The following is a 110,222-nucleotide window of genomic DNA, read 5'->3' as shown; positions in this document are numbered from 1 at the left end:
GCAGATGTAAAGAAAATTAAGACATGTTTCCTGACTCAGAGTGCAGGAGGAGGGAGGACAGTCAGAGGTGGCCAGGAAAGATGTACATGTAAGCAAATGATTCAAATACTGTGAATATATTTTGTTTTTGCCTTTAGAAAACTCACAATGTTTTTTTCTTTTATACTTACACCACTCCCAATGCTTCTGTGACCAGATGTGTGTGTTTTTTTCCCACACCAGCCAATTCTCTGACCCCAGCCAACTGTCCTACAATTAGTTCAGTTCTGACACTAACCAGAGTTAATGCAGACCCTACAGGCTAAGAGCTTAGTCCCACAAGACTGCCACCCACTTCAGATGCCAACGGCAAGTGGTAGGTCCCTAGGTTACCCACAATTTCAGTTTGACTTGGCTATAAATCGGAGGATCCTATGAGCCCCTTCTTGGGTTTGATAATTTGCTAGAGTGGCTCACAGAACACAGGAAAACAGTTTACTAAATATTGACAATTTATTATGAAGGATATTTTAAAAGATACAAATGAACAGCTAGATGTAGAGGTATATAGGGCAAGGCTTAGAAGGGTACAGAGCACAGGAGCTTCTGTCCCTATAGAGTTGGGACACTCCATCCTCCCACCTGTGGATGTGTTTACCAACCCAGATGCTCTCTGAACTCCTTACTTTTGGGATTTTTATGAAGGCTTTACCATGTGGGTATGATCAATTGATATTAACCCTATTTCCAGCCCTTGTCCCCTCTCTAGAGGGATTGAAGATCTGAAGATTCTAAGCTTCTTTTTCTGTGGGTGGGAAAAAGGGGGACAAGGCATAATCTCTGTTGCCCAGGTTGGAATGCAGTGACATGATCACGACTCACTGCAGCCTTGACCTCCCAGGCTCATGAAATCCTTCCACTTCAGCTGGGACTACAGGTACATGCCATGCCTGGCTTATTTATTTGTTCATTTTTTGTGAGACAGGGTCTCACTATGTTACCCAGGCTGGTTTCAAACTCCTGGACTCAGCTGATCCTCTTGCCCCAGCCTTTCGAAGTGTTGGGGTTACAGGTGTGAGTCATCACACGTGGCCTCGGTTTCAAGCTTCTAATCATGGCTTTCTCTTTCTGGTGATCAACTCCCTTCCAGGAGCCCATCACGAGTCATTTATTAGAACAAAAGACACTCTTATCACCCAGGAAATTCCAAAAGATTTAGGAGCTCTGTGTCAGAGACGAGGGTGAGAGACCAAATATTAGAACAAAACATTCTCTTAGTACTCTTATTTACAAGGCTTTTAGGAGTTCTGTGCCAGAAACTGGGAGCAGAGTATCTATCTATCTATTTAAATATATATATGCATGTATATATATATACTATTATTTTTTAAGACAGAGTCTTGCTCTGTTGCCAGGTGCCAGGCTGGAGTGAGGTGGCACAATCTCGGTTCACTGCACCCTCTGCCTCCCAGGTTTAAGCAATTCTCCTGTCTCAGCCTCCTGAGTAGCTGGAACTACAGGCATGTGCCACCACACCCAGCTAATTTTTTAGTAGAGACAGGGTTTCACTATGTTGGCCAGCATGGTCTCGATCTCTCGACCTTCTGATCCACCCACCTCGGCCTCCCAAAGTGCCAGGATTACCACTGTGAGCCATCGTGCCCAGCTGCACATATATATATTTTAAACAGGAGCAAAAGTAGACAAATTTGTTATGTGCACAGGGGCATCATGGGAAAGAATAGTGAACACCTCCAAACCCTATGATATGGTTTGGCTGTATCCCCACCCAAATATCATCTTGTATTATAGCTCCCATAATTCCCACATGTTGAATTGTAGGGGCGGTTTTCTCAGTACTTTTCTCATGGTAGTCTCACGAGATCTGATGGTTTTATAAGTGGAAACCCCTTTCACTTGGTTTTAATGCTTCTCTCTTGTCTGCCACCATGTAAGACATGCCTTTCACCTTCTGCCATGATTGTGAGGCCTCCCCAGCCATGTGAATGGTGAGTCCATGTTTTTTTTTTTTCTGAGATGGAGTCTCACTCTGTCACCCAGGTTGGAATATAGTAGCACCATCTTGGTTCACTGCAACTTCTGGTCCCTGGGTTCGAGAGAGTCTCCTGCCTCAGCCTCCCGAGTTGCTGGGATTATAGGCAGCTGCCACCATGCCTGGCTAATTTTTGTATTTTTAGTAGAGGTGGGATTTCATCATCTTGGCCGGCTGGTCTTGAACACTCCTGACCTTGTGATCCACCTGCCTAAGCCTCCCAAAGTGCTGAGATTACTGGCGTGAGCCACTGTGCCCGGCTCACAGTTATAAAACCATCAGATCTTGTGAGACTTACTCACTACCATGAGAACAGTACTGAGGAAACCGGCCCCACAATTCAACATGTGGGAATTATGGGAGCTATATGTAATACAAGATGATATTTAGGTGGGGATACAGCCAAACCGTATCATAGGGTTTGGAGGTGTTCACTTTTCTTTCCCATGATGTCCCTGTGCACATAACTGGTAATTTATAAATTAACCAGTCTCAGGTATGTCTTTATTAGCAGTGTGGAAATAGACTAATACACCCAGTGAGATTTAGAAGCTTATATACCCTCTTCATTACTCGAGAGTAATGATTTTTTTGGAAAGACGAATTGGCCCTCAGGAGAACAGATGATGACAAAATCTGTCTGGGTGTGGTGTCACTTTAGCATCCTCCCCTTTGGTGAGAGTCCATCTTCCCTGGGTAATGAAACTCCCTAGGAGGGGATTGATGACAACTGAGGTCCTTTTGGGGACTCCATCTTTGGGCTGAAAGGGCAAGTTCAGGCTGTTTATATTTCTTATTATTTCACAGATTATTACTATTATTATTATTATTATTATTTGAGCAGGGTCTCACTCTTTTTCCCAGGCAGGATGCAGTGGCTATTCACAGGTGTGATCGTATTACATTGCAGCACTGCAGCTTTGAACTCCTGGCTCCAAGCTATCCTCCCACCTCAACCTTCCAAGTAGCTGGGACTACCAGCATGTGTCACTGTACTGGGCTGCTTCACACTTTTCTACACAATTTGAGGGATGAATGCATTAGAAACATTATTAGTTTATGTTTTTGGACACAGCAGGTATAAAGAAGTAATTCTGTGACATCAGTATCTGAAAGGGGTAAGGACAGAGCTGTAAAGGATCAGAGCTTTGGTGCGTTATTGAAGTTAAGCTGGTATAAATTCACATTAAAATGTGATAACTTTAGGATGTAAAATGTAATCCCCATGGTAACCACAGAGAAAGTAGATACAGGACATGAGAAAGGAATTTAAACATTTCATTACCAAAAAACCCAAGAAACAAAAACCAACCAAACACCAACCAAAAAAATAGTAATGTAGAACATGAGGGACCAAAAAGTTGTGTAGAAAACAAATAGCAAAAGGACAGAAATAAATCTCTCTTACCCATAATTACTTCAAGTGTAAAGAGATTACATTTTTGTTTTCTTTTTGAGACGGATTATTTTCCTGTCACCCATGCTGGAATGCAGCTGTGCCATCTCGGCTCACTGCAACCTCTGCCCCCCGCCCCCCCCCGGTTCAAGCAAAACAGATTAAATTCTTGAGTATAAAAACAGAGGTTGGCAGAATGGATAAAAAGCCATGATCCAACTATATGTTATTTACAAGAGATTTGCTTTAGATCCAAAGATACAAGTAGGTTGAAAATGAAAGGATGAAAAAGAATATTCCATGTGAATAGTGACCAAAAGAGAGCAGGGTGGCTGCACTAATATTATACAAAATAGATTTTAAATAAAAAGTTTAGAAGAAACAAAGATGCACATTATATATCAGTAAAGGTTTAATACAGCAAGAAGATTTAAGACATACACATTACTCACTTAATAACAAACCATTAAAATATATAAAACAATGATGGACAGAATTGAAGGGAAAACAGTTCTACAATAATAGCTGGAGACTTCAGCTCTCCACTCTCAAAAATGGATAGAACAGCCAGACGGAAGAGAAGTAAATAAAGCAGAGGACTTGAACAACATAATAAACCAACTAAGATCTAACAAATATACCAAACACCCTACCCAACAATAACAGAAAAACACATATTCTCAAGTGCACAATGGACATTTTCTAGAGTAGACTATGTTAGACCACAAATTAAGTTTTAATAGATTTAAAAAGACAAATACTAGGCAGAGAACAAAAACCCAAGAAACAAACTGCATCTGACTGCAATGGAATAAAGTTAGAAATTAATAACAGAAGGAAAACTGGAATATTCACAAATTTGTGGAAATGAACATACTCACAAGCAATGGATCATGAAAGAAATCACAGGAGAAATTAAAAAATAGAGATGAATGACAATGAAAATACAGCATACCTAAACTTATGGGACACAGCAAAAGCTATGCTAAGGGGAAATTGATAACTATGAATACTTACCTTAAAAAAGAAGAACCAACCTAATTTTACAACTTAAGGAACTGGGAAAAGAAGAACAAACTAAACTCAAGTCTAGCAGAAAAAAGGAAGTAAGATTAGAGATAAATGAAGCAGAAAATAGAAAAATAATAGAGAAAATCAATTAAAGCAAAGTTGGTTCTTCAAAAAGCGAAACAAAATGGGCAAGCCTTAAACTAGATGGCCTAAGAAGAAAGAAAGAAGACTCAAGTCACTAAAATTAGAAATGGAAGTGGGGACATTATTACTGATTCTAAAGGAGTAAAAAGGATTGTAAGAGAGTACTATGAAAAAAAAGATTTTTTTTGGAGATGGAATTTTGCTCTTATTGCCCAGGCTGGAGTGTAATGGCGCCATCTCGGTTCAGTGCAACCCCTGCCTCCCAGGTTCAAGCAATTCTCCTGCCTCAGCCTCCCTAGTAGCTGGGATTACAGGCATGCGCCACTATGCCCAGCTAATTTTTGTATTGTTAGTAGAGACGGGGTTTCACCTTGTTGACCAGGCTGGTCTTGAACTTCTGACTTCAAGTGATCCACTTGCCTTGGCCTCCCAAAGTGTTGAGATTACAGATGTGAGCCACTGCATCTGGCCTAAGAACAATTTTACACCGACAAATTGTATAACCTAGATGAAATGGACACATTCCTAGAAACATAGAACTATCAAGACTAAATCATAAAGAAATAGAAAACATGAATAGACGTATATCTAGTAAGGAGATTGAATCAGTAGTCAAAAATCTCTTGACAAAGAAAAGCCCTGGACCTGATGGCTTCACTGGTGAAGAAGAAACATTTAAAGAAGAGCTAACATCAATTATTCCCAAACTTTTCCAAAGACTGAGGAGAAGGGTAAACTCCCTAACTAATTCTGTGAGTCCAGCGTTACTCTGATAACAGCCAGGTGAAGGCACTACAAGAAAAGAAAACCATAGATCAGTATCCTTTGTGAACACTGATGCCAAAATCTTTGACAAAATATGAGCAAACCAAATTCAGCTGCATACACACATATATATGTATGTATAAACAAGAAAAAAGAAAAAAATATGTATATGTATACATATATGTATATATTTATATATACAATATATATTTTCTTTTTATTATTTTTTCTTTTTTCTCTTTGAGACAGAGTCTGTTGCCCAGGCTGGAGGCTGGAGTGTAGTGGCATGATCTCACTCACTGCAACCTCTGCTTCCTCTGGGGTTCAAGTGATTCTCCCACCTCAGCCTCCCCAGTAGCTGGGATTATACAGGTGCCTGCCACCACACCCAGCTAATTTTTTGTATTTTTAGTAGAGATGGGATTTCGCCATTTTGGCTAAGCTGATCTCGATTTTCTAACCTCAAGTGATCTGCCTGCCTTGGCCTCTCAAAGTGCTGGGGTTACAGGTGTGAGCCACTGTGCCTGGTAATTTATGTAAATTTATTCAGTACATGAAAAATTTTGTTACATATATACAATTTGTAGCGATCAAGTTAGAGTGTTCAGGATGTCCATCACTCAAGTACAATACATTTTTGTTAAGTCTAGTCATCCTACTCTGCTATCAAATGTTGAATTTATTCCTCCTATTAGAGTGTATATTTGTACCTTGTAATCCACTTCTCTTTGTCTTCTCCCTCCCCTCAAAAGCATATTAAAAGAATTTTTTTTTTTAATTGAGATGGAGTTGCCCAGGCTGGAGTGCAGTGGCAGGATCTTGGCTCAGTGTAACCTCTGCCTCTTGGGTTAAAGCAATTCTTATGCCTCAGCTTCCTGAGTAGCTGAGACTATAGGAGCCCACCACGATGCCCAACTATTTTTTTCTTTTTCTGTATTTTTAGTAGAGACAGGGTTTCACCATGTTGGTCAGGCTGGTCTTGAACTCCCGACCTCAGGTGATCCGCCCGCCTTGGCCTCCCAGAGTGCTAGGATTACAGGCATGAGCCACCGCGCCTGGCTGGTCTTGAACTCTTGACCTCAAGTGATCCATCTTCCTTGGCCTCCCAAAGTACTGGGATTAGAGGCATGAGCTACCATGCCTGCTGTGTATATATATGTGTGTGTGTGTGTGTGTGTATGTGTGTGCATATATATATATATATATATATATATATATATTTTTTTTTTTTTTAAGAGGGAGTCTTGTTTCATCTCCCAGACTGGAGTGCAGGGGCATGATCTCAGCTCACTGCAACATTTGCCTCCCAGATTCTCCTCTCTCAGCCTCCTGAGTAGCTGGGATTACAGGTACATGCCACCATGCCCAGCTAATGTTTGTATTTTTTAGTAGAGACAGAATTTCACCATGTTGGCCAGGCTGGTCTTGAACTCCTCCGTTTAAGTGATCTGCCTGCCTCAGCCTCCCAAAGTGCTGGGATTAAAGGCATGAGCCATCACACTCAGCATTCTGCCTCATATTAAAAGGATTTTACACTGTGACCAAGTGGGATTTATTTCTGCAATACAAGGATGGTTCAACATATGAAACTTGATCAACCTAACACATCGCATTAACAGAAGGAAGGACAATAGCTATGTGATCATCTCAGTGGATGCAAAAAAAGCATTTGACAAAGCTCAGAACGCTTTCATGATAAAACACTCAACAAACTAGGCAGAGAAGGAAACAACCACAATGCAATAAAATAAAACACACACATAAAAAATCCACAGTGAACATTGTACTTAATGGTGAAAGTTTTTCTTTTATGTCAGGAAAAAGACAAGAATACCCACTTTGGCTACTTCTATTCAACATAGTACTGGAAGTTCTAGTCAGAGGAATAAGTCAAGAAAAAGAAATAAAAGTCATCTAAATTGAAAAGAATAAGTAAAATTATCTCTGTTAACAGATGATATGATTTTATATGTAAAAAACCCCTAAAGATTCCAGAAAATATTGTTAGAACTAACAAATACATTCACCAAAGTAGCAAGATACAGAGTCAACACACAAAATCAGTTGCATTTGTATACACCAACAATGAACAATATGAAAATGAAAATTAAAAATTCCACTTACAATAGCACCAAAAACAATAACACACTTAGGAATTAATTTAGTCTAGGAAGTGAAAGACTTATACAGTGAAAACTGAAAAAATTTCTGAAAAACATTAAAGAAGGCTTAAATAACATGGTGAAACCCTGTCTCTACTAAAAATACAAAAAAAAAAAAAAAATTAGCGGGGCATGGTGGCATGTGCCAGTAATCCCAGCTACTCAGGAGGCTGAGGCAGGAGAATTGCCTGAACTCAGGAGGCGGAGGTTGCAGTGAGCCGAGATCACGCCATTGCACTCCAGCCTGGGTAACAAGAGTGAAACTCCGTCTCAATTAAAAAAAAAAAAAAGGCTTAAATAAGTGAAAAGACATCTCATGTTTATGAATTTAAAGACAATATTGTTAAGATGTCAATACTACCCAAAGTGATTTATGGATTAAATACATTATATATCAAAATCCCAATGATTTTTTTTTTGCAGAAATAGGAAAAAATCCATTTTAAAATTCATATGGAATCTCAAGAGACTCCAAATAGCCAAAACCATCATGACAAAGAACTAAGCTTAAAGACTCACATACCTGGATTTCAAGACTTGCTACAAAATTACAATATTCAAAGCAGTGTGCTACTGGCATGAAATCAGACATATAAACTAATACAACAGAATAGAGATCCCAGAAAAAAAACCTAGCATATATGGTCAAATGATTTTTGAGAAGGCTGCTAAGACCATTCAATGGGGAAAGGGCAGTGTTTTCAACAAATGATATTGAGAAGACCAAATATCCACATGTAAAAGAAAAAAAGTTGGGGCCAAGCATGGTGGCTCATGCCTGTAATCTCAGCACTTTGGGAGGCCAAGGCAGGTGGATCACAAGGTCAGGAGTTTGAGACCAGCCTGACCAACATGGTGAAACCCCGTTTCGACTAAAAACACAAAAATTAACCAGGCGTGGTGGTGCTACCTATAATCCCAGATACTCAGGAGGCTAAGGCAGGAGAATCGCTTGAACCCGGGAGGTGGAGGTTGCAGTGAGCTGAGATGGTGCCACTGCACTCCAGCCTGGGTGAAAGAGGGAGACTTTGTCTCAAAAAAAAAAAAAAAGAATAAAAGAATAAAAGCTGGACTCTTACTTCCTAATACCATACATAAAAATTAACTCAAAATGAATCCATAACTTAAATATAAGACCTAAACTATGAAACTCTTGGATCAAAATAGGACAGAAGCATCACAGCATTGGATTTGGCAATAATTTCTTGACTATGACAACAAAGCACAGGTAACAAAAGAAAAAAGGAACAAAGTGTCCTTCATGAAAATTTAAAAATGTTGTGCACCTAAAGACACTGTCGACAAAGTAAAAACCCACAGACTGGGCCGGGCGTGGTGGCTCACGCCTATAATCCAAGCACTTTGGAGGCCAAGGCGGGTGGATCACCTGAGGTAGGGAGTTCAAGACCAGCCTGACCAACATGGTGAAACCCCATCTTAAAAAAAAAAAAAATTAAAAAAAAACCCACAGACTGGGAGAAAGTATTTTCAAATCACATACCTTATAAAGAATTAATATCTAGACTATGTAGAGAACTCCTAAATTTCAACACAAAATACCAAACAGCCCAATTCAAATATGGGCAAAGGACTTGAATAGACCTTTCTCCAAACAAGATATACAAATGCCTAATAAGCATATGAAAAAATGCTCAGTATCACTAATGATTAGAGAAAGGCAAACCAAAATCATAATGAGATGCTACCTTACACCCATTAGGATGGCTACTATAAACAAAGCAAAACAGAACAAAACAGAAAATAACAAGTGTTGGCAAGGATGTGGAGAAATGGAAACTCTTGTGCATTGACAGTGTGAATGTGTTTTAGTTTGTTCTCACATTGCTGTAAAGAAATACCTAACACTGGGTAATTTATAAGGAATAAAGATTTAATTGGTTCATGGTTCCATAGGCTTTGTAGGAAGCATAGTAGCTTCTGGTAGGCTTCTAGGAGGCCTTAGAAAACTTACAATCATGGCAGAAGGCAAAGGAGCAGCAGGCACATCTTACAATCTTACATGGTGGGCAGAGGAAGGGAGAGAGAGGGGAGAGGTGCCACATACTTTTAAACAACCAGATCTTGTGAGAACTCTTTTATAAGAACAGCACCAAAGGGGAAATCCATCCCCATGATCCAGTCACCTCCTATCAGACCTCCCATCCAACACTGGGGATTACAACTGGACATAAGATTTGGGCAGGGACACAGATCCAAACTGTATCAGAATGTAAAATGGTACAGACTCTGTTGAAAACAGTATTAGGTTCCTCAAAAGATTAACCTTAGGCCGGGCGCAGTGCTTCACACCTGTTATCTTAACACTTTGGGAGGCTGAGGCGGGTGGATCACCTGAGGTCAAGAGTTCTAGACCAGCCTGGCCAACGTAGTGAAACTGTCTCTGCTAAAAATACAAAAATCAGCCGGGTGTGGTGGTGCACACCTGTAATCCCAGCCACTCAGGAGGCTGAGGCAGGAGAATCACTTGAACCCAGGAGGTGGAGGTGAGCTGAGATCGCACCACTGCACTCCAGCCTAGGGGACAGAATAAGACTCTGTCTCAAAAAAAAAAGAAAAAGAAAAAGAAAAAAAGATGAAACATGGAATTACCATATGATTCAGCAATTCCACTTCTGGGTGTATACCCAAAAAATTGAAAGCAGGGTCTTGAAGAGATATTTGTTCACCCATGTTCATTCATTATTCACAATAGCTAAAATGCGGAAGCAACCCAAATGCCCATTGACAGATGAAGCAAAAAGCAGTACAGACTGGGCTACCATTCAACCTTTAAAAGGAATAAAATTCTGACTCAAGCTACAACATGTATGAATCTTGATAGCATTATGCTAAGTGAAATAAGCCATTCAGTAAAAAACAAATATTGTATGATTTCACTTTATGAGTACCTATAGTCAAATTTATAGACAGAAAAATAGAATGAGGATTTCCTGGGGCTGTAGGGAGAGGGGCATGGGGAATTATTGTTTAATAGGTATAGCATTTCAGTTCTGCAAGGTGAAGAGTTCTGCAGATGGATGATTGCGATGGTTGTACAAGAATATGAATGCACTTAATACTTGCTCTGGACTGAGGTAGATGGAGAGAAAGATTTTTATAGTGTGCATGTGTATGTGTGTGTATTTTTTTCCATTTTTGAGACAGAATCTCACTCTGTTGCCCAGGCTGGAGTGCAGTGGCACAATCACACCTCACTGAAGATTGATCTCCCTGGCTCAAGAGATCCTCCTACCTCAGCCTCCCAAGTAGCTGAGAGCATGCCACCATACCTGGCTAATTAAAAAAAAAATTTTTTTTTTGGTAGAGTTGTGGTCTCACTACCTTGCCCAGGCTGGTCTTGAACTCCTGGGCTCATACAATCCACCTGCTTCAGCCTCCCAAAGTGCTGGGTTACAGAAGTGAGCCTCCACGCCCAGCCACGAGTATGTATTTGTGTGTGTCCTTATTGAAGATTATTTATCAATGAAAGTTTTATTTACCATTTACCTGTTGAAAACAGAGTCAATCAATTAGTTCTTTCATTCCTGCTTGCAAAACATACAATCTGATTTTCCTTTGGGCTTCTTTTTTATAATGTAACAGTGTTACATTGTTTCCCTGATGTCTTCCCTTAGAGCTCAAGAGCATTACATACATAACACACTTCTTGAGTACCACAGGCAATGCTCTTAACATTTTCACATCCTACATAACATGGAGTGCCATCTTTCCAACCTTCAAAATTAGTTTCTTCATCACCAATAAGGCTATTACCACGTCAAGGCTGCCTGTTTTAGGTATTTACTGAAGCTGGAAAAAGGAGTATGTTGACCAGTACCTTGCTTCTCTTAAAGGCTTCAGCCTGAAAGTGACCCTTTCTGTTTACATTGCTTGGCTAGAGCAAGTCACATGGTCCTGTTTAACTTCAAAGAGAAGTACAGTCTTCCATGCCCCACCCTGCCCCAAAAAAGGAGAATTGTATCACCTTGAACAACACTGATTACCGGAAAGGTTTTATGCTGAGGAGTTATTATTGGTCTTTGTGGTTGTAAAAGGCAGAAGAGATGCATAGCAGCTAGGTCAACTCCCTTCTCCCTCTCCTTCCACTCCCTGTCCACCTCTCTCCTCCCTTCCTTTGCTTCACAAAGCGATGGACACTTTTCAAGACACAATCCAACGACTAGAATGTTATTAATAATCTACACCTACTTCCAGATTCCTCTAAGTAACTCTCTCCCTCCCTTCTTCCTTAGTTTTTGCCATTATCTCCATTTGTGGTTAAGGTACCATTGCTTAAACTACTTTGTAACAATCATGCACACACATAACGCATATGCCTAAATGAGATGCAGTTTAATTTTTTTTGTTTTTAAACTATATAAAAATACTATCGGATAACTGTGCAGGCGCAGACAAGAACGGTCTTTTCTGAGGATCCGGCAAGATGGCAGAGGTAGAGCAGAAGAAGAAGCGGACCTTCCTCAAGTTCACCTACCGCGGCGTGGACCTGGACTAGCTGCTGGACATGTCCTACGAGCAGGTGAGGCCGCTGCACAGTGCGCGCCAGCGGCGGCGGCTGAACCCGGGCCCTCGGCGGAAGCAGTACTCACTGCTGTAGCGCCTGCGCAAGGCCAAGAAGGCGGTGCCGCCCATGGAGAAGCCGGAAGTGGTGAAGACACACCTGCGGGACATGATCATCCTGCCCAAGATGGTGGGCCGCATGGTGGGCGTCTACAAGGCAAGACTTTCAACCAGGTGGAGATCAAGCCAGAGATGATCGGCCACCACCTGGGCGAGTTCTACATCACCTACAAGCCCATGAAGCACAGCTGGCCGGGCATCGGGGCCCCTCACTCCTCCCGCTTCATCCCGCTCAAGTAGTGGCTCTGCTAATAAAGGCACACAGATCTCAAAAAAACAAACAAAAAACAAAAAACCTATCATATTGTATATTGTCTTCTGGTGTTTATTTTTTTCCTATGACATTAGGTAACTACTATTCTCCTATGTTGTCCCACATTCATTTTCAATGCTATTGAGTTTACATTTTATGAATATATCAGATCTTGTTTTTCTACTTTCCCATTGTCATTTATTTTGTTTCCATTTTTTTCCCCAATAAAAAACAATGCTGCTATGCACATTGTCTTATGTGTCTCCAGGTACATATGTGCTAAACTTTCTCTTGTATGTGGGTATATAACTAGATGTCAAATTGCTGGATCATTAGAGTTTATAAATATTTTACTTTATGAGATAACACCAATTTATTTCCACAAAATTATACTAATTTACACTCCTATCAGCAGGTATGTAATTGATCCAATTGATTCATATGCCCTCAAATACTTGGTGTTACCAGACTGCTTTATTTTTGCCCATTAAATTCTCAAACTCAGCTTCCCAAAGTGTTAAGATTACAGTTGTGGGCCACTGTGCCTGGCCAGAGGCAACTTCTTAGAGTGTATGTCAGAAAAACCCAGAGAGTTTCACATGAAAATCATGTAGGGAGGTCGGATAGGGAAGGGATGGAGGAAGAAGAAGAGGAACTCTTAGAGGAACAGGAAGTCAGTTTTAGGTCCTTCATCTTCTATAGTCTCTTATGTGAATGTGTGGGCACCTGCAACCTGTGTGGTAGATTCAGTGACACATAGAATTAGGGAAACTGTCAGCACTGATAAGAATTCTACATGAGGGATAAACGGCAATGTGAAATAGAATAAAACAGCAACATGATGTAGAATAAAATACTCCACAGTGAAGTTTTGTCATGTCAAAACAATTTCATTTATGGTCAATTATATGGATGTTCAAACCATTAAAATGACAACTTGGCTGTAAGTTATATTAGTCCGTTTTCATGCTCCTGATAAAGACATACCCAAGACTGGGAAGAAAAAAGAGGTTTAATTGGACTTACAGTTCCACATGGCTGGGGAGGCCCTAGAATCATGGTGGGAGGTGAAAGCTACTTCTTAGATGGCAGCGGCAAGAAAAAATGAGGAAGAAGCAAAGCAGAACCCCCTGATAAACCCGTCAGATCTCGGGAGACTTATTCACTATCATGAGAATAGCACAAGAAAGACCCACCCCTATGATTCAGTTAACTTCCCCCGGGTCCCTTCCACAACATGTGGGAATTCTGGGAGACACAATTCAAGTTGAGATTTGGGTGGGGACACAGACAAACCATATCATAAATTTATCTGATTACACCACTAAACTTTGATCACATGTGCTTCTTTTTAGGTGTCCAAAAACAAACAAACAAACAAACAAACAAAGAGAACATGGCTTACAGCAATGACTTTATCATTATAAGCTCAATTTTCATTTTCTATATTTGTAATTCACAAATTAGATAAAATTCACAAACTAGATGGCAGGGCACTTAGAAGTCATTTTTTTTTAATTGCAAAACACTTGGTTTACTAATATGTCAAACATAAAAATCTCAGAATATAATTTCATACTAAATCAGATTCTGATTTATACAATGTAATAAAATATATAAATGTACAAGACAAATTTGTGTTTAATTATCTTTAAATTGTAGGAGGTTATTCTATGGTGCATTTCCCTTGCAATTTGGGAAAACTCTGTCCTTCATTTCTCGTGTACAAACATTTTGTTCCAACACAGGGAAGCAGAGATTGATTCCATTTCCCACACTACATTGCCAGTGTCAGAGAGATGACATTGCTAGTGTCAGAGAGATGACATTGCTAGTGTCAGTTCTCTGCATGGTCAGAGCTATTTCTCCACAGTGAATTTGGCAACAGCAAGTTTCTTGTTATTTTGAAATTCTGAGATGAGTTAAGACATGGATTGCACTCTTTGGTCCTTGCTCCTGCGGATGTGTGTTTTCTGGATTATTTGATGTCCCATGAATTGTCTTGAGAGGCTCTATCTTCCATCTTCTTTATGAGACTATTCTCTTACCTTTAACCTGAACCTGAAAGTCATCACAGCCAATTAATAAACTACAAAAGGCTACTTCTCTTCCAACAAGTGAAAGCCCACAGAAGAGAAATATAGATAGAAGGGGAAGTGATTTTCTAGCCCTTTCAAGAAAAAGATAGGTTGTACGTATTAAAAATGTTGCTGTGGTTTCATCAAACAGGAACACAGACAATATTCAGATAGTTAGAAATAAAGGCAATGAGTTCCCGTTTAGTGTCTGGTATTACAGAAATTATTTGTTAAATTCTTGCAAGATCAGTTGACTATACTATAAGATCAGCTGGGCTCTGTTTAAAGGGTTCCTCTTTGACAACTTTTTTTTTTTTTTTTTTTTTAGTAGGAACAGTGTTTCTCCATGTTGGTCAGGCTGATCTCAAACTCCCAATCTCAGGTGATCCACCTGCCTTGGCCTCCCAAAGGGCTGGAATTACAGGCACGAGCCACGGTGCCCAGCCTCATCTTTGACGACTTTGACAACTTCTTTCCAGCGGTACAGTAAAGGATTAATCTTGTCAAAAGAGAGGTCTGACATTTGCCCTTGGCTCCTGGGAAGTAATCTCTAAGCCTTGAAATGTCCTGTCTGATAAGAGTGTCTTTATTACTGGGAATCTTCTTAACATTGTCTATGCTAATAATGTGATTTGTGGTGGAAGCTTTGGCCACATAGCATCAACTCAGTTTCTGGAGGGGCCGGAGACTATGGTCAGCTACGTGAGTGGTCAGCCATGTCCATGTGACCAAGCCCCAATACAAAGTCTGGACACCAAGACTTGGAAGAGCTTCCCTGCTTAGGAATACTCTGTGTATGCTGTCACACATAGTTTCTGGGAGAAGTAGGCCCTGTCCGCACAGCTCCACTGGGAGAGGAGAACTGGAAGTGGTGTGACTGGTTCCTTTGTTTGGGACTCCCCTGGACTGGACCTTGCCTGTGTACCTCTTCCCTTGGTTCATTTTCATCTTTATTTTTTGCTTTAATAAACTCTAGTCATGAGTAAAACAGTTTTCAGTGAGTTTTGGGATTAATTCTAGTTAATTATCAAACTGTCTTGTCTTCAAACCTGAAGGTGATCTTGGGGATCTCAAACTTACAATTTGTCTCAGAAATGGGTGGTCTTGGGGACTCGTGAAATTTGAACTTAGCATCAGAAGTGGGACTTACTGGAATGACCTTGACTCACTGAAACTTGGTGAAAGCCTGATTTGGGAAAAGGAGAGATGAAAGGGCAGGGGTTTATGAACCTTTGATTCCTAGATGACTGCTATCCTTTAAATCCCCCTGTTTGAGTCCCTGTCCCAGTCTCATAGAGACCTAGTGAATGTGTGTGGCAAATGAAGCTACAGAGTCTCTGAGTTTATCTTGATTTTGTAGGTCTTGGGTCCTCATGCTAAAGTGGTGGAATTTCACAGAAGGGCTCTCTGCACAAAAATTTGGCAGGGAAAGATTGAAAGTCCATGAGGGCAGGGACCATAGTGACTTAGCTAACTAGTCTATCTCAGGGGAAATATTAATGTCTCCCTTAGGGAACTCATTCATTAATTCAGCACTTGACAATCTATCAACTCTGAAGAACCAGACACTGGACCAGGCTTGGAAACACTAAGCTAAGAGGAGCATAGACTTTGTGTTGAAGAGCTCAGAGCTGGGGAAGTCAGTGTGTAGAAAGACTGCAGTTTTTTTTTTTTTTTTTTTTTAGGGAAAAAGAGAAAAAGAAGGGGAAAAAAGAAAAAGAGGGAAAAAGGAATATTACTTCATTCCTAAAATGGGTTTCAATAATGGCCGATCAATATTTTGAGTGTTTAAAGTGGTTAATGCATATTTTATGTGTTTAAAATGGAGATCTCTATTGTGTTTATTTGTTCTGGCTCTGAGTTCAAGTCCTGGATATCGTTATCAATTTGTTGTCTCATTGAATCTAAATCTCATTATGTGTCTTATGTATCTAGGTGTTAAGACCTCTTATTGTTACATTAATCCTTTTACCCTTGCATCCTTGTAGCTTTGAAATCTATTTTATTAAGTGTGAGAATTGCAACTCCTGCTTTTTATTTATTTATTTTTGCTCTCCATTTGGTTGGTGAGTTTTTTTCCATCCCCTTGTTTTGAGTCTTTGTATATCTTTAGATATATCGTTAGATTTTGTGGATAATGTATATTTTGTGTGTTTAAAATGGAGAGTTCTATTGAGTTTATTTGTTCTGGATCTTAGTTCCAGTCCCAGATATCGTTATCAATTTTCTGTCTCGTTGAATCTAAATCTCATTATGGGTCTTATGTATCTGGGTGTTAAGATCTCTTATTATTACATTAATCCTTTTACCCTTGTATCCTTGTAGCTTTGAAATCTATTTTGTCAAATGTGAAAATTGCAACTCCTGCTTTTTGTTTATTTATTTTTGCTCTCCATTTGGTTGGTACGTTTTTTTTTTTCCAACCCTTTATTTTGAGTCTATGTATATCTTTGGATATACCGTTAGATTTTGTCTGTATCTTTTGATTGGGAGATTTGGTCGATTTAAATTTAGGGTTGCTGCCATTTGATATTAACTGGCTATTTTGTCCTTTCGTTGATAAAAATTCTTCTTTATGTTAATGCTCTTTACTTTTTGGTGTATTTTTAGAAAGGGTCATACTGGTTGTTCCTTTCTGTGTATAATGCTTCTTTTAGAAGTTCTTGTAAAGCAGGCCTGGTGGTAATAAAATCTCTGAGTACTTGCTTGTTCCTAAAAGATTTTATTTTTCCTTCAAATGTAAAGCTTAAATTGGCAGGATATGAAATTCTGGGCTGAAAGTTCTGTTGATTAAGTATATTGAATATTGGCCCCCACTCTCTTCTAGCTTGTAGGGTTTCCGTTGAGAGATCTGCTGTAAGCCTAATAGGCTTACCTTTATGGGTAACTTGATCTTTCTCTCTGGCTGCCCTTAATATTTTCTCCTTCGTTTAGATCTTGGTGAATCTAACGATTATGTGCCTTGGGGTTGGTCTTCTTGAGGAATATCTTTGTGGTGTTCTCTGTATTGCCTGGGGTTGAATAGTGTCCTGCTTTGCTAAATTAGGAAAATTTTCCTGGATAATGTCCTGGAGAGTATTTTCCAGCTTGAATTCATTCTCTCCGTCACATTCAGGTACACCAATGAAGCGTATATTAGGTCTTTTCACATAGTCCCATATTGCTTGGAGACTTTGCTCATTCCTTTTTATCCTTTTTTCTCTATTCTTGTCTTGTCGTTTTGTTTCATTAAGTTGGTCTTTGACCTCTCATACCCTTTCTTCTGCTTGATCCATTCGTCTGTTTAAGCTTGTACATATTTGACTAAGTTCTTGTGTTGTATTTTTCAACTCCATAAGTTCATTTGTATTCCTCTCTATATTGTCTATTCTTTTCAACATTTCATCGAACCTTTTTTCCAAGTTCTTAGTTTCTTTACATTGGGTTAGAACAAGTTCCTTTAACTCCCAGAAGTTTCTTATCATCCACCTTTTAAAGCCTACTTCAGATAATGGAACACAGTCCTTTTCCATCAGGGCTTGTTCCATTACTGATGAGTCCTTTTCCATCAGGGCTTGTTCGGTTGCTGATGAGTCCTTTTCCATCAGGCTTGTTCCGTTGCTGATGGGTTCTGATTTTGAGTATACTTGGCCTTCTTAGGCTGTTTTTTTCCCTTCATTGTAGATGAACCGCCTTTCTAATTAGGTTTCTGAGTCGAAGTCTGACTTATTGATTCCCAGTGCTGGGATCCGAGCAACCCACTGTGGCAGCCTAAATAGCAGTGATAAGACTGATGGTGCTCTTCTGCCCGGGAATCTCTGGTCTGGCTTCCCTCTTGAGTCCGCAACAAGCGGCTCTGACTTCCCGGAGCTCCAAACTCCGGTCAGTAGGGGAAGTGGTCCCGTTGGCTCTGCATGAAGAGCTGCTGCGCCCAGACACCGGCAAAACCGCTGCGGCGGCCACAAGAGTCGCGCTGGCGACCCGTGGGGCTCCTCCACTGGGAATCGGCTAATCGGTGAGTGACGAAAATTCGTCTAAAGATGTGGCGTCATCTCGTTCTCTGAGCTTTCACTGGGAGCTACAATCCTGAGCTGTTAGTGGTCGGCCATCTTGGATCGATCTCAGTTTTTTTTCTTTAATGGAGTTTCACTGTTGTTGCCCAAGCTGGAGTGCAGTGGTGCTATCTCAGCTCACTGCAACCTCCACCTCCCAAGTTCAAGTGATTCTCCTGCCTCAGCTTCCCAAGTAGCTGGGATTACAGGCGCATGCCACTTCGCCTGGTATTTTTAATAGAATTGGGGTTTCACCATGTTATCCAGGCTCGTCTCAAACTCCTGACCTCAGGTGATCTGCCTGCCACGGGCTCCCAAAGTGCTGGGATTACAGGTGTAAGCCACTGCTCCAGACCTTGTTTCTGTCTCCTAGGCTGGAGTGCAGTGGCACGATCTCGGCTCACTGCAACCTCCGCCTCCCAGATTTAAGCAAATCTCCTGCCTCAGCCTGAGTAGCTGGGATTACAGGTATGCACCACCACACCAAGCTAATTTTTGTATTTTTAGTAGAGATGGGGTTTCACCATGTTTGTCAGGCTGGTATTGAACTCCTGGCCTCAAGTGATCTGCCTGCCTTGACTTCCCAAAGTTCTGGGATTACAGGCGTGAGTCACAGTGCCCAGCCTCCACATAAGCAGATAATTGTGTGATATAGTTTGTCAAGGACCACAAGACAGACACACACTAAGTGTTACAGCTGCTTCGAGTCCAGTTTCCAGAGGATGGTAGGTCATCCACACGCCTGGTGGGAAGGATGGAGCTGGTGCTGTGGTCAGGATTGGAGAGGCTGATTCCTAATTCATATTCATCAGTGGCTTCCAACAGTTGGATCTTGTTTTCCACCTGTCATGTGAGGAAGTTTACCCTTCTTTGTTATATTATGTCTTGTGCACCACTTCTCAAGGTTAAGGACATGGCCAGATCAACTCAAACTTACAATTTGTCTCAGAAATGGGTGGTCTTGGGGACCCATTGAGGAAATTCCCCGGGGTTGAGGGCTGGCCCTTGGAAGGAGACAGAGGAGAGAAGAGATGATAACCATTAGACCAGCTGGAAAATGCTACTCAGGGCTTAAAAAAAAATGAAAACAAAACCACAAAACCTCACCTATGTCCATTGTTTTTTGTATGCGTATTCTCAAGTTTCATTTTTAATTTGATACTGAAAACTACCTTGTGAAGGTGGGGAGCAGGTATTGTTGACCCTACAGGCTCAGAGAGTAACTTGGCCAGAGTCACAAAGGTTGTAAGTTGCTGAATGGGAGCCTGAAGTCCAAGTCTTTGACTTTAAATCCAGTGCTCTGTCCAGAGCCCCGCTGCTGCCTCCATTGGCAGCGGAAGCTGTCAGTCTGCTGCCCCCTGCCCAGTTCAGACAGGGTGGCTGAAAGTGGATCAAAGCATGGAAAAAGGGAAGAAGGGTGAACTGGAAGGGAACAGAAAGTATTTGTCATTAAGGGGAAAGCAGAAGGAAGAAAGAAAGGCATGAACCCTGTGGCCTGGCCTTGAAGCACAATGTTCCAGGGGGGCGGGGAAGCCGCTGTCCCCACCCCTTCATGGGGGCCTGAGCAGATCCAAAGCTGCCTGGCCTTCCCTGGAGGGTCGCATCCAAACATGGATGGAAAGGCAGCAAAAATAGACCCATGTCATTTTTGGGAGAAGGCAAAAGAGAGAAAAGAGAACTACCATGGAAAAGTAGAAAAAGAGGAAGGGAGGTAATCTAGACACACAGATCGGAAATGTGGAGCAAAACAGATTTTTTTTTTGAGATGGGGTCTCTCCCTGTCGCCCAGGCTGGAGTGTAATGGGGTGATCTTGGTTCACTGCAACCTCTGCCTCATGGGTTCAAGTGATTCTCCTGCCTAGGCCTCCCAATTAACTGGGATTGCAGACACATGCCACTGTGCCTGGCAAATTTTTGTATTTTTAGTGGAGATGGGGTTTCATCATGTTGGCCAGACTGGTCTTGAACTCCTGACCTCAAGTGATTTGCCTGCCTCAGCCTCCCAAAGTGCTGGGATTACAGGTGTGAGCCACCAAGCTAGGTGCAAAACAAATTCTTATGAAATAAATTTAATTTGGATGTGCTTAAGCTGTGGTGTCAACTTGCATAGAATCCCCAGGCTTGTTAGATTTTTCTGGTGCCTCCAGCCCTTAGATCTCTCCTTTGTTCCTCAGCTACTACTCCGCTCCTTCAACATTGTTAGCCACTTATCCTGCTTCTCAGCCCACTCCTTCTCCAGCCCCTCTTTACTCCATCTCCACAACGTCTGTTGGAATGGAACAGCCTGGGATGCTGGCTGTTTGGCCCCCATATGGGTGTCTCCATATTTCCAGTAGGATTCAGAGAATTGGAACATTTCTTGGGCTGAAGCAGAGAAAGAGATGCGATTTTGAAACTGGCTTTGTGAGTCACTGTGAGCTTCAAGCACCCTCCCACTTGAGGTAAGTTTCACTAGTTTGGCTGTGGGAACCAGCAGACCAGCTCCAGGCGCTGGGGCTTTCTCAGTGGCCTTGTCAGCTCACAGCAGGTGTTCACGCCTCGAATTGAGGAAACTGGCTGGACTGCTCCCCATCGTCCTCTTGCTGACTGGGGGCTGCTGAGCCCGTGCACAGCACAGTGTCTGGTGGGGTGGAGGGGCTGGCCTGGTCCCGCTGTCCTGTGGGGATGCTGGGGCAAGTGGTCACCCTCACACTCCTCCTGCTCCTCAAGGGGTATCAGGGAAAAGGTAAGGAGGTCCTACCTTGCATGGGGTGGGGGACTCACATGATGGGCTAAGGACTGTGCCCCTCGGAGAGATCAGAGCCAGAGCCACTGCTTGTGCCACATACACAGTCATCTGGAACTGTGACTCCGAGCAGCTCCTGACAGCTCTGACATTCTAAATCAGACAGGACAGGCTGGCAGTACACTGGCAAATCTGTGAGAGGGGCATCCTGCCCTGCTGCCTGCAATCCGGGAAGTCTTGGGTAAGGAGATTCCTTCCCACTGGCTTCGATTTACCTTTCCATGTAGTGGGGAGACAAGCCTTCTTCCAGTTGCCTATAAAGATGAAGAAAATTGCATCCTCCAATTGTGGCATGAGAGAGGAGAAGCAGTTCCAAGGAAGCTGTGTGGTTCTGGAGCTCAGAGACAGACAGATGGATCCCTGAGGCAGGAGAGCTGAGCCCGAGGAGGAGAGGGTGAGGCCAGCAGCCAGGAAGAAGCTGCATGGCCTGGTCCTTCAGCTCCCCGGTTTCTTCAGCCACCTAGATGCCACAGGAGCCTGGAAATTATTAGGGACTTGTTTGCTTGGGGCGGAGAAGGAGACAATATGAGGAAGCTCCACAGCAAACCTAAAGCTGTCAGCCAGGCACGGAGCCATCGAATGTTTACTCCCGGGGATCCCAGCTGAGGGCTGCTCTTCTCTTTCTCCAGCCCTGGAGTCCAGGATGCTCTGAAACCTGAATCCCGCATTTAATTTAATTTATTAATTAATTAATTTATTTTGAGATGGAATCTCCCTCTGTCTCCTAGGCTGGAGTGCAGTGGCATGATCTCGGCTCACTGCAGTCTCCACCTCCTGGGTTCAAGCAATTCTTACACCTCAGCCTCCTGAGTAGCTGGGATTACAGACATGTGCCGCCATGCTTGGCTAATTTTTTTATTTTTAGTAGAGACCAGGTTTCACCATGTTGGCCAGGCTGGTCTTGAACTCCTGACCTCAGGTGATCTGCCTACCTTGGTCTCCCAAATTGCTAGGATTACAGGTGTGAACCACCATGCCCGACTGGGATCTTGCATTTTAGATCAGTGACTCTAAAGGGGTTTCACAGGGGTGGAGAGTGTGGAGTGAGAAGAGGGTACACTCTGGGCACAAAGAGGGGAAACTGAGGCATAGTGTGTGGGTTCAGGGCTGGGTACAATCCCCATATGCAATAAAGTTCCATGCCCAGGTACTCAGTTCACTTACTGAGTCCCTGAGCATTCTTGTGTCCTTCAGGAAGATGTGGTCAAGGCTCAGGTGGACTCGACATTTGTAAGGATACAGGAAGCCTAGGGCAGAGCCTGATGAGAGACAGGGAGCAGGGAGGGAGGTGTGGAGCCTGAAGCTCTTGTGAGTGGGCAGCGGGGACCCAGTGGCCCAGGATTCCGGGCAGGAGAGCTAGGTTGGAATCTGGTCTAAGGAGCCTTGAAAGCAGTTCAGAGAGCTGAAGGAGGACTGATGGGATTGGTGCCTGGCTGTGGGGATGAGCATGACCGAGAAGCTGAGGTTATGAGCCTGTGTGACAGAGGGCAATGCTCCCTCCAGCCCCATTCCCAGGTCTTCAGCGCCATATCTGGGCTTAGCTATGCTGGCCCTTGTAGGGTGAAGCTGGTGAGTAACTCAGGCACAGAGAGGGATGGACTTGGGTCTCCCTGAGGTTCTTCCTCCTCTGTCCTGTGTCTGTGAGGCTGGCCTGGTGTAAGCTGACTGAAGCCTCCCTATTTATTTAATTTTTAAACCTTTTAGTTTGAAATAATTGCGAAGTTCCAGGGAAGCTGCAAAAATAGTTCAAAGGATTCTTGAATTTTTTCACCTAGATTCACCAGGGAACACATTATCATATTTACTTTATTTCTCTTTCTCTAGCTGTATGCGTATGTGTGTATAATAATTTTTGTTGAACCACTTAAGAATAAGTTGTGACTTTATGCCCCTTTGCTCCTAAATATTTTAGCACTTATATCCTATGAACAAAGGCATTCTTTTTTTTTTTTTTTGAGACGGAGTTTCGCTCTTGTTACCCAGGCTGGAGTGCAATGGCGCGATCTCGACTCACCGCAACCTCCGCCTCCTGGGTTCGGGCAACTCTCCTACCTCAGCCTCCTGAGTAGCTGGGATTACAGGCATGCACCACCATGCCCAGCTGATTTTTGTATCTTTATTAGAGATGGGTTTCACCATTACTACAGCACAATTATCAAATTTAGTAAATTTAACGTTAATACCATCAAATATGCCACCCATATTCACCTATTACCCATGGTCCCAAGAATATGCTTTATTTTAGTTTATTTTTTTGCTGACCCAAGATGCAATCAGGATCATGTATCACATTCAGTTGTTATGTTTCTCATGTCCAGTCTGTGACCATACTTCAGCTTTTCTTCATCTTTCATGATACTGCATTCTCGATAGAGGATAAGCCAATTGTTTTGTAGAGGGTTCCTTAATCTGGGTTTGGTGTTCTCTCATATGATTCAGGTTATCATATACATTTTTATTTCATATCATTATCGTTATTATTATTTTTTAGAGACAGAGTCTCGCTCTGTCGCCCAGGCTGGAGTGCAGAGGTCTGATCCCGGCTCACTACAACCTCCACGCACCCCGCCCCCGATCCCCGGTTCAAGCAATTCTCCTGCCTCAGCCTCCTGAGTAGCTGGGACTACAGGTACACACCATGACTCCCAGCTAATTTTTGTATTTTTAGTGGAGACGGGGTTTCCCCATGTTGGCCAGGCTGGTCTTGAACTCCTGACCTCAAGTGGTCTGTCCACCTTGGCTTCTCAAAGTGCTGGGATTATAGGCGTGAGCCACCACACCCCACCTTTTATTATTATTTTTTAACAGAGGATCTCATTCTGTCGCCCAGGCTAGAGTGCAGTGGCATGCTCATGGCTAACTGTAGCCTCAACCTCCCAGGCTCAAGCCATCCTTCCACTTCAGCCTCCGTAGTAGCTGGAACTACAGGTCTGCGCCACCATGCCTGGCTAACTTTTGTATTTTTTGTACAGATGAGGTTTCCCCATGTTGCTCAGGGTGGTCTTGAATCCTGGGCTCAGGCGATCCACCTGCTTCAGCCTCCCAAAGTGTTGGGATTACAGGTGTAAGCCATCACGCCCAGCCATCATATGCATTTTTCAAATTATTTTTTCTTCTTAAAAATTTTTTTTCTGTACCCATCAACAGCAGATATCATATGCATTTTTGTCAGGAATACCACACAAATGATACGGTGTCTTTCTCAGTGCATCCCATCAGGAGTCCTGATGACAGTGAAATTAAAAAAAACTTTGTTTACTGAATAATTTAACGGGTGTGCTATTTATGCAAGATGTGGGTATAACTTACATAAATTATGTAAGATGTGCATATAAGATGTACGTATAATTCTTGAGCTTTGCAAAAGTCTTCCAAAGGCTTCTTTTTTCATGCAGAGTATAAAAAGCCATGCATTTTACCATGGTGCGTGACTTGCTGGGCCCTAAAGTACATTTCAAACCCTAACTTCAGGTTTCAGTTGTCCATTCTTTTTTTCTTTCTTTTTTTTGGGGGGGGGGACAGAATCTTGCTCTGTCACCCAGGCTGGAGCGCGGTGGCATGATCTCGGCTCACTGCAACCTCTGCCTCCCAGTTTAAAGTGAATCTCCTGCCTCAGCCTCCTGAGAAGCTGGTACATGCCACCATGCCCTGTCTTCATAGACAAACCTTTCTTATTGAAATGAAACATATAGAAAAGTACACAAAATTATAAATGTACATCTCAATGAATTATTGTTAAATGAACACACTCTTGTGTCTACCACATGGGTCTCTCCCACTCATTGCCTCCTCTGTCTTCCATAAATATAGTCACAATTCTGTCTTCTAACATCACAGATTAGTTTTGCCTGTATATATGGAATCAAATGGTATGCACTCTTGTGTCTGACTTCTTTTGCTCAATATCTTATCAGATTTATGTATGCTGTTATTTGTAGCCGATCATTTTCATGGGTACATAGTATTTTATTGCATGACTATATCATAATTTATTCAGTTATTCTATTATTGATGAACCTTTGGGTTGTTTTCAATTTTGTTTTTGCTATTATAATAATTCTGTGATGAACCTTTTGTACATGCATATCTGTTGGGTATATCTCTAGGGGCAGAATCATGGGATATGTGTACATAACTCTAGCAGATGCTGTCAAACTGTTTTCCAAAGTGGTTGAACCAAATAGTACATGAGAGTTCCATGCTGCTTCAGGACCACTAGCTTTTGGTTTTGAAGGTCTGCAGATGGAAAATGAAATTGCAGGAATGTGGAGCCTGGCAAGAGGCCAAAGGCAAGGGAACTACATTCCTGTGATTTCTCTGGTATCCTGCATGATATTCTGACAAGTGCCATTTTTAGGAGTTACGTGAGATGCATTATTGAATTAATTAATTAAATTGATTCATGAAACCCTTGCTTGGGTTGTTCGTTTTGCTGTTGTGATGTTTGAAGTTCTTGTCTCTTCTGGATATGAGTTCCCTGTAGGATTCCTAGTTTGCAAACTTTTTTTCCTATTCTATAGGTTGCCTTTTCACTCTGAATTGTTTCCTTTGCTATACACAATTTTTTTTTTTAGTTTGCTATAATACCATTTGTTTATTTTGCTTTTGTTGCCTGTGCTTTTGAGGGTTTATTTATAAAATCTTTCACTAGCCCTTATTATGGTTCAAGAACTATGCAAGGTTTTGTGGGGGAAACAAAGATGAAACAGATGTCTATTCTATCCTTAGAAATCTTTCAGACAGAGGAAAATAGGTACATATAATTACAGCTATAAGGGCAGATGGAAATGCTACATGTCATTAACAGGCAAGATATATTTAGAATGAAAAATGAGTGGGCCGGGCACGGTGGCTCAAGCCTGTAACCCCAGCACTTTGGGAGGCTGAGGCGGGTGGATCACAAGGTCAAGAGATCGAGACCATCCTGGTCAACATGGTGAAACCCTGTCTCTACTAAAAATACAAAAAATTAGTTGGGCATGGTGGCACGTGCCTGTAATCCAAGCTACCCAGGAGGCTGAGGCAGGAGAATTGCCTGAACCCAGGAGGCAGAGGTTGCGGTGAGCTGAGATCATGCCATTGCACTCCAGCCTGGGTAACAGAAGCGAAACTCTGTCTCAAAAAAAAAAAAAAAAAAAAAGGGAACTAAGAAGACGGAGATTCCTTCTAGGGAGGAACACTGGGGAACTGGCCTTAAAGAATAAATAAGAGTTTAGGAGGTAGGTATAAATAGGACAACTGAAGCAGAAGAAACCGCTCAGAAAAGCAGGAGATGCGCAGGGCTAGGATGGGAAACCGGAAAGGCAGAGGCACCTGCCATCGTGGAGAAAGTGTATGACATATGAGAGGATTTGGTTAATTAATGTGAAGAATGGGACTTGGGCTAGGTGAGTTTTGACAGAAGTAAGGGGATTGCATTGCCTGAGGAGGGGAGTTAATATAGCCAGTATGAAGCTAAATAGGACGAAGAAGGAAGTGGGATGTGGGCCCTATAGCATACTTCATCTATCTTATGATTTTGTCTTGACCAGGGCTGGATTGCCCCATACTTTTGGAATCTCAGTGGGCTCTATTCGCTCATCCTCAGCAAGTACATCTTTTGATGCCTTCACCCTAAGCCTGGTAGCACAACCCTAGCTGAGAAAACCTTAACATCCATTTGTTGGCTGGTGGAAGTTCTGCTTGCCCTGAGACCCTCCCCTGCTCCTTCTCCCAGGTGCTCAGTCCCACACCTTCCTCTGACTGGCAAGTCCAGGTTGGAGGAAGCTGAGCTGACTCAGAGCCCTGCACATGAGTTCAGGGCTGAGCACAGCTCACTGCTGGGTCAGATTGTGTCCTTCACCATCCTCTGTCTTTGTCTCCTTGACCATCCTCTGTTCTTCCTAAGGCTGCAGTAGAGTTGATCACATGCCCTGTGCTCTCCCTTTCAGAGTTACTAGTTCATCTCATCCGTTCTTAACCACCGGAAAACAGCCCCCAAAGCGGCCAAGCAGTAGCAACAGCAGCGGCAGGGGCCCTGGGGCCTTCCTGGATGGTGACCTCTTTCCTCTGAACAATTTTCACTTGTCGGGTTCTCCTCTATCTCTCACTAAATGTGAGAGAACTTGTGTTGAAGTTACATTTTCATACTAGCATTTCTTCTCCCGTCTGGCGTGTGTACCCCTCTGGGACAGAAACTGAGGTCTTTTTAGTTTGCTATAATATCATTTGTTTATTTAGCTTTTGTTGCCCATGCTTTTGAGGGTTTATTTCTAAAATCACAATACCCCGGACGTAGTGACTTGTCGATTTGCCTTTTCACCATATCTACTCTGCACCCCGGCCCCGGCACCCACCCCTTCCAGCCCGACCATGGAAACTCATTCCAACTATTTTCCTCCTTCCCACACTGGACTGTTGGGGGCTACAGGAGAAAATTCAGCAACAAAGAGCAGCTACAGAGTCATAATCTCCGACCCCAGCTGGGCCCTCCCTGTCCTGGGAATCCTTATTTCTGGCCCACAGCTTCTCCCATTCCCCAAAAGGTGGGAGAATTCCACACCTTCATCATCTCTTCAAGGCCCTGTTCCTCTATCACAGCCTCCACAAACCAACAATCTCCTTTAAGAAAACCCCAGAAGCACAAGTTAGGGATTCTGCCAACCTTGCCAACAGTTCTCCAGCCTCAGTGTATCACGTCTGCTCCTGTAAATGACCACATTTGCCTCTGCTCAGGGAAAAGGTGCTCTTGTCCTGCCCTTGACCAATACTTCCCTGTGTGCTCAGGGCACCAGAGCTTCTTTCAGAAGTCATCTAGGACCTGTTTGGTCCATGAAGACATCCCTGATCTCTCTTCAGCTGCTCCTTTTCTGCTGGCTTCCCACTCTTAGTACAGTTTCCTTTCAGATGAAAAATCAAACCAACAAATCAAAACAATACCTGGTGTTTTCCTCTAGCTCCTTTTTATTTGCAGATAAACCAGTCTTAAGTGTATAAACTAATACAATATTCCATAAAAATAAAATATAATTTTTTAAAAGACCCCAAAGGCAGTATAGCATGAGGACTGTAGATCATACATTTCATTCTTTAAGTATTTAGAAGTCTGTGGCTGGGCCACGGTGGTTCATACCAGCACTTTGGGAGGCCAAGGTGGGTGGATCACTTGGGGTCAGGAGTTTGAGACCAGCCTGGCCAATATGGCAAAACCCCGTCTCTACTAAGAAAACAAACAAAAAATTAGCGGGCATGGTGGCGGGCACCTGTAGTCCTAGCTACTCATGAGGCCGAGGCAGGAGAATCACTTGAACCCGGGAGGCAGAGGTTGCAGTGAGATTGCGCCATTGTACTCCAGCCTGGATGATAAAGAGAGACTCCGTCTCAAAAAAAAAAGAAGTTTAGACAATAACTTAACCATTTTCCTGTGTGATTCCTATTTAGATCTGTAAGAGCAGAGAACAATCTTCTTCTACACAGGGCTCTACATTCTGATCTACTGGTGGATTATACTGGAGTTTACCTTATCATTATTCATTATTCAGTACACTTATATTCAAGTACCTTTTCATATTTGTGCTACCTCTCACAATTTTATAAAAGATAAAAATAAAATAAAACCTCCACAAAATCCCTAAAAATTAAACTCATGTTCCATCACACCACTCTCCAAACCTGCTCCATCCTTACAAGACCCATAAGCCACACGTGTATTGTGTTCCCCTAACCGCGCTACTGTTGGGTTCGCGGCAATACCGCCCTTCGTGCTCTTTTCTGCATCCACCAGGGAGGCCTTGGCTTTTTCTTTCAACGGCAGCCCCCACACACCTCCTCTGGGCAGCCACTCATAACGCTGAAGGACAGAGGGAGACACGCTTTCCTCATGATACTTGCCTCACAACCTGGGCACACCTCCATAGCACATTCCACATAGCAAATCAGTTGGCTGTTTCAGGTCTATCTTCCTTTTTCACTTTTTTTTTTTTTTTTGAGACAGGGTCTTGCTCTGTCTCCCAGACTGGAGTGCAGTGATGCAGTCATGGCTCACTGCAACCTCTGCCTCCCAGGCTTTTCTGATATTTAGCTAAGAGTCGGGTTTAGCTGAGATGAGTGAGGAAATCTACAAATCCACTTGCTATGGTAACGTTTCCACCATGGCAAGCCATGCTTTGCTTTTATCGAGGTACATCTTACTTAGTTTAATGATCAGAAAAGTTCCTTTTTTATTTTTTTATCAAGATATAACTCACAGCGGTGTGCACAAAATTTAAACGAACAGCTTGGTGAACTTTTATATGTGTAAGTACACATTAACATTACCCACATCAGGGTGTAAAACATTTCTAGCACCCAATTGTTCCTTTTTGCCCCTCCAAGTTGATAACCCCCCTTCTGCAAGGGTAACCACATTCTAACCTCCTTCATCGTAGGTTAGTTTTTCCTGATTCTAAAGTTTATATCAATGAAATAGTTTACTATGTACTTTTTGGAGTCTGGCTTCATTAATAATCATCATGTGGTGAGATCCATCTACCTTATTGCCAGAAAAAGTAGCTTTTCTTTTTCATTGCTATGTAATATTCTTTATAAGACTATAACATGATTTATTTACTCATCTAATGGTGATAAACATCTGGGTTTTTTTGATAATTCATTTTGAATTATCATATCTAAAGCCATTATTGACACTCTTGTACATATTTTTAGTGGCTATAAATACCAGATTTTCTTTTTCTTTGAAACAGAGTTTCAAAGTCTGTGGCTTGCTTTTTCACACTCTCAATGTTGTCTTTCACCAAACAGAAGTTCTAAGTTTTAGTGGAGTCCAATTTATTAATATTCTTTTATGGTCAGTGATTTTTTTTTGTCCTGTTAAAGAAACTTTTGCTGGCTGGGTGTGGTAGCTCATGCCCATAGTTTCAGCAGTTTGGGAGGCCAAGGTGGGTGGATCACTTGAGCCCAGGAGTTCAAGACAAGCCTTAGCAACATGGTGAAACCCCATTTCTACCAAAAATGCAAAAATTCACCAGTCTCATAATCCGGTCTCAAAATAAATGAATAAATAGATTAAAATGTAAAAATAAAAAAAGAAACGTTTGTCTACCTCAAGATGTAGAAGATACTCTCTTGTGCTTTTTTCTAGAAGCTTTATAGGTTTAGCTTTCATATTTAAATTTATGACTTATTTTGAATTAATTTTTGTATATGGTATGAGGGAAATATCAAGGGTTTTTTTCCTCATGGATATCAATTTGACCCAGCACCATTTATTGAAAAGATCAAATATGTGTTGGTTTGTGTGATAAAGTGAAATATATTGGTCTTCAACCTCCTTTCCTGGCATACAACTCCTGAATTTTTTAGAAATTCCAAAGTGATGTCTTTTTGTAGGCTAATGAGGTAACTGATGGCTGGCAGCCTGTAGGTAGCTTTGGGATAGCAGCTGGTCACCAGAAAGAACAAGGCAGGGTTGGACTCTGAGGTCATTGCCAACCTCCAGGAAGAAGAGAGGGCCTGAAGGTTAAGTTGATCAATGGCCAGTGGTCAGTCATTCCCACTTATTGAGGCCTCCATAAAAACCCAAAGAACAAGGTTCAAAGAGCTGAACGTGTGGGGGTTCCTGGAGTGTGGCAGCCCTGGGAGGGCACGAAAACTCTGTATCCCTTCCCCCACACCTTGCCCTATGCATCTCTTCATATTTATCCTTTGTAATAAACTTTATTATAACCAGTAAATGTAAGTGTTTCCCCGAGTTCTGTGAACCATCTAGCAAATTAATTGAACCCAAGGAGGGAGTAACGGGAGACCTAATTTAGAGCCAGTTGATCAGAAGCGCAGGTAAACTAACCTGGAGCTTGCAATTGGCATTTTAATGAAGGACCAGTCTTGGGACTGAGCCCTCAGCATGTGGAATCTGACACTATCTATGAGTAGGTAGTGTCAGAATTAAACTGTATTAGAGGTGTCCGATGCAGAACTGATTGCCTGCTTGGTGCAAAAGAACACTCCCCACATGTTGGTCACTGAAGTCTGTGTTGATTGTTGTGGTGTGAAAGCAGAAGAAAAACGGTTAGTGTTTTTCCCACACACAGGGTCTATTTTTAGACTATTATATTCCATTGACTACTCTCAATCCTTGAAATACTGGTATGCTATCTTAATTTCTGAAGTTTTACAGTACATCTTGATATTAGGTAGTGAAAATCTTCCAGCTTTGTTCTTCAAGATTGCCTTTGCTATTCTATGTCCTTTACATTTTCATATAAATTTTAGAATCAACTTGTTAATTTCTATAAAAACGACCTGCAAGAATTTTTATTGGACTTTTATTGAATCTATAAATTAATTTAGGGAGAACTGACATCTTAGCAATATTAGGTCTTCCAGTAAAAACCATGGTATACTCTTCTGTTTATTTAGCTCTTTAAATTGTTCTCAGAAATCTTTGTTGCAATAGGTGTATAGGTCTTAAATATTTCCTGTTGAACTTATTTCTATATATTTAACTTTTTGTGCTGTTGTAAATAGTATTGTTTTCAAAATGTTAATTTCTATCTGTTTGAACTAATATATAGAAATACAAATGATTTTTGTATACTGGCATTATACCCAGCAATTTTGCCTAACTGACCTCTACATTCAAATAGTTTTTCACATATTCCTCTGAGTTTCCTATATGCACAGGTTTATATTGTCTCCTATATACAGTTTGTTAATAATGACAGTTTCACATATTCATTTCTCTTTCCTTCCTTCCTTCCTTCCTTCCTTCCTTCCTTCCTTCCTTCCTTCCTTCCTTCCTTCCTTCCTTCTTTCCTTCCTCCCTCCCTCCCCCCTCCCTTCCCTCCCTCCTCCCCTTCCTCCCTCCTTCCTTCCTTCCTTCTTTCCTCTCTCCCTCCCTCCCCTCCCTCCTTCCTTTTGACAGAGTTTCACTTTTGTGGCCTAGGCTGGAGTGCAATGTCCCCATCTCAGCTCACTGCAACTTCTACCTCCCGGGTTCAAGCGATTCTCCTGCCTCAGCCTCCCATGTAGCTGAAATTACAGGTGCCTGCCACCATGCCCAGCTAATTTTTGTATTTTTAGTAGACAGGGGATTTCACCATGTTGGCCAGCTGGTCTTGAACTCGACCTCAGGTGATCCACCCACTTCAGCCTCCCAAGGTGGATGTGAACCAACACACCCATCCTCACATATTCATTTCTTGAGCACCAGGCGCTCACCAACTGAGCTAACCGGCCGCCCAATTCACATATTCATTTCTAATTTTTATTCCCTGTGGCTATTTTCCATTATTGAACTAGCCAGGATCTCCAGTACAATTTTGGTTAAGAGAGTTGATTATGGTATCCTTTTTCTGTTCCCGAACACAGGGGGAGAGCATTCTATATTTTACCACTAAACAGGATGTTAGCTGTAGGTTTTTGGTGCTTCCCATTTATGAGATTAAGAATGTTTCTATTTCTAGTTGGCTGAAAATTCTTTTAAAATCGTGAACGTGTGTTGAATTTTAACAAATGCGTCTTCTGCATCTATTGAGACAATCATTTTATTTTTCTATTTTATTCTGTTAATGTGGTAAATTATATTGATGGATTTAAAACTTGTTAATCTTTAATACTTGGGACAAATCTCAATTGTTCTGAATGTATTATTCTTGTTATATACAGTTTGCATTTATGGTCATGCGAAATGTTGGCCTGTGATATTTCTTTCTTATTATGTTTTTGTTAAAGTTTGTTATCAGAGTTTTACTAGCTTCGAAAAATGAGTTTCTATTATACGAAAGAGAAGGGTGCCGCAGCCATAAAAAAGAACGAGTCCATGTCCTTTCCAGGGACATGGATGAATCTGGAAGCCAACATTCCCAGGAAACTAACACAGGAACAGAAAACCAAACGCCGCATGTTCTTACTCATAAGTTGGAGTTGAACAGTAAGAGCACGTGGACATAAGGAGGGGAACATCACACACCGGGGCCTGTCAGGGAGTGAGGGGCAAGGGAAGGGAGAGCATTAGGACAAATACCTAGTGCATGTGGGACTTAAAACCTAGATGATGGGTTGATAGGTGGCACCTGTATATCTATGTAACAAACCTGCGTGTTCTGCATTTGTATACCAGAACTTAAAATAAAATTTAAAAAAATAATAATAAAGGAAAGAGATGGGTACAAATTAGTATGTCTGTTGTTTTGAACAAACCTCTTCAACAATATTTTCTGTCTGCTCTCACGTCAAAATAACAACAATCATTAACATAGAAGACTTCTGTGATCATATGCGGGGAGGTGGATTTCTCCTCACAACAAACTGAGTAATGGATTCTGCAGTGGACACCAGCTGGGTGTTCTCCAATTCAATTCAGACACTATCTAACTGGAGACAGTGTCAGACCCCATAGGTTGGGGGCTCAGTCCCTAACACTGCCCCTCCTCTACACCAGTTGTAAGTCTGAGCCTCCAGAACTTCTGACCAACTGGTTTCCAATTGGGATTCCCACAACCTCCTCCTTGGGTTCAGTTAATTTGCTGTAGTGGCTCATATAAACTAGGGAAACATTTAGGTTTGTTGGTTTATTATAAGAGTTATTATAAAGGATACAGATGAAGAGATGGCATAGGGCAAGGTATGGGGGAAGGGACACGGAGCTTCCATGCCTTCCCTGGACACACCACCTGCCACGAATCTCCACGTGTTCAGCTCTCTGGGGGCTCTCCAAACCCAGTCCTCTTGGGTTTTTATGAGGCTTCATTTCATAGGCGTGACTGACAACCTTGTAGAAATGTGACTGGGCAAAAAGGATATGATTCCATATTAATAGGCTGAGAGGAGAAACCCAGCAAGGCCTGTGTGTTGAGATTCTTCTTGGTCTCTCTCTCCAGCATTTCTTTTTCTAGAATATGAGGCAGGAACTTCTCTTGAATGAGCGCCTTTTGGTTCATAATCAGATTAGAGTTGTCTGTTCCAGCAATGGTGATCTTCTTGCTGGTCTTGCCGTTCCCGGACCCAAAGTGCTCCATGGTGTCTGCAATATTCATGCCCTCTTTCAACCTGCCAAATACCACATGCTTGGATCCATCCATTCAGTCTCTGCAACGCAGATGAAAAACTAGGAACCATTTGTGTTGGGTCCAGCATTTGTCATGGACAAGATGCCAAGGCCTGTATGCTTTAGAACGAAGTTCTCACCGTCGAATTTCACCCCAGAGATGAACTTGCCACCAGTGCTATTGTGGTGTGTGATGTCATCATCCTGGCACATAAATTTTGCAAGAATCCTGTGAGAGCAAGACCTCTTATCACCAAATCATTTCTGTCCAGTGCTCAGAACACAAACATTTTCTGCTGTCTTTGGAACTTTGTCTGCAAACAGCTCCAAGGAGACACAGGGTTCAGAGTCAACTGCTATATTAATGAACATGGTGGGGTTAACCATGGCTGATGGTGAGAGACTCTAGGTAGTGTTGACACCTCCAAAGCACCAGATATATACATTTTAACACTTTTATTTAAAGAATTTACTTTTGGCTTGCTAATTTTCTCTAGTGTATATTTGCTTTTTATTTTGTTGAGGTCAGCTCTTACCTTTATTTTCCTCTTTCTCTTTGGGTTGTCATTGTCATTATTTGAATGACTATTTCTTTTTTGTCTCTTGAAATTGAAGCTTGCATTATTGACGAGCAAACTTTCTTTTATTTCAAATATACGATATTTAAAGCTATAAATTTCCTTCTAAACATTACTTTAGCTATATTGCACCTTCGATACTCATTATAACTTAGCTCTAAATCTTCCCCAAATTTTATTTGATTTATTCTTTGATTCATGGATTTTTAGAAAGATATTGCTTATGTTTTAAACATTCAAGGATTTCCTGGTTATTTTTCTGTTATTAACTTTTTATTTAATTCTGCTGTGCTTAGAGGATATAATTGGTGAGAGTTGAATACTTTGAACATTGTTACCTACCGTAAGATAATACTTTGGTAAATATCGCCTGTGCACTTGAAAACAATGTGTATTCTGACATTGTTGGGAGACTTGTTTTATATATAATTAATCTATATATTGGTTTAATGATCTTCAAATTCTTCTAGACTTATTGATTTTTTTGTGTGCTTTTTTTTTTTTTGAGACGGAGTTTCGCTCTTGTTACCCAGGCTGGAGTGCAATGGCGCGATCTCAGCTTACTGCAACCTCTGCCTCCTGGGTTCAGGCAATTCTCCTGCCTCAGCCTCCTGAGTAGCGGAGATTACAGGCACGCGCCACCATGCCCAGCCAACTTTTTGTATTTTTTGTAGAGACGGGGTTTCACCATGTTGACCAGGATGGTCTCGATCTCTTGACCTCGTGATCCACCTTCCTCGGCCTCCCGAAGTGCTGGGATTACAGGCGTGAGCCACTGCGCCCGGCCCTTTTGTTTGCTTTTTATATCAGTTAGAGAGACAGATATGATAAAACTCTCCAACTGTGATTGTGGATTTACTTCTCCTTTAAGTTCTGTCAAATTTTGTTTTATATATTTTAAACACTATATGCCTAGAAACTGAAGATGATTGTCTATTCCTACTTAATCGGCCCTTTTATAATGATGACATTTCCTTTTATTTCTATATAGTTTCTATACATCTTATGTCTTTTTCCCCTCATTTTCTCTGTAACTGCCTTCTTTTTCATTTAATTGATATTTTTTGGCTGCATCGTTTTGATTCCCTTCTCATTTCTTTTTCTGCACATTTTGTTATTTTTCTCAACGGTTACCACAGCTATTACAATGAACACCTTCAACAATATAGTTTGAATTAATACCAATTCAGACTCAATAGTATAAAAAACTCCTAGACAGCTCTATCCCCCCACTTTATTGTCACAAATTACATCTGTTTCTATTGCTCTTCACTTCTGCCTGAGTTTCCATTTTCTTTATATCTAAAGAACAACCTTTGGTATTTCTTTTCCTGCAGGCCTCCTTGTGACAAATTCCTTCAGTTTTTATTTTTTCTAAAAATGTCTTTATTTCAGCTCCGTTAAAAATTTTTTTTTTTTGTTTTTGCTTTTTGGAGACAGAGTCTCACTCTGTTGCCCAGGCAGGAGGGCAGTGGCACCATCTCAGCTCACTGAAGCCTTGACTTCCTGGGTTCAAGTGATTCTTGTGTGTCAGCCTCCCGAGTAGCTGGGATTCTGGGCATGTACCATTACACCCAGCTAATTTTTGTATTTTTAGTTGAGATGGGGTTTTGTCATGTTGGCCAGGCTGGTCTCGAACTCTTGACCTCAGGTGATTAGCCTGCTTTGGTCTTCCAAAGTGCTGGGATTATAGGCGTGAGCCACCATGCCCTGCCTTGATTTTTGAATACTTTTTCACTGGTATAAAGTTCTAGAGAGGCAGTTACTACTCTGTCAGCACTATAAAGATACCATTCCATGGAAAATCAATGTTTTCACTGATATGTGGGAGCTTAGCTATGAGCACGCAAAGGCTTAAGAATGATACAATAAACTTTGGAGACTTGGGGTTGGAGCGAGGTGAGGGATAAAAGACTACAAATAGGGTGCAGTGTATACTGCTCAGGTGATGGGCAGTATGCAAGATCTCACAAATCACCACTAAAGAACTTACTCATGGCTGGGCGCGGTGGCTCACGCCTATAATCCCAGCACTTTGGGAGGCCGAGGAAGGTGGATCACGAGGTCAAGAGATCGAGACCATCCTGGTCAACAAGGTGAAACCCCGTCTCTACTAAAAATACAAAAATTAGCTGGGCATGGTGGCATGTGCCTGTAGTACCAGCTACTCGGGAGGCTGAGGCAGGAGAATTGCTTGAACCTAGGAGGCGGAGATTGCGGTGAGCCGAGATAGTGCCATTGCACTCTAGTCTGGGTAACAACAGCGAAACTCCATCTCAAAAAAATAGAAAGGACTTACTCATGTAACCAAACACCACCTGAACCCCAATAAGCTATGGAAAAAAAAATCACCCCATCATCTTCTGCTTTTTATTATTTTTGCTGAAATGTCAGCTAAGTTTATTTTGTGAAGGGAATTTAGTTTTCCCCAATTCTGGCTATTTTATAATTTTTCTATTTATCTTTGGTTTCCATAATTTTTTTAATGTATTGAGAGGTTGTCTTTTGTTCGTTGTTTTTTTTTTTTTTTTTTTTTGTCTTTTTTTTTCTTTGAGATGGAGTTTCACTCTTGTCGCCCAGGCTGGAGTGCAATGGTGCCATCTTGGCTCACTGCAACCACTACTTCCTGGATTCAAGTGGTTCTCCTGCCTCAACCTCTGGAGTAGCTGGAATTACAGGGCTGCACCACCATGCCTGGCTAACTTTTTAATTTTTAGTAGAGATGGGGTTTTGCCATGTTAGCCAGGCTGGTCTCAAACTCTTGACCTCAGGTGATCCACCTACCTGGGCCTCCCAAAGTGCTGGGATTACAGGCATGAACCACTGTGCTCTGGCTGTTGGTTTGCTTTGATCTTGCTTGGGGCCTTTAACACATTTTACACATCTATCTTGATGGCTTTTTTCAGTTTTGGAAAATTCTTACCTGTTGTCTCTTTTGCTCAGTTCCTCTTTCCTCTCTCATCTCCTTGCTTCCCAACTACACTTGGGGGTTTGTTTTGGTTTTGCGATATCTCAAATATCTCTCACACTCTTTCTTGTATATTTTTATCCTCTCATTTTTCTGTATTTCAGTCTAGATATTTTATTCTAATTCTCTTTTCAATGGCATCTACATGACCTTTTTAACCCTTCAATTGAGTTTGTTTTACAGTCATTTTACATTTTATTTCTGTAACTTTTATTTAATTCTTTAAAAATAATTTAATTTCAGGTAACTATGGCTGCATAATGACCCACTCCAAAATCCAGTAGTGATTCCGCTAGTTGGCAATTTGGGTTGGGCTCGGCTAGGCTGTTCTTTTGCTGGTTAGCTTGCATTGGCCATGCGTGCATGGTCAGCTGCCAGATTGATCATCGGTGGCTGATTCACTTATTTATTTTTTATTGTTTTTTGAGACTGAGTCTTGCTCTGTCACCCAGGCTAGAGTGCAGTGGTATAATATCTTGGCTTACTGCAAACTCCATCTCCTGGGTTCAAGCGATTCTCGTGCTTCAGCCTCCCAAGTGGCTGGGGTTACAAGCATGCACCACCACACCCAGCTAATTTTTGTATTGTTAGTAGAGACAAGGTTTTACCATGTTGGCCAGGGTGATCTTGAACTCCCGATCTTAAGTGATCTGCCCACCTTGGCCTCCAAAGTACTGTAATTATAGGTGTGAGCCACCACCCCAGGCCAGGGGTGGCTGATTTAGAATGGCCTTAGCTGTGTTGGTTTATCTTTGTATCATGTATTCTCCAGCAGGCTATTTGAGGCTTGTTCACATGTCAGCTAGATGAGGATCCAGGAGAACAAGTAGAAATGTGCAATGCCTTTTCAGACCTAGGCTTAGACATGGCACAGCATCATTTTTGCTGTGTTTCTTCACGAAGACCAGACCGGTTACAACAGATAGGGAAATGAACTCCATTTCTTGATGATGGAAGTAGATGCAAAGTCGCATTGTAAGGACATGGTTATTTTTGCAATCTATCACATTAGTTCTCTGCTGAAATTCTCGAACTTACGTTTTATTTCCTTGAACATATTAAACATGATTACTTTAAAGTTATGGCTAATAACTCTATTACGTAGATGACCTGCTCACTGGTTTCTATTACCTCTATACTTCTTTTGCTTTTTGGACATGTCTCCTTTTCTTATACTTGTTTATTTTTTATCTCATTTTGGATGTTCTGTACAAAAAATTCTAGAACTAACTCAGTGCTTTGGTCAATGTTATTTTCCTCTAGTATTAACTTATGTTTGCCTCTAGTGGCCGCCGGGTTAGGGCTACTAGAGATTCCAGATCATTAGTTAAATCCAGGGTTGTGATGACTCAGAACTGAGCTACAGTTCTTCTGAGGGCTGTTCATTTCTCTTTCACTGTTACTCTTAGTGTACAGCCCTCTGTGGTCCCAACCCCAAATCTAATGGATTTTAGGTATACCCATTTCCTAACAGGAGGGCCCTGAACTCCATGTTCTCTTAGTTCCTTGAGTTTCATTGTGAGCTCTGCTCAGCTTCTCAGCCTTTGAGCTGCCATTTATGGAATCAGAAGATGCCTCCAGGGAACAACAGAAATGTTGGTCTCCCCTCTCTGAATTTCCTTCTTTCCGATCTTGGCCCCATAATTTTTCACTGCTTTATAAACTCTCTGATAACTTTAACAATGTGCTTTTATATGTTGTTCATTTTTCTTCCAGTTATTTTTAGTGGGAGGATTGGTTAGCGTGTCTTAACCTGGATTTTTATTACATAATTGGAATTCCTTAGATGATTCTTTATCTCCACCATTAAGGGCACGCTGTAGAAGAAAGTATGTTTTATTTCCAGATCGCAAACTCTCTATGTCAGGAACCATGTCTTATACATGCAGAGGCCCTGCCTCTTCAGTGGCTGGATTAGATTTGGACTCAGTAAGGACTGAATAATCGATGAGGACAGTATATATCCTTTTTGTAGGTTTAGTAATGACTTTTTCCGTCCACTTTTGTTCTCAGGATCTTTGTGCAATACTTGGCAAGTTGACTTGTTCTCATAAATAGTGCTAGGACCATGGGAGATGGAGACGCAGATATGCACTGCACAGTCTCTGCTTTTGAGAAACTTTTGGTTTGCTAATGGGCAGAGCCAGTGCAAGTTATAGAAATATAAATGGGAACCCCATGTGTTTTGGGAGCATCAGGATCAAATAAACATATTTCATCAAACAAATAGTATTACAAGTCCTTTAATTATTTACTTAGTCTCCTGAGAAACTGCCAGGGTGAAGCTGTGGCTTGGAGAGAGTGTATTTATAATGCATTGGACATCTGAAAACCCCTCTCTCTCGACTGCTGTCTTTTTAATGGCCTCCATTTTAACAGAGCCACTTGTAAGACTCTCCCCATCTCCTATTCTCTCCTCCAAACCCTCCCTGACCCTCCTCAACTCACCCAGAGACTTTTTAATTTCCTGCATCTGCTGGGCCATGCCACATAGCGTCCTTGCTAAAAATGGCTATAGAACTTCCGGTTTTGTACACTGACTGCACTGAATTGCTCTAGGTTCTCACGCCCCCATATTCGTTAGCTCTCATCTTGATCCCTTGAGAGGGAAGTCCTGGGATCTGCCCGGGAAGTCTAGTTTTATTTTTACAGTTGTTTTCCAGGGAGAAATCCCTGTGGAGACTTTCTGATCACTGGAAAACTGGAAACATTAATGAGTAATGATGACAATTCAATGTGCCAAGTACATGAGAAGAGATTATGAGTTGGGCTCTCTGAGAGTACAGTTGAGGGGCCATGAGTTCAGCTTGGAGGCTTAGTCTTCCTGGGCCTGACCATTCAGAATTTCTGACAGTCACTGCCTGCCATAGTAGTTGCCTCAGCACTATCTGGTGGGAGTCACATTAGATGCGGTGTTTAGAACATTGTGGTTAAGAATTTATCTTCTGAAGCCAAACTGCTGTCTTTACAAAGAGTAAACAAATCAGCTGGGTGCAGTGGCGTGCACCTGTAGTACCAGCTACTAGGGAGGTTGAGGTGGGAGGATCACCTCAAGCCCAGGAGTTCAAGGCTGCAGTGAGCTGTGACTGTGCCACTGCACTTCAGCCTGGGTGACAGAATGAGACCCTGTCTCTAAAAAATGAAACAAAAGAAAACAAAAACATAACACCAAAAGGACTGGGTTTCAGACTCATCATTCTCACTGTGTGATTTAAGCCAGTTACTTAAGTTCTTTCTAACTCAGTTTCCTCACCCATAAAATGGGGATAAGGGTCATTGTTAAGTTAAACAGTTAAAATGTATAAAGTGTGAAACCTGCTTGTCACATACTAAGTACTCAAGTTTTTAGCTATTGGTCTGTAGGATCCTTCAGACCAGGGGCTTAGAGCTTGGTGACAAGGGGAGGCAGATGGAGGGGATTCACTTTAAGTTAACTCCAGGCTCTGGTTCTCCTAGGCTCTGGGCTACTCATACTCATCCCCACCCTATTGGCTTGAGGGAAATCACATCCAGCTGCCCACATTGCTCAGGCCTGACACTCCTCCCACTACCTTCAGCTTGGGTTCTCTTTCCTAGAATGCCAAGTTCCAGCTGACCATGTGGTTAGCATCTCGGGACAGCGTCTTCAGTTACAACCAAGCAGTACACAGATGAAGGTTGAAAGTATTCAATGGAAGATGCAGCTGCCCTCACGTAAGGCATTTAATCAGATATTTCAGTGGGAGAATGGCTCGACGACTATCAATGCTTCCAACGATAGATTCCATTTTGAAATTGAGAACCCAACTCTTCTCATCGAGGCAGCTCAGCCGCAGGACAGTGGCTTCTACTGCCTAGAGGCCACCTATACATCTGGAGAAATTCACAGAGCCACGTTCCAGGTTTCTGTATTTGGTGAGTCTCCAGGACTGCTCATACTGCCCTCTCTGATTCCCATAGGCCTCTAATTTCTGTATTTCCAATGCCTTTCTGATCAGAATCTCTGCTTCCAGATACAATTGAGAAGCCCCGCCTACAGGGGCAGGGGAAGATCCTGGACAGTGGGAGGTGCCAAGTGGCTCTGTCCTGCTTGGTCTCCAGGGATGGCAATGTGACCTATGCTTGGTACAGAGGGAGCAAGCTGATCCAGAGAGCAGGTAACCTCACCTACCTGGAGGAGGTTGACGTTGATGGCCTGCACACATATACCTGCAATGTCAGCAACCCCGTTAGCTGGGAAAGCCACACCCTGAATCTCACTCAAGGTTGTCAGAATGCCCATCAGGGTAAGTGGAACACACTGGGCTATAACAGGGGCTGAAGGTGTGTACCCCAAGACCAGGCTCATGCTCAAGACAGATGTGGTATGAGATAAAATCCCTTGGTCTCCTCTCCCAGTGCCTTGTAGCCCTTCCCCGCGCAGTCCTGGCCTCCAGGCACATGGTTCCTCTAAAGCCAGGCCTATCCGATTCTGGAAAAAAAAATAAAAAAAAATGTTAGCCCTATTTCTTTCTGGGAGATGCAAGTGTTTCCTCTGCAGAGGGAAAGTGTAATTGTTTGCTGAGTGACAGTCCTACAATGGCTTGAACATAATTTTCTTCCTGGGAGAGGCTGATGGAGAACTGTTCTCTTCTCTTGAGTGATAACTTTCCCCAAGCCACATAGTTTGAGAGGTTAACGACACCGTGCAGCAGTAGCCTGGAGCAGGAGCATCACAGTGATCCCAGGGATACCTAGACGAGTTCTTGGGTTGCTTATGCTCACCCTAAGAGTTACCTGTGTTAACTTGGCACAACTTTTTATTAGATAAACAGAAACTTCTTGGGCCAACAACATGGGCATTACATAAAAAATTTTAAAAAAGCATACAGCTCTCATTTGTAAGGAACTTATAGCCAAATTGGGGCAACAAAAATAAGTGCTTCTGGACAACAAAGAAACAAGACTGAGGCAGGCCAGGCGCAGTGGCTCACGCCTGTAATCCCAGCATTTTGGGAGGCTAGGGTGGGTGGATCACGAGGTCAGGAGTTCGAGACCAGTCTGGTCAACATAGTGAAACCCAGTTTCTACTAAAAATACAAGCAATTAGCTGGGCATTGTGGCAGGTGCCTGTAATCCCAGCTCCTCAGAAAGCTGAGTCAGAAGAATTGCTTGAACCCAGGAGGTGGAGATTGCAGTGAGCCGAGATTGTGCCACTGCACCCCAGCACGGGCAGCAGTGCAAGACTCTGTCTCAAAAAAAAAAAAAAACAAAAAAAAAACGAACCAAGAATGAAAGACTGAGGCAATGTGTAGTGACAAGGACACTGGCTTCATCATTCATAGAAGCTCTGTGCTCTCTTAGAGGTCAGGTGTGGTGGCTCATGCCTGTAATCCTGGCACTTTGGGAGGCAGGTAGATCACTTGAGCCCAGGTGTTTGAGACCAGTCTGGACAACATGGCGTAATCCCGTCTCTATTTGAAAAAAAAAAAGAAGAAGAAACTCTGTGATCTCTAGCAGATTCATTGATTCATGAACATCTTTGAGCCTCAATTTCTTTCCCCCTTGGGTAAAATGGGGATGATAATAGGTACCTCACAGGACTGCTGTTAAGAGTAAATGAGACGATGTTTGTAAAGAGCCTTGTCAGTACCTAGGACACTTCATTCCTTTTCCTTTTTCTTGTTGGCTGGATTGTATATCAGGCTACATGTGTGACACAAATGTTTTAAGTAGAAGTTCAAATGAGGAAGACCTATGAAGCCAGGAGTAGTGGAAAAGTGAGATGGAAAACTTGCCTGTACAATGAATATTTTTTGAGTTAAAAGCAAATAAATGGATAAATGTAACATTTGTTGTGCTAGATGCTTTACACGTCCTTCAGTATCCATGGGGGATTGGTTCCAGCACCCACCCCCAACCACAGATGCCAGAATCCACGGATGTTTAAGTCCCTGGCATAAACAGGTGCAGTATTTGCATGTAACCCATGCATATCTTCCTGTATACCTTACTTAAATCATCTCTAGATTAATTGTCCTACCTAATACAATGCAAACACCATTTAAATAGTTGTTATACTGTATTGTTTAGGGAATAATGACAGTATTGTTTAGGGAAAAAAGTCTCTATGTATTCACATGCAATTTCTTTTCCCTGAATATTCTGGATCCACAGTTCATCGAATCCACAGTTGTGGAACTCTAAACTTTGGAGGGTCATGTGATTAACCCCTATAGGTAGAAAACATTATCCCCTTTTACAGGTGAGAAAATCTGAGAGGCTCTTTGAGAGGCCCAGAGAGGTAAAATAAATAGTGCAGAGCTCACAGAGTTAGAATTTGAGCCAGGCCTGTCTGATATTAATATCCATGCCTTGGCATCACTCAGAAGAGGTTACCCAACCGAGCAAAGAGTAAACCTTGACGGTGAGTTCACAGAGTGTGAGGTGATCAACTACACCACAAAAGGAGGGGGTTTTGAGACAGCCTCCCTCAGGCAGGTGAGAAGGAAGAAGAGAGCGAGCTGACGCTCAGTCCTCATGCCTTCTGTATTCCTTAGAATTCAGATTTCGGCCTTTTTTGGTGATCGTCCTGATTCTAAGCACGCTATTGCTTGGCACCCTTGCCTGCTTCTGTGTGTGGAGGAGAAAGAAGAAGGGGAAGCAGTCAGGTGAGTGGAAGGTCCTTGGGGTGGTGCTGCTGCCCGGGGCCTCGGATCTTGTGTCTTGTCCAGTGGGATGTGTCTGGGAGCACAGCATCTCCCTTTCCTCAGGGAGCTTCGGTATATGCGTGTACGTGGTGGGGGAAGGCAAGCAGGCTCCTAGGCTCTCTCTCCCAGTTCATGCCTTCTGATCCCCAATGCGCAGATTTCCCTGCAGGCAGCTGATTTGGGAGGAGGCGTGGCAGGGGCGGTTCGGTTGCCGCCTCTGTGCTCTTTGCGTTTCCTGGGAAGAGCATTAACCATGTAGGCCGGGCACGGTGGCTCAAGTCTGTAATCCCAACACTTTGGGAGGCCGAGGCGGGTGGATCACGAGGTCAAGAGATCGAGACCACCCTGGTCAACGTGGTGAAACCCCGTAAAATACAAAAAATTAGCTGGGCATGGTGGCGCGTGCCTGTAGTCCTAGCTACTCGGGAGACTGAGGCAGAATTGCCTGAACCCAAGAGGCGGAGGTTGCGGTGAGCCGAGATTGCACCATTGCACTCCAGCCTGGGTAACAAGACCGAAACTCTGTCTAAAAAAAAAAAAAGCGCTAACCTACCTCCTTTCTGGAACCTTTCTTAAGGTTTTGCCATTTGGGGCGGAGGTGGGACCTGTTAGAAGCAAAAGCCCTTCTGGAGGTTTCTGCAGCTCTGCTCTTTGTTTTCTTCCTCCCTCAGAGACCAGCACCAAGGAGTTTTTGACAATTTATGAAGATGTCAAGGACCAGAAAACCTGGAGGAATCAAGTATGGCATCCCTGGGGCTGGGGTCTCTCTCAAATGGCCTGGAAGATGCTCTTTCAGTGATGGTTATTCAGAGCTGAGGGACAAAAATGACTGCACAATTGTCCTCTTGATGTGACCCTCAGCCCTTCCCCATCTATCTTTTCTCCGCCTGCTTCCTAGTTATGGTGATGGAGGAAAAGAGGAAACAAAAGGAGCAGAGAAGATGAAAGGGAGGCTGAAGGGGCATCTTGGTGCAGAATTGCACCTGCTGAGAAGAGAATCAGTGGCAGAGGCAGCGTGCTGCTGTGGTATTTGTTGTCAGATCACAAATTCTTTTTCCTAATGAGTCAGGGCTTACTTTCTTGAGTCCCTTTATGGTGACCCAGGCTGGGAAGTGTGACCAGCAAAAGCATAACAGTTTTGTAGCTAGCTCACTGGGCTGCATTCACAGCCTTTTGAGAGAAGAGGCCCGAGCGTGGCTGAGGTACTAGAGAGAGTAACCAGCCTGGCACAAAGCCCATCAGCCTGCGTGTACTCCTCCAGGAGCCTCTCGCCAGCTCTCTGTGGCAGGCAGTGGCCAACTCCACCTGTCATCCAAGAATTAGGAGAGGAGGCAATTGCAGAGGGGCTGCAGATGGCCCCGCTGCTGTGTCCTGCTCCCGGCAGGATGTGGTGACAGGCCCAGGGGAAGCTCTGATGGGGCCCACAGAACTGCTGGCAGGAAGGGGTGGTGAAGTGGGCAGAAGTGTCTTCTTTGCACTGCTCCCGGTGCTCTGCCGTGGAGACCCAGCACCACGCAGGAAGCACGTGTTGGGGAGCTCTTCCGCCCTGGCCATGTGCGTGAGGCCCCATGCGGCCTCACAGAGCAGACAAGCATCCTCTCCCAGGTCTGGCCGGGTTCAGAGGCAGTTAGGGCAGCTTCCTATGCCTGTTTTTTTTTTCTTTTCCCCCTAGCAGTGGCTATTGGGATGTGAAAAATAAAAGGATACTTTTTTTCTCTCACTGCTACAAGACTCTGGTACAAATTCCTGAGAGCATGTGAATCTACCCAGAGCCAATGATGCCCGGGTGCCTGCTACAAATAATCTTTTTTTTTTTTTTTTTTTTTTTCCCAAAAAGAAGATGGCTTGAGATTAGGAGACCATGAGGGGAAAAAATGACTTAGAGCAAAAGAAACCTCTGGGGATTCAGGCCTATTAGCTTACTTCTGACTCAAGGGTTCCTCCCTGTCTGGCCTCAGCTCTCTCTTTATTGTCTCAGGGTTCCAATTTGGAGGTCTCACTTTGAGACCCAGCTCTAATATTTCTAGAAACACTTCACATGAGTCTGGACAGGAGAGAAAAGTATTTTAAAACACAAATAAAGTTATTGACATGGTCAGATGCTCATGACTCTCCAGCCTCTAAGGACAGCTGACAGTTCTCTGCTCCTCTTAGCTTCTTGCTTAGGAGCATAGCTTGCACCTTGCCTGACGAGCCCTGCTGGCCTCCACTGGCTCCCATTAGAGCTCAAACTAGCAATATGCTCACTGAGAAGCGGCCAGCAGCATGAAATACCTCCACCACTGATTTCCTAAGGGGCAGGAACAAGGAAAGGGGAGCACAAAGAGCTGCTCCCTGCTTTGGCCCTTGGGTTCAAGGCTGCACCCAGCACTGTAGCTTCCCAGGGGACTGGCTTGAAGCCAAGGGCAAGGTGGCCTCGAAGATGATCTAGAGAAGGCTTAACTGTGTTTGGTCTTTGAAATGTTTAAACCTGAATTTCAGTGCTCTGAGGAAAGGCTCGGATAACAGCCCGACTCAGAGCTCTGCAAGGAAGGGTTTCTAAGTCACTAAAGGAAAGGCAGTGGCAGCATTCTCGCTGGGCAGGGTTGCTGGGATCCCTCACACCTAGGTGGTCCCTTGCTCCCGATACTGACGGCTTCACTGCAGACTGCTCTTCTTCCTGTCTCTCCCCATCCTGGGAGGGTCAATGACTCTCCTCAGTCCTGCCACCTCCCTCCCAGCCTCCTGAAAGCCTCTCTTCTTTGTGCTGTTTTCCCCTGCTCAGTCTAAATCTGCACAGACCCAGATGTCTGCTCATGTTGCCCCATTTCTATTTCTTGTGCAGGTGCAGGAGCAGACTTTTCTTGGAGAGGGGACCTCCATCTACTCTATGATCCAGTCCCAGGTACCTCTCCGCCTTCTCCAGTCCATTCCGTACCTATCTCTGGGGCTTCCTAATGCTCCCCCACAAAACTCACACCCTTGAATGGTAGAATAAGATCTTTGTGCTCCTGGAATCCAGAAGACAGCTTGGGTTCAACTGCATTCACACATTATTGGAAAAGATCAGTGTGGTTCTGGAGCATCTTAACACAGCTGGGAAGCCTGAGGTGGGCATTCCTTCGTCTGTGCCTGGTGCAAGGTCTGGCCCAGATAAAGTCTGTGGGAGCAGAAACCTGGTTAGGGGACTCGCTGTCTGCTTTCTCGCCCTGCTGCTGCTTCCCACACTTGGCAACCTTATACTTTTTATCCCTATTCCCTGTTATATTCAGTTTCAGGAAAGGATGAATCTGTATGGATTGGTCCCTTTTATCTTATCATGACTTAGCAATAATGTCCATTTTCTTTTCTTCTTTAAAAAAATTTATTGTTTAGAGACAAGGTCTCTTTATTTATTATTATTATTATTATTTTCTTGAGAAGGCGTCTTACTCTGTCACCCAGGCTGGAGTCCAATGGCACAATCTCAGCTCACTGCAACCTCTGCTTCCTGGATTCAAGCTATTCTCCAGTCTCAGCCTTCCGAGTAGTTGGGATTACAGGCACGTGCCACCATGCCTAGCTAATTTTTTCTATTTTTTTTTTTTAGTAGACGCGGGTTTCACCATGTTGGCCAGGCTGGTCTCGAACTCCTGACCTTGTGATCTGCCCGCCTCAGCCTCCCAAAATGCTGGGGATTACAGGTGTGAGCCATCATGCACAAACTTATTTCCATAGGTTTTTTGGGAACAGGTGGTATTTGGTTACATGAGTAAGTTCTTTAGCAGTGATTTGTGAGATTTTGGTGCAGCCATCACGAGACAGGGTCTCATTTTCTCTACTTGGCTAAGTGCAGTGGTAGAATCATAGATTACTACAGCCTGGACTTCCCGGCCTTAAGTGATCCTCCCACCTCAGCCTCCTGGGGTAGGTAGGACTACAGGTATGCGCCACTGTGCCTGATTGTATTTTCTTACTAAATCTTACAAAACAGCCTCATGAAATAGTTCTAATACTTTACATACGGTCTACATTCCATATCACAATGATGAAACTGAGACTCAGGCCAACTGATATCTCAAGGCCACATAGCTAGGTAGTGGTAAAGCTGAGCCAAAGGATTGTTGAGTCTCCACTGCCCTTCTTCATACTCCACCTCTAATATTCTAGGATTACAGAAATTCATCGATAAACTGGAGAAACATCCTCTAATACTGACAGCTAAAATGACATTGATAGCCCAGGCTGGGACATCGCTCCCAAGGGAAACACTGCCTCCTGGTGGCCGGTAATAAAAAACTTTCTGATAAAAATGGCTTAAAAAAAATTGAGACCCGAAACAGCACCATCTTCAGTTTGGTGGTTGAGCTGCGGGGCAAAGAAAATCTGATTATAAGAGTAATTGATATCCGCCAGTTCTCTGATTTTAGCCACATTGAACGCCAACGAGAGGAATTTGAATCAGTGCAAGAAAGGGCTCCTCTCAGACTATGGTGTTGAGTGAGAATGAGCGTCCTCCTCCGGAGCATCTTAAAAGGAGGATTGTTACCTGATAGAGGACACCTGGTTCAGGTCCAGGGAAGGAAGGCACGTTGTCAAAGAGCGGCATTGAGGTGTTGAGGAAAGAGCCCAGGAGAGTCTTGGGTTTGAATTCTGCTTCTACACACTGCGTGACTTGGCTCTTTATCCTTTTGGAGCCTCATTTGTGGCATGGAACAAATTATGATCATTCTTATTTGATAGGAGTGTTAAAAGAGTTAGAGGAGAGCCCAGATGCGGTGTCTCACGCCTGTAATCCCAGCACTTTGGGAGGCTGAGGTAGGAGGATCACGAGGTCAGTAGCTTGAAACCAGCCAGGCCAACATGGTGAACCCTGTCTCCACTAAAAATACAAAAATTAGCTGGGGCGTGGTGGTGGGTGCCTGTAATCCCAGCACTCAGGAGGCTGAGGCAGGAGAATCGCTTGAACCCAGGAGTCGGAGGTTGCAGTGACCTGAGATTGAGCCCTGGCACTCCAGCATAGACAATACAGTGAGACTCCGTTTCCAAAAAAAAGTTAGAGGAGAATACCCATATAAAATAAATCCTCAACAAGCATCATGAAATCCTATCATGAATGAGACAGCAAGATTAGCACTCAAGTTGTCTGACCTCCTGGCTGATCCAGGGCTCTTCTCACCAAAACTTGAAGCTTCCATCTGGGCAGGCTTAGGGTGGAGGGATGGAAGAGATGACTTTCATAGGGTTGTGCTGGATCTGTGCTTCTGAAATGGTTTTATTTCTCTTCTCATTAGACTTCTACTTCCACATCACAAGAATCTGCATTTACATTATATTCATTAGTTCAGCCTTCCAGGAAGGTGAGTCTCTTCCTGTGGTGGTGGTGGGATGCATTGATGCAGATGTATTTTGCATGTGTTTGCAGAGAGCGTGTGTGCACATCCTAGCCAGTTGTTCTTCATTGTGTGTATCTGAGTAGCATCTGTTAAATGACTGTATTTAAATGTCAATGGGCCAATGAGAAATGCTTTTCTGGGTCTGTCTGGAGAAAAATAACAGTTTCTAGACTAAGAGAACAGATTAGGGCCGGTCGCGGTGACTCAGGCCTATAATCCCAGCACTGTGGGAGGCCAAGGCGAGTGGATCACGTGGTCAAGAGATCGAAACCATCCTGGTCAATGAGGTGAAACCCCATCTCTACTAAAAATACAAAAAATTAGCTGGGCATGGTGGCGCGCGCCTGTAATCCCAGCTACTCGGGAGGCTGAGACAGGAGAATTGCCTGAACCCAGAAGGCGGAGGTTGCCGTGAGCCGAGATCGTGCCATTGCACTCCAGTCTGGGTAACAACAGCGAAACTCCGTCTCAAAACAAACAAAAAAAAAAAAAGAGAGAGAGAGAGAACAGACTAAATGACTTTTTGGAGTTTCTGTGGGAAATAAAGGACAATCAGAGATAGAAAGGAGGTGCTTTGCGCAGACAGACTATAGGGTACTTAGTAGGTCAGCTGAGGCTGTGGTGAGAGATACTGGAGGGCTTTGCAAAGCAGGGCATATTGCCTGGAGCTGGAGGAATGCACTGCATCGAGAGAGACACAATGCTGACCTTCAGGGACCAGACAGAGGTTCTGGCCAGTCAGTCACCTGCTGCTAGAGGCCTCTAGAATGGGGCACCCCCTCCTGGTGTACTGAAATCCTCCTCCAGGCTGAGCTCATAGCTCTCTTTGTACTTGGAACCAGAGTTGGGTAACCTGGAACCCATGGTCATTGTTTTTCTCTGGTGTAGAAGGGGATGGGAGGAGTGGTGTTCCCAAGGCTGGAGCCACAGTATGAAGCCATAAAGCCTTAACATGGCAGCACGGGAAGTTGGGAGTCCACACAACTGTGGAAGCCCATGCAGATCAGGGACCACAGGTTTGAAGGGTTTAGGACAGATTTTCAGACTTTTCATTCAACCTCCTTCCAATAAGACATTCACCCTACTTGGATCCCGTCATGAGAGAGATTTATTTTTAATTGTATGCTCCAATATCAGGCCATATGTTCACAGTCACCATGTTCATGGGCTTTGGGATATGAAAACTCTAGAATGTGCCTCTGAAGTCTAGTGTCCTTGGGTTGGCAATTATTTATTATATGCCTGAATTGTTTACACTGGGGTGTGTGTGTGCCATGTGTTGAAGAGATACATGGTTTGGGGCAGCATTTGTATTAGGATTGCCTGAGGGATATGTGTTTGTGTGTGCGTGCACTGGGGGAATATGTGTGTATATGTATATATATATATATATATAGACACACACACATATATGCATGGGTTTTAGGTGTATGTGAGTATGGAACGCTAAATTCTGATTTTGGTTCAAAAACATCATATTACAGGCAAGTACTGTATATTGTGTCTCCCCTGGAGATCACATACACCATTGTTTGCTTCTGGGGTGAGAAATTCTATTCATTTTCCGGCTGAGAGTACCTCAGAATTTTTCTAGGCTCTGAGTCTCTTTTGGGACCTCTCGCATCACTTAGGAGTGGGAGAGTGCTTACCTTGAAGTTAAACATTCTTTACCCTCTGAATTTCTAGTCTGGATCCAGGAAGAGGAACCACAGCCCTTCCTTCAATAGAACTGTGCATGAAGAGGTAAGATCTGGAACACCTCAATGGGTTTCGTGTCTGTGGCACAGCCCTGAAATCTAGCCATGAAAGGATATGCTTAGGAAAATGTCATCCACACGTCTCAGTGTTGTAGGGAATTTAGAGATCTTCCAATGCAAGTCTTTGTTTTAGAGATGAAGACAGTAAAGGCCAAGGAGAATTAGGGTCTATCCCAAGGTTATATTGTGTGTTTAGATATGATGCTTATTGGTCAGCTTGGCTTCTCAGTTAGGGCTGTCTCCAAGTGAGTTCCCCAGCTGTGGGACACAAATATCTCTGCTTTCCAGGAATGGTTGGGGGAGGGGTCAAAGAGGGGAAGATAAAGGACTCTAAACCATTTTCTAAATTTAGCAAGTCTTTGGGAGCCATTCCAGGACATAGGTGATCTTCATCTTCTGAAGGGGTGGACGCTGTTCAAAGATGACCACTGAGCCTGGTGGCTGAATTTGTTCCCATCAGGGCATTTGGGGACTGGAAAGGAGGGAGTCAACATTTCTTGGGGGTTTATTATGGATAATGTAGCCCTCCAGTGTCTTCACATGGATTGTTTCATGTAATCCTCACAGAATGCTACAAGATAGGTATAATTAGACTTTCCATTTATACTCAAAGAAATTAAGGCATGGAAAGCATCCCCCAACCCCCTCTCTACCCATTAGCCTCATACTACAACTGAGCCTCCCCACCTGTGGTCCAGTAAAGCTGCTGCCATTGGTCACAAGGGAAGGGTGGGTGGCTGCCTGCTGGGATTCCTGGCACTTCCGGTGTTCCTGGCTATCACCCAACATTGAAGCCAGCTAGACAGCCTAGGGTCACAGAGGGCACTGTGTAGACCCAGGCAGTTTGGGAGGTCATGAAAAAGCATGTGCCATTAAGAGAGCACTGGAATTGGAGCCAGAAGAATTCAAGTCCCTCCTGCACTTCCCACTACTCACGGACTCTGAGTAATTTGTTTTACCACTGTGAGCTTCATTTTTTAAATTCATAAAATGGGGATGGCAATAATTCATCCCCCACAGGATAGTTGTAAGGACCTCCCACTGGGAGGGTCTGAAGTTTTTCCTTTTCTTTTGCAGATTAGAGTGAGTCAACCTAAAGCTCGGAACCCTGCTCGATTGAGCCGCAAAGAACTGGAGAACTTTGACGTGTATTCCTAGTTGCTGCAGCTATTCTTACTTTTCTCAGCATCTGCTTTGGGAATTGGCACAGTGGATGATGGCACAGGAGTCTCTATAGAACAGTTCCTAGTCTGAAGAGGATATGGAAATTTGTTCTCATTATATATTTTGTTTTGAAAATGATGTCTAACAGCCATTCTAAGAGCAAGGCTGTTAAAGAATGTCTTCCAATTTACAGATCAGACATGGATGGTGGAGGGGTTAGGTTGTTCACAAAAGGCCACATTACAAGTATCTGTGGTCTAGGAAGTGCTATATAAGTGGTGTTATTGGCATTGAGATTCCCTCCACCTGATTTTCAGGCTGTTTCTTGTCTTCTTTTCTCCCCAATCTGGACTGACTGCATTTCTAGACTTTCCCCAGGCCCAGGCCCATCTTCCAAAACAAGAGGAAGGAAAGATAATGGTGACTCTGCAGGAGAGGAAACATCCCTCCTCTGACAGCCCGGACTATCTGGCTGTGAGCTGGCTGGCAGGTTCTGCATGGGGGCCAGGGCCTGGGCTGTACTCAGTCGCAGAGAAAAACCTTTCCCCGTGCATCTCACACCTTTACCTCTGGCCAGCTGGCCACCAGGGGGAGTGGGCAGAAGGGAGGGTGATGGTGCAAAGCAAGCCCATCTCTGAGTAGAGAAACTACCCAGAGCACATGTGGACCTGGTAACTGGGTGCTGAGACCAGCTTTGTCCATGGTATGATGTTTGATTTACAAAGACACATTGTTAGAAATCCATTTTGGCTTCTTCATAGAAGTGGCTTCCCAGAGGAAGATTCCTCTCAGAAGCCATGTTCTATTTAAGCTCTGAGTCCTCGTGATTGTGCCCCATGGTGCACACTGAAGGGAAGGCTCAGACAGCCGAGGATGAACATGGGGCAGTTGGAATCTAGCCACTATTATGGGCTCAGGCCAGACACTTCAACAAGGATGTGGGGAGAAGGGCTGAGACTCTGGCTGAGCCCAGGACAGGGCGAACTGAGAGAGGACATACTCAGAGACCCCAACAGGTGATACTGCACAGAGCCTAGTTCTTCAATTGCCTACCCTGTATCTAACATGTGAGTTTCATATAAAACTGTGGTATCATGCAGATGCAGCCTGAATTTCTTGCCTAAATTAAATTTGCGTATCCTCTCCATACCCTGCATTTTTATTCTCTATAGCAGCCAAAGGGCACTTATGGGCCATCCATAAACACATGTCTGTTTGAATACTGCTGCAGAAGGTCTGGCTTCCTGGTGAGCTGGCAGTGTCCTTCAGCCCTGTTCCCACTGGGACAGCAGAGTACCAGACACCAGGGGCCACTCCACCTTGTGAAGGAGAGCCAAGGCACGCGCTTGCTCACACCCTGCAGGATCCCTCTTCCCTTAGGCTGTGCTGCTGGCCAGGCTGACTTCCTCCTGGAGCGAAGTGTGGACAGACAACATCTTAAAGCAAGTGTGAAGATTAAAAACCAGGGAAATACATTCGGAAGGAGTCTGGGGGTCCGAGGCAGGTACCGGTAGTTGAGTTGCAGAGTCAAGGAATTCAGTGAGTAGAGGCAACAGGAAATGACTGGGGTCAGAAACAGTCCAGATGAACACCAGGGACACTGACTATTGACTGTTACTGGCCTTTCCTGTGTCCTGCATAGATCTTGAACTGGCCAGCTTTATTTAAGGAGGAGAAGAGACCCTATGGGCCAGGGCTTTTGAAGATGCTGTGTTCTAGAATGTAAGATGTACAACACCATCATGTTATGTGTCTGATTGTTGAGCTTCCATAATAATGCCTCACAAAGATAATTATCCATGCAACAAGCCAGTCAATGAACAAGCAGTAATTAAGCTCTTTCTGTGTATGAAACACTGCCTGAACCCCTGGGAGTACTCACTGCAGGGGACAGAAGCCAGACTGACTCCAGGCCCATGTGCAGGAGAGCATGACGGAAGAAGTACACCGTTAAATGACCTGGATGGGCTGCAAGGTGATGGTAACAGAAATGTACGCTAGAGTATCACGAATATGTCAAGTATAGTGCATCTCACAGGCAGGTGAGAGGGCAGGTGAAGAGAGATACTGTGGGTATTCTGTATCCAGACTGGGCAATAAGGAGGGAAGTCCTTTTGGGTAAATGTGGGAAACTTATTTGAAACAGGCGTTTTAAGCACCTTTATGAAAGAGTGAAAGAGTTTTTAAACATTTTAAGAACCTTTATGAAATAGTGAAAGAATTTTTAAAACACACATATGGTTTAAAAACTCCAGCAGTGCAAAAATTGTGCAGTAAAAAATGTCTCTTTCCCAACTTGAGATTCCCGGTGTCTCCCTAGAGGCAGCCACTAATGTTTTATATTTATTTCCAAAGTTTTTCTATGGCTGTGTAAGCATGTATATGTAAATTTTTTCTTTTCTTTCTTTCTTTTTTTTTTTCTTGAGACAAAGTCTTGCCCTGTTGCCAAGGCTGGAGTGCAGTGACATGATCTCTGCTCACTGCAACTTCCACCTCCCGGGTTCAAGTGATTCTCCTGCCTCAGCCTCCTGAGGAGTTGGGATTACAGGCACACACCACCATGCCCAGTTAATATTTTTTGTATTTTTATTAGAGACAGAGTTTCACCATGTTGGCCAGGCTGGTCTTGAACTCCTGACCTCAAGTGAACTGCCCGCCTCAGCCCCCCAAAGTACAGGCGTGAGCCACTGTGCCTGGCCAACATGCATTTTTTGTTTTTTAAATCCAACTGGTAGCATACAATACACATGGTCCTGAACTTTCTTTTTTCCACTCCACAATGTGTCTTAGAGCCCCTTCCATATTAGCACCCATGAGTCTTTGCTTTCTTTTCCAGTGGCAGGGTTTGCCATTGCAGTGGTATACAATCGTATATGTAACTGGATTCTCACTGAATGGACGTTTAGGTTATTTCCTGCCTTTTATTTTGAATAACACTGCAGTGAGCATGATTTTACGTACGTCTTGTGTCATGTGTGACAGTTCTCTTGTGTTCATTTCAGCAGTGTTGAGAAGATGGTGTAAAGGACAGCTGGCACAGGCCCCTCAGCAACATTTGACCAGCCTTGGCAGAGTTTCAAGGAGGAAACGCTATGAATGTGTGAGGACACAAATAGGGCAAAGACATTGGAAGCCCGTAAACTCCAAGAAGGAGCCTGTGTTCGAATTATTAACGGGCTTGGGAGGCCTTGAGTGTGAGAAGGACGGGGAGGGGCCACATCTAGGCATCTCTGAGACACTGAAGGAATATCCGAGGCGCTTCTGTCTGTGAGCCCCAGACCCCCTGAGGTCCAGCCAACTCTCCAACCCCAGGGTCCCAGGAGAGAGGCAGCAGCTGCTTTTCCTTTCAGGTGGAATTTTCATAGGTAGGACTTTCAGGAATCTTAAGATCATCCTGTTGTCGTGGTGGCACCACCTGTGAGCAAAAAAAAAAAAAAAAACCCACGTGAGAATATGATTAATAAAGCCTTGGAAGAATGAGGCTGATGAAAGAGGAAGGCAAGGCCAAGCTATGACCGGTCCATCCCACAGAGGAAGAATCCTGTGTGGTGGCCCAGGAATGGCACAATCGACCAACCTGATTGATTGATTGAGCCAAGCATTTACGGAGGCTCCTAATGAGAAAGGCAGGGGGCTGGACTCTCTGCAAGGCCAATACGAGACAGTTTAGTGCAACAAATCCAGGGGATACAAAAATGACAATCAAGGAAGGGCCTTGCTCTCTGAAGCCACTGTCAAATGATTCCAATCTCTGCCCTAGCTGAAGAAACAGAACAAACATTTATATGAAAATAATGTAGATGGCAGAGGTTAAGTTCCAAAGCAATGGTCCAGACCATTAGACCCCAAGCTTTTCCAAGGGTTCTTGGGCTCCCCTGTCTGAGAGTGTTCAGGGAATGCTCTAAAGAGCAGACCAGCTCTGTGCTGACTGACCCAGAGGAGTGGGAGGTTAGGTACTAGCAACAGCTTGGGGATAGCATAAACCTTTGAGATACTGTGCAGAGGGGTATATCAGAAACAACTAAAGTAGGTTTGAGAATTTCCGGACCAAGTAGGCAATAATGGCCTTCAGAGATCCAGAACCAGGCCGGGCGCAGTGGCTCACACCTATAATCCCAGCACTTTGGGAGGCTGAGACGGGTGGATCACAAGGTCAAGAGATTGAGACCATCCTGGTCAACATGGTGAAACCCCGTCTCTACTAAAAATACAAAAATTAGCTGGGCATGGTGGTGCGTGCCTGTGGTCCCAGCTACTTGGGAGGCTGAGGCAGGAGAATTGCTTGAACCAGGAGATAGGGGTTGCGGTGAGCCGAGATGGCGCCATTGCACTCCAGCCTGGGTAACAAGAGCGAAACTCAGTCTCAAAAAAAAAAAAAAGAAAAAGAGATCCAGAACCCAAATTCCTGGTCCTGACAATTCTGAAGACAAGGGATGTATTTGTCAAGAGTTGGCTCAAGAAATGCATTGATTTCCACTTACACTATAGGGGAGGTGGTTTCGGGGGTCTCAAGTCTCCAGGGTAGTGTGGGTGCTTTGTGGGACTGACTAGCCATGTGGTGGCCATTCTGAAACTCAGAGCAGGGACTGACATTCGTGACTTTAAGTCTGAGCCAAACACAAAGGGCCAGGCCAGGGTAGAAAGCAGTTCTGGGAATGCTGTGAACAGCACAGATTTGGCCTCAGGTTCCAAGGCAAAGTCTCTAGCTGGCTAAGTATTAGACTACTATCTAGAAGTCAGGATGAGGCAATGGTTGAACTAAACTGCGCATTCCACCAAGTGTTTACTGAGCAAATTCTATCCATCTTTTAAGGCCCAATCCAAATTCCTTTTTTACGAAGTCTTTCCTCTTTACCACAGTGCAATGATGTCCCCTGCCTTCAATGTCTGAAAAAGCTCTTAGGAACTGTGCATACAATTTATTAAGTAGTCAAGTGCAGTTGACCCTTAACCCATTTCTGCAGGAGGTTGCAATTTTTTTAATTTTTGCATGACTGAAAAATCAGACCTTGGCAATGACCTCGAGCAGTAGGATATAAAATAATTCCTACATGCTTAGCGTTCCAATAATGGAACACTAGGCATAAATGAAACATGTTTGAACTGCATGGCCACTTATACATGGATTTTTTTTCAATAAACATTATACTGAGTGTGCCTGCCTCTCTGCCTCCCTTTTTACCTCCTCTACCTCTTTTCCTCTACCACTCTTGAGAGAGCAAGGCCAACCCTTCCTCTTCCTCCTCAGCCTACTCAAAGTGAAGGTGAAGATGAAGACCTTTACTATGATCCAATTCCACTTAATGAATAGTAAACATATTTATCTTCCTTATGTTTTTCTTAATAATTTATTTTCTCTAGCTTACTTTATTGTAAAAATACAGTATATAATACATATAACATGTAAAATATGTGTTAATCGAATGTTTATGTCTTTGGTAAGGCTTCTGGTCAACAGTAGGCTATTAGTACTTAAGTTATGGAGAGCCAACGTTATATAATGATTTTTGACTGCATGGGGTGGGGTCGGCATCCCTAAACCCCTGCATTGTTCAAGGCTCAACTGTAGTGTTTTCTTTTCTTTCTTTTTTTTTTTTTTGAGATGGAGTTTCCCTCCTGTTGCCCAGGCTGGGTAACAATGGTGCCCAGGCAATGGTGCCATCTTGGCTCACTGTAAACCTCCACCTCTCAGGTTCAAGCAATTCTTCTGCCTCAGCCTCCCAAGTAGCTGGGATTACAGGTGCCCAGAACCATGCCCAGCTAATTTTTATAGTTTTAGTAAAGATGGGGTTTCACCTTGTTGGCCAGGCTGGTCTTGAACTCCTGACCTCAAGTGATCCACCCACCTCAACCTCCCAAAGTGTTGAGATTACAGGCGTGAGCCACTACGCTTGCTGAGGGTTTTTTTTTTTTTTAACTTTTTTGGACTATGTTACAGGAAGGGAATTTGGGGGACATTTGAAAGCAAAAGTGTGAATGGACCCTATGTTTTCAGGAAAGTGAAAATTGAGTGGACAGTTAGTCAGATCAAGATGAATTATTTAAGATTACTCAGGATTATCTTAAAACTCCTCATGGTTCTCAATACTGGAACTTCCAACTTCTATCTATGTGACCTTAGGCAAAATTCACTTCTTTGAATCGCAGCTTCTTCACCTATAAAATGTGGTTGACAACACTTTTCTAGCGGTCAGAGGAGAATGTATGTCAATGTATCGTATCTGTAAGACTTTATATTAAAGTAGGTTAGTTATTATTATCATTATGATTATTTAATGGTAAATTCTACCTGTGAGGGATTTTTTTTTTTTTTTTGAGACATGGTCTACCTCTGTCACCTAGGATGGAGTTCAGTGGCATGATCTTGGCTCACTGCAACCTCAAATTCCCCAGCTCAAGCAATCCTCTTACCTCAGCATCCCAAGTAGCCAGGAAACCAGGTGTGCACCAGCATGCCCGGGTAATTTTTTAGAATTTTTTATAAAAACGGGGTTTCACCATGTTGCCCAGGCTGGAAATTGTTTAAACACTAGAATAAAACCAATGTATTGTAGGTAATGGCTTATTTTCCAAAAATTCTTGATGTTAAATTGTTGGCTAATTTTCAATGGTTTTGAGAAGTTGCCATTTATGTAGATTGGGATTAGGGTTAGAGATAGAGTTGGAAATCTACCAGACCCTACCTTGTTTGAGTTTATAACCTGTTATTCAGGTCAGTGTTGAAAATAACCAACATGAGATATTATTACTTTTTTTTTTTTTGAGATGGAGTTTCAAAAAACTCCAGCCTGTTGTTACCCAGGCTGGAGTGCAATGGCACGATCTCGGCTCACCGCAACCTCCGCCTCCTGGGTTCAGGCAATTCTCCTACCTCAGCCTCTTGAGTAGCTGGGATTACAGGCACGTGCCGCCATGCCCAGCTAATTTTTTGTATTTTTAGTAGAGATGGGGTTTCACCATGTTGACCAGGTTGGTCTCGATCTCTTGACCTCGTGATCCACCCGCCTCGGCCTCCCAAAGTGCTGGGATTACAGGCTTGAGCCACGGCACCCGGCTCCTACATGAGATATTATTAAATTAATTCGAATGTTCAGCCTTTGGTCACACAGACATCAGGAACATTTGTTTACCCATCTCTGTTGACCACAGAATGTATCTGGAGAGTGCATAGTGGGTAGAATTTAAGATCCTCAGCCATGGGAATCTAGGATTTCCACTTCAAAGGGTCTAAAAAATAGTTCCTCACTCTGTGGGCCTTGGGATACAGAGAAAGTTGTTCTCACCGTCTGAGGTTTCTGTATGGACAAGTAGATTGTGGCTGAGCTCTCTTCCTTCTGAGAAGCCGGGGTCTTTCCCTATAACAGACCAACAGCAGATGAGCCCTAATGACTACCTGAGAGCTTTTCAGTTTTACCTTCAACCCTGGAGGAGAGGGGACGCCCCCAGCTTCCCGTCTCACATGGAGAGTGGGAGCTGCCTTAGTGCAGTGGAGACAGTGCCTCTGATTCCAACACCTTCTTTATTACTGGCCCAGGAATGAGAGTGGAGGGACAAATCCCTTGTTCCACACGATCCCAAAGTTTGTTAAACATGGACACAGTCATGAGTCCCTGTCCATATGCCCCTAGTCCTGTTTCCAGGCCCCAGCCCCCAGTTTGGGGGAATTAGTCATCATGAGCTTGGATGCCCCTAGACATGGGAGGAGAAGGAAACTGTATTGATCAGAAGGGCTCACCTGTAAGTTGAAGGACACTTGTGCATATACTGTGTTCTCTCCAACCACAGACTCAACTTCTGTGACGTACGGAGTGACGAGATTATAGTCTGCTTTGGCCTCTGGGGCTGAGTCATGTTCGGCACCCTCCTGGGTGACCTGGTTATACACCCTGTCTCTCCCATTGATGGACTTGTGCATCTCAGGCCTGTCGTCATCCTCCTCAGTTGTGGTGTTGCTGTCAGAGCTGCTGTCTGAAGTGGGCCTGGGCTGTGGCCTGGCAGGCCCGGTGGGAGGGTCCAGCTTCTCATATCCTTGGGGAAGCATGCGGTATAGGGTGTGGTCAGCTGTGGGTTCTGGAACACATGGTACACGGCTGATGAAAGTGTACCAACCCCACCTCTCTCCTGCCTGGCTGCAAGGCCCCAGCCTGCTTGATGCCTGCATTAGATGAGGCCTAGAGAACTGAAGGAGACTGTTTTTTCCTGTCTTCCCTTGGGGACTGGGGGGTTCCATTCCACTCTTCTTTCCTCCTTCCTTTCAAACATTCATTTATTCACTCATTTGATAAATATTAAATATGACATGTGACAGACTTAGCAACTCTTTGGTCGTATGGGATAAACCATGAAAAGCATCATGACAGGTAATCTGGGGAAATACGAAGATAAGCTAGACCTGGTCCTGGAGGAGCACCCTGTCTAGCTGGGGAGTCGGGTGCATGTGTAAACCAATAATGTAAGGCCAGCTTTGCCAAGTGTCCCATGAAACATATGAGGAAAGCACAGAGTTGAGCGGAGATGACTCTGGTTAGGGAAGCAGAGAGGAACTCATGAAGGTGGCAGGACTGAGGTGGGTCTTGAATAAGGATTCAATATTTTGATGAGTGGGAGGGTATTCTTCGTGAAGGGAGCAGCATGATTAGAGGCAGGTGTACAACCTGGAGCAATCTCCTTTTTGGAAAGTATGATATGAAAAATACGTAGCAATTGTAATGGCCAGGGCTTAGGCAATCAGTGTGGTGAACACTGGTGTGGTGGATGCACTGTGAGGGCTGGCGTGGAATGCTGAATGGATATACTGTGAGGGCTGGTGTGGCACATGGGGTGAATGTCAACCCTGCCTGTGGGGTACATCGTGTAGCCCATTTTGATATAGGAGTTAAGAAGAAATTACTTAGGTAGATAGTAAGGGTATGGGAGTCCTCTCCTAGCTCTGGTGACCATCTCTAAGGGGTCTGTCTTGATTTTTGTTTCTATGTCACCTTCCTTTTCAAACTTTAATGGACAAATGGATCACTTATGGATCTTGTCAAAATACAGGTTTGAAATCAGTATTCTGGGGTGGTGCCCAAGATTCTGTATTTTTTTTTTTTTTGAGACAGAGTCTTACCCTGTCACCAGGCTATAGTACAGTGGCGTGATCTTGGCTCACTGCAATCTCCACCTCCCAGGTTAAACCAATTCTCATGCCTCAGTTTCCCGAGTAGCTGGGATTACAGGCATGCGCCACCAGGCCCAGTTAATTTTTTCTGCTTTTAGTAGAGACGGGGTTTCACTTTGTTGGCCAGGCTGGTCTTGAACTCCTGGCCTCAAGTAATCCACCTGCCTCAGCCTCCCAAAGTGCTGGGGTTGCAGGTGTAAGCTATGGTGCCTGGTCAGATTTTGCATTTCTAACAAGCTTCCTGGGTGATGCCCATATTGCTGGCCAGCAGACCACACTTTGAGCAACAAGACTTTAGAGCTTCCATTTGGACTAGGGACCCCAAAGCCTGTGTCATGGGTGACGTTACCTGGTGTGTCAGCTGGGTCCTCAGCTTGGCTGGAACAGAGGGCTGGGACTGAATATGAGAAACCACAGAGAAGGTTTATTAAGAGAGCTGTGAGGCAAGAGGTGCCTTTCATTCTGTGAGAGTCAAATGAGAAGAGGAGAGCTTTCGGGGGACATAGACAGGGAAAAGGCTTCAGGAAGGAGGATGAACCCTAATGTGAAGCCAGGCTTGTGGGAAGGGGTGGCCAGAGTCTAGGGGTACCTTCTGCTGAGTTGCAGGCTCTGGAGCTTCCTTCCCATCCCTCCGAAAGGAAGAGCTCCTCTGCCGTAGCCACTGATCGGAGTAGTTTGCCTGAGATTCAGCAGTTCTTCCAGACACCCCATGTGTTCTAGCCATTCTGCTCTTTTTGGCAACTAACTACTTCATTTCCACTCCAATACTGGGATTCTAGAGGAGCTGCCGATCATCATAGCGCATCCTCTTGGCTGTAGAAATTGGTCCAAGCAGCAGCCACATGACCTTAACTTTGGGCCAATCAGAACTATTTCTGGTGTTCTTTAAATTGGAGTTAGAGGGAAGCACATTTTCTCCCCTGTCTGGTGTCAGGGTTGTTAGCGTGTGTGGGTCTGGAGCCTCCAGCTGCTGCGTTCTGGTACATTCCTCCCCTCGTTCCCACCCCTCCCCTCAGCTGGCTGCAGTAGGAGAGTTAAGCTGACTCAAAATACACAGTAGAGATGAAAGGTGGAGAGCTCTGGTGACTTTTGAGCCCCTGGTGACATTTCTCCATTATGCCATTTCTGTCCCTGCCTTCCCCACAGATTGATTATTTAAGTGACAAAATAACAAATCACTCTCCTTGAGTTGGGTTTCAATTATTTGTAAGAGTCCCAACTGAAACCCCTTCTCCATTGTGCTGGGAAGAAATAAGATGCTGGCAGGGAGGGGTAGCACGGGATTGTGAAAGGGCAGAGAACCCTCCACAGGTCCCAGGGAAATGGCCTAGCGTTGGCAAACAACACTGATCTCAGAAACCCACACCGTCTTTTCTGCTTCCAAATGCACCACCAGCTGAAGATCCCAAGGCACAGAAGGCAAACCATCAGGGGCAACCCAATCCAAAGCTTCATGTTTCTCCTGGGCCCTTTGAAGAGGAAATGACTGATATTAATACACATAATGACAAGACACACTGGAGCAAACGATGGACAGAACATGATGGCCATCCTACCCGCCCCTTAAAATCCATGCATTGCGGAAAGTATTTCTTTTCATTCATTCATTCCACAACCATTTTTTGAGCAAGCATTATTCTAGGCAAGAGGTTATAGTAGTACCTGAGGCAGACAGCCCCTGGGTAGAGAGATTTATGGCTTGCCCAGTGCCAAAGAGTTTCAAGTGTCTGACCTGAGGTTTTAGTACAGATCCTACAGCGCCCTTAATCGCCATGTTTCACTGCCCCTCTGTAAATGATATGAGGGGAGTTCCAGATTCCTGAAACTCTGGCTCTAAGATCCAGGCTCTAGATCTGTCTGCCAGATACAATCTGACCCAACATTGTTAGATCCTGGGTAGACCATACCTTTTTCTGCTTCCTGCTGTGGAAGAGCAGCAGATAGAGCTCAGGGTTCTAATCCAGCCTTTACTGTGTGACCTTGGGCAAGTCCCTTATCTTTTCTGAGCCCCAGTTTCTTTATTCATATAATGGAGAAAAACGAGAATATGTACTCTGTAGGATTGTTGTGAAGAAAATGCAGAAATGCATGAAGGCCTAGAATAGTGTTTGGCATTTAGTAAGAGCCACTGGGCTTCTTTTCCAGTTCCCCCCCACACAGCCTTTGTTCCTGTGTGGTCCACATTCCCTTCCATATCAACTTCCTATCAGCTGTTCTCCACAAGCCTCTAACTGTTCAATATGGTAGCCACAAACTATGTATGAGCCCTTGAAATGTGGCTGGTATTACTGAGACACCAAACTGTTTCTTTTATTTAGTTTCAGTTTTAATTTAAAAATGGCTACTCAGTTCCGACTTGAAAAACTGGTGAGTATGCTTGAAATAACTTGGGTGCATACGTCTATTTTTTCAACTGTAAATTTTACAAAATCTGAAGATAGATTAAACACTTTCATTGAAAATTTAGCATCTGAATCAAAACGTGCTGTAAGTGTAAAATACATACCGGTCCTCAAAGACTTAATACAAAATAAAATGTAGTGTCTAATGAATACTTTTTGTATTGAATAAGCATTGAAATAATGTATTTTGGATACTTTTGGTTAAATAAAACATAATTTTCTTTTGTTTTTTTGAGATGGAGTCTTGCTCTGTCACCTAGGCTGGAGTGCAGTGGTGTGATCTCGGCTCACTGCAACCTCCACCTCCCAGGTTCAAGTGACTTTCCTGCCTCAGCTTCCTGAGTTGCTGGGATTACAGGCATGTGCCACCATGCCCAGCTAATTTTTGTATTTTTAGTAGAGATGGGGTTTGCCATGTTGGCCAGGCTGGTCACAAACTCCTGACCTCAGGTGATCTACCTGCCTCGGCCTCCCAAAGTGCTAGGATTACAGGTGTAAGCAATTGCGCCTGACCCCAATAAAACATATTATTAAAATAACGTTATGTATTTCTTCTTGCTTTTTCTAACATGGCTTTACAACATTAAAATCACATGCATGGCTCATATTTCCATGCATACATGCCACTCTAAAGGGCTCTCACCCACAGCCTCTCACTGCACTTCATAAAGAATCAATCAGAATGTAGACTCTTGGATCTGAGGACCCAAGGCCCCGTGGCCCGAGTTAATAGAGATGGAGAGAAACCTGGACAGATGTTCTCAGAAGGAAACTGGTGGGAAGTGTTGCTGACAGGGTTGCTGGCTATGCATGTGAGGTTGGGGTGATTTTCACCACTTCTCCATGAGACATTGAGGTGTGATTTCCCTTGCAACACCACAGCTTCCTTCTGCGGTGGGGTCCATGTGTACACCACGGTGTTTCCCCCGTCCTCCGCGGAGCAGGTCAGGCTGACCCTGCAGATGCCGTCTTCGGTGTGCCTGAGGCTCCATGTGATTTTGGGCTTCCTCAGCCTCCCTGTGAGGAGAGGGGCAGACTCCCTGTGGAATCAGGCCTGCCCCCCGGGCAGTCACCCATCTTCATTCATTGAAAACGTATTCATGAAGCTGAGTGTTGACACTGCCAGCAAAGCGCCTCCAGGAGCCACAGGAATTCGGGTGTACACCTGGCATTTTCCCCACTACTTGTGACATCTCAGACACACCGCTTCACCTCTTGATGCTCAGGTGAGAAATTAGGGAACTAATGAAAAGCGAAGAGAGAAGGGTACTAACTCATTCTATACAGTGTAGTTACAGCCGTGAAAGCAATCAAACCAATCAACACAGGTGAGACTCTTCCATGCGCTGTGAAGACCCTTCAAGGCTTACCTTTGAGGCCGATTGATTTATTTATCTGAGATAAGGGATGCAGGGAGGTGAGCGCTGACACCTCTGTTACCTGACACAGATAAATGCTCAATAAATATTAGCAACTTTAAAAGAAACGATAAGACTGACTCTATTTGTTTCCTGTTTATTCTTATTTTTACTTAACCTTGTGGGTTTCTTTATATTTGAGTCACTGTGGGCAATCGGCACGGACTTGGCTGACTTGCTGCGTATTTTAACAAAACCATGACGGTGACTCTTCACAGATACCTAGACCCTGACAAACTCAGGCAGGGGGAAGGTGACCCTGTCTGAATGGCACAGGTGGAGGAACAGGTAAACATAAACCGTGCGAGTGCCAAGCCAAGCTCTTGTGAGGCCCAGGACTGAGAAGTAGAATGCAAGTTCTGCTCCTCAGCTCAGGGGAGCTGAGCGTCCCACCTTCCCGGAGGCCACAGTGTCTTTGGACATCAGGAGCTTCTCCTTAGTTTCCTCTGGCCCAGCCAGCTCTGGCCTTATTGAAAATGTAATAGTCTATAAAAATGCAGGTTGGGGCCAGGCGTCGTGGCTCACTCCTGTAATCCCGGCACTTTGGGAGGCTGAGGCAGGTGGATCACCTGAGGTCAGGAATTTGAGACCTGCCTAGCCAACATGGCAAAACCCCGTCTCTACGAAATGTACAAAAATTAGCCAGATGTGGTGGTTCATGCTTGTAATACCAGCTACTCAGGAGGCTGAAGCAGGAGAATCCCTTCAACCCAGAGTCAGAGGTAATAGTGAGCCAAGATCACACCACTTCACTCCAGCCTGGGCGACAGAGTGTGACTCTGTCTCAAAAAAAGAAAGAAAAGAATACGCAGGTTGGTGAGTTCCTAGTCCTTTCACTCCCAGAGTGGAGTGAAGTGGCATGATCTCGGCTCGCTGCAACCTCTACCCCTTGGGGTTTAAGGGATTCTCCTGCCTCAGCCTCCCGAGCAGCTGGGATTACAGGCATCCACCACCACATCCAGCTCCTTTTTGTATTTTTAGTAAAGACAGGGTTTCACCATGTTGGCCAGGCTGGTCTCAAATTCCTGACTTCCAAGTATTGGGATTACAGGCATGAGTCACCACGCTTGGCCTCCTAGTCCCTTCTGAGACTCAATGCAGATGGTCTGGGGCAAGCACCTAAATTTGGGTGGCAGAGGTCTAACTGACAGCCTACCACCATGCCCCAGCAGCTAGCCATGAGTTTTCTTCCTGTGCATCAACTGGTGTGAACTGAACAGGGTGGTCTGAGGCATTTCAGTATGAGGGAAGACCTGGGAGAAGGGGGAGGTGGAGAAGGCAGCAGAGGAGAAAGCTTTCAGGGAAGGAATCTAATGAGGGGTGCCCTGCCCAGAGACTCACGGTAGATGCGCAGGGTGACATATGTCATGCTGGTGACTCTGGAGGTCTCTGAGCACACATAGGCATGGTAGCGACCGGCATCCTCTATCATCAGCCGGTCGATCTTCAGGGAGCAGTCCTGGTTGGAGACCCACACCCTGTTCTTGAAAGGATCCCTGGATTTAATGAGTGGATCTGCTGTTGCTGCTTCTTCCCTCTCTTTGCTGATGATGGACGTGTTAAACATCCAGACAACCTTCTCTGTGTCCCGACAGGTGACTGGGAGTGCCAGTGGTAGGGTGACTGGCTCTCCCAGGACCCCTACCACAGTCTCCCCCATTGTTTCTCCTCTGGAGGCTCCTGGATCTGTGGTCAGAGGTGAGATATTGCAGCTTCAGTCAGTGTCCCTACTCCCTTGGCCTTCAGGCAGCCTTAAGGGGACCAAGGGGACCGGAGTCCCTCCTCCTCTGCCTCTTCCCCCTAGCCTCATCCTCTGAGGGGCATATCTGCTACTTCCCCATGACCACCTGTTCCACTTGGCTCTGCCTACTGAATACCTGGACTCTCGTGCCCCTTTCTGCCCTTCTGAGGGTGCCTGGAAACACCTCTGCCCAAGCAAATACCAATCTGGACTCCTTTATCCAAACTGTCTTCTCCTCCCTTGCTCTACCCTTAGAGTCTCAGTGTTCTGGGCTTTCCCCAGTCCTGCCAGCCCCTCTCAGGTTCCTGAGATAGCGAATAAGGAGTCTTTGGGCCTGTCCTCTTGCTTCCCCACCCACTCTGTGTCCGACCAGAACTCTGGAGTTTAGACTCCACAGCTGCTCACATTTTTCTGGAATTCCCTCAAGGGCCAAACTGGAGCCAGTTACCTGTACAGAACTTCCCAGCATGGACAGGGCGGGAGCTGCTTTGGCTGACGGGGTTCCGAGCTGTGCAGGTATATGGCAGGTCTGGGTCACAGGGCATTCGGGAGATTGTAAGAATGGAGCCTCCATTGGACTCAGAAGCATGGGAGTCCCCTGGGGTCCAGCTGTATAGGACACTTTCCTCTGCCCCCGTCACAGAGCACATTAGAGTGATGTTACAGGAGAAGTTCTCAGACACCTTCACAGACTTCAAGGTGACTTGGGGCTCCTGCAGCTGCTCTGCAAGAACAACAGCATGGGAAGATGCTCAGATCCCTTTGCCAGCAGGAAAGAGCTAAGAGAAGAAGGTAGTGATAATAGGGGAGCCGGGGCAGCAGAGAGAGGCCAGCATTACCTGCTGTAGGGACATCTTCACTGCAGGCTGGGTTGAGCCTCTCCTCTGTGCTCCCATATAACATCCTGTACTGGTGTTATCACCATGACTCAGCATGACTAATAGTATGATTGCTTCTCTCTTTCCCCGACTGGTATAAGAACTCCTTGAAGACAGGGCTGCTTCCTGTGTCAGAACATCTAATACCTAGCCTGGCTTATGAAAAACACTCATGAATGTCCAATAACTAAATAGGCGAGGTCAATGGCCCAGCTCCAAAACTATATAGAGTGGAGAACTCTGCCTCTAGAACTTGAGTCTGAATTTAGGATGCATTGTGCTTCTAGATCTTCTTCCTTGTCTTCCATCTCCACTGTTCACCACGTGTGTGTGCTTGTGTGAATGTTTCATGAAGTTATATTTCTTTTTTTTTCTGTTTTTTAAGACAGAATCTCACTCTGTCACCCAGGCTGGAGTGCAGCAGCGTAATCACTCCTCCTACCGGGTTCAAGTGATTCTCCTGCCTCAGCCTCCTGAGTAGCTTGGATTACAGGCACATGCCACCACACTCAGCTAATTTTGGTATTTTTAGTAGAGATGGGGTTTTGCTATGTTGGTCAGGCTGGTCTTGAACTCCTGGCCTCAGGTGATCTGTCTGTCTTGGCCTCGCAAAGTGCTGGGATTACAGGCATGAGCCACTGAACCTGGCCCAGTATTTCTTCTTTTGAATATGTAATGCATTAAAAATTTAGAAAATACAAAAGGTATGTAATGAAAAAATAAGCTTTCTTTCCTCCAGCCATCTATTTCTTTTTTTTTTTTTTTGAGACGGTGTTTCCCTCTTGTTACCCAGGCTGGAGTGCAATGGCGCCATCCCAGGTCACCGCAACATCCACCTCCTGGGTTCAAGCAATTCTCCTGCCTCAGCCTCCCGAGTAGCTGGGACTACATGTGTGCGCCACCATGCCCAGCTAATTTTTGTATTTTTAGTAGAGATGGGGTTTCACCTTGTTGACTAGGATGGTCTCGATCTCTTGACCTCGTGATCCACCTACCTTGGCCTCCCAAAGTGCCGGGATTATAGGCGTGAGCCACTGCGCCCGGCCTCCAGCCATCTATTTCATCTCCCCTAGAATTACTATTTCTGGAGGCAATTACTGCTATGAGTTTCTCATTGATCTTTCCAGAGATATTCTAGATACAGACAGATATATACTTACTTTACACACTGTTTTGAGCCTTAAAAAATTAACACTCTATCTCGGAAATTATTGTATGTCAACACATGTTGTGTTGATTCATTCTAATTCTATTAACTGCATAGAATTCCATTTCCTTAATACATACAGAGTACCCTACCAATCAAAGAAAACGGTCCAACTATCTGGTAGAAAAATGGTGTTATGGGCTGAACTGTGTCCCTGCAAAGTTTAGATGTTGGAGTCTTAACCTCCAGCACCTCAGAATGTGACTGTATTTGAAGATAGAACTGTATTTGGAGATAGAGGTAATTAAGTTAAACTGGTATCATTAGTGTGGGCCCTAATCTAATATGAGTGGTATTCTTTTTTTTTTTTTTTTTTAAGACAGGGTTTCACCATGTTAGTCAGGCTGATCTTGAACTCCTGACCTCAGGTGATCCGCCTGCCTTGGCCTCCAAAGTGCTTGGATTACAGGCGTGACCCACCACGCCTGGCGGTATTCTTATAAGAAGGGGAGATTAGAGCATAGACAACACAGACAGACGGACACCCATGTGAGATTAGAAAGAAGGTGACATCTGAAAGCCAAGGAGAGAGCCTCAGAAAAAATCAAGCCTGCTGACACATTCGTTGCCCGCCAGAATTGTGTTCCGGAGAAATAAGCAGTACATTTCTGTCGTTTAAGCTAGGTAGTCTGCAGTATTTTGTTACGGCAGCCCTAGCAAACCAATGCAGGTTTTGATACCAGAAGTAGGATGAAGCTCTAACAATGTAAAAATGTGAAGTGTCTTTGTAATGTGCTAATGGGAAGAGGTTGGAAGAATTTTGAGGTGTGTGCTAGAAAAAGCCTAGATTGTCTTCAAGAGACTGGGTAGAAATATCGGTGTTAATGAGAATTCTAGTGAGCACTCAGAAAGAAATAGGAGCACTGCAGGGAAAGCTGCTATTACCTTAGAGACATACATAGGTCATCACAAGCAGAATTTTGGTAAAAATATAAACATTAAATGTATTGCTGGTGAGGCCTCAGACATAAATTAGAAATATGTTACTGGAAACTGGAGGAAAGAGGCAAAGAGCTTGGCCACGTTGTATTCTAGCGTCTTGTGGAAAGTAGAATGTTTAAGTGACAAATTTGCGGACTTCGCTGTGGAGATTTCTAATCAAAGTGTTGTACCCGAGTGAGTCAAGGAACGCGCTACACTCTGAGAATGAATTATGAGTCCTTTACTAAGCCAGCAACCGAGGGTGGCTAACGCCCCAAATTCTCTCGGCCCCGAAGAAAAAGTTAGGTGGTCTTTTATACACTAGTTTTAACAGGAAGGGGGGAACCTAGCTGAAAAAAAGTTTTCACAAAGGCAGAGTAAGCAAAAAGTTAGAAGTAAAGACTGATACATAGGAAATAAAACAGTGTCAGGAGTGAGGAGTACAGCTGTCATGAAAGACATACACACTATAGATAAGGCGGGCTCTGGGCGCTCACTGCAGCTGCATTTCCAGGCTCTGCTGATACTGCTTACTCCGCCTCTTATCAACAAAGGCATTCCTGGGTGCCCTGTGTCAGCCTGACCTTGCTTTATATTATAGTCACATACTTAACAGGGAGAAGGTTACTAAAACGCAGAAGCCAAGATGGAGTCTGGTCAGCTCAAAAAGGCTAACATAAAGCCTGAACAGCTTTTAGTCAGGGAAAAGGAGAGTTAGTTTTAGCTGGCAAAAAGCAAGGTATCACAAAAGAGTTAAAGGCACTGCCCGGTTTCTCTTTGCTACTTATATAAGATGTGAGATGGATATGAATTTTGGGAGGCCAGTGGGTAAAATGTTAGGCTGAATTCTGTCCCCCACAAAATTCAGACATAGAGGTTCTAGTCCCCAGTACCTCAGAATGTGACTGTATTTGGAGACAGTGCCCCTAAAGAGGTAATTAAGTTAAAATGGAATTGTTAGGGCGAACCCTAATACAATATGACTGATGTGCTTATAAGAAGAGGAGATGGCCGGGCGCGGTGGCTCACGCCTGTAATCTCAGCACTTTGGGAGGCTGAGGCAGGTGGATCACGAGGTCAAGAGATCAAGACCATCCTGGTCAACATGGTGAAACCCCGTCTCTATTAAAAATACAAAAAATTAGCTGGGCATGGTGGCGTGTGCCTGTAGTCCCAGCTACTCAGGAGGCTGAGGCAGGAGAATTGCCTGAACCCAGGAGGCAGAGGTTGCGGTGAGCCGAGATCGCGCCATTGTGCTCCAGCCTGAGTAACAAGAGTGGAACTCCATCTCAAAAAAAAAAAAAGAAGAGGAGATTAGGACATACACAGACAAGGGAATGACTGTGTGAGGGCACGGTGAAAACGTGGCCAATTCCAAGCCGAGAAGAGACGTCCCAGGAAAAACCAATCCTAACAACACTTGAGTTTGGATTCCTAGTCTCCAGAATTGCGAGAAATAAATTTCTGTTGTTTAAGCCATCTGTTCTGTGGTATTTTGTTACAGCATTCCTATCACACTAATACAGGCGAGTAAAGAATATTAATGGAGAGTTATGGAAAAGAGAATACAGAGGCTATTAAATACATGAAAAGATAGCTAGACATGGTGGCTCATGCCTACAATCCTAGCATTTTGGGAGGCTGAGAAGGGCAAATTGTGCCAGGAGTTTGAAACCAGCCTGATCAACAAAGTGATCAGTGACCAGTCTCTGCAAAATAAAATGATAATAATAAATAAAAATTTAGGATTTTAAAGCCAGGCATGGTGGCACATGCCTGTAGTCCCAGCTACTTGGGAGGTTGAGGGAAGGGGATAGCTTGAGTCCATGAGTTTGAGACTAGCCTGGACAAAAAAATGAGACCTTGTATCTCCAAAATACGTAATAATAATAATAATAAATTCAGGATTTAAAAGCTGGGCATGGTAGCAAGTACTTGTAGTCCCAGATACTTGGGAGATCGAGGCAGGAGGATCACTTGAGCCCAGGAATTGGAGACCAGCCTAGGTGATGTAGTGGGATGATGTCTCAAAAACAGTAAAATGCATATACCATTGGATTCAGTAACTTGACCACACGTATATATATTAAAATGCATATACCATTGGATTCAGTAACTTGACCCCACGTATATACATTCTAGATTTATCCATCAGAATATAACCTACATACATAAGCATGAAAAGATAGGTGCATAAGAATATTCATTGCAGCATTGTTTATAAGAGAAAATATTGGAAACAATATTTCTATAAGCAGAAACAATATTTCTACAAGTAGGAGACCAGTTACATGAATTATGGCAATTCTATAACATGTAAGGAGTTTATGGGCCTGTCTTCCAATCTTGACATCTGCGTATATGGAATTAGGTGAAAAATGACCAATATAGTAGTCATATTTCTCCTAGAGAGATAAATTCCTGGAGAAAAAGAATGTCTGGTTTTAAAAATAAAAGATCAAGTTTCAAAATGGCTTACTAGAAGCATTTAATGCCTACCTCCTCCACTTAGAAGAACTAAAATAGTATACAAACAGTCAAAACATTTTAAACACATTTTACAAGGGAGAATGCTGGAATTCAACAGAGAGGTGACAGGAAACACTAAAAGCAGGGAAGGAGAAGGAACAGAGGCAGCCTCCCTAGCTGGGATCTGCTGGGAGCTGGGAGTGATTTCCCAATAGAGGTGAGTGAGAGACTTCCAGTGGCCCACATCCCACTGCAGAATCATGCAATCCTGGCCTCAGGAGATCCCTTTAACCTTCTCAAGACCTAACCCCTTCGACCCTCCAGGCTGCCTACCATAGGCAGCTGCTGGGAAACTGGGGCAGAACTGCTCCAGGGCAGAACTGCAGCAGCCTACTATGTTCCACACTCTTTCTGAGACCTATGCAGTTATAGTAAGGGAACATTTTCGAACTTAGCCTTTGGCAGATTGCATGCTGTGCTGGGGCCCAACAGTGTTGGGTCTGAAGTGTTGGGGAAACTGAAACTGTTGCTGCTGAGACTAGAGTATGATCTGGGAGCACTCTGCAGGGAGAGCTGAGAGGCAAGAGAGGTGTGGGCTGCAGTTTCTGGTCCTAGGACGTGAATGCTGCTGTGACTGAGACTGGGTCAAGTAGTGGGCTGTCAGTTGCTGCTGCAGCGTGGTCACAAGCTGGTCAAAAGCTCCTCCAGCTGGGGCTGGTTTAGGGGAAGCCCTCCTGGGACCAAGGCTGAGAGGGATGCATATTCCCCATCTGCCATTCCAGGCTATGGCCACTGAAACTGGCCTCACCCTCTCCAGTGGCAGGGCCTCACTGTGGCTGCTCCTCTTCTCACCTGAGCACTCTGCTGGGGGCCTGAGGATCGTCCTGCTCCCACATACCATAGCTGGTGTCCGCTTTCACCATTGGGGGCTTGAGCACAAGCCAAATCAGCCTGGCTTCAGCCTCCCCTCTTGGAAAGAGAACACATAGGCCAGCATCTTGGGGATTGCCTAACCCAACCCACCACCTTGGGCACCTGAGCACTTTTCTCTAGGGGACTAGGGTGGGCCTAACTCCCAGCCACTACCACCTACCTGCAAGTGCCACCTGTGGTCCTGGAGACTGGCCTTTCCAGGCCATTGGAGCCACCATCAACATCAATGCACACTGCTTGGGACCCAGAGAATCATGCTGCTACTGTCATTGTCCATGCCACACTAGCTGCACAGGGGCTTGAGAACCTGCTCACCCACCCAGCTCACTGCTGCCATTATCCGTATCTGAGCAAGCCACCTGCAGACCTAAAAATCGGCCTGCTGAGAAGCATGAACACCACATACACTGCCTTGAGGCACAAAGATAGGTATGCTGCCACCACTGTGGCCTGATGATTGACCCACTTGACATTTCAATCCCTGTGGGAAGAGATGGCCAGGGGCAGACCTGTGTTACTTACGGTGAAATGATTCAAGCTTGCTTTGCTTTTTTATACACTGAGATTTGTGCCACGGATAAGCAAACTATGGTGCAGGAAAATAAAGCAGAGATCAAGCGGTAACAGGAGGCCTATGATAAAGAGCGTCTGAGAGTGTTTGTAACTGCTGAACGCTGCAGTGTGGCTGCAAAGCAGAAAAAACTGCTTTGGTCCCACAGCCCTTCCCAACATGGAGTTTGTGTGAGGATCTCGTAAAAGGAGCTTATGCAAAAGACTGGGAAGTAATGCAACCTCTGCTCACAAGACTTGGGCAGGTCTTTGCAGATGGGAGCTGGTAAGGCCAGAAAGCCTTATAAGGCAGAGATCATGGGAACACCACAGGCTCTGCCTACGTTCTCAGAATATGGCGCAATTCCAATTGCTCTGTGTTCACAATGCTGGGGAGATAAAAGCCCCTTGATGCATTGTGTCCCTCCACAAAATTCATACATAGCGGCCAGGCCTTATAGCGCCTTATCCACTGCATCTCTCTTGCCAAAGCACCTGGATAGACAATGGGTGGTGAAATCTCAGTGTCCTTAGTTAGCATTTCTTAGAACCTATTTGCTATTGAATGCTGCAGACACCTGCACTTCCTCTGGCTATCCTCCTCCTCAACCCCCTCCCCACAGCCCTGCAAGATTAGCAAGATAATGCACCCAATAAAAGCGCCAGAAGCCCAGACCCGCCAGAGGGCGTTAGGCCCCTGGACCCCTGCTGTAACATTCTATTCTTGTGTCTTTGTCTTTCTTTTCTCATTCCCTCGTCACTTCTGGGACCGGGAGCACCCACGCACAGGATTGGGCTGCTTCCCAAGGTCTGTCGCTCAACGTGGATTCCCTGTGTTCCTGGTGAAGAGACGCTCGAGCGTGGTCATTTGCGGGGAGCAGTTCATCGAGGAATTTCCGGGAACGTGTTTCTGTCGGCCTAGCGGTAAGCTAGTGCACCTGAATATTCTAGGGTAACAAAATGGGAAAATCATACAGCAAGTATAATAATTACCTTGCTCTTATTCGGAAACTTTTAAAGAAAGGGGGTATAAAGATTGGGACGGAAAATCTCATTACTCTCTTTGAGGCAGTGAATCAATATTGTCTGAGTTCCCAGATATAGGAACTCCTGAGAATAGTGTAAAAAGCACTCTCGGCAAAGAGAGTCAGGGGGCTGTAGGAAGTCCTGAGAATAGTGGAAATATCAGTATAGAAGATAATAGTGAAGAAGAGTTTGATAGAAAATCTGTCAGGTCGGAAAAAGAGAAACGGAAAGAGCAATTTCAAGAGGGCAGCGTTAAAAGGAGGTAATCTATGCAAATGTGTCTAAAATGCCTCACAGTTTGGAGGAATCTCCTTCCGTATTCACTCTGAAACCAGCTGAGCCAACAGCACCAAAATGGGATAGTCATGAATGGCCACCTCCTCCACAGTCCTGGCAAGGTACGAATCCGTTCATTAAGTGGCAAACTCAGGTGGTATGACCTCCGCCACCAGGACAATTAACAGGATGATGGGTAGAAGTCGCTACACCTGTAGTTTACAGCGGTGTGCAGCCAATGCCACCATAGACCAAGTGTTGTAAAATTAAAAAAAAAAAAAAAAATTCTCTCCTGCTACCTCAGGATGTTCAACAGTAAGTCTGTGCTGCATTGGTCCTGTAACAATTCTCCCAGGGGACGTACCACATAAATTATCTACAGGAGTGTGCGGGCCTCTACCAGAAAATACGGTAGCACTTGTAGGTAGGGCTGGTGTCGAATTGCAGGGAGTGCAAATTCTTGTGGGAATTGTTCACCCAGATCTAAAGGGAGAAATTCAATTGATAGTGAATTCCAGTGCACCCTGGAAAGCAGAACTAGGAGATAGAATTGCTTAATTATTGCTTCTACCTTATGTAAAAGTAGGAACCACTAATGCAGTAAGAAAGGAGCAAATTGGTAATTTTCAAGTAAAAGCAGTGTACTGGGCAAGCAAAGTTACAGATAATTGGCCGGTTTGTAATATTGCAATTCAAGAAAAAACTTTTAAAGGTCTGGTAAATACTGGAGGGGATGTTTCCATAATAAGCTCTAGTCAATGGTCCAAGCACTGGCCAAAACAAAAGGCTAATACAAAGTTAGTTGGGGTTGGAATAGCCTCTGAAGTTCATCCGAGCTCTTTAATTTTGCATTGTATGGGACCTAAAGTCCAGCAAGGCACTATTCAACCTATAGTTACTAATGATTCCATTAATTTGTGGGGGAGATACATTTTACAACAGTGGGGGACTGAAATCTGTTTTCTACCAAACGCTTACAGCAAGCAAATGGTCAAAAGATTATGTCTCAAATGGGATATTGGCCTGGAAAAGGATTAGGAAAAAATGAAAATGGAATCACTCAACTTATAGCAGCTGCTATAAAATTAGACAGAGCAGGGATTGGCTACAACTTTTAGTAGCAGCCACTGATGAGCCTCCAGAACCCGTTGCTTTAACATGAAAAACAGAAAACCCGATATGGGTTGAGCAGTGGCTGCTTCCTAAGCGTAAATTGGAGGCTCTACACGAATTAGCACAAAAGCAGCTGGAAAGAGGGCATATAGAACCTTCATTTTCTCCCTGGAATTCCCCGGTATTTGTAATTCAAAAAAACTCTGGGGGATGAAAGCAGTAAATGCAGTATTCCAACCCATGGGTGCAATACAGCCAGGTATGCCTTCACCAGCGACGATCCCAAAAGAATGGCCTTTAATAATCATAGATTTAAAAGACTGTTTCAGGGCCGGGTACGGTGGCTCAAGCCTGTAATCCCAGCACTTTGGGAGGCCCAGGCAGGTGGATCACGAGGTTAAGAGATTGAGACCATCCTGGTTAAAGTGGTGAAACCCGGTCTCTACTAAAAATACAAAAAATTAGCTGGGCATGGTGGCGCGTGCTTGTAATCCCAGCTACTCAGAAGGCGGAGGCAGGAGAATTGCCTGAACCCAGGAGACGGAGGTTGTGGTGAGCCGAGATCGCGCCATTGTACTCCAGCCTGGGTAACGAGAGCGAAACTCCGTCTCAAAAAAAAACAAAAAAACAAAAAAACAAAAAACTTTATTTAAAATTCCTCTGGCAAAGCAGAATTGCAAAAGATTTGCTTTCACAACCTGCTGTAAACAACCAAAGGCCAGCTGCGAGGTATCAATGGAAGGTTTTGCCTCAAGGAATGTTAAATAGTCCTATAGTGTGTCGAACTTTTGTGGGAAATGCTATTCAGCCTGTTAGAGAGCAGTCTCCTCAATGCTGTATCATTCACTATGTTCATGATGTATCATGTGCTGCAGAAACTGGAGAAAAGTTGCTTCTATGCTGTAATTGCCTGAAAGAGTGTGCAGAAAGCAGGGCCGATTATAGCTCCTGATACTATTCAAACCTCAACACCGGTAAAACGTTTGGGAATGCAAGTTGAAAAGAGGCAAATACGCCCTCAAAAGGGAGAAATTAGAAGGGACAGACTTAAAACATTAAATAATTTTCAAAAGTTGTTAGGAGATATTAACTGGAAAAGCCCAGCTCTTGGTACTCCTACTTATGCAATGTCTAATCGATTTGCAAGTTTAAAAGAAGATCCAAATTTAAATAGTGAAAGTGTTAACAAAAGAAGCAGCTGAGAAGTTAAAAATAATTAAAGAAAAGATACAGCAAGCCCGAGTAGAAAGAATTAACAGTAACTCACAGTTACAGCTCATTGTATTCTCAACACCTCATTCTCCAATAGGAGTCTTTGTTCAAGATAGAAGTTTAGTAGAATAGGTCTTCTTACCTCACAGTACAAGTGAAACTTTAACTGTATACTTGAATCAAATAGCTAGTGTCATTAGTAAAGGCAGAACAAGGATTGTTCAATTGTCTGAATATGAACCTGACAAAATAATTGTTATTTTAACTAAAAAACAAGTTCAACAAGCTTACATCAATTCGGTCAATTGGCAATTAAGCTTGGCAGATTTCATAGGCAAAATTAATAATCATTATCCTAAAACAAAAGTTTTTCAGTTCCTAAAGCTTGCATCATGGTTTTACCTAAAATTACTCAAGGTCAGCCAATAAAAGGCGCTGTTACCGTTTTTACTGATGCATCTAAGAATGGAAAGGCAGCTTACAAAGGTCCTTTTCATAGCGTTATCCAAACAAATTTTCAATCAGCACAAAGAGTAGAGTTACGAGCAGTTATCTTGGTCCCTTACAGATATACAGCAACCAGTTAATATAGTTTCAAACTCAGCTTATGTAGTACAGTCTACAAAAAATGTGGAAACTGCATTGTTAAAATACATTCCGGATAATCAATTAAGAAAGCTATTTGAATCACTTTAAAAAGCAGTTAAAAGCAAAGAAGCTCCATTTTATATCACATACATTTGAGCACATGCTTGTTTACCTGGATCTTTAGCTCAAGCAAACAAACAGGCAAATGTACTGGTTTCTCCAGTTTTTACAGAAGCCAAAAAATTTCATGCATTAACACGTACAAATGCGGCGGGTTTGTAAAAAGCAAATTTCCTTTAACTTGGAGACAGGTAAAACAAATTGTCCAACATTGCTCTCAATGTCAAGTTCTTCAACTGCCCACTCAGGAGGCAGGGGTAAATCCTAGAGGATTATACACAAATTCAATTTGGCAAATGGAAGTTCCTCATGTTCCTTCCGTTTGAAAATTATCTTATGTTCATGTTACTGTGAGTACTTTCTCTCCTTTCATTGGCTGACTTGCCAAACAGGAGAAAACACTGCACATGTTAAAAAATACCTGTTTTCTTGCTTTGCAGTTATGAGATTCCCACAAAAAATTAACACTGGTAATGGGCCAGAATACTGCAGTAAGGCACTAAAGCCAGTTCCTAGAACAATGGAACATAATTCCTGCAACAGAAATCCCCCATAACTCTCCGGGACAAGCAACAGTAGAAAGGGCAAACAGAATCCTAAAAACTCAGTTGGCAAAACAAAAAAATGGGGAGACAATAAGGAATATTTTACTCCCCATGTACAATTACAATTAGCACTAGTCACTTTGAATTTTTTGAACATTTCCAAAGATCAAGCGTCCATGGCTACAGAATAACATTTTGTTGAACACGAAATTAATCCGAAGGAAGGAAAGACAGTATGGTGGAAAGATTCCGCCACCAATCAGTGGAACTTGGGAAAGGTTGTACCCTGGGGAAGAGGCTATGTTTGTATATTACCAGGAGAAAACCAACCTCATATTTGGGTACCTATGAGACAGCTGAAGATTTTCAGTGAACTCCTCCAAACCGTCGAGCAAGAAGAGAAACAGACCAGGCCCAGGAGTGGTATGGTGCAAGGTAGCCAAGCTGAGGGTCTCAGGGATGAAGGCAACACAGGAAGCCAACCCGCTGACGTGGGGTCAAATGAAGAGGCTGCTGCAGATGGCAACAGCAAGCCTTGGAGACTTGCATGGAGGTGACACTGGGTAATCTTATTCTGGCAGCAGTCATGGTTTGGCTGCTGCAGTAAGTAATAACCCTGTTTCAGCAGAAGAGAACTATACATATTGGGCTTATGTGCCATTCCCACCTTTGATTAGACCTATCACTTGGATGGATTCACCTGTAGAACTGTACATAAATGATAGCATTTGGATGCCTGGTCCTACTGATGACCGGTGTTCTGCTCAACCAGAGGAGGAAGGAATGTTAATGAATGTCTCTCTTGGATATCGCTTTCCTCCATCTGTCTGTCCAGGGTGTTTAACCCTAAAGCCTCAAAGCTGGTTAGTATACATCCCAAGGGATAATGGAACTGGTCCTACTTATCATATAGGCAGTGGAATGTCCTTTAGACCAAATATGCTGTGTAAGATATAACCTAATGGACATTACACAACTTTTGAGTACACTAATCAATATAAGCCGAAAGGAAAAATCTGCCCCAAAGCCGATCCAGAATGGTCTCCTCAATTAGAAATTCTTACTTGGAAAGATTGTGTAGCTGACAGGGCAGTCATACTTCAAGATAATGGATATGGGGCAATCATTGATTGGGCTCCTAATTAAGAAAAAATTGTGTGAGACAGGCATCTTGTGTAGATGCACCAATATTGTTAGAAATAACTGAAAACTTAATAACCAGAAATAACCTTACTAAAAGAATAGAATTGGCCGGGCGCGGTGGCTCACGCCTATAATCCCAGCACTTTGGGAGGCCGAGGCGGGTGGATCACGAGGTCAAGAGATGGAGACCATCCTGGTCAACGTGGTGAAACCCCATCTCTACTAAAAATACAAAGAATTAGCTGGGCATGGTGGCGCTAATTCATATTTATGCTGAGTACCTGTAATCCCAGCTAATTCATATTTATGCTGAGTACTTGTAATCCCAGCTACTCAGGAGGCTGAGGCAGAATTGCCTGAACCCAGGAGGCGGAGGTTGTGGTGAGCCGAGATCGTGCCATTGCACACCAGCCTGAGTAACAAGAGCGAAACTCCGACTCAAAAAAAAAAAAAAAAAGGAAAAAAAAGAAAAAAAAAAAAAAAAGAATAGAATCTCCCTTTCCCATTAAATGGGAAGATAAAGGAACAGCCCTGCCCAGACCAAAGCTTATGGCACCCATTTTAAGTCCAGAGCATCTGGAGCTGTGGAAATTGGCTATGGCAACAGCTCATATGAGAGCGTGGAAAGGAAGAGGATCGATTGGCACAAAAAACAATTGAGTTTCTTTTAATATTGATTTAATCTCAAACAGAACGATTCCATTTCTAAGTTGTGATAAGCCACCCTGTGTGTTGGTAGTAGGAAATGTGAGCATTAGGACTGATACTCAAACCCTTACCTGTAAAAATTGTAAACTGTTTACTTGCATTAATTCAACATTAATTTTTTTTTTTTTGAGACCGAGTTTCGCTCTTGTTACCCAGGCTGGAGTGCAATGGCGTGATCTCAGCTCACTGCAACCTCCACCTGCCTTAGCCTCCTGAGTAGCTGGGATTACAGGCGTGCGCCACCATGCCCAGCTAATTTTTTGTATTTTTAGTAGAGACAGGGTTTCAGCATGTTGACCAGGATGGTCTCGATCTCTTAACTTCGTGATCCACCTGCCTCGGCCTCCCAAAGTGCTGGGATTACAGGCGTGAGCCACCACGCCCGCCCTAATTTAACATTTAATCTTGAAAATAGTATTTTACTAGTCAGAGCCAGAGAAGGAGTGTGGACTCCAGTAACTCTTAACTGACCATGAAAACCTCTCCTTCAGGACATATTATCACAAAGGTACTAAAAGGAGTCTTGAATCTTTCAAAAAGATTCATATTTATGCTGATTGCTGCTGTCATGGGAATTATAGCCATGGCAGCTACCGCTGGAGCTAGAGTAGCTCTGCACACCTCAGCTCAAACTGCCCACTATATGGATGGATGTTTGCCAGAAAAATTCCTCCAGGCTTTCGAATTCTCAAACAAGAATTAATCAAAAATTGGCAAATCAAATTAATAATCTTCCACAAACTGTAATTTGGATGGGAGATCAAATAATGAGCTTAGAACAGAGATTACAGTTGAATTATGATTGGAACACATCTGATTATTGTATTACCCCTCATACTTATTTATTTATTTATTTTTTTGAGACGGAGTTTCGCTCTTGTTACCCAGGCTGGAGTGCAATGGTGCAATCTCGGCTCACCGCAACCTCTGCATCCTGGGTTCAGGCAATTCTTCTGCCTCAGCCTCCTGAGTAGCTGGGATTACAGGCACGTGTCACCATGCCCGGCTAATTTTTTGTATCTTTAGTAGAGACGGGGTTTCACCAGTTTGACCAGGATGGTCTGGATCTCTTGACCTCATGATCCACCTGCCTTGGCCTCCCAAAGTGCTAGGATTACAGGCTTGAGCCACCGGGCCCGGTCCTACCCCTCATACTTAAAATTCTGATGAACATCACTGGGAACAAGTAAGGAGAACAACGTTGGATATTGCCAAATTAAACGAACAGATTTTTCAGGCCTCCCAGGCTCATTTAAATGTTTTACCTGCAGCTGACATATTGGAAGGAGCTGCAAATAAATCCTATCAAGTTGGTTAAAACTCTTGATGGATCCACGATTGCTAATTTTGTTTTAGCAGGTGTCTGTTTATTCTGCCTGTTTTTACTCTACAAATGCAGCAGAAATTTTCAAAGAGACAAAGGCACAAACAAGCCATAATCACTTTCACCCTCTTAGCTAAAAAGAAGGGAGGAGATATGGGAAGAGATGGCCAGGGGCAGAACTGTGTTACTTATAGTTAAATGAGTACAAGCTTGCTTTGCTTTTTATACACAGAGATTTGTGCTACGGATCATATTCAAACTATGGTGTAGTGAAATAAAAGCAGAGGTGAAGTGGTAACAGGAGACCATCTGAGAGTGCCCTACAACTGCGGAACACTGCGGTGTGGCTGCAAAGCAGAAACAACTGCTTTGGTCCCACAGCTCTTTCCAACATAGAGTTTGTGTGAGGATCTCAGGGAGCTTATGCAAAAGACTCTGGGAAGTAATGCAACCTCTGCTCACAAGACTTGGGCAGGTCTTTGCAGATGGGAGCTGGTAAGGCTGGAAAGCCTTATAGGGCAGAGAACATGGGACCACCACAGACTCTGCCTATGTTCTCAGAATACGGAGCAATTCCAATTGCTCTGTGTCCATAATGCTTGGGAAAGAAAAGCCCCTTAATGCATTATGTATGGTCAGACCTTATGGCACCTTATGACTGCACCTCTCTTGCCAAAACACCTGGATAGACAATGGGTGGTAAAATCTCAGTGTCCTGACTTAGCATTTCTTAGGAGAACCATGTTTGCTATTGAATGCTGCAGACACATGCTCTTCCTCTGGCTATCTTCCTCCTCAACTCCCTCCCCACAGCTCTGCAAGATTAATAAGATAATGCACCCAATAAAAGCGCATGAAGCCCAGAGCTCATTGCTAATGGTGAGAGGGCATTGGACCCCTGGAACCATGCTGCAAAATTCTATTCTTGTTTCTTTGTCTTTATTTCTTTTCTCACTCCCTCGTTACTGCCAGGAGATGGAGCACCATGCACAGGGCTGGGCTGTTTCCCAACAAATCCCCAGCACAGCCTCTATTAATAATCATACCCTGACCCACTGAGGAAATAACAGATCACACTAATGTTATATTTACAGTCAAATAAATCACAGAGAGACTATACTACTCCACACACCCAGAATCAAAACCAGAGTGCCCTTCCCCAACAACACAATAGATGCATTTTCAGGAAAAAGACTTATCCATGAAAGTAAATTCAAAAATAGGAAGAAGGTACAGCTACACCAGATGCAAGATATCAATGTAAGGACATGAGAAACATGAAAAAGGAAGGAAATATGACACCTTCAAAGGAGCAAAATAATTCTCCAGCAATAGATCTTAACCAAAAAGAAATTTTTGAAATTCCAGGTAAAGAATTGAAAACATTGATTTTAAAGAAGCTCAGTGAGATACAAGAGATTTCTTAAAAACAGTGCAAAGAAATCAGAAAAACAATTCTGGATATGAATGATAATTTAATTAACCAAAGAGATAGATATTTAAAAAACAGAATAAATGGAAAGTCTGGAATTGAAGAATTCATTGAAGGAAATACGAAATATATTTGAAAGCTTCAATGATAGACTAGATTAGGCAGAAGAAAGAATCTTACAACTTGAAGAGAGGTCTTTTGAAAGAATCCAGCCAAACAAAAAAATAAAAAAATAAGAATAAAGAATGAGCCAAACCTTTGTTACATTTGGGACAACATAAAGTGATAAAACATTCGAATTATTTCTATCCCTGAGGGCAAAGAGACAAATAACTGATTAGAAAATGTATTTAATGAGATAATAGATAAAAACTCCCCATGCCTAGCAAGAGATTTAGACATCCAGACACAGGAGGCTTAGTGATTCCCAGGAAAATACAATGCAAAAGGGTCTCCATGGCACATTATAGTCAAACTGTCTAGAGTCAAAGCAAATCATAAAAACAGTAAGAGGAAAACATCTAGCCACCTATACAGAAAAGCCCATCAGACTAATGGTGGATCTCTCAGCAGAAACTTTGCAGGTCAGAAGAGAATGGAATAAGATATTCAAAGTGTCAGCCAAGGATACTATACATCCAGGAAAATTATTCTTTATAAAAAAGGAGAAATAGCCTTTCCCAGACAAGCAAATGCTGAGAGAATTTTTTGCCACTAGACGGGGTCCTACAAGAAATGCTCGAGGGAGTCCTAAACCTGGAAGCAAAAGATGACATTTACCATGATGGAAACACACAGAAGTATAAAACTCATTTGTAAAGCAATCACACAAAGTATGAAGAGAAAGGACTTGAATGATGCCACTACGGATACCCACCAAACCACAGTGACAAACAATAAGAGAGAAAGAAACAAAGAATATATGAGACAACCAGGAAACAACAGTATACAGGAAAAAGCTTCACATATCAATAATAACTTTGAATGTAAATTGATTAAATTCTCCATTTAAAAAATATAGAATGGTTGAATAGATTTAAAAATATAATCCATCTATATGCTAATCACCTTAACAGTAAAGACATATAGCCTGAAAGTAAAGAAATAGAAAAAAAATTTCATGTAAATGGAAACCAAAAGCAAGCAGGAGTAGCTATATTTAGATCAGATAAACTGACTTTAAGTCTAAAAAAAAAAAAAGACAATGCTATTATATAATGATGAAGGGACCAATCCAGCAAGAGGATATAACAATTCTAAATGTATATACACCCAACACTGGAGCACCTAGATTCATAAAGCAATATTATCAGAGAGAGAGAACGAGCACAATAGAATAATAATAAAAATCTACACTTGTACCCTCTAAATATATTTAGGAGGACTTCAGCACTCTACTCTCAGCATTAGACAGAGCTTCTAGACAGAAAAAAATCAACAAAGAAACATTGGATTTAAATTGGAGTTTACACCAAATGGACCTAACATATTTACAGAACATTCTGTCAAACAACTGCAGATTATATATTCTTTTCATTAGTAAATGAAGCATTCTCCAGGATAAACTGTATGTTAGGCCACAACACTGAAATCATATCAAATATATTTTCAATTCCAATGGAATAAAATGAAATGATACAAATACATGGAAATTAAACAACGTGCTCCTGACCATTGGGTCAACAAAGAAATTAAGTTGGAAATTAAAAATTTACACTTGTGTGCTCTAAATATATTTTAAAAACTTAACAATCAGTAAAAAGAATGAAATTGTGTCTTTTGCAGCAACATGGGTGAAACTTTAGGTCACTCTCTTAGGTGAAGTAAGTCAGGCACAAAAAGACACATATCACATGTTCTCACTTATATGTGAGTACAAAAATTTGATCATATGAAGGTAGATGGTGGAAAGATAGATACCAGAGACTGGGAAGGGTCAGTGTAGGGCGTGGGTGGTTGGGGGGATGATGAGGAGAGTGGGTTAAAGGGTACAAACATACAGTAAGATAGAATAAAGTCAATTTTTGATAGCAGAGTAGGGTGATTATACTTAAGAATGTATTGTACTCAGGCAGTAGACACATGGAAAACCCTGACTTCATCAGTGTGCCCTATATACATATAACAAAATTTCAGACATACCCCAAACATTTGCACACATAAGGGAAAGAAAAGATCAAAACACAGAAGCTCTCTGGAACTTACCAAAGATGAGCAGGGTAAATTCTTCCTTAGTGGTGACTTTAGAATTCTTTTTGTTTATCTGGGCTTTGTAGGAGCCTGCATCGTTCAGAGTCAGATTGCTGATGTACAGGGAGTAACTCCATTTGGTGATGCTTAGTCGGCCCTGGTAGCTTTTGTCCATAAGGATTACATCTTTGGGATTTGCAAAAGCGAGAGCATTTTTGGGACCATTCCAGGCGACGTTCTCAATGTCTGTGTCTACTGAGATGTTTAGTGGGAGAGTCACAGAACCCCCTAGGATCCCTGACACCACTCTTGGGGCTGAGTCCTCTCCAGAGGCTCTTAGTCCTGCAGAGACAGAAGAAGGACTTGGAGGAGCAGCTAGACTCCTTGAGCTAGCCTTCCTTCTTTCACTGTGTGAACATATATTGGGCACAAATGTCAGATGCTGAGAAATGAAATGAGATTCTTGTCATTCATTCCTCCATTCTCCAAACACTGACTCCCTTAAAAGTAGCTACAATAGTTTGTGAAACAGTTCTTCTGGTTTCTGTTCCAGTAGGGGAATTAGCCTTGTGACTTTGGGTACATTTTTGAATTTTTCTGAGAATCAGTTTACTTATCTAAGAGATTGAAATGCTCATGCCTGCACCATTTTCTTCAAGGGATATAGTAAAAATTAAATGAAAGCGGGTTGCTGCAAATTGTGAATGGCCAATGAAGTGAAAAGGAGTATATTTTTAAAATAAGGTAAATAGATGGATGGTCAGAGGGATGGCTAGATGGGCAGATGAGTGATAAAGCAAGCAAAATGAAACATTAGTGTTGGAACCTAGGTAGTAGGCATATGAATGTTCAATGTAAATGCTCCAACTTTTCTGAATGTTTGAGAATTCTCATAGCAGTGTTGGGAACTAAAGGAGCCTCTCCTACCTCTACCTTACCCTTCTTTCCCCCTCATTGTCCATGGGATCTTAGATTGACTTTAGCCAGGTTTGGGGGTGAGAATAGCTGGTAGTACCAATACAGTTCCTGATTTCCTCATCTTAGGCAAGGTTTTATTCCTGATAAACATTGTTACCAAGACATCTAGGAAGCTGGCATTTGTCCAAGGCTGCTAATTTTCTTGTAGGGAGCCTGTGGGTATCTTCTGGGTGACCCCAGCTTGGATTTCCAGGGCTTCTGAGGCTCTGGAGAGCACTCTGAAAATTCTAGACCAAATCAGATGGGTTTGGGATCCAGACTCCAGCAGGAATTCTGGGTGGGAAAATAAGTAGAAATTGTTAGAGAGAAAAAAAGGAGCATAAGCACAGCCTGGAGAAGTGGAAGAAGGCTGAAGCAAACTCTGAAAACCCAGAGGTACAGAATGTAAAGACACAAGGAGGAGAGAGGCTGCTTGTGACAGGTCATGAGGATTCTTTGCTTAGACCTCCATCAGCCAATTACTTGCACCTTGCGGAGAGGCAGCTACGGAGCATGCAGAGCTGGGGATCCTGGATGTGAGAAGGTTGGGTTGGGTGGATTCTTTGGGCAGATTCAGACTGAGTTGATGTGAGGCTAATTTGAAGTTTTCTAAAAGAGAGCTCTTCCCATCTAGAAGACACTGCTTGTGATTGCTATGTGTGCATTAGGTACAGTATGTAAATTATCTCATTTAATCCTAATAACTACTATAATTAGCTTCTTTTTACAGATGAGGAGCTGAAATTTAGAGCCACTTCCCTGAGATTACAGGGTTGATCAGTTACAGAGTCCAAACCCTATGTCCATGGTGCCGCAGGAGTAGGGAGGCCAGGAGTACTGCCCATCTCTATTCTGGAAGCTGAGGAGCTGCTGGGCCTTGGCTGAGTGCATATGACTTGTTTTGGCCTCAGATTTTCTTACATCAGACAGAAACCATAAACAAGGCCTCACAGACTGTCAGTGGGGGCGACAGGATGTGGGCCTCACAGGGCAAATCTTGCCGCAGAAAACAGTGCTATGTAGCTCCCAGTAAGTACAGTGACAGTTCCCCAGTACCAGTCATTTTATTTTGAATTGCACCATAGGACAAATAATAAAACAGTGTTCAAAGATTGTAATAACTGAATTTGACTCACGCATCTCTTAATAGTTTCCAAATAATGCATATAATGGTAATTATCATAATAGCAATTACAGCTTCTGCCAACTATGTGCCAATCACTTTATATATATCATCCACAATCTGTCAGAGTGTTGCGTGATGCATCCTAACTGTATTTTACGCTTAAGAAATAGAGGCTCACACCACTAATAAGTGATGGAGCAATGATTTAATTTCAGATGTTCCTGACACTAAAGTGAGAGGGGTCTTTTCACTTGCCTGCTGTTTAAGTTCCTGAAACAACTCTCTGGAGACACAAAAGCATCATCCTTTTAGACCAAAAGAGTGAGATTTGAGGTCATCCTAATCACTGGAGCCAGACTGAAGGAGATGACTGCTCTGAACTGTTTGCAATTCACTGCATTAATCACTTGAGGCTTGGGGGACCTGGAGTGTTGCTTATTTCAGGTTTGCTCAATGCAACCAAGGAACACCCCAAAGGTCAGATGTAGACATAAATAGCCCTGCTGCTTTCTGCATTTTTTTGATAAGCCCAGATAAAATGGAAAGTGAAGAGAGGTCAGACTAAACCTCAGCTCTGAGGTCTGGGTTTCTCATTCACCCGTATCTGCGTCCAGGAGTTTCTCTAGAGCTCCCCTCAGGCACCAACAGCCAACCCCACTGCTCTCAGATCTCTAGTGCTACCTGTACCATCTTCCCTGAAACCCTGGGGAAAGTGGGACCACAGAAGGACAACAGCTGCCACAGTCTCAGGTGGCTGAGATCCTCTCTGAGCTACTGGATTGGCTCTGCCTGCTGGACAGTGGGGGTCTGCACCGTGTATGGGAGAGATGTTTCCCAGGAGTTGGGCCTTGATAGGGAGGAAGAAGTTGAGGAGAAAAGGATATTCAGGTAGACGCCACCTTGCTCAGGGTCACCCAACCACCTGCAGGTCCCCAGTGAAGCCTCAGTAATAAAGCCAGCAAAGGTGATAACCAAGGCAGGATATGTAGAAAGACACTCCAGGAGTTCTCTCCATTCCTAGGAAATTGCTAGGTGGCCTCTCATCAGGGGATTTTCCTGGATCCTTCTGTGGGTTTTATCTACACTATATAGGGAACAAACTCTTTATGTACTTGGCATTTCTTTCTTTTTTTTTTTTTAACCTAGCCATTGGTAACCATTTCCATTATATACTTGGCATTTCTTAGGAAAGTGAGGGTGAGAGAAATGCAGTTTGAGCCCAGAGTTATTTGAGACTGGAGCTAGAGTGTCACCCCCTCATGGTACATGAATATGCACACGTGGAGTAATTTACCGCAAGGAGAGGAGCTTCCTGATTTTTTTTTTTTTTAGATGGAGTTTTGTTCTGTCACCAGGCTGGAGGGTAGTGGCACAATCTCAGTTCTCTGCAACCTCTGCCTCCTGGGTTCAAGTGATTTTCCTGCTTCAGCCTCCTGAGTAGCTGGGACTACCAGTACATGCCACCATTCCTGGCTAATTTTTTGTATTTTAGAGACGGAATTTCACCATATTGGCCAGGATGGCCTTGATCTCCTGACCTAGTGATCCACCTACTTCAGCCGCCCAAAGTGCTGGGATTACAGGTGTGAGCCACTCGCCTGGCCTGTTTCCTGATTTTAGCAACAAGAATCTCCCAGACAGAGAATGTGACCAGCCTCAGAACACCAGTAGCAAGCAGTGGTGGCCATAAAGTGGACTTACCCAGGAGCAGGAAGAGGAGAGAGGTCCGTAGAACAGAAGAGAATATTTGCAGCTGACTCCTCTGTGGCTTATTGTAGAAAGGCCCAGGAGCCCAGTCATCTGTGTGACTCTTTGAGGCCACCATGACGATCTATTTTCAGATCTCAGACTGAAGGAGGATGCACTTATCACAGCTTCCGCAAGTGTGTGTGTGTCAGAGGGAGGGTTGTTTATACCAGCCACCACCGACTCTTCCGTCTGCATAGGCAGGAAGAGGTCCCAAGGCTATCCAGGGTCTTGTTTGTGACCAATGTGGAGCATCACTTGCTTTTGTATCAAGGGACTTGGGTTCTAAAATTGGCCCCTAAAGTTGATTGCTAAAGATCTCTACCTCCTGGCATTCATGCCTCTGTGTAATTACCCCTTCTTGAGTGTGGCCTGGATTTAGTGACTTGCTTTAAGTGAATAGAATGTGGCAGAGGTACTAGGATGTCATTTATTGGTCTCAAAAAACCTGTGACTTCCATCTTGGGCTAGCATGTGTGTACAAATGCTCTCTTTCTCTCTCTTTCTCTTGCCCTCTCTCCCTCTCTCTCTTCCCACTATCTCTCTTTCCCTACCTTACTCTGAGGGGAGTGGACATTATTTTGTGAGATACTTTAGGGAGAGCATTCCAAAGCAAATAACAGAGGGAAGCCCCCAGCCAACACTCAGCGAGGAGCTGATTCCTCTGGCCAACAGTCCACAAGGACTGAGGCTGGCCAAGAACCACGAGTGACACTGGAAGTGGATCCTCCCCAGGAGGGCCTTGAAATGACCACAGCCCTGACTGACACCGTGACTGTAGCTTTCTGAATACCTTAAGCCAGAGAGACCCAGCTAAGCCACGCCCAGAGAAATTGTGAGATAATAAATGTTTGGTCTTTAAATTTTTTTTTCAATGTTTTATTTTTCATCAAAAATGCTTATTGTTTTTAGCTGTGAAGTTTGGGGCAATTTGTTATAAAGCAACAGATAACCAATACAGTCACCCGATACATTTTCTGTTTTGCTCAAGGCAGTTTGTGCTGGCTTTCTGTCACATGCAGTGAAGGACTTCTTATATGGAAAAAGGCATCAGGGAGACTGCAGTGGGGGTGGACATTGTATGTGACAGTGTGGAGTTGACTGAGTACAAAACGCAGGCTGGAGGACAGCATTATTCCCTCCAACCTGACTGGGGAAACTTTCTCCTTCTTCTTGTCAGTAGTGTCGTAGCTGGCCATGCTGTAGTTTGTCGCTGCAGGGCATCGGTTTACTTAAGCTGTAACATGAAGAAGACTTGGTAGGAAAGCTTGAGGCTGGCAGAGTGTGTGTTTTTAGCTAATATTCAGTGAGAGCCACAGAGTGCTAGGCTGTCTTCTGACACTTTAGCACATTCACTCATTTGATCTTATAATAGTTTTATGAGATATATTTAATCACTCCCATTTTATAAACGAGAAAACTGAGGTCCAGAGGGGTTAAATAGCTTACTATAAGTTTTATAGTTAGTAAGGACTTGAACCCAGGAAGTCTGGGTTCAAAGGAAGAAGGGAGAGAGAGAGGAACCATTAGGGTAACAGGCTTCTGCCCAGGAAAGCATCTTTAGAGGCTGGTCATGATCTGATGTTGCACAATCTTGAAAGTAACAGAATCTTGAAAATCTTTAAATTTTATGCACTAGGAGCCTGTCTTATTTCACTCTAGTCTTGGTCCTGTGACTAGAACATGGGCTGTCTAGAAGGGATTGCAGGACATACAGACAGGAGACGTTACCAGAGCACAGATAGAGCATCCTGTTACCAAGCTAAAGGAAACAGGGATCTGGTAGGAGTAGGAAGCTTCCTCGAGCTGCAGAGTGGAGGGAGAATGGGTGAAGGGATGAGGCTGGGGTGAGGAAGCTACTGAAAGACTCTGGGTACGGAGCATGAGAGCAGAAACAGCCTGCGTGGGAGGCGAGGACAAAGGCAGGCGGGAATTTGGAGACTGGTGATAATAAAAATCATCACTAACATTTATTGGGTAATTACGCTGAGTAAGGCTTTGTGTTTAGAACTTTACATATGTTTTCTCCTTTAATCCTACATTCAACCCTATTTGGATTATACTCGGATTATCTCCATTTTAGAAATGGGGACACTGAGATTTAGGGAGGTAACATCACTAGAATGACCTCCTTTGAAGCTGTGACCATAGGAGGACACAGTCTTATGATACTGTTGCAGAATCCAATTAAGTATTATCATTTAACTATAGGAAAACCTACATTAATATAAATTTTGGTACAAAGTGTTTGTTGTGTGCCCTGTCCTCACATGGAGAGGGCTAATATTCTCATCAGGACAGGGAGGCAAAGCGCCTAGTGTTGGGAATCAGGGAGCAACCTCCAGTGAAGTTGGCCCCAGTGTTTTCCTTCTCAGTAGCCTTCACCAGCCCAGCAAATGGGTGTGAATGACTGGAAAATTTTTGAAATCCCTTCTATTGTCCTGGGAGTCCAGCCAGCTACAGGTCCAGAATCACCCCTGTCAACTGGGCATTGCCTCCAGGCAGCATCAGACTCCAGCCTGGGTTGAGATTTGGGTCTGGCAGCCACAACCCCAAACTCAGCTGTGTTGCTTCACCGCCAGCCCCAACCAGCCCTTCATTCACTGGGCAATATGACCCTGCATTTTACACAACTGCATTTGTTGGACTTTATTTTTAATATTGTATTGACGGATTGGAAGAATATGAAAGACTATAGAATGCTGATGAGCTCAAAGCTTTTTACACTTAGATGGAAAGACAGATATATCTTAGGAGCTAAAGAAATGCAACTCAAATCAAGGGCTGCAGCCACAGTAGAGGGAAGAATTAGGGAATGTCACAGTGTCCAAGAGGAATCTAGGGATATAGGCTATGAGACCAGCCTTTTATTTTAATTTAATTTTATTTTTTTGAAACGGAGTTTCGCTGTTGTCACCCAGGCTGGAGTGCAATGGCACGACCTCGGCTCACCACAACCTCCGCCTTCTGGGTTCAAGCAATTCTCCTGCCTCAGCCTCCCGAGTAGCTGGGACTACAGACGCGTGCCACCATGCTCAGCTAATTTTTGTATTTTTAGTGCGGACAGGGTTTCACCATGTTGACCAGGATGGTCTCAATCTCTTGACCTCGTGATCCAGTCGCCTTGGCCTCCCAAAGTGCTGGGATTACAGGCTCGAGCCACCGCGCCTGGCCCTACTTTATTTTTTATTGACATACTTTTCTTTCCCACTAGACTGTGGGCAACATGGCTGCAGACCCTTCCTTTCATCTCTATATCCCCAGTCCTTAGCACAGAGCCTTTGTGGCACCTAGCAGGAACTCAACAAATGTGCGCTGAGTAAAGGAACGAGGAGAACCTGGGAGAACAGCGTCCTGGCATCCCGGAGCAGAGATTATTTCAAGTGTTAAATGCCATAGGCAGTTGTATTAGCCAGGGATCTTCAGAGAAATCGTACCTTGAATATATATTTGTTTCCTTTTAATAGGAATTGGCTCACATGATTATGGAGGCTGAGAGGTCCCATGATCTGACGACTGCAAGCTAGAGTGTTGGGGAAGCTGATGGTGTAGGTCCCGGCCCCAGTTGGAAGGCATGAGACTTGGGAGACTGGTGGTACAAGTGTCCTGACCCATAACCACAGGCCGGATGTCCAACAGCAAGGGGGGATGGATGTCCTAGCACCATTCTAGCCTGGGCTTCAGGAGGCCTTTCCCAAGGTGGTGATGACTTGAGATGGGCAATGGGAGGGTGTTAGGATGAGGTAGGTGAGGTAAGATGGCCTGGGAAGTAGGGCTGCATTTATATAAATGATGAGAAATTGTAAGGGGACTGCTTTAGAAGAAGTCTGTGGTGACTGGAGACCAAGCTGTGAGACTTGGTGACAGAGAGTATGGCCAGGTAGGTGGACAAGACACAAGTCAATGATGAAGGTCCTTGTCCATAAGGACTTTGATCCCAGACTTCTTTTTTTTTTTTTTTGAGATGGAGTTTTGCTCTTGTTACCCAAGCTGGAGTGCAATGGTGTGATCTCTGCTCACCGCAACCTCTGCCTCCTGAGTTCAAGCAATTCTCCTGCCTCAGCCTCCTGAGTAGCTGGGACTACAGGTGCGCACCATCATGCCTAGATAATTTTTGTATTTTTAGTAGAGACAGGGTTTCACCTTGTTGACCAGGATGGTCTCGATCTCTTGACCTCGTGATCCACACACCTCGGCCTGCCAAAGTGCTGGGATTATAGGCGTGAGCCACCGTGCCTGGCCAATCCCAGACTTCTTTAGCCTTGTTGGGGTGGTAGACCCCCGAGGGGTTTAAAGCAAGGCCATGATGTCACTGGCACTGGCTTTTAAGTAGCTCGCTCAGGTGCTTGTCACCCTTCTTTTGTTTGTGTCCCATCATCTTCATAGCTTGTGATTCATAAACTACATGTGATTAAAGTAGTGACACTAAAAACAGGAACTGGTAGTAGGCTGACATTTATGCACACATAGTCCATCAGCTGCCATGTGACAAGTCATTCTGCGGGTGCACTATATGGTTTATTCTCTGCCATGGTTCTTGCTCCTCCTTGGTCTTTTCATAGGTAAGTCCACCCCTCCACTCCCGCCCAGGCGCGCTTCTATTTGCTGGGTACACTGGTTCACTCTAGGAATGTGAATTTTCATTGCAGTGCTGCCTCTATGGGAGCCAGGCTCTGTGTGTGTGTGTGTGTGTGTGTGTGTGTGTACATGTATGCACAAATGGGTGTGTGAATGTGTGGGCATATACTATAATCTCAGGTCATGCAGATCTTCACATTTCTTTGAAGGAGCCTGAGCATTTCCAGAGAAGCTGAATTGTGGAGGCAAGAGATAGAGGGTCAGCCACAGCCAGTTCCAAGACACATGTAGTATGCATCGTGCCATTTCAGTCATGTTTCCAGAGACATCCAGGTTTTTGAGGACCTGTAGGGATATAGTGCCTTGGGATTTGTGCTCTGTATCTGGTGCATCTGATCCTCTTGTATATCTTTCCCCTTTCTTCCTCTCCTACTGGCCCCTGGGAGTCACCCTTCACCAGAGTTGGGCCTTTCATGTCCCTCAAGTAGTTTCAGTGGGGAAGCTCAAGCCTGGCACACAGTGGCAATTCCTGTCCCTTTGGATTCTCAGTGCTCACCTCTAAGAACCTGAGAGATGGCAGGGGGATGGGCCGGGGACTTGGAGGCTAGGGAAACACAGATCTTGAGATAGTCATGGTGAGGGGACAGGTTCTTCTCTTAGTCTCCAGAGTTTCAAGCTTCCACTTTTATTCTCCATCAGGGAAAACCAGCATATTCTGTTATTAGAGTCACCTGCCTTCAGGGTTGTTTTCACTCCAGCCTTTAGGGCTCCCCTTTAACATGCTGATGAATCCTCTAGATGTGTTTAAACCTTTACTGTTCATAAAAAACTTTAACTTAAATCTTTAAAAGTGTGATCCCTGTAACAATCTTGTGATATGGATAAGGCAGGTAACATTCACCCATTTTTATAGATGATAGACTGAGGCTCAGAGAGATTATGTGGCATCTTCCAGTGACCAGTGAAACCAAAAGTCAGCACAGCCCAACTGTAGAAATGTAGCAGGAAGAAAGAAAGCCTCAGAGAACCACAGTGTCCCTGACCAGACAGAACTGAAACCAAGAAGCTGGATTACTGCAACGTTTCTCATCCCTGTGCTTTCCTTATCCATTGCTGAGCATGCACTTCCATGTTTTCCTCCCTCCACAGCATCTGGTCCAGGCCCTTGGTAGTCACTGAGCCCAGGGGCATCTCTTGGGCCCATGGCAAGAGAATGTGTAAGACAAGTGTGGCCTTAAAAAATGTTCACCGTTCTGTTGGAAATGGGTTTATAACGTCGGGAAAAGTCCACACCAAGACAATGGATTACTCAGCAAGGCTAATTTTACTTTCTGCAGGAAGGGTGCAACTCGCTGGCAGTCTTGCCACGAGAACACACCTGAGCAAGGGGGACGGACATTTATAACTTTCATAACCTGACACAATTGCCCTACTGCTGTGTGGTTTCCATTGGCCGGAATGGGACCTCACATTCTAAATTGGCTAAATTTTGGATATTGGCTAAAAACTTGGAAACGTTCTAAGGAAGTAAAGGCGGCAGAGAACAAAGGAAAAGAGGAAGTAACTTGAGGAGGCTGAGAGAAGTGATAACATTTCCAAATAAGGAAAGGGAACAAGCTATAACCTAAGACTTGCCTGGGCTTTTCCAGGCATGTCAGGGCAAATATCTAGGTTGAAGTGTAGGAGCTAAGAACATGGGATGAACTTACTTCTTTATTATGAATACCAGCTACCTTAAGGTTATTAGCAAAAGCTTTAAAATAAATTGGCCTTTGAAGAAACTATTATTTACTCGTAATGAACTCAGGAAAGCTTTGAAGAGGAACCTTTTATTTATTCTTATTTTCCTACAGTTCCTCAGTTCAATTCTAGAAACATCAGTTAAGGCCTCTTGTGTGCCAGGTCCTAGGCTGTGTGTGTGGCTGGGGAAAAGGGGGTGTCAGTGTGACAGGAAAGAATTCGGCACGGGAAGGCCTGCTGCCGACAGCATGGCATGGTAAACAGAGCATCGGCTCTGGGGACAGACGCACCTGGGTTTTAACCTGGACTCTGCTGTTCCTAGCTGGTGACTAAGCTCTTTGAGTCTCATGGTCTTCACTATAAAGTGGGGGTGAAAGGACACCCACCTTACAACTGTGTTGGGAAGGTTAAGGAAAGTAATATGCATAATGTGCATGGCAAAGTCTCTGGCTTTTGGGACTTGTGCCCTGCATCTGACCCCTCCCTGTCTATTTCCCCTCCTCCCTTGAATCCAGGATTCACTGGATTCACTGGATTCATCCCACTACACCTCACTATGAGGCTAAACCGCCGGCCTTACTTCACAACACAGCTTTTTGTATGAGGCAGAATGGAGTAAATGCTTGAAACAAAACCATCCAGCAAAAGCACAGGCTGAAGGAAACCAAGGGGAAGCATGGCTGGACAGGAAGTGTGGAGCTCAGATAAGGCTGCAACAAGGAAGCAGAACAGAAACCGGGCTAGTGAGTTACCACACTAGAGGGTGCAAGCCAGGGGCAAAGCTGCTTGCTCCAGGTGGAAGACTTCCAGGTTAGATTTCAGGCATGGGCCGTATTTGGGGAGAGGAATGTCTGTCTGGTGTCAGACCACCCTGCGTGGGATGCTTCCTGCTGCCCACTCCAGGCAGAGCCAGAATAGTTAGTTCCACGGAAGAACATAACATTGGGCCAGCCAGTGGAGTCTGTGGTGAGTGCACCACACCCCTGGTGGTCACCAGGATCTAGGAGGGTCTGTCATTCTGCCCCTGCTGCTGCTCTGAACGGCAGGTGGAGAGCCTCTCCTGGATATTGCGTTTGGTTCCTATGGAGATCGCCACAATAACCATGGGAGGAGCTGGGGGCCCAGACACCTTTTCCCAAGTGGAAGGCCGGTACGTGGGTTACCTGAGTGTCATGGGTCCAGGTCTATCCCTGCATGCAGGTCAGAAACCTGAGCTGGGAGGATGCAGGGCCCGATCGAGCCCATGTTAACTTGACGATTTCCCACAATATCCTCACCTGGGAGTCCCATCTGCAAGTCTATGGTGAGTGTCTTGGAGATGGCAGCAGTGGGTGGGGCAGTGTCAGCCCCTCAGTCATTTCTACACCGTTAGTAACAGTCACAATTTTCTTTCTAATTGCAAGATTAATATATGTTCATTGTTTTTTTAAAGACATGTAAGTTAGATTTGCCTGAGAGAATCTCCTGAAAAATATCAAGCCTGAGGATCTACCCCAGACCACCTGAAGCAGAGTTCTTGGGACGGTAGTGGTCAGAGAATGGGGTTTCAGGCCCTGAGAACTGAATATTTTGTCACAACCTACTCTGGTGGCCTGGAGCTTTCTCATTACTAAAATGGGAACAATACCTGCTTGTGAGAATGAAGGGCATATGAAAGTGTTTTGGAAAGATGCAGAGGGATGCTCTTATCAAATTTCTTGAAGAAATTTTAAAAAATGTTAGCAAGAGAAACTACAAAGGAAGTGATGGGCTGGGTGTCAAGCACACAGAGCAGCGAGAAAGGCCTATGAAAGTTGCTGTGCTGAGCCACTTTGAGATTCAGACAATTGATTGATTACTCATATAGGTAGTGAAAGGAAGAGTAGCCAAGGGTCCCAGGTCCCTGGGCACTTGTCCCACACAACAGAAAAGATGACATTGAAACAAAAGGGGCCACATGGCCGCAGTGGGAGCCGAGGAACACCCAGATGCTGAGGGGCCAATTCTACACTGCAGCAAAGAGGACTTAGAGACTGCAGCTGTGTTCTGAGGACAGGAAGTCCCATACTACATCAGAACCCCAGGGGCCAGGGGAAACGGTCTCATGTCAGCCTCCCAGGGGATATGGTTTTGAGGCTGTGCCTCACAGGCCACCTGAACGCTCGTGTTCTGAGTGGATCGCATGGTATTTTGCCAAGACTCAGTTCAGCAGAGGTTTCAGCCTTTGCCTGAGAAAGCTGTGCAAGGTCTCAGGGTGCTATGGCAGAGCCGTTCCCCTGCAGTGAGTTAGGGAAAAGGGGACAGGTGATGAGTGAGGATAGATGTGGGAAGGCAAGTAGAGAAACTTCCCAGACATTTTCCTTGGATTCTGTGTTGGGAAATATTCCTATTTCATCTAGTAGGAATATTTCCTATTACAGAATCCAAGGGAATTATTTCCTATCACAGAATCCAATGGAGTTGATGGTCTCCAGTCAGGTCCACGTGGCTGGGGAGGTGGCACGTCTGCCATGAATCAGGCCTGGGCTGGGTATGGCCTGCTTCTCTCAACAGGACGAGGGCGCAATGGAAGTCAGCTGCTGGGACTTGGGGTTGGGTTGCTCACTGGGATAGGTTGGGCCCAAAGCTGCTGGGAGAGCCCCTCTGGCATCGCTGATGGTCATTCTGACAGCATGAACTTAGTGTGGTATTGTGTCGGGTGGATTCTGGGTAGAGGATAGTGTTGTGCCAACGCATCAGGGATGGGGTCTTCCAGAGAGCCTTTCTCTCTGGGCTGACACTCCAATGGCAAGGCAGTGCTAATGGCCAGGCTCCCATCCTTCGCAGGGTATTTCCCATGTCACTGAAGCCTCACTACAGTCCTGTCAGTATGCAGAACAGGAGTCTTCATTTCTAGGAAGGAAATGGAACCTTAGAAAGGGAAAACAAGACACCTATGACATAGAGCTAGAAAATGGCAGATTTGGGAATAGAACTCAGATATTCTGATGCTGTACCCTGTACCTTGGTTATCTGGGTTTCTGGTATGTCACCATATTTATTGGCCTGAACTAGAGAGGATGCTGGGTGAGAAAAGGTCTTATAGAAGTCAAAGAGTTTGCATCCCAGGGCCCGATCTGTAGAAGACACACTGGGGAGAGCCAGCAGCAAGGGACCCACCACCAGGAATGTCCAGGCTGCCTTCTCCTGGGGGACATGCTGGGCCTGTGTGGTCCTACTTTGCACAGTTGGGCTGCAGTCGTGTTGGCCACAGAGCTGAGGCTGAGAAGCAGAGCAGCCTTGTTCTACGTGATTTTGTTGAACTTGTCTCAGGCCTGGTGTCTGCAGCTGTTCTTCTCGCCTCCCCCAAATCCTCCTGGGTCTGGCCTGGGGAGGCTGGTGGACAAATAATGGCAATGTGAACACCTCAAGCACTTAAGAATATCTGGGTCATGGCCCTGGGGCAAGAGGAGATGGGGACCTGCTCCCTAGCCTGGATAACTGGATACTTCCTCAATCAATGTCACCAGGGATTTCACCCTGCTAGTCTATGGGATGGAGGCCTCACATTTGAATTTGACCTTTCCTCTACTCTGCTTGGCCACACCAGAGCCTCCTCATCGAGCACTCCCCGCCCCTCCCAGCCACCTCCTCTGGGACTCCTGATAACATCTGGAAGAGCAGTGTATACTGTAGAGCCCCCTATGGGGCAAATATGTAATTACAACACAGCTCCATGCTTGCATTTCTTCAGAGCAGGGGTGGGAACCCCGGTTTTTGGGTCAAATTCACTGGATTTGGGTTTTGACTTTACCACTTAACTAGATGAGACTTTGGGCAAGTTATCTAAGCATTCTGAACCTGTGAAATGGAATTGATACTAACATCGTCTCTGTCTACTTCGTGGAGTTGTTCTGGAAGTCAACTGAGATACTAAGTGACGTGGCCTTACAAAGCACAAAGCTCTGGAACAGATGTGGGCAGATCCTGCCTCTACTGCTCCTTATGTGTATTCAAGGTGATGCAAGGCTTGGGCACCAATGCCCTGCATTTTCTGTACTGTGAAGTGGCGGCCCAGAGCAGTTTCCCAGTCCTTAGTTCATTCCCTTTTGCTCACACAGAGCAGCTGACTTGGCCTCATGTCACACTGAGCTCCAGGATTGGTGAGGATGGATGCTGCATTGTCATTCTCATATGTCATCGTGTGGTGGAGAGCCGAGGAGGCAGCGTGACTTATAGCTGCACACCCCTGGGGCCCTGGACTGTTGTGTCCTGTGGAGGGTCTATCCTCAGTGTCTCCTCGAGGCCTGGGGACAGTGCTCTAACCTTTACCTACATGATCAAGAACCCAGTCAGTAACAGCAGCTCCCACCGTGTCTCAGTGCCTCACTTCTGCATAGGTACCTGGCTCCTCAGTCTGCCCAGTGGCCTGAGCAGCTCTGGGGTTGACGCGGAGAGTGGAGGAAGAAGTCCTGGTTCCCTTCAGACCCAGGGCAAAGGAGCTGACACCCTTGGGAGGAGGGAGGCTGGGATGAGTGGGTGTTGGTCTGTGTGGTCATGGCAGTGAAAGGAGAGGACCCACTGGAGCTGGTGGGGACTGGAAGGGCCTACACAGGAGGAGCTGGATGGAGCCTGTGGCTGCCCCGACCGGGTGGGGAGACACTGACACTGAGATTATGGGTTCTCTTCTTTGTTTACAAGGTCAGGAACACTGGGAGAGGATACAGTGGGGAAGACAGTGATCAGTATCCTTGGGAAGTTGGCCACTCGGCCCCTGGAGGTCCCAGCAAAGCAAGAGGTAGGAAGTATTGCATGGAGCTCTCTAGAGCTTATTGCTATTTTAAAATAAGGACCAACAGGCAATCCAGTCCTGGTTTCTGAGACCCTGGGACCCTACAGTGGACGACTGAGCATCCCCTGCCACAGCTACTCTCTTCAGATCAGCCACCTGAGGCTGCAGGACTCCCACCTCTATGAGCCTACATAACTGTGCATACTTCCCCAATCAGTATCACCAGGGATTTCACCCTGCTTGTCTCTGGTAAGGAGGGGTGGAGGGCCCCACATTTGAATTTCACCTTTCCTCTACCCTGCTTGGCCAGACCAGAGCCTTCTTATAGCTCAAGCTTTTCTTTCTTGGTTAAGAAAGGCCGCAGAAGCCCAACATCATTGCCAGCTCCTAGATCATGAGGAATGGGACCTGCTTCATTACCCTGGCCTGCTCCCTGGAACAGGTTGGAGAGAACGTATAGTATAGCTGGGAGCCTCCCAGTCATGGGAAAGTTGTGTCCCATGGGGGGACCACTCTCAGCGTCCCCTGGATACCTGGGGACCATGAGAGCTACCACTGCACTGCCAGGAGCCCCATCAGCCAGAGCTCCAGCTCTGTCCTCACCAGACCCCTTTGCTCAGGTAACATTTTTCCTTCTGACTCTCTTCTTCCTGACAAGCCTTGGTCTAGTTTCTTAGCATCCCTGCCTGCCTTTCTCTTTGATCCAAAAGTATTTGAAGGAAGGGAGGTGCTGGATTAGTTGGCAGCAGGAAGTGTCTGTGGGGTGGCAGAAGACGGGGGCTCTGGAGCCACCATCCCAGGGCCTGCCTCAGTCCACCTTTTCTCTGTTGGCCTTGGTCCTCTGTGTCTGACCTGCTGCAGACTCAGTGAGACATTCAGCTCATTCTAGGGACTCCCTGAGGAAAGGTGCTGCCTCACCCACACTCAACCCTGCAGAGCCCACAGAAGGGAGCTTCGAAACCACTTGTCTGTGTTCTCAGAGAAGCCTTAGCATCTCCCTTTGCAAGGTGCAGGGGTGGCGGTGGGGGGGGGGGGAGTTTCTCCTGCACCTGACTAGCTTTGTGTGTCCTATAACACCCAGCACAGATGCTTCTTAAATACTTGTCAGACCGACATTTTTTTTATACCTATTACATGTTGTGTATTAGAGATGCAGAGAAAAGTAAGAATGTGTTTTTCTCACAGCTCAGTGGAGAAGACAGACACAAAAAGCCCATAACAGAACACATTCAATGTTGTCTTTATACAACATAATACAGAACTCTCCTAAAGTGATTTACCAGGGCAGGAAACTTTTAAATGGAAGTGTTGGGAAATCAAATGGAGAAATTCTCTCAGAAAGTAGATCTAAAGGCAAACAGATGGAAGTAAAAGAGAAAAAATAAGACAGTTAAAGAATCAGCCCAGGAACTCCAAACCCTGAACAACGCAGTTCCAGAAAGGGACATGGCTTAGTCTATTCTTTGCTGCGATGCCAGAATCCCACAGACTTTTATAAACAGTATAAAATCCTACAGAAATGTATAAACACTAGACGTTTATTTGGCTCATGATTCTGGAGACTGAGAAGTCCAAGATCAAGAGGCTGCATCTGGTGAGGACCTTCTTGCTGCATCATAATATGGTGGAAGGCATAACATGATGAGAAAGAGAGAGGGTGTGTGTGTATGTATGTGTGTGTGAGAGAGTGAGAAAGGAGACTTAACTCAGCCTTTGATTAGCAACGCACTCCCACAATAACTAACCCACTCCTAAGATAATGGCATTAATCTATTCATGAGGGCTCTTAAAGTTCCCACCTCTCAACTCTGTTGTATTGGAGATTAATACAGGCATCAGGACCAGAGCACCCAGTGAAAGACATTATCAACTACAGGAAAAACAAGGAATTGTTAGGAAGGAAATTGAATCATTGTACTCTACATGGCTCACATGTGAATACTTATTATCATAAATGTTAAATACAGTTTAGCAAAAAGCTATGTTATAACACACTCTGGCAGGATGGGCAGAAAGTTGTGTGTGTTGTTGAGTGGCTAACGAGGGTGGAGGACAGGGTAAGAGAGCCAGATATCTACCTCCATAGCAGGAAGTCAGTAAATAATGTCTAAAATCAGGAAAGGGCCGAACAAATACATCATTTCTAATATCAAGGAAGTATCATGAGAAAAACCAAATAATTGACAATGGTTGCCTATGGGAAAGAGTTCTGGTTATAGTGTGGCAGAAGTCTGCTTTTTTTTTTTTTAAGATGGAGTTTCGCTCTTGTTACCCAGGCTGGAGTGCAATGGCACAACCTCCACCTCCTGGGTTCAGGCAATTCTCCTGCTCAGCCTCCTGAGTAGCTGGGATTTCAGGCACACGCCACTATGCCCAGCTAATTTTTTCTATTTTTAGTTGAGGTGGGGTTTCACGATGTTGACCAGGATGGTCTCTATCTCTTGACCTTGTGATCCACCCGCCTTGGCCTCCCAAAGTGCTGGGATTACAGGCTTGAGCCACCGCGCCGGCCTTGCTTTTTTTTTTAATGTCTTATGCTATTAGTTGAATAGTTGAACTATATATCTTTAGTATTTTGGAAAAAAAATTAAAATGTTAGCACATGCAATAACAAATAAGAACAATAACAAAAAAGTACTCAAAGCTCCAGGAACTTGACTGTGTGGAAATGGGAGGATTGCCATGGGCAAGGGGATCCTACAGGAAGAGCGAATGAATGGTTTAAATAAAGAGGCAGAGATGAATCAGTCACATTTTAGTTGAAACAAAATTAGAGTTGAATATCTTTTCTCCAAATCTAGCTTCAATTATGCATTCAACAAAGTTCAACATTGCTAACTAGTTAATATTTATGCTTATTTACAAATATAACAACAATTCATAGCTAGGGAAGCAGTTCTGGGGCTGTCAGTGACCTTGCTTGTTGTTCCACACAAGGTCATTCAGGGACTCCAGGTAGCATGATATGAGAGCAAACACGCCATCGTTAAAGGCATAGACTTGCAGATGCAAATCTCTGCCACAAGGCACTGTTCACTCTTTGTGTCTGAAGAGAACCAGAACCCCTTAACTCTTGGGCCGCAACCTGCCATCTGAATGTGAAGGAGAAGAATTAGAACAGTACCTGTTTTTGAGATCTTGAAGTTATCAGCATTTTGTAGGAGTGGAATGCTTCATCTCCTGGCCCCTAACCTCCGGGCAGCAAAATGAGAAGCTAATTCTTGCTGGAGGAGGTCCCAAGATGCTGAAAGCTCTGTGCATCCCTTGGAAGAGAAGAGCTCAAATACTGCCACTTACACAAAAAGCCAGGGAAGTGGGTGTCTACTGGAAATTGTTTTAGGTGTGAGGTATGAACTGTATGTATCTGAAGGCTTCCTGCCTGCCTGGGTGCTGTCAGATGCCCTTGCTGTGTGACACGGGAAGTGAGAAGAGGTAGAAAGAGGAGGAAATGACTAATGACCCTCAGGAGCAGATTGATGACCATCCCATGAAAGAGTAAGTTGACAGTTCAGACTGTGCAGAAACACATTGTTGGAAAAGCCGCCTTCACTTTTCTTAGCCAAAAAGTAAACAGACTGCTACAATCTGGCGTCTTTGTAGCTTTACCCACTCTCTCCACACCACAAAGTGCAGCCATTAAAGCCCCGTGGTCACTACACATGTCTCCGTGCTGTCACCTCGCTTCTCTTTCTCCCTGAGGGGACCCGTTGACCTTTCTCCATCTGGCTCAATCTGTGTCAAGCTGCTTCTTGACCCATTTGTTTTTCCATCGGTCCTGAGCTCTTTGAAGTTAAGGGTCATGCTTTATCCATCGCTGCTTCTTGACCACAGCACATAGTTGGTGCTCACTAAATACTTGTTGAGACGTGTGCCAACTAAAGAGAAGCCAAGCTTTTACGGAATTCAAGTTAGTTTTGCTTAGTCTTACTGAGGATTGCAACCCAGGAGACTCTTTCAGAGAGTTTCTGCTAGACTGCTCCAAAGTGGTGTTTCAGCCCACAGCTTCGACATAAGGTAACAGTCTGCCTGTGCTCAGAAGTTACATAAGAGCAAAATTTCACCAAAGTCTGGGTGCAAGGGTACATCTAATTGTAGATTATAGAGGCATAATGATTAATCCTGTCAGCCGTTATCTTATGTATAGAAAAAAGACAAAGGCCAGTATCATTGAATTTATCTCTTCTAAAAATGCAGTGATTCAGGCAAGAGATGTGGTCACCTGGGCTCTATCCATCTTGTCTTCAAGGCATCCTTCTGGAGCGCTGCTCTCAGTCACTGATTCAGGGGCTTTGTGAAATTCTGCTGGAAGCCGAATAAACAAACATGGCCTCTTATGTATGCTACTTTGCTTACAGAGTAAGTGAATTTAAAAAAAAGAAAGTGAATGAATGAAAGTCTTTGTGGAAGAAGCAAACTATCCACTTCGGTTTGCCTATCCCACAGTTCTGGGTTTGGCTAGGGAAAGTTCACATCTCTACTGGTGTTTATTTTAAATTTTGAAGCAATAAGGAAATTCAGAAATGGACACAAAATTCAGGGGTATCTGTTTCCTTTCTCCTCTTATTCATACGTGTTATATTTTGCCTTCTTAGTTATTCTTTTCCTTGTATGCTTTTAGACTCTCATTCAGACTATGTTACCTCAATATTCTTCCCTTGGAAGACTTTCTGAAGCAGATTCCATTCAACACTTTTACTCCACAGAAATACTGTGTGTAAGACCGGGTGCGGTGGCTCATGCCTGTAATCCCAGCACTTTGGGAGGCCGAGGCGGGTGAATCACCTGTGGTTAGAAGTTTGAGACCAGCCTGGTCAACATGGTGAAACCCCATCTCTACTAAAAATACAAAAATTAGCTGGGTGTGGTGGCGCACAACTTAATCCCAGCTACTCGGGAGGCTGAGGCAGGAGAATTGCTTGAACCTAGGAGATGGAGGTTGCAGTGAGCCAAGATTGCACCATCGCACTTCAGCCTGGGCAACAGAGTGGCACTCCCATTTCAAGAAGAAGAAGATGAAGAGGAAGAGGAGGAGGAAGAAGAAAGAAGAAAAGAAGAAGCAGAAGCAGAAGAAAGACAAGGAAGAAGAAGAAGAAGAAGAAGAGAAGAAGAAGAAATAATACTGTGTGTTTTCCTGTGTGTTCATGAAGCTTAATGTGCAAGTATTTTCCTAAGGTTCTATATATATATTTTTTGAGACGGAGTTTTGCTCTTGTTACCCAGGCTAGAGTGCAATGGCACGATCTCGGCTCACAGCAACCTCCACCTCCTGGGTTCAGGCAATTCTCCTGCCTCAGCCTCCTGAGTAGCTGGGATTACAGGCACGCGCCACCATGCCCAGCTAATTTTTTGTATCTTTAGTAGAGACGGGGTTTCACCATATTGGTTCTATATTTTATTGACAAACAGACAACAAAACAAGAAACAGACTAGTAAATGGCTGAAATTTGTGCCATGGTTTGCTAGCATGGCCAAAAGGAGGCAGCAGTGAGCTAACCCAGGACTTGCTGTGTGACTTGGACAATCCTGTTACCACCAGCCTGCATTGTTACCATCCTTTCATTTTCTCTTTCTGAGTTGAGGAACTTGGACTTAGTGATCCTTAGAGTCTCTTCAACTCCAAAATTCTCTGTGTAAGTTTTAAATAGATGTTTTGGACTGATTTAGCTCTTGGGACAGAAAAATGAATGAAACAGACAAAGATATCCTATTCTTACGAAGTTTACATTCCCATGGGGCCTTCCAGACGCGATGGTTGTCATAGTGGCGAGGAGGCTGTCCGGAATGGAGGGTATGAGGCTGGGTAGGAAGTCAGACCAGGGCTTGACCAGCAGACATCAGACAGATCCAGGGACAGAGCAAAGCAGGAAATGGATGAAATTCACTGGGGCCAAGTGAGACGGGAGTAGGGAACCGGCTCTCCAAAGGGCCAGGCAATCAGAGGGATTGTGGTGGGTCTCTAATTGACCAGGAGGAGACATGGCAGAGTTGTACCCACAGGACAGTTGGGTCTGCAGCACGTCCAGAACCAGGAAGCCCGTTTAGCAGCCCTCAGCAGGGCTTGCTTCTGCTTCTGGGGAGATACACAGGTCCCAGCATGCAAGTGACTGGGAGGGAACAAGGAGAAGGCAGCGAAGAGGAGATAGAAAGAGCACCGGAGGAGTCGGGAGGAAGAGCTCGGAGCCTTATAGCTGACAAGCCTTCTGTAAGAGTTGCATGAATGAGTGAGTGACACAGAGGGGAGTGTTAACTACTTTGCTTGGTCTGTGAGCACGGGTCAGTTGCCTCTTATCACATGCCTCAACTTTATAATGATACAATTAACTGCTATTCTCAGGTCTTCAGTTACTCTTTATGTTTAAATTTCTAGAGGCTCAGTTCTGAATGGAGTCTACATAATTAGCCAGTAGTCTCTACAATGACGTAACTTCTGTGGAAGGATTATGATGTTGTACTCTGCTAAACGTTTTATGTGTATGATTATCTTTAGCTTCAATCTCACCACCACCGTATGAGGTAGAAAGTATTTCCCACGTTTTATAGAAGAGGAAACTGAGGTTCCAAGAAGCTAAACGTTTTGGTCATGGTCACAGGACTGGGAGAAGATACATAATGTCCAGAGTTGCGTTTCTCTTCTCTCTCTCTCCCCGCCGCTTCGCTCTCTACTCTCTCCAAGTTTTCAGGGTGGTGAAAGTAATGCAGATTAGTGATTAACCACTGTGGAGAGCAGAACGTGGGCTTTTTATTCTTTCTCTCTCTCTCTCTCTCTTTTTTTTTTTTTTTTTTTTTTTTTTGAGACAGAGGCTCGTGCCACCACAACCAGCTAATTTTTGTGTTTTTGGTAGAGACTGGGTTTCACCATTTTGGCCAGGATGGTCTCCCTCTCTGGACCTCGTGATTCACCTGCCTCGGCTCCGAAAGTGCTGGAATTACAGGTATGAGCCACCATGCCCGGCCCCTTTTCCTCACTTTTAATTAAATATTCTTTCATTTCATTTTCCTGGTGCTCTAAGCCAGCTCACCCCTGGTTTTTTTATTCTGCCTAGTTTGGAATGGAGGCAGTATGTATGGAAGAGCAAAAGCAAAAGCTTTAGGTGGCCTCAGTCCTAAAGTGGAGCTGTAATCCACACCACTGTCTTCTTCTTAACTGCCTCAACCACTCAACCATGTGCCTTCCTGTCCACCTATCTTTTTTTTTTCTTTTTTTTGAGACGGAGTTTTGCTCTTGTTACCCAGGCTGGAATGCAATGGCGCGATCTCGGCTCACTGCAACCTCCGCCTCCTGGGTTCAGGCAGTTCTCCTGCCTCAGCCTCCTGAGTAGCTGGGATTACAGGCACGCGCCACCGTGCCCAGCTAATTTTTTTGTATTTTTAGTAGAGACGGGGTTTCACCATGTTGACCAGGATGGTCTCGATCTGTTGACCTCGTGATCCACCCGCCTCGGCCTCCCAAAGTGCTGGGATTACAGGCTTGAGCCACCGCGCCCGGCCCCTGTCCACCTATCTTTGAAGTTTAGATCTTAACATTAACCTCTGGGCCTCACCTCCATCTCTCTGTGTCCTCATCTTGTTTGCTCTCTTCCAGTCTAACTTCACTCCAGGATTGTTCCTTCTGGAGTGCCTTGTACCTAGCTGGGGCTGTCCCAGCCTTAGACAGGATCTGCCTTGACAGAGGGAAAACAACTCTTGGTCCCTGTCATGATTAATTGTATGTGTCAACTTGACTGGGCTAAGGGATGCTCAGATACCAGATAAAATGTTGTTGCTGGGTGTCTCTGAGGATGTTTTCAGAGGAGATCAGCATTGGAATCAGTAGATGGAGTAAAGATCACCCTCACCAATGAGGGTGGGCATCATACATCTATCAGGGACCTGACTAGAACAGAAAGGCAGAGTGGAGGATTAAGGAAGGACTTGTTAAAGGTTATACTATTAGAGCTAGATGTGAGGAAAAGGTCCAATATTCTATAATCCATCCCAAACCAGGCAGAATAAAAAACCTGGGGTGAGCTGGCTTAGAGCACCAGGACAATGAAATGAAAGAATGTTTGATTAAAAATGAGAAAAAGGGGCTGGGCATGGTGGCTCACACTTGTAATCCCAGCACTTTGGGAGGCCGAGGTGGGCAGATCATGAGGTCAAGAGAGCAAGACCATCCTGGCCAACATGGTGAAACCCAGTTTCTACTAAAAATACTCTAGGATGACTATAGTTAACAGTAATGTACAGTTTTAGATAACTAGAAGAAGGATATCACTGTTCCCAATACAAAGAAATGATAAATGTTTGAGGTGACAAATATGTTAATTACCCTTATCACTACAAATTATACAGCTCTAAACATTACTATGTACTCCATGAATATGTACATAATTATTTGTCAATTAAAAAAATAAAACACACACCATGGAATACTATGTAGCTATAAAAAAGAACGGGATTATGTTTTTTTGTGGGAACATGGATGGAGCTGAAGGCCATTATCCTTAGCAAACTAACATAGGAACAGAAAACCAAATGTTGCCTGTTCTCACTTATAAGTGGAAGCTAAGTGATAACTCATGGACACAAAGATGGGAACAGCAGGGCCGGGCGCAGTGGCTCACGCCTGTAATCCCAGCACTTTGGGAGGCCGAGGCGGGTGGATCACAAGGTCAAGAGATCGAGACCATCCTGGTCAACATGGTGAAACCCTGTCTCTACTAAAAATACAAAAAATTAGCTGGGCATGGTGGCTCGTGCCTGTAATCCCAGCTACTCAGGAGGCTGAGGCAGGAGAATTGCCTGAACCAGGAGGCGGAGGTTGCGGTGAGCCAAGATCGCGCCATTGCACTCCAGCCTGGGTAACAAGAGTGAAACTCCGTCTCAAAAAAAAAAAAAAGAAGAAGGGAACAACAGACACTGAGACCTACTTGGGGGTGGAGGGTGAGAGGAGGGAGAGGAGCAGAACAAAATGATTGAATACTAGGCTTAGATTTGGGTGATGAAATAATCTATATGACTAACCCCCATGACATGAATTTACCTGTGTAACAAACCTGCATATACACCCCTGAAGCTAAAATAAGAATTAAAAAAATAAAAATAAAAACAGAAAGGTGAAGGATGGAAGATCAGTTTCTTCGTCTGAGCTGAGACATCTATCTTCTCCTGCCCTCAGACATT

The 110,222-nt window shown here is 44.1% G+C and overlaps 2 protein-coding genes and 1 pseudogene across 18 annotated transcripts; 2 read left to right on the top strand and 1 right to left on the bottom strand.

The window, feature by feature from the left end:
• The first annotated feature begins 11,933 nt into the window (after positions 1-11,933).
• LOC100408859 (small ribosomal subunit protein uS19 pseudogene) lies at positions 11,934-12,405 on the top strand (annotated as a pseudogene).
• Positions 12,406-20,987: 8,582 nt separating this feature from the next.
• Positions 20,988-53,958, top strand: CD244 (CD244 molecule). 4 transcript variants are annotated; one of them, XM_008984756.3, is made up of 9 exons: positions 20,988-21,238; positions 41,445-41,762; positions 41,861-42,004; positions 44,387-44,497; positions 45,208-45,275; positions 47,361-47,420; positions 49,789-49,854; positions 51,577-51,633; positions 52,725-53,958. In XM_008984756.3, exons 1-9 carry the CDS (start codon positions 21,178-21,180, stop codon positions 52,803-52,805), a joined length of 966 nt encoding a protein of 321 aa, XP_008983004.1. In that variant the 5' UTR covers positions 20,988-21,177; the 3' UTR covers positions 52,806-53,958. The 4 variants fall into 4 exon arrangements, with proteins under 4 accessions (XP_008983004.1, XP_008983003.1, XP_035135321.1 ...); XM_008984755.3 differs by having other exon boundaries at positions 41,861-42,133; XM_035279430.2 differs by having other exon boundaries at positions 41,846-42,004.
• A 1,416-nt stretch (positions 53,959-55,374) lies between these two features.
• On the bottom strand, positions 55,375-90,085 carry LY9 (lymphocyte antigen 9). 14 transcript variants are annotated; one of them, XM_008984752.5, is made up of 11 exons: positions 89,948-90,085; positions 87,239-87,414; positions 86,179-86,505; positions 67,978-68,253; positions 67,130-67,474; positions 65,118-65,387; positions 63,333-63,437; positions 62,318-62,365; positions 60,547-60,881; positions 60,095-60,166; positions 55,375-56,226 (listed from the first exon to the last, which is right to left on the bottom strand). In XM_008984752.5, exons 3-11 carry the CDS (start codon positions 86,336-86,338, stop codon positions 56,158-56,160), a joined length of 1,680 nt encoding a protein of 559 aa, XP_008983000.4. In that variant the 5' UTR covers positions 86,339-86,505; positions 87,239-87,414; positions 89,948-90,085; the 3' UTR covers positions 55,375-56,157. The 14 variants fall into 14 exon arrangements, with proteins under 14 accessions (XP_008983000.4, XP_078212238.1, XP_078212242.1 ...); XM_078356112.1 differs by having other exon boundaries at positions 60,547-60,839; XM_078356116.1 differs by lacking the exon at positions 65,118-65,387.
• Between the last annotated feature and the right edge of the window lie 20,137 nt (positions 90,086-110,222).

This window comes from Callithrix jacchus, chromosome 18 (assembly GCF_049354715.1).
Source record: "Callithrix jacchus isolate 240 chromosome 18, calJac240_pri, whole genome shotgun sequence".
NCBI lineage: Eukaryota > Metazoa > Chordata > Mammalia > Primates > Cebidae > Callithrix > Callithrix jacchus.
The sequence above is the reverse complement of the archived record's forward strand: the minus strand, read 5'-3'. Positions and strand labels throughout refer to the sequence as shown.

Excerpts from the sequence above, each read along its gene's own strand:
- CD244 (XM_035279429.2), top strand. The coding sequence starts at position 21,178 with ATGCTGGGGCAAGTGGTCACCCTCACACTCCTCCTGCTCCTCAAGGGG. Across the intron at positions 42,134-44,386 it reads TTGTCAGAATGCCCATCAGG|AATTCAGATTTCGGCCTTTT; the intron begins GTAAGTGGAACA and ends TGTATTCCTTAG. Across the intron at positions 47,421-49,788 it reads ACTCTATGATCCAGTCCCAG|ACTTCTACTTCCACATCACA; the intron begins GTACCTCTCCGC and ends TCTTCTCATTAG.
- LY9 (XM_008984747.5), bottom strand. The coding sequence starts at position 90,071 with ATGGTGGCCTCAAAGAGTCACACAGATGACTGGGCTCCTGGGCCTTTC. Across the intron at positions 86,506-89,947 it reads TCTCCTCTTCCTGCTCCTGG|GACTAAGAGCCTCTGGAGAG; the intron begins GTAAGTCCACTT and ends CTGTCTCTGCAG. Across the intron at positions 65,388-67,129 it reads TGTCACCCTGCGCATCTACC|GGAGGCTGAGGAAGCCCAAA; the intron begins GTGAGTCTCTGG and ends CTCTCCTCACAG.